The sequence below is a fragment of the Lampris incognitus genome, chromosome 1 (genome assembly GCF_029633865.1).
Source record: "Lampris incognitus isolate fLamInc1 chromosome 1, fLamInc1.hap2, whole genome shotgun sequence".
Classification (NCBI taxonomy): domain Eukaryota; kingdom Metazoa; phylum Chordata; class Actinopteri; order Lampriformes; family Lampridae; genus Lampris; species Lampris incognitus.
In genome coordinates this window covers 95,705,699-95,849,877 of record NC_079211.1, presented here as the reverse complement: position 1 = coordinate 95,849,877, position 144,179 = coordinate 95,705,699, and the positions used below count along the sequence as shown (strand labels likewise).

The following is a 144,179-nucleotide window of genomic DNA, read 5'->3' as shown; positions in this document are numbered from 1 at the left end:
CAAAGTCTGGATGGGCAAGCACCACACACTCCAGTAACATCGTCTTCAACAGATCAAATGCTTTCCCACATTCCACCGTCCAGTCTGCGGAGGTAAGCTTACGGAAGCTGCCATGGGGCTTCTTATCCTTAGCTGACCTCCCCCTCCTTTTGTCCAGCTGTAAGGACGAACAGGGGCTTAGCCACGGAGGAGCAGTTCGGGAGGAAATGCTGGTAGTAAAATACCATACCAAGTAAAGATTTGATCCTACGAACAGAAGGCGTGCACCCATCACCTTCCATGAGATCCTGCACTGTCATGTTGGAGATGACCTCTACTTTGGAGGGATCGACAGACACACCTCCGCCATCAACCACGTGGCCCAAAAACCGCACCCGCTTCTGCAGCAGATGACACTTTTTCGGAGCCAGTTTCAAGTTCTCCCTCAACCTCTGAAACACAGTGCAGAGCCTCGACAGAGCCTCAACCTCTGACGGCGCGAAGACAAGAAGATCCTCAAGATGGCACAAAAGCTTCGTGAAGTTCAGATCCCCAAAGATCCCAATCATCATTCTCATGAAGGCTGCAGGGCTATTACAAAGGCCCTGTGGCATGCGATTGTATTCATGTACCCCAAGGGGAGTCGTGAAAGCAGTGTGCTTCATGCATTGGGATGTTGAAGAAGCCAGAGGTGAGGTCCATCGTACTAAAGAGGCAGTTACCACCCAGCGCGGCAAAACAGTCCGACTGGTGTGGCAAGGGATGAGCGTCTTTCAAGGTCCGAGCATTCAGCCATCTGAAATCAGTCCAGATCCGAAGCCCGCCATCCTTCTTCCATACCATAACCAGCGGTGAAGCGTATGCGCTCGAGGACTTCGGATAATCCCTTTCTCCTCCATCAGTGAGAACCTGTCTCAACTTCTGATAGTGGGCTGGGGGAACCCTCCTGTAGGGCAAGCGAAAGGGGCGCTCATCCACCAGATGGATGCGATGTGTGTGTGTGTGTGTGTGTATCCTGTGACCTCGCCACAGTCCAGAGTCCCTGGAGAAGATGTCATGGTACTCGGTGAGCAGCTGAGTGAGCTGGGACTTGCATGCCTCACTAACCTGACAGGAGCTGAGGTCAATGTCACGGAGTCCGAGCTCTGACAAACTCCTAGCCGGCTGGACAGGGGGACAGGCACTATCTGTGGCGTTGGACTCATGCCTCCCTGCAACTGATTGCAGTCCCTGGAAAACATTAAAGTCCTCAATCGCCAAGCATGGAAACGCATCAGCCAACTTGCAGTTCCTTTTCAGTGTGATGGCTTTGTCAGATGGATTGACAGCAGTCATGGGTACCCACCTATCACCCCAGAGCGGTGTGACAAGTCGACCTACGAGGACACTGCGTGGCATGGCCTTGGAGTCTGTCGGCTCCACAACAACAGTGCTTCCAGCTGACATAGGCACCTTAGCAGGAAGTCTGCCCCAGACTAAGTGCTCGTGCCTCGGTAAGAGTGTCACGGCCTGGGTGAGCTTAACAGTACCCATCTTCTCAGGAACTGCACCACCTCTCCAGCGCTCTACATTCGTGAACATGGACAAGAACTGTTCAATGTCAGGACTAGACGGATGTTCCTGTCTGGACGCGATGTCCCAGTACTCCGTACCACTCTTGAGTACATGGGCCACATGTTTAATGACGTTTGTGCCGACTATCAGATCATCATGCTGACCGGGCACGACCAGAGTGGGTATGACAAAGGAAACACCATAAAGCTGCATGTTGAGATCATAAAAACCATCAGGCCTAGTCTCCAGACCACCGCAGCCAATCAAGACAATGTTCTCTTCAGGCTGCTGCTTCTCAGGTAAAACACCCTCAGAGCGGAGCTTCTGTACTGCATTTTCACTGATACTGCATGACATAGAGCCAGTATCCAACATGCCATTAAGCTGCACACTCTGGTTGACAAGAACAGGAGCATAGAACAAGTCACTGAAAGCCTGAATCCTCTGTCGCCTGAATGACCATACGCGAACCCCGAGGTGCTTTGGCACACTTGTCTTCATACAAGTGAGCCAGGTCGGAGACATCAGTGAGGGATACATCTACATTACCCACACCCTCCCTCTCTAGGTGTGGGTTTAGTAGTTTAACGGACGAGACTGACGACCAGCTCTTCCACCAGGCTGAGAACGGAGCTGGTTGGGCGGCTGAGGGTGAGGACAGTCCCTCTTCCAATGACCAGGAGACAAACAGTTTATACATCGGTTCTCCCGGCTGCAGTGGGAAAATGTGGAGTGATCCGGAGACTTACAAACCCTGCACAACCTCTGTGGTGCGTCTGGCACCCGCCCTGCGGCGTTGGCTGGCGTTTGAGTCAGCGTCGGTGTCCGGACTGCAGCGCTAACTGGAACCTGAGTCTGCATTGTGACCAAACGGTCTAGCAAGCTCACCAAACTCCTCATAGTCATCACCGCCAGAGACGGGTGCGGGAGACCTTGCGCAAAATGGTATAGGAGATGACGCATGAGCCGGGACGGGAGATGGCACCACCGGCACGGTCGTGTTCAAGTCGGGCGCCATGTCGACTACAGGGACATGAACCTACGCTCTACCGCGCCTGCTTCACGTTGTCCACCTGCAGCAACACGGGACTTCCTCTCCAGCATGTGCTCATCAAGCCTCTCCTGGATCTCGCTAGCAGACCATTTCCCTGCGGACTTGAACTTAAAAACATTGGCAAGAGACTGATCTGGACAGTGTTTGATAAACATCATGCTTACCTCGTGGCTTGGCTCTTCAATACTACGGCCCTGCCACTTCAAGCATTCGTCAGCCACCTCCACTGTTTTATTAAGCCTAATCCAATACTCCATAGCGTCCTCACCTGGCTTGGGCAGCGTACTGTAAAAGTCCGCCAGGGGCATGCTCGAGTATGTGAGGTCACTAAAGTGTTGCTTCAGTACATCAAAAATAATGTGGGGGTTCGCTATGTGGTCGACAGATGTGTTGCGCAGCTTTATCCTCATCACGTCCCCTGCTTTCCCCATAAGCTTAGCTAGAATCTCATGTGACTGCTCACTAACTGGAATGGCTCGCTTCCTCAAATACAAAGTCATAAGGCCCTCCCACTCATGAACTGTAAACTTATCAGAGCTATCGCCCCTGAAAATAGGAGGCTCCCTAGCGTCTGTCTGCATTGCTACTCTAACACTAGGCACTGTCTCCGAACGCTGTTCAGCAGACCTAGCTGTGTGTCTGTGTGTGTGTTTCTAAGCATTTGTGTTTCCTGCAGCTTAGCAGTGATTGACTCTCCTATCTTCTCTGCCAACTGAGTAATGAGCATGGCTAACTCACCCACTGGCTGCTCGCTGTTACCCAGCACAGCCCCTTCGCTGATACCTGGCCTGGCCCGTTCTACGTAGCGTGTGGAGGTGAACTGAGGAGTGTCAAATGTGGTCGGGTCTCTAGGTTCTGGTATCTGGTTCCCCGCCCTCTAAGAGCTGCCCGAAACTCCTACCTACACCTAGCCGTAAACCCCCACCCACATCTAACGGGTACCCCCTATCCATAGCACACTGGCGATCCAAAAGATCCTGATCAGCAATGTTACCCCCACCTACGTACGAACCACCCTCTGCCATGTTCCTACCTCTAACACTCAGATAAAATAAAAAATAAAATAAAGTGAAAAGCTCTTCATTTAAATAATTGAATCTAGAAAGCACGAAGATATTGAAACAATCAACAAATTAACCAATAGATTAATCACATATGCACATATCCAGTAGTTTAGATCAATAGATTATTCACACGAGTCCTTCAATCACATCAACATTAACTTTTTTTTCCTTTTTTTCCCGTGTGTTTTTCTTCCTTCAATATATACAAATGTCCTGTTCACAAGCCCAGTCCATGGTAACCACAGCTATGAGTGTCAACACAGCTCAACTCCAGTCCACTGTAACATGAGTGTACAGTACCTGAGGACGTCTGGGGCTTGATGACAGCAGCCTCCCGCGGCGAGCAACTGATGTCGCTCTCAGGATCCAGGAGGGTCACGGCACCAATGTAACGGGGGCAGTCCTATGCTGTTCTCTGCTGGTCAGCCTGCTGCATGCCCGTCACTCTCATCATTAGCTCTGCGTTGTGTTCTAGTTGGGTGGGGCCCCAGGTGTTGTGGGGGAACCTCAGTCTCTCATCATCATCATCATCATCATCATGATCAAGGAAGGAGGGGGGACACAAAGGACTCTATTTGGCTCACCTTGCCATTTATTTTGGTTTCAAACCCTTCGACAAACGTCCAGTCCTCCAGCGGGAGCGGTGTTTCTTACGGACGTGGGGGTCGAAGTTCAACCACTGCCCGGACTTCACTCGTGTGCGTTAGGAGAAACCGTCCACGGGACTCCGATGTAAGAAAGGATAAACAAGTATTTTATCCCACAGCTTGCAGTATCTTCTTACAGGGATACTCAAGGTTACGTTCTCCTCAACCAGCCAAACTGTCCTACGGTAAGAAACACGTGTGGCTCGGCTCGATCGCTGCTTGAGACTCCTCCCACAAAACAAAAATGGCCTCTCCCGCGTTCCCTCTTCCGTGTACCCACAAGACCGCTCTCTTAAAGCGACAGTACACGTATATAACGGTCGTTGGAAAACATGCATAAAAGTAAATGACAAAATAAAATGTAGTAAACACAAATAACAGCACACAGACAGGATTTGGTGATATTTCATACTCAAACAAAATAAAATAAAACTAATTTTAACCTGGTTACATATGCAGTAACTTTTAACAATGCAAACGGGAGCGAGATCTCTTACTACAATACAATAGATTACACTTGTGAAACAGATGTAATTAGAGAAAAAAAGTCATGTTACCCTTTATAGTTTAGGTAGATAAAGGTCTCAGTCACATTTTTAGAAATAGGATTATTTTACTCAAATGTCATATGATCTTTTTTTTAAAGATATTTTATTTTCACGGACCCTTTGCAATTACACCACGGACCTCTAGGGGTCCGCGGACCCCCGGTTGAGAAACACTGGACTAGAGGGTCCGACCCGTAAGCCAACGTGTCTACTTATCCGTGCACGTTACACTACCCCCCTCTTGCGGGAAGCGCGTCCCCGCGCTTCAGCATATCAGCTCCCTCACACCTCTGGGCGCGCGCGCTTCCGATGACCTCACGACCTCACCATCCCACTTCTGACACCAATGTAACGAACTCAGAGGAGCAGTTGGGAAGCGCCACAGCCGGGCCGCGAACCCATGTCTCTCGCACCACGGGCGACTTCGTTAACCGGTCGACTAGAGGGTCCGACCCGTAAGCCAACGTGTCTACTTATCCGTGTACGGTCCGAGGGCATGCTCCTCTGGAAAAACTTTTAAAAACCGGTTTTAAACTGCCATTTTACAACAGCTTTCAGCCAAGAAAAACGTGTTTCAGGGCCATATGATAAGGCTTCCCCCGGAAGGTTGTTATTCCATCCATCCATCCATCCATTACCCAAACCGCTTATCCTGCTCAGGGTCGCGGGGATGCTGGAGCCTCTCCCGGCAGTCGTTGGGCCGCAGGCGAGGAGACACCCTGGACAGGCCGCCAGGCCATCACACAGGGCCAACACACACACCTAGGGGTAATTTAGTAATGCCGATTCACCTGACCTGCATGTCTTTGGGAGGAAACTGGAGCACACTCACACTCACACGGGGTGAATATGCAAACTCCACACAGAGGACGACCCCCAAGGTTAGACTACCCCGGGGGTTCGAACCCAGATCTTCTTGCTGTGAGGCGACCGCGTTAACCACTGCGCCACAATGCCGCCCAGATTATTGTTGTTAGTGTTATTTGTATTTTTCATTTCAGCAGCTGAATTAACCATTTTTAAGCTATTTGAGAAAAGAACCTAAAGCCTAGACATCTGTCCATCACTGAGGCAAATCATGGTAGTTGGTTCACACATGATGAAGGTACCAAGCTACCAAAACACCGTACTCTGAAATGAATGTAAATGCCATATGAAATATTGTATTCACAATAAGGTTAATGTAACTCGTTCTGTAATAACGTTATAACCTTTAGAATTTATTTGCGTGCGACTATCGCGTCTCTGCTAGCTAAAGTTAGCCTTCCTGCTCATTGACTAGCATTGACAGGAGTTAGCAAAAATACTACTTCTATACATATATTTCAGCCTCGGGTTTCATCATAACATGTTTACCCGGGGTAGTCCAACCTTGGTGGATCATCCCGGGTCGTCCTCTGTGTGGAGTTTGCATGTTCTTCCCGTGTCTGGCATAGGCTCCAGCATCCTCGCGACCCTCAGAGCAGCATAAGCGGTTCAGATGATGGATGGATGGGTGAAATTTACAAACCTGTGAGTGATGCTGAAGAGCGGAGGATTCGTCGTTGCTTGTGAGTGCCACTGCTACATTACCGCAGTCATGTCTCAGCGGGCCGCTGCCAGTACCAAAGACATGAGGAGGGGGGGGGTCTTTTGTTGCTGTTGTTAATAACTAATACTTTTACATATCTTCAGATGGGAATGACATGAATGCTGGCACATACAGGGAGTATATGTCCAATATTTGTGCATATATCTAGTAGTGAATGTTCTTGTTTATTGGGCCCCACCCCCCCCCCCCGGTTCTGACACCCTTGACTGCCTATGACAAACAACACAGTGTCATAGAAACCCCACTGCCAATTAGCCTTATGGCGGTGTAATTAGAGGGCGACGCAGACTCAACAGCACACAACTATGAATGCTCACAACAATGTAGGCCACTTGCGTAGGCTACGGCGGCATAGGCTCCGCGTAGATTCTGTGTAGAAGGATAAATCAAGCTTTACTGATCCTTAGCAGTCCTATTTCAGACTGCAGCAAGTAGTTCCACTGCACTTAAGCTTCAGAAATGTTTGGGGAAAATATAGCTTATCTGGACGCTCCCACACTACTTATCAATAAAAGAGCCAGGCTACTGCCCAACACTGGAAAATACCCAGCTGTATTTATCTGTTCTACCAAATATGTCATCTTTCCACTCTCCACAACTGTTGGGCCACTGTCATTGACTTTTTCCTTTTTTTACATGGTGATGGATCCACATCAGGTTGCACAGTGGTTAGCGCGGTCGCCTCACAGCAAGAAGGTTCTGGGTTCAAGCCCCGGGGTAGTCCAACCTTGGGGGTTGTCCCGGGTCATTCTCTGTGTGGAGTTTGCATGTTCTCCTTGTCTGCGTGGGTTTCCTCTGGGTGTTCCGGTTTCCTCCCGTAGTCTGAAGACATGTAGGTCAGGTGAATCTGCCATACTAAATTGCCGCTAGGTATGACTGTGCATGTGTGTGTATGTCAGCCCTGTGTGATGGCCTGTCCAGGGTGTCTCCCCGCCTGTCACTCAGTGACTGCTGGGATTGGCTGCAGCACCCCCGTGACCCTGAGAGCAGGATAAGTGGGTCTGGTTAACGGATGAATGGATCTTAGTGAGAGAAGCATATATAACATAAGAACAGTCGTATCAGCCGAAGATTTGCAACGCTTCCCGTCTATCCTTCCGGGTTTAGACCACTGCAATGTGCCGTTTTCTCATCTCAGTCAGGCGGCTTTATCTAGACTACATCCGGTTAAGAATGGCCGGGCCTCCTAACCAAGGCTGATTTTAGGTCTCACATAACTCCCATTCTTGCCACGGCTACTCATTTGGTTCAGAGTCGATTTTGATTTTTTTTTCTAATTACTTTTAAAGCTGTACATGGTCCGGCCCCTGCTAACTTAGCTGAGCTGCTGAGCCCCTGCAGCATGAGGCCTCAGGTTGTCCCTTGTTCCAGATTTAAAACTAAAGGGGATCGTGCCTTTGCTTTTTTTTTGGCCCCCATCAGATCAACTGAGTCCGGTTGAATGCTTTAAGCGGCCCTTAAAAACTTCTTTTTTTAGGGCTGGCATTTTCATGAAATGGGGCACCGTGTTGGTTTTATTTTACTTTATGTGTTTTCTGTATCTCGAACATAAATGTGAATATCCATTTATGAACACTTGTGTATCCATAAATGGATGCATGTAAGTGACCTGCTAACATCTATTTCAGCATCTCTGATATATTCTCTGCACCATTGCACTTTATCACCTCTTATTTCACCTGTATATAGTCAATCCTCGTGTATATATCTGAAGATTGTTGTGTTGCAGTGTTGTTATGCTATGTTAAGTACACCGAGAGAGCCACAAAACCAGTCAAATTCCATGTATGTGCAAACCCACATGGCCAATAAACACGATTAGATCCTTTTCTTATTATTTTATTTATCACTTTGTGTGTTTGAAAAATGCAATAAAGTTTTACTTGCTCAGTAAGCGACTTCAAAAGAGATCTTGAATGATTTCATTTGTCCAAATACTTATAACCACATGGCATTTGGAGACTATAGTGAGAAATAACTGAATGGCGTTTTGTTCATATTAATCCAGTATTTTAAAAAAAAAAACGCCTATATTGAACACCATAATCTACGTGTACTGAGCATACCCACAAATCATGGAGCCACATTACCCCCCCCCCCCCCAAAAAAAAGAAAAGTGACACTGGCTTTATTGAGGCTACCTAAAAGCCAACTGTCGGGAGAGATTCATCTGCGGAGAGGAAGTGGAACAGCAGAGTCATGGTACACAGCAGGCGGTTGTTTCAGACGAGGAGGGCAAAGTCGGGCAGTAATTATCTCTCAGCAGAGACTGTAATGTGGCTGTGTCAGATCACGACCCCGCGAGGGCAGCGGCACCATCATGAAGCATGGTGGCAGGGGCCGGACATAACTGTTCTCCCCATCAGCGCCGGTTCGGTGTCCTTTAGCTGTCAGACCCTTGTGACTGCGTAGTCGTGAGTACGGCTGGAAAGGCCCACCATCGTGTGGCCCCCTTCTCACTCAGCAAGGCGACATTTGGCAGCGTAGCAGCTAGTTGCGGCGTGCCACATACAGCTCCTTGGACACTTTCCAGTGAGGCAAAAGCATGAAGAAACGAGGTTGTAAACTATATAGTAAAGGGCAAAGGGTTCTGCATGGGAAATAACGTTAATAAGAACAGCGGCGAAGAGGAGGAGGTTGAAGCAATGACCTTCGTCTTTTAGTCACGTTCTATTCATTTCCTCTCTCAAACCTATGTCAGATAGTGTGATATGAAAGGTCAGTGGGTGTATGGATTGGGAATGTGAATTATGTTTTAAGAATAAACATGTCTATGTACTGAGCGTTTGGCCAGGACTTCCAACCACCAATGTGTTGTCTAGATGGGCTATAAGTCCTTTAATATTCTACAGAAGCAAAGTATAGTAGGGAGCTACTATATTGTGCATCATGCATGTGTGTGTAAGGGAGAAAGAGAGACAGATGTGTGTGTGTGTGTGTGTGTGTGTGTGTTAGTAATGCATAGAGCAAATAGTTGTGATTCTTTGAGGATAAATGTGATTTTTTTTTTCTTTTGGAGAAGAAAAAAGCATGTTAAAGTTTCCTTGATGATAAAAAAAAATCCCTTTTTTCAACTTTGTCGCTATTGGCGAATACATCCCTCGCTCTCTCTCTCTCTCTCTCTCTCTCTCTGCTGGTTGTCTCTTTTCCAGCGACTAGAAATGCACAGCGAAGGACCAAACGGGGTTAAGGAATATTTCCAGGCCCTTATCTTGCCCACGGCAGCATATAATATCTATGTGACTTATTGATCACTGTGTTTTCCTCCAGAAAAGGGACCCTGGAGAGCGAGTTTGGCCTGCAGTGTGTCGGCTGTGGACTCATTGGATATAAGCTGTCAGATCCATTTTAGCTGTAAGCAGCAAAGAGAGGCTATTTATAAACCTGCTTCAGCTTCTTCTTTGTCTTGTCAAGGAAGTGTCATGCTTAACCTAATTTAGACTACAGTTTAGAGATCAGTCAAAATCTCCATTTCCTTCACGAAAGCCACATGTTCCACCCCCACCCCCTCGATTGTTGCTTCATCAGGATGGCTTAATTTAATGTAAACCATGAGTTGGACAGAGCGTAGATAGTTTGTATGGCATTAGCATAACTCTTCCAGTCCCATGAGTTTGCCATGCCTTGGGGTTAGACATCTACAGTACACTAGCGCTCTGCCTGCATGGCTGCGTGAATGCCTTTTTTGCTGCCTGGCTATATCCTAAAGGGAGCCGCCCGCTTGCCAGCCTTCCTTCCTGCCTGCTTGCTCTCTATGTTAATACCAAAAATGGGTCTACTGCAAAGACATTGTTGCTATTAACTAACTTGTTGATGCTGTTGTGGTGCTGCGGTTTAAATGGAAAGTTGGCTGAAATTGGTGGCCCTCGGTCAGCATAATGATGCAGAATTACGTAGGCTCTAGTATGCAGAGGCAAACAGTCGGGCACCCGAGGTCTGATGTGGATATAAAGGCCGACAAGGCAGTCGGATCCAAACATTATCACTGTTATCTGCTGTGTGAAAAATGACTGCCGCTGCTGCTGCAGCCACCCACTCCCCAAGTCAATATTTAGATGACAGGAGTAGATTACATTCGGTGTGTATTTATATTGAGAGGGTCTCTTCACTCACACCGAGCTGGAAATACTATTACCGTCATATCGGCTTATTTTCTCAGAGGGCCTCGGGAAAACAACGGCAGTTTATTGCCGAATGCCAGCCAGTCTGTAATTTCATGTGTCTGGGTTTTTGTGAGACGCGGACTGTCCCCAGGTTGTGCATACTTTCATTTATTTGTGGAATGATTATAGTGTACCAGTCTGGAGTGTTGATGCTGAGAATATCAGCGAGAGCGCCACAGTTGGGAAATGATACGGCCATAGAAATCAGTTGTATAAATATGCCAATTAAAATGTGTTCCCAGTCTGGATGGGAGCCCTGAACCGGCTCCAGACATGGCAGGGAGGGACGGCATGCGAGAATGGCTGAATTGGCAGTTGTTACTCGTTGATTTGATCTGATCTGGTTTTACTGCTGGGTTTTTGCGGTGCACACTGTGAGCCAGTACCAGGTTTGCTTCTTCACCTCGCAGCGTTTCACGGTTTCTCCCTGAACGCACCGAAGAGGCGACCGTGGGTTTCTACCGTGTCATTACAGCGACGTTTAGTTAGTCTTCACACTTCACCCCGCTGTGTCTCTGGAAGGACCCTGTGATGTCACCATGATCTCAGCCCTGCGCACTGTGTAAACAGTGCTGTCAAAGCCGTCAAATGAAAAACAGATGCAAAGCTTCGTGCAGAATTGATTCACCTCGGTCCCCCGCCCTGATTTTCTGGATAAATAGCCAGAAGGTTTGCAAAATTCTTCTCTGAACCAGAGTCAGGATCTCTCTTGACCTGGCGCCTCGGCTCAAGCCCCTCTGGTGGAAAAACAGGAGGGTGTGTGTGTGTGTGTGTGTGTGTGTGTGTGTGTGTGTGTCTCGGGCCAGTGTGTGACTTTGTGACTACGGCTGCATGTGTGGGCACAGCCCTCACTGCCTTGGAGCCTAAATAAATATGACAAGGCATGTCTAGGCTTTGTACACACTCATTTATATGACAAGGCAGGGATAGCTTTTATACATAATCATTGATATGTGCTCCTTTGTGTTGTTGGCCCCAACCCACATGCCATATCTGTCCTTTTGTTGGATGATAAGTACTCAGAATTGATTTTTTACAGTTGATGTCTCTCGAGATTTACCGTGTTGGCCATGGCCAACGCTTCGAGAGAGAGGCGCACTGTCTCTGCAGGTCACGATTGTTATTAATCTGTATGTGACTCTGTAGGGTGTTTTAGAATATGCCATGTTTGATTTTCGATAAGTCAACTGACGTTGAAAGGCCTGACCGTCCTCACAATGTGCCGGCACCGTTTGTCGCTTATTCAACACTAGGCAGAAAGTTAACAGACCAGACGATGAAATGTAATATCAGCAAGTGCCTGTGTTACAATAAACATTGTAAGACATTTTACCATGAGGGGACTTCTACCGGACGACATTTTACCTACTTTTTCTGCTAAAATCTCATCCGTCCAAGGTTTGGTAATGTTTTAAACCTGAAAAGCTTGTTCTCCCTCATGTAATTTGATAAGACACCAGACTCACAGGTCCAGACATCAGTGCAGGGGGGGGGGGTTGTCTACTTATCCATAGCAGAGTAAATCCGGGCTTGTCAAGGCCAACGCCATTCAAAATAAGGAAATACTCATGAACATATTTTACACTCAAACCTGGAGACGCACCTAATAAATCGTCTCTATTGTCAACTTTATGCAGAAAGAATGTGGGTGGGGGGGGGGAGGTTGTCTTTTTTGTATGGGGGGAACAATGCTTGGCCATGAGTTCTCCTGTTTGGCCCTATGAACCAGACTAATGGGTATTTGGCACTCATGAGCAGGTTACACAACAGGCCAGGTCTGGAGAATCTTCCTCTCCTCTCCTACATCACTCTGAACCAGGGGAAATAGTTCCACAACTGTTCTATTCTTATACCCTCATAATGTAAATGCCATTGCCTCTCCTCTCCTCTCTTTCTCCTCAGGCTCTGGCCACAACCATGGGAACTTTCAGCAGGAAAAGTGGGTGGAGGCTGCAGCGTGGGAGGTGTTTGACTGGCTAAGATGGAACAACCTCTCCTAGATGATTGGCTGTGGGGCTGTTAGCTGTGAGTACCATCCTTGTTCCAGACAGCATCAGTGAGCGGCAGTGTGGGATTGTTCCTGCCGGAGAGGCGCACCGGATACTTTTGTTTGTTTTGGTTTTCCCTGATCGGGAGTGAAAGCGGCAGAGATATAGCGCCTGTCTTGGCCTTTGTCTAAGGGACAAAGTAAGTTTCTCATTTGCCTTCTTTCTTCTCTCTCCTCTGACTGTCACTCGCATTGACTGTAGTACATTGGTTCTTGACTCTACATGTAGAAGTAACGTGTTAGCAGTCATTGTAGCTTCCATATGTGTGCATTGCTATGACATGAGACAGTCAGCGTATATGGACATTTAAGAAGTTTAGCGCTGGCAAATATTTGTGTGTGCATTCATTATAATTTGGAAGCGGTGTCAGCAGCGTGTGTGTGTGTGTGTGTGTGTGTATGCACGTGCATTGATAGTCATTTGGAAGCAGTGCTTGTGTGTGTGTGTGTGTGTGTTTCCAAGCATGAGCACATGTGTATCTGTTTACTTACCAGGTACATATGAGTGTGTGTTGTAAAGGGATGCACATGAAGCTACCAGGCGCTGTAGGGCAGCGAGAGGTGCAGTGCGACTTCCCAGCGACCAACCTCATCAGCAGACTTGTCACTGCAATGCTTTACATTGACAGAGGGACTCAAGGACTTCTCATCCAAAAACTCCCGGTGTGACTTTCAAGCTGCAGGGTGGTGGCGGTGGCGGTAGCTTGCTATAAATAGTCCTGCTCCAAATTGTGCTGCAGTCACACATAAATTCAGGGGGAATAAGACATGACACAGCCATTGTTTGGCTCGGAGTCCAAGGCAACCAACATTGATCACCTCAGCGGCAGTGAGGTTTTCAGCAAACATCCCTTATTTCCAGAATTATCGCACATAAAGCAGGGTATGCTATTATGCGGCGACTCATTTTGTAAACTTTTGCTTTATTTCAGTGTTGTTCACAGATGCAAATGCTATTCCATATCATTGAGAGATAGAGAAATGTATGTAGCATGAGAGTGAGCTCATGTGTCAGTTTCCCTTGTTACAATAAGCCACGTGTAGCACAAGAATGCCCCAGAAAACCCTCCTCTGTTCCCTTGAAAGAGGAAACAATCTCTGCAACTTAGTGACAGAACCACACACTTGGTTACCTTAGGTAGAATTATCTGATTACCAACCGTACCTTACCAGTCCTTACCACAGAAGACGCCTGCGATTAATGATATCGACACACACGACACACTTTGGGTAATGCCATTACATTGAACATAAAACGAAAACACAGCTAATTTGACTTGTTGAGGCCGCTGGACAACAGACCAACATATGGATCAGCTTAACAATCATACATACCAACCTCCCCCTGATAGGACGTGACTCAAATGGCATTGCAATGACATCATTTTCAAAATGAGCCGTGTGCTGTGATAGGCATTCAACCCAAATTTTCTTCATAGTGTAGCCAAGTAAAATAAAAACAACCAAAATGCCACCAGTGCCATCTATAAAAAAAATAGCAACTGTTCAGATTGTGGTTTGGCTTGCTACTCTAGGTCCTGCAGTTTGGTTCAGAGTTTGGGACATAGTCTGTAGCTTTTAATATCTACCTGTCTGTCAGCCTGCGACTGTCAGGACTCCTTTAGTGTAGAACACAGGCAGCCTTGTGTTTTGTACCTGACCTCTACCATGCAAATATCGACTATCAGGCAGTCATCCAGCACTGTGCTCCACTCCCCACGCAGATGAATCAGGGAAATTGAGAGCAGCACACTGAGCCCATTGTCTCACCTGTGCATTACCTGAACACTAAGGAACGAGCCACGACCACCGGCCGAGGCGGTCTCTCATCTCCGCCAAGAGTGTCCCCTTGCTGCTCGCTGCGAGTCAGTTTACACCGCATTCTGTGGCACGGCTATCTATTATACATGATAAAACAGTCATAGCACTGAAAGTAAGAACAGGCTAAATAATGAATAGCTGCGTAGACTTGACGATAATTGAATCTTTTAAAGCAGCCCATCGTGGTAATAGCAGAAGCTAGTGACTGAGAAGCTGTGACATTTTTGTGCTTACAAACCTGTGCCTGGATCTTTGAGGTGCCCCTGGGTTTCTTTTCTTTTCTGAATGAGTGCAGTGTGAGTGAATGGGAACACAGAGTAATGAGTTTGGCTCCGTGCACTGCTGGAGCGTCTGTATGTACTGTGCAGGGACAAAAGCATCTGCACGATACTTATGTCTAGTACAAACCATCTGTAGCTATATCCCTGGGTGTGTGTATGTCTGTGATTGTGTACGTGTATGTTTTTGTGTGTATATATTTCATTGACCTAAATGACAATGGGCTGTTGTTTCAGATGTAATCTCATAATGGTGATTGCCTTTTCAAGGGCTTATAAGACTTATTTGGGACTGTATGGCGACAGTGCAGTGAGAGATAGTGACTGCCAACTCTTCCAGAGGTGAGGGATCATGGGTTAGAGAATAAGTCAAGGAACAGTCAGACCAGTGTGTATGGTGCCAAGAATGTCTAAATGTCAAAGGTTTCTCTGAGCTATTCTTGGCATTTCACAATAGCAAGTTAATGGAAAATTCTATAATTTGTTTCTCCAAGCGTATTCATTGCTGTAGTAAAGGCGGTGTTTATTTTGTTCAGTTTTTCTGGCCAGGGAGACTACATGAAAAGCCCTGTGGACTTTGAGGGTGCAAGTACTGTGATATGCATACTTGCACAAACACATGCCCACATGCATACGTATAAGCGTGTGCACGCAAGTACAAATACACATGCTTTGCCAAAGGCGTTGTAAGAATTCTTTTTTATTGAAATCCCCTTTCCCATAGAAATAAGGGAAAAAGCCTTCATGCATTCGGGCACTTCCTGTTAATGGAAACTGGAGGCAACATGATTTTAGAGGTCAGCCTATGACTTTGCTAGTCTTTCAAAAAGCAGCAACATTTATTGGGTGCAGGATGAGCAAAGTCACACCTGCTCCCTTATCTTTTCCTTTTACTTGATGTTGGTTTTCCAAGTTCAGCATACACACATCCATGACAGGAAAGGGTATTTGGCATGAATGGAAGATGGAAGATGTTCCTTCTCTTATTCTTGAGATGTTTGTCAGGAATTCTGGTGAGGAACGTGATGTTTAGTATGAAATCCAGGCACAGGAATGACTGTCAAACCTATGACATGGGCTCTCTCCTTTGCACGTCCTTGAAAAGCTGCACCACGTCCCTGCCATGACACACAATGAGTTGCACAGTCATATCCGAGACAACATAGACAAACAAATATGAAGGAAGTGAATCTCTGTCTCTCTCTCGCACTTCGTCACGCTTTCTTTCTCAACATCCTGCTCTGCAATGGAGAAGTCTAATAAAAACTGACCTACAGCACTGCTGGATGGTATCAGGGGTATGACAACTGCTTACTATCAGACTGCACTATAATGTAATGAATGACGACACCGCTGAATTGGTCTTACGTTGGCGTCGTGTTCGTATAAAGACAGAAGTTGCTGATATATTTGATTATAGTACCGGGGCTGATCTCTGTCCTATGCCTCTGCAGCAGCATCTGTGTGCGATGACCGCTGAGGCGGGACGCTTTGTGGCGTTGTGCAGGAAGAATGACCTCCAAGGGACACGGAAAGGGAGAAGAGACAAAGAAGAGAGAAACAGCTGGGCCCCGGTGTTGACTCTTGACTTCCTTTTTCCTGTCATTGTTTTGGTTTTTTTTGTTTTTTTTTGTTGTTTTTTTTTTTAAATTAGCAAGGTGCATCAGTTTGCACTATCATAGATACACAGTTAGGTAATTGGGAACTGCCCTGGACTGGATCCTGGAGGGAATGTTTGGGTGGGGGGGTGGAGGATCCTCAAGATAATATCTTGTGAGAGCAGTGGAATTTGCCGGTCATCTCTTTATCTCCGCCTTGCCGAGCATATCCCAGCGCCCTGTTTGAGAAATGTGAAACGCTTTTTCTTTTACTGTGGAAAACTTTCCATAAACAATTGTTGACTGTTTCCATGTTTAGATTGGGCCATAGCATCTTGCTCTGGAAAGTATTCCATGGCAATTCACTCCCGCAAACTGGTGCAGTGTTTTCCTAGAAACACAGTCCTCACTGGCTCTCTGGGCTCAGACACACACACACACACACACACACACGTGCACACATGCAAGCACACACATACATAGAATGCCATTTCCAAAATAAACCCGATGAGTCTGTAAGACCAGACTGTATAAAATGACATTGTAAGATATGATAAAAAAAACTAATTTTAAATAGTTACATCGTTACAGGCGTCTGGGTGGCGTGGCAGTCTATTCTGCTGCCTGCCAACATGGGGATCGCCAGTTCGAATCCCCGTGTTACCTCCGGCTTGGTCGGGAGTCACTACAGACACAATTGGCCGTGTCTGTGGGTGGGAAGCCGGATGTTGGTATGTGTCCTGATCGCTGCACTAGCGCCTCCTCTGGTCGGCCGGGGCGCCTGTTCAGGGCGGAGGGGGAACCTGGGGGGGAAAGCATGATCCTCCCACACGCTACGTCCCCCCTGATGAAACTTCTCACTGTCGGCTGGCAACTCCTCATGTATCGGAGGAGACGTGGTAGTCTGCAGCCCTTCCCGGATCGGCAGAGGGGCTGGAGCAGCTTGGACGAGTGGGGTAATTGGCTGGATACAATAGGGGAGAAAAAGGAGGGAAAATCCCCAAAAATAAAAAGTAAAAATAGTTAAATCGTTAAGTAGAGTGGGAATATATGTGTTTTTATAACATATGATCAAATCTTCAGTCGTATCTCCACTTCGACCACCTCACTGAGTGACACATCTTAGGTACACTGAGCCTTTTGTCAGCGACTGGGCCAAGCAGAGCTCGCCAGACCTTTTATTTGCATTAAGCTTCCAACCCCACTTAAATATCGTCTTTGTGTGGAAAGATTACTTAACAGCTGGCTGCAATGCAATATGAACAGTGTAGTTTTTGTTGATACTTCCTCACTGTTTTTAACAGGTTATGGCCCTGAGAAGGCCCAGCTGGACCAGGTCAGACATAGCTGACAAACAGTATAGTGTATCTTAAGTATGTTTTCGTGTTTTAGGGGATGAGATGTGGTTTATACTGATAACCGTGCTGAACCCTTGGACTGCAGTCTCAATAGTAGTTGATCATCAGTTACTCATATTGGCTTGTCTTATTGTAGTTTTATCCTTCTAGGAGTTGCTAATTAATGGCTGCTATTCATTCAGATACAATATGTGAGGCATAACTGTACTCGGAGAGACTAATAGAATCTATGTTGTGTAGTTATGTGAACCCTAAGACCCCTGTGTAAGCTAAAGGGGATTGTGCTTTTTGTCTTTCTGGCCTCATTTTTTGTTTTCAGCTGATGGCTCCTAAAACTAGGCTTAATTTGTTCTCTGTAAACCATTACTTTCTGTCTCTCTCCATTTCTCTCTCTCCCTCCCTGCACAGTATGTCACTAGGACCAGATGAGCAAATTAAGTTTCCTAAACTAGTTCCATCTGACCATCTAGAGATGTTGACAGGGAAGCCTTGGGCAGACCTAAATTGATGTCATATCTGTTAACATTTTGATGTGCAACATTGAGATGGATTTTTACTTGGCTGCAGTGAAATCGGTCATACAGATGTTCACGACATACAGGGTCAAAGCTTTAAAGGATGAGTGCTGAAAACAAGGTTGATAGATCCATACATACTGCAGGGCAATGATATGCACGTTACATCTATACCGCGTCATGTGCTTTGTGAAACACATGACGTATGAACGTCTCTCACAATTTTTGCTGTTGTTATTGTACCGATGTCTTTGGTCACTATTTTCTCTGTGCGGTAGACAACAGGTCAGTATTCCCTGCTTATTTTAGTGATGGACATGAATCAGCTTTATAATATATATATACATTTAGATGGTTCCCTGTGATAGCCTGGTGGCCTGTCCAGGGTGTCTCCCCGCCTGCCACCGAATGACTGCTGGGATAGGCTCCAGCATCCCCGTGACCCTGAGAGCAGGATAAGCGGTTTGGCTAATGAATGAATGAATTAATGAATGAATGTAGATGGTATTTTTTTTAAAGTATACTTGGTCCATCTGGCTCTCTTCAGATGATCTGAGGCCAAACTGAGCCTCTGAGGGCGGTAAAGGAACATGAAATGACATCCAGAACAACAAATCAACTCGGAGCAACAGTTTTGGCAGCCCTTTCCTCAGCTGATTGGTATGTCTTTTCTGCTTACCTCAACCACTAACTATTCCAGGACTGGCCCTGGGGGGGGCTCTCTTCCACTGACAAAAACATTGGCTACATGTCATTTCAATGAGCTATATACGGATCAGCCAAAACATTATGACCACCTGCCTAATATGCAGTTGGTCCTCCATGTGTGACCAAAACAGCTCTGACCTGCTGAAGCATGGACTCCACAAGACCCCAGAAGGTGTCCTCTGGTATCTGGAAACAAACATTAGCAGCAGAGTTGCAAGGTGGAGCCACTGTGGATTGGACTTGTTGGTCCAGCACATCCCACAAATGCTGAATTGGATTGAGAGCTGGGGAATTTGGTGGCTAGGGCAACACCTTGAACGCTTCATCATGTTCCTCAAACCATTCCCGAACAATGTGTGCAGTGTGGCAGGGCACATTATCCTGCTGAAAAAGGCCACTGATATCAGGGACTTGCTATGAAGAGGTGCACCTGGTCTGCAACGATGTTTAGGCAGGTGGTATGTGTCACATTGACGTCCACATGAATGGCCAGACCCAGGGTTTCCCAGCAGAACATTGCCCAGAGCATTAGACTTCATCCACCGGCCTGTGATCTTCCCACAGTGCATCCTGGTGCCAGCACTTACCCAGGTAAATGGAGCACACATACATAGCCATCCACATGATGTAAAAAAAAAAAAACAACAAAAAAACTTGATTCTTCAGACTAGGTGATCTTCTTCCACTGCTCCAAGGTCCAGTTCCAATGCTTGCTTGCTGATTGTAGGTGATATCAGTGGTGGACAGGGGTAATCATGGGCACTCTGACCGGTCTTGGCTACGCAGGCCTTGACATGTGCCCTTGTTTGGAGATGATCAGTTATTCAGTTCACCTGTGAGTGGCCATAATGTTTTGGCTCATCTGTGTATGTTTCAAGACAAATTCACCTGATTTTAACTCATTGTCTGTGGTGTCATGCTCCATTTTATGTGTATGTAGTGATGTTGAAAGTCAGGCTGACAAGGTTTTCAGATGGTCACACGTAGTGGAGTCTGGTGCTAGAAATTTCTGGGGGGGGGGTGCATTTTACCTTGGTGCAGCACACCTGACAGCTGCTTTAATGTTCACAGAGTTATTAAGAAGGACAATGTAGCCGAAAGATTTTATCAGGGTTCGTAGACAGTGGATGATTGATAGTTGAGATGAGGCATCGTGGCGGGTGTGAACAGGATTGACAGCCACGAGAATTGTGCAATCACATTAGACCAAAAAACATTAAAACAATATCAATTCGCTGCCTAAAAAGTGGGAGTGTCTGGGGTGCACAGAACTGTGCCCCATGGAAAATTTGAAGAAACCAATTAGACAGCAGCCTCAGGTTACCTGCTCGCCAAAAGTTTGAGGGCTTACATAAGGTATCGTTTGGCTGGCGCCCCTCACCCAGGAAGTATATGTATTCAGACAGAAATCAACCAAATACCATTTGAACCAATATCTAATGGCTGCTGACAGGCGCTCACAGACGGAAAAACAGTTATTTCATAATTATTTGCATTCTACAACTAAATTATATTAAACATATTTAAGTAGATTTTCATCTCTTGATATTTGAAGGGGGCGGCGCCCTGTACTGGCCACCCACCACTGGTCACATGGCTACAGAGCTGGAAAAGGTTATTGCTATGGGGTTTCTGTTCCTCAAATAGGACAGTCTTTTGCAAATAAAGGGCCAGGGAACAGATCCTTTCTTCGGGATATTTCTGGGCAGAGCCTTGGGTGGTTAGCCAGCGTTTGTAATGACTCTTTAATGGGGGTAGTTTTGCTGAAATGGTCCCTAAAAAAGGGTTACGTCATTGCACACCATTTCCCTGGAAGAAAGACAATTAAGAAACTTCAGCCATATTGAAGATATATACAATATATTGTTCAAACAAATATTTAGACGTACAATGTATAAACCCTGCTAAACACGGCCATGTCCTTATTGTAGCTCATTCTGTGTGTGCGCGCAGTGTACTGACAATGGAAAGGTGTAACGCTACGTAACGGGAGAGACACTCAGAAGAGCTGAGGCTGTTGTGCCAAGGGAAAAATAATGTCAGGGCTGGTGTGAAAAATGTTCCAATGCACTGGGACAGTGTCTGGAGTTTGTATATGTGTGCGTGTGTGTGTGGTGGACCTCTGGGTATGCAGCTGTGAGTGTTTTGTTTGAGTTTTACTACAAGACGAGATGGATTTAGTGGGGTGGCTAGCTGAGACACGGACAATTGTTTGTGTAGTATATTATGAATCTGACCTCTTTTGAACCAAAGAAAAATGTTTAAAAAGGTTTGTGGCTTCAAACTCTGCTTTACCATCATGTTGGACCAGAACGGTTCGATGGGCTCCATGCTGGCTGTTTCCCTTCTGCTGTTTGTAAAGAAATCAACAAACCCACAGGAAAAAATTGTGACTAACAAGAGACAACTGTCTTGGCTGCCTGGTGGATGCGGACGGGACCACTGGAGGTCTAGACACCACGCTGCAACTCGCAAACAAATGGTGTGCATATGTACTGCCTCTCATTTGCACTGCATTATACATTCTCCCTATTGTTGTTTGACCTACTGCTTTCAAACAAGCATGGAATGAGCAACGAAATCCCACCAACAAACAACCCATTTTCCTCGGACAAACCATGCCTGCAAAATTTTGGTTCTGGCTGCAGCACTCTCGATTCAGCTGTTTTAAAACTCGGACACACACGCTCTCAGAGCGCAGTCCAAAGACATAAAAATAATTTTAAAAAAAAGAGACTAAGATCTAGTTCAAGTTCAACTTTATTTTCATGTTTATTTGAATACAATGGAATTCTTGTGCTTTGGCTCTCTCTGCCTTAACACAGAGGACACAAGGACACTCTATCCCAAAAGAAAAAAATAACACACTACACCCTTCATAGAATATGTACACAGAATTCATAGATTATGTCTTTATGCATGCTCAGTAATCCAGGTAAGAAAATCAAAGAAAGTTGAATCAGTTCACCTGGATACAACTTTGATTGACATACGTTTTATCACTCATCTAAGGGACCTCTTCAGTCTACACTGACTGCAGGTATCCCCACCCTTATAAACAACACAGCTGCATAATGAGCGAAACCAACGGCCTGTTTCATATGCAAATAGGCATGACCATTAACCAGAGTTTCAATGGCCATGTGTACTATCCACAGGGATGAAATAATGGTCTCTTATGATGTTATGTCTCTCTTCACTTGTGTTCCTGTTGATGCAGTGGAGGTAGTCTGTGTGAAATTACAAAACAACCCCACCCTTAGCAATAGGACTATCCTTAACACTGACCAGGTGTGTCTGCTCCTGAAGCTGTGTCTTCAGCCCATGTACTTCACATACAGGGGGCAGTACTACAGGCAGAGGCATGGGTGTGCTTTGGGTTCCCTAGTCTCACCTGTAGTGGCCAACTTGTATACGGAGGAAGTGGAAAACAGGCTCTGATGTCATGTCCAGGGGCACCACCTAGCCATTGGTTCAGATTTGTGGACGACACTTGGGTTAAAATTAAATCTCAGGATGTACCACATTTCACCGACCACATTAACTCTGTGGACAACCACATCAAGTCCACCAGGGAAGATGTGAAAAATAACAGATGAACCTTCTTAGGTTGTGAAATTGCAATTGGTGATGGATGACCGACCACAGTAACTCTGTGGACAACCACATCAAGTTCACCAGAGGAGGTGAAAAATGACAGGTTAGCCTTCTTAGATTGTGAAATTGCAATTGGTGATAGATGCCATTTGATTGTTGATGTTTACCGTAAACCAACGCATACTGATCAGTACTTAAGGTTTGACTCATCATCCACTGGAGCATAAACTAGGAGTCATCAGGACACTGTACCACTGAGCTGACAACATCCCCACTGACACAGTGGCCGGGGAAGGGGAGAAATCCCATATTAAACAGGCCCTGGTCACCATGGTTATTCTAACTGGGCATTTGTCAAAGCCAGGAAGACACCCATACAGTGTACCACCTGATCAAAGAGAGGACAAGGACAATGGCTGTCTAAGCGTAAACCAATGGTGATTCCTTATGTGGCAGGAGTGTAGAAAAATTGAGACACCGCATCTTGGTTGCTTTCAAACCCCAAATCACCCTGTAGCAGAAATTGTTTCACCCCAAGGATTGGGTCCCCCGGCACAAACAGAGCAATATAGTGTACGCTGTTAAATGCCAGGAGGATTACCATGACTTGTACATTGGGGTAACTAAACAGACACTGGCCAAGAGGATGACACAACACAGAAGACCTAACGTGTCAGGCCAAGACTCCACGGTCTACACCCATCTACAGGCCAGTGGCCACTCTTTCAAGGATGAGGATCCGCACATCCTTGAACGTGGAGTCAAAGAGGCCATCTATGTTATGAGGGAACGACCATCCCTGAACCGGAGGGGGCTAAGAGTGCATCTGTTGCCATCTTACAATGTTGTGATTGCAAACCTTCCCAAATCATCTGTGAATAGTACACATGCCCATTGAAACTCTAGTTAATGGTCACGCCTGTTTGCATATGAAACTGATTGTTGGTTTCCGTCGTTATGCAACTGTATTGTTTATAAGGGTGGGGATACCTGCAGTCAGCTGAAGTCACTTGGATGAGTGATGAAATGTTTCTGTCAATAAACATATCCAGATGAACGGATTCAACTTTATTTTAAATTCATACACAATATAGAAAAGTACATGATAATGTAACAATGCAAGGTGCATATGGGTGGGTTCAGTAACATGACTGACTGTGGAAAGAAACTATTACTGAGACGGGTGATGTTTGATTTGATGCTCCGGTAGCATTTTTTAGATGGAAAGAGCGAGAAGAGAACATGACCATGGTGGCTGGTGTCTTTAATTATGTTTTGGGCTTTTCTTTGCTGCTGTCTTTACAGTGCTTTGAAGCAGTCTGCAGTCCTGAGCATTCAGGTTGCCAAACCACACTGTGATACAGCCTGTCAAGACGCTCTCGATGGTACTGTGAGAAAAGTTCAGAAGCGTTTTGGTACTCCTACCAAAACTCTTGAGATCGCTTTGAAAATACGGTCTCCGCAGTGCCTTCTTGAGGATGCAATTGGTGTTGAGAGACCATGTCAGGGTGTCTCTGATGTGTAAATCGATGAATCTAAAATTGTCCATTATTTCAACAGATGACCCATTGATGGAAATGGGAATGTGATTTCCTATGATCATTCTAAAGTCAACAATGATTTGTATTATTGGCATTTCGAGAGAGGTTAACATGGCACCATATGGTTAAATCTTCCTCTTCCCTCCTATCGACCCTCTCGTCATTGCTGCTTATTAGTCCAATCACTGTGGCGTCATCTGTGAATTTAATGATGCAGTTGTTGTCCTATTTGACAACACAGTCCTGTGTAAACAGACTGTGCAATAGGGGACTGAGACAGATGCCCTGATATGCGCCTGTTTTAAGAACTAATGTAGACGAGTATGTTTTACCTATTCTCAGTCTGGGACCAGCCTGTCAGGAAATCAAATAGACACTTACAGATAGAATTGTCCAAACCAAGATCTCTGAGTTTCAAAAGTAGTTTGGGTGGTACCATTGTATTCCAATCAGAGCTGCTGTGGCAGGATGAGGCAAAACACAGGAGACGAAGGCGAGTTTGAACTTTATTCCTCAGCTCCAAAACCAAACTGAAACAGGAACAACCTTGCACCAGAGAGCCCGGGAATGTAAACCATGCCCCCAGCTCACAGCCCTGCTGGGTGAGAGGCACAGCCCCTAGTGTCCGCCACACAGCCTCCTCACGAACACCCAGAAGGGACTCCTGGAAAGAAAATCAAGTTTCTCACTGGAGGCTTGAGCAGCCTGCCATAACGGCTGTGCCGTCCCTCAGCCGAAACAGTAGGTGAAACACAGTCCAATGCCGGCTGAGAAGCTGAATGCTGAACCTGTGAAGACACTGCCGGGGTCCTGGAAGGAGGACGACCCTGACGGGAAACCTCTGCCGGAAACACAACTTCGCCTGCCACCCTGTGCGCCGGTTTAAGCCTGTCAAGCGTGACACGCTCCCTACGCCCACCCATATCCAGCACAAAACCCTTAGGACCCGTCTCAATAACCCGAAATGGGCCATCGTATGGGGGTTGGAGGGGTGAGCGGTGAGCATCATGCCGCACAAAAACAAAACGAGCCGACATGAGATAGTGGTACCTGCCAGGCGTATGGAAAAGTCCTGTGTGTGTGGGATGGGATAGCGGTCATTGGCGGGGACGTTGTTCAGGCGGCGAAAGTCGCCGCAAGGCCGCCACGACCCATCCGCCTTGGGCACCATGTGAAGCGGCGAGGCCCACGGGCTGTTGGAACGCCTCACTATACCCAGACACTCCATGATGGCGAACTCCTCCTTAGCTGGAGCCCATTTTACCGCGTAGAGGCGCCGCGCGCGCGCAAAAACTGGCGGTCCCAGAGTGGGAATGAAAAGTTGTACCCCGTGTTTAGTAACCGCGGTGGAAAAGGCAGGTGTAGTCACCGATGGAGAATCCGCCAGCAAACGCTGAAAAACATCCCCTAATGCTAAAAAGTTAGCGTGTGTTAACGGCCCGGCTCCCCCTGTCTCGCACGGAACAGTGGCGAAAGACACAGCATCAATTAAACGGCGGTTTGCAACATCAACCAGCAGACCATTAGCGCACAGAAAATCCGCGCCGATAATAGGAACAGTAATGGCGGCCACTACAAAGTCCCACTCAAAATGGCGCCCGTGGAAGCAAACAGTCACCAACCTTGTGCCAAACGTCGCAATGGACGAACCGTTAGCTGCACTCAACTGTGGGCCGCCGCCTTCGGCTGACCTGTCTGTCTTAGGCTCCCAAAAGAGCCTACTCCCTCCTGCTGAGTCCACCAGAAACCGTCTTCCTGACATCGTGTCCTTAATGAAGAGCAGCTCACTACGTCCGCCAGCGCCCACAGCTGCTACTGAGCGCTGCCCTGGAGTTTCCCGCCGCCTCAAACGTGCACGGAGGGACGCCTCGCCTTGCCGCCGAACCGCTGGTGGAAGAAACCGAGGCCTCTCCCGCGCCGTCTCCGGGCAGTCACTCCAGCCACCACGGCCGGGTCCGCGTCCTCGGACGCCGGCTGCAGAGGCTCCGATGCCACACTCTGCACAGAGAACCGTCTGGTAGCCAGCAGCACCCGACTGGCCTCCTCAGCCAAACCTTGGCAGTCACCAGCGGCCAGACACGGGGAGTTAGCCAAAGCCGCGCGCACAGGAGACGGGAGCTGGCGCAGGAAAACGCGCGGGAAAAGGAAGCCACCTTCGTCTGAGCCTAGCAGCGACAGCATATTGTCCATGAGATCCACAGCCGTCCCGTCACCCAAACCGGATAGGGAAAGGATCCTATCTGCCCTCTCTGCGGTAGATAAGCTGTACCTCTGGAGCAGAAGATGTTTGAGGGCGACGTATTTACCATGTTGCGGGGGGCTCGAACAGCGCCTCAACATGCTGGAACCATGAAGCCGGGTCGCTCTGCCAGAACTCTGGGAGCTTCACAGCCGCGGCGAGAACGGCCGGCTGTGAGAGTTGGGGCGGCGTGGCCGAAGTGGATTCACACTCTTCTTCTGCTCCAAACATGTTCAATTCGGGGTCACCAATGTGGCAGGATGAGGAAAAACACAGGAGACGAAGGCGAGTTTGAACTTTATTCCCCAGCTCCAAAACCAAACTGAAACAGGAACAACCTTGCACCAGAGAGCCCGGGAACGTAAACCACGCCCCCAGCTCACAGCCCTGCTGGGTGAGAGGCATAGCCCCTAGTGTCCGCCACACTAACCAATAAACAACATTCTGACATAAGTATTTTTCTTTTCAATGTTTGCTAAAGCAGTATGCAGAGCAAGTGAGATGGCGTCATCTACAGATCTGTTGGCACAATAGGCAAAGTCTAATGGGTCAAGGGTAACAGGAGTGTTACATGTTATATATGATATAGCAATCTTTCCAGGCACTTCATAATAATAGAGGTTAAAGCAAAAGGTCGGTAATTATTAAGGCAAGAGACAGGTGTTTTCTTAAGTATAGGCCCAATGGGTGTTTTCTTAAAACACTGTGGGACCACATACTGACAGAGATTGGTTAAAAATGTCAGTAACCAAGATTGCTGAGTGTAACATGCCTTGGGGACTGGGAGGGATGCCAACTGGGCCAGTAGCTTTACAAGCCTTAACCCTTTTAAAAGTTTAACTCACATCTAGCAGTTTTCCTTCTTTTGTTCACTCTAATGGCTGGAGACATACAATTAAACCCAGGCCCCTCCATCACCTTGAGGATGCTCTCAGAGTCGGGTCCATGGATCCGCAGGGAGTGTGGAACCTGGATGCGGGGGACCTTCTGGCAAGCAGTGTGCCTGCCTGTGCTGGAGGCGGCCTGCTGCTGCTGGCAGTGGACCGAGCGCTGTGCTCACTGGATCCTATGGGGATGCCGCATACCAAAGTCCGGCTGGGCACTTGCCCCAAACATTGGACAGTGGTAGCTGCCAATGCTGCCTCAGATGGCCTCCTTGTTAAAATGATGGGCACTTAACAAGTCATCAGCCCTCCTGGGAAATAGTGATGAGCAAATGGGGAAAAGCTTGAAAGGTCTCCTCGGTACGCAAAACGACCAAGGACAATCAGCTTGCACAGACACAAATGGACGCGGACATTACACAAGGTGAAAACTCAACTAGAATAATGGTAGCATCTAAATCTGATTAAGAACTGAAAACAATGTTTCTTCCAAACTGTAAACCCAGCCAAAAATATTTGGGATCTGACATTGAAAGCCAAAGGTATTTTTGGATGACATCTGAACATTAGAATTGTGCTGCTGAAACGTGAGCATATACATAATCTCCTGATTCATCCAAATTTGGACCTCCTGGCCCTCCCTAAATCATGGCTTAGTTCCAGTATTGTAACCGAACTGCTAGAAATACCTTGCTATAATTGCTACTGCAAAGATAGATGCTCGGGGAAGGGTGGAGGTGTAGTAATGTACATTAAAGATACCATTAAAAGCTGTGAAATGGAACTAGAATCGCAACTGGAATGTATGGCTATACACATCACCCTCTCGCCCCAAATGTCCTTTGAGGTGCTGTCATGTATAACCCCCCATTGCACGAAACTTTGTTCTATAATGATTTTGTAGTACTGTTGAAGAAGTTGGATTATCATGAAGAAATATATGTCCTTGGTGATTTCAATATTAACAGGTTGGACAAAAAAAACACAAGGAAAAACTCAAAAACATAACTTCAAAGTTCAATGTGAAACAAATGGTTACTACTCCAATAAGAATCACCAGAAATTCTCAGACCTTCATTGATTTGATTTTTTTTTTAAAAACAATCCATGTCGTTGATCACAGGTCTATGCGATCACAAATTTGCTCACAAATGAACCAAAAAAAGATTCTGTCCATGCCAGTAATTCAGTGACAACAAAAGCCATTCCAAAATGCAATTGGGCACAATTACAATCCGTAATTTCAATCAGTTTCAGCAGATTAACTGGGAAGACATATCAAAATCTGGTGATCTGAATAATTGCTGCAATTACTTCATGGGCACAGTCAAAAACATTATGGAGAAATATACGTCACAGGAAAAATGAACTGCCTTGCCTTGGTTGACAAAGGAAATCTGGGTTCTAATGAAAAAGAATGACTAAAAACTTCCCCTGAAATCAAAAAGTAACACTGACATCATAACTTGTAAATCTCTAAGAAACAAGGTAGTCAAAGAAATACGGACTGGAAAAGCACAGTATTGTACCAGGCTGTTTGAGAATGCTAAGGGGAATGGTTCTAATGATTGGAAACAAATATACAGCTTGGTCAGCTCTAAACCTGAGAAACATAACTGTTAAGTTTAAGATTGAGAACATCACAACTACAGACTTTACAGAGATTGCAAATGGTTTTAATGATTTTTTTTATCGATGTGGAATAAACTTGCTAGAAATTTTCAGTCAGCTCAACTAGAGAATGATATTACATGCTAAAGATATCTTTAATCTAGACACAGCATCATCTGCTCATTCACTCTTGCACAGCTGTTAACCAAACTTGTCTATAGCTACAGAAAGTTTCCCTGATCACTGGAAAACAGCTCTGATTACCCCCATTTTCAATTCAGGTGCAGCTAATTTGGCTACAAATTACAAGCCAATTTCCATACTTCCAATTTTTTTCCACCAAAGTCTTAGAAAAGGTTGCAGCACAAAAATTAATGACATACTTGGGAAATAGTAATCTCTCGTTCTCTTGTACTCAAATCAATTTGGTTTCAGACCCAAGCATTCAACAGAACTAGCTATTTGCAATCTGCTTGAAAATATCAAAAGCGTTTTAGATTGGGGGAGTGTAGTTGGTGCAGTCTTCCTAGACCTGAAATAGGTATTTGATACAGTGTGAATCATGACATCTTGCTGTCCAAATTAGCTAAATTTAATTTCTCTTCTCAAACAAAAACATGGCTTAATTCTTATTTACAAAATAGGAATCAATAGGTCACCATTGGTCATTTTAAAACAGATTGCAGTGAAAGTAAAACAGACATACCACAAGGATCAGTTCTTGGACCTTTGTTGTTTAGCTTATACTATATCAATGACAGTCCCTGAGTGTTGCAGAGGAATTGGGCTACAAATGTATGCTGAGAATACTGTTTTATTTGTGGCAGCAAAAACACCTACTATTGGTGCAGCCAAACTAACACTGCTTGGGCAAGATGGCACGATGGCTTGACTCTCCTGCCTAACACTGAATGTTAAAAAAAACCTCTATGTGCTTTTCAATCAGAAAGCTCCCAATCACAGATGCTTTTAAAATGAGGATAAAAGACAATGGACTAGAGACAGTACAGGAGTTTTAAGTATCTTGGAATCATTTTGGACGCTCAACTGAGGTTTGACAAACATAAAGAAGTTAGGTAGAGCTGTTAGGGCCAATCTTCAAACATTTAGGCAAATCAAATACAGCTTCAACATTTATGCATGCAGTGATTTTTTTTTTCCATCTCTCATACTGCATGACCTCTTGGTCTCAGGCATCAGCCTCTGCCATTAAACCATACACATCCTTTTACAATCATTCTCTGCTTTTAATTCACCCCTCAAGCCGCCTCCTCCTCCCCCCTTCACTCTGCTCACTGTAGATATGTTCACCTCGTTTTTTACTGATAAGGTCTCTGCCATCAGTAACAAATTCTCTGAGCCTTGCTATCTCAGTCTGCAGCTGCCAGCAAACAGGGCTGCACTCTCCTCGTTCTCTCCTCTGACCGAGGAGGAAGTCTCAAACTTACTCTTGATGCACTACCTATCCACTGGACTCAATACCATCCAACCTTCTACAAATCATTTCCTCCACACTTAACCCCACAGTCACACACATCATCAACTCCTCACTTAAAACGGGAGTGTTCTCCCACATATAAGCAAGCTCAGGTCACCCCGCTGCTCAAAAAACCTACTCAACCCAGCCCAGGTTGGAAGCTACAGACCAGTTTTCCCTGCACAGTCTTCAACCAAACCTCTGAATTCCTTTCTGAGAATAACCTGTACGACCTGAATCAGTTTGACTTTAAGCGGGGGCACTCTACCGAGACTGCACTCCTGTCGGTAATGGAGTCACTGTGTTCAGCTAGAACTGCCGGTCAGCTCTGTTGCTAGTAGATCTCTCAGCTGCCTTTGACATGGGTAACCACAGAATCCTCGCCTCCACACTCACTGAGCTTGGTATCTCAGAAACTGCCCTCTGTTGGTTCAATTCCTACCTTGCAGGGAGACGGAGCATAGCTTGGCTTATCCAACAGCATAGCATGGCTTATCCACAGGGGTCCCTCAAGGGTCAGTGCTCAGTCTCCTTCTCTTCTCAATATACACCACTTCACTTGGTGCAATCATTCGCTCTCAAGGTTTCTCCTGTCGTCCCCACCAGAAGATCACACAGTCTCGGCTCAGATCTCATTATGCCTTGTCGATATATCGGCATGGATGAAAGAACGCCACTTTCAACTTAACCTCTCTAATATTGAGCTCCTTGTCATCCCAGCCAGTCCATCTTTACAACAAGAGATCAGTATCGGAGTCAAATCAACCCAACTCATGCCCACAAAGTCTGCCCGAAACCTGGGTGTCATAATTGATGACCAACTAACCTTTAAGGTTCACGTGGCCTCAATTGCTCAGTCATGTCGATTTGCCCTATACAACATCAGGAAGATCAGATCTTACCTGTCTGAGCATGCAGTACAACTCCTGGTACAGGGTCTCATAATATCACGCACTGACAATGGCAACTCCTTACTGGCAGGCCTCCCCGCATGTACATTCAAACCTTTGCAGATGACCCAGAACATAGCGGGATGTCTGGTCTTCAACCAGCCCAAAAGATCACATGTCACCCCATGGTTCATATCCCTCCACTGGCTCCCAGTCACTGCCCGCATCAAATTCAGAACCCTGACACTCGCTTACAAAACAGCAACTAAAACAGCTCCCGCCTACCTGAACTCCCTCATTCAGGTCTATGCTCCCTCCTGCTCACTATGCTCTGCCAATGACAGGCGCCTGGCACTACCACAACAGGGCCCTAAATCACTAGTTAGACTCTTCTCGCCTGTAGTTCCACAGTGGTGGAATGAGTTACAAAACTCTGTTCGATCGGCAGTTCCTCTCAATCTTTAAGAAAAGACTAAACACCTAGCTCTTTCATGAATACCTGAACTCTTGATGGACTGAAGAAAAAAAATCTGCTTCTATGCACTGTATGCATTGCCTCTGTACACTGCCTGTTGGCACCTATGTCCTATTGGACTCAAACTTGGCTTTATGGCACTTACTCGTGTTGTTCTCTTCTGTCTAGATCCTTGCTTGTGTTGTATCAGCTCTGAGATGTACATCGCTTTGGATAAAAGAGTCTGCTATTGGAAATTGTAATCAAGCTATCAAAGTTCTGACCAAGAAGCCAGTGAGATTTCATCATTGCAATATTCTACAGAAGTATAATCTTCTCAGTTTTGACAATTTCATTAATTACTCCAGCCTCACACTTACATTTAAGTGTCTCCACCATCTAGCTCCATCCATTTTCTACACTTTCATTAACTAGATTTCACTATACTGCTATTAACACCTGAAATACATCAGAAAGAAACTGTAGAATTAGACAATGTAAGACTTCTTTTGCACAAACTGCATTCTCAATTAAAGACAACCCTCTGGAATTCCCTACCTGCCAATTTAAAGCAGAGTCAGGATTTTAAAATGTTTTCCACAACAGTCAAGTCCTGGTTAAAACTTGGCCAGAACTGTAATCATGACACCAACTAGTCGTTATTTGTTTGCTTGAGTTCATGCAAAAATGTTTTGCATTTTGTTTTTATTTGTCCGTTTGCTTGTGTGTTGTCATGGATGGTTGCTGTTTTTGGTTTATTACTATGTGCACTGATTTTAAACTGTATCATGTAGTTTTATTGATTGCTTGAACTATCAATGCCCATCAAGGGACTGGTGTGGGGAGATTAGCTTCGGCTATATACACGTGTACAGCACATCGGACACCGCTTCTGCAACTGTCAATGTTCTCTGTATGTGTCTCTTACAAATAAACTAAAAACGAACTAAACTATGCATGATTTAAAATGGTCTCTTTTATCTTAGGGCTGTTTGCTGGATTTTCCTGCACCATACTGGCCAATAAAATTGGACTGGAAAGACGCCCAACGTTAATCAAGCTGCCATTCATGCTCGAACTAGCCGGGTTACAAGAAGGGAAGAAAACCATCGGGAGTGAGATCATGACCTTGACATTAAGCGGTAATGGCGGTGTGTTCAGTGAGAGTCCACGTTGAATCATGTTTGTTGGGAGAGATGCAGGCTGAGATGAGGTTCAGCACTGTGTGCCCATTTCTTCCTACCCGGTTGCTCAGTTAGGACCGACTCATCCCAGCTCTGCAGGGCCTACAACTGTCTTGGGTCGGCAATATCATGAAGTTCTGGTCGGCCATGTGTGTGGGAATGATGGCAGATGAGACAATGCAGTGTGAGAACTAGACATGGAGACAAAGCTGTACAGGATAAAATATGACTGCATTAGAAATGAAAACACATTCAATACTGTTAGATCTATGACATACTGTCTGTTGCAAAGTGAAGGGTTGTTAATGTGACTTCACATATTCATATGCATTTTATAAACATGTTTTATGCAGCTTTATATTTGTCAAAGTGGAGGACGTCTAACTTAAACTACAGTAGTTAAGGCAAGTGTAGCTCTATGGGGACATCTACTGTCAGTCTAAGAGCAGCACACTGTTTCAGGGTAGACATACAACCCTGTCACACTGCATATATATGAAATACACCGACAGTCTGAAAGGGTGCCCCTTTTTAAGAGAATGGCTTTAAACTCTGTTCCATTTAGTGTGAAAGTTCAATGCCTAAGCCATATTGCTTATATGTGCTTCTATATTGTCTGTAAAATGTAAACATGTGCTTTAGATGACATATGTCAACAGTTCATAGGACATACTCCACCTGTGTCAAGTGCATGAAGTTTGCATTAGCACACTGTAATATGTGTGATATGTGCGTGAAAAGGAGAATTAGAAACCCACGTTTATCTGTGCATTGTGTTTGACTGCAGAGGGTAAAATTTATGGGTTTCTAGTGCACCATTTTCATTATTTTGTTAACCCCTGTGTATTCACAAACAGAAACACACGTTTGGCTGCTATGCAAAACTAAAACATCCAACTTCCATTAAACCCCTCAGCAGTCAGCTGCGGGTTTTCACCGAGATTAGCATCTCCCTATAAAGGGAGTTTTCATGGTGTCTTACAAAAGTAAGGAGTAAAATCTATTTTTAGGATTCAGCTTCAAGCCAGACATCCATCTGTGCTCTGAAATGCTGCTCAAAAAGGCCCTATAACATGGGTATAGCTGAGAGGGGATGGGGGGGGTCAATGTGCCCCCCAAAAAACCTATATATTCAATGAATGCAGCAGTTAGCTTTGGAAGAAAATAAGCTTATAATCACTACCTTATGCAGGGCTCCAGGCAAAACTATATATATATATATATATATATATATATATATATATATATATATATATATATATATATATATATACACTACCGTTCAAAAGTTTGGGGTCACCCAAACAATTTTGTGTTTTCCATGAAAAGTCACACTTATTCACCACCATATGTTGCGAAATGAATAGAAAATAGAGTCAAGACATTGACAAGGTTAGAAATAATGATTTGTATTTGAAATAAGATTTTTTTTTACATCAAACTTTGCTTTCGTCAAAGAATCCTCCATTTGCAGCAATTACAGACCTTTGGCATTCTAGCTGTTAATTTGTTGAGGTAATCTGGAGAAATTGCACCCCACGCTTCCAGAAGCAGCTCCCACAAGTTGGATTGGTTGGATGAGCACTTCTTGCGTACCATACGGTCAAGCTGCTCCCACAACAGCTCAATGGGGTTCAGATCTGGTGACTGCGCTGGCCACTCCATTACCGATAGAATACCAGCTGCCTGCTTCTGCTCTAAATAGTTCTTGCACAATTTGGAGGTGTGTTTAGGGTCATTGTCCTGTTGTAGGATGAAATTGGCTCCAATCAAGCGCTGTCCACTGGGTATGGCATGGCGTTGCAAAATGGAGTGATAGCCTTCCTTATTCAGAATCCCTTTTACCCTGTACAAATCTCCCACCTTACCAGCACCAAAGCAACCCCAGACCATCACATTACCTCCACCATGCTTAACAGATGGCGTCAAGCATTCTTCCAGCATCTTTTCATTTGTTCTGCGTCTCACAAACGTTCTTCTTTGTGATCCAAACACCTCAAACTTGGATTCATCCGTCCACAACACTTTTTTCCAGTCTTCCTCTGTCCAATGTCTGTGTTCTTTTGCCCATCTTAATCTTTTTCTTTTATTGGTCAGTCTCAGATATGGCTTTTTCTTTGCCACTCTGCCCTGAAGCCCAGAATCCCGCAGCCGCCTCTTCACTGTAGATGTTGACACTGGTGTTTTGCGGGTACTATTTAATGAAGATGCCAGTTGGGGACCTGTGAGGCGTCTGTTTCTCAAACTAGAGACTCTAATGTACTTATCTTCTTGCTCAGTTGTGCAACGCGGCCTCCCACTTCTTTTTCTACTCTGGTTAGAGCCTGTTTGTGCTGTCCTCTGAAGGGAGTAGTACACACCGGTGTAGGAAATCTTCAATTTCTTAGCAATTTCTCGCATGGAATAGCCTTCATTTCTAAGAACAAGAATAGACTGTCGAGTTTCAGATGAAAGTTCTCTTTTTCTGGCCATTTTGAGCGTTTAATTGACCCCACAAATGTGATGCTCCAGAAACTCAATCTGCTCAAAGGAAGGTCAGTTTTGTAGCTTCTGTAACGAGCTAAACTGTTTTCAGATGTGTGAACATGATTGCACAAGGGTTTTCTAATCATCAATTAGCCTTCTGAGCCAATGAGCAAACACATTGTACCATTAGAACACTGGAGTGATAGTTGCTTGAAATGGGCCTCTATACACCTATGTAGATATTGCACCAAAAACCAGACATTTGCAGCTAGAATAGTCATTTACCACATTAGCAATGTATAGAGTGTATTTCTTTAAAGTTAAGACTAGTTTAAAGTTATCTTCATTGAACAGTACAGTGCTTTTCCTTCAAAAATATGGACATTTCAATGTGATCCCAAACTTTTGAACGGTAGTGTATATATATATATATTTGGGAGCCAAATCAAATTTTCAGAGCCAAAATATAGTATTGTCATATGCTACATTGTTAAAGGGCTGCTTCACACTGCCTTTTCTTTCCCCTCTGTACTGTCTGCCTTTGTTTGCTCTGCCTTCCATAGTCTACACCAACGTGTCCCAAACTTCTGGAGACCACTCGTCCTGCATGTTTTAGATCGCTCCCTGCTCCAACACAGATGATTTAAATGGTCAGTTTGTTATTAAGCGGCTTCAGAAGTTCATAATGAGTTGTTCATTTTAATCAGCTGTGTTGGAGCAGACCGAGCAATGACACAATCCCTGGCCTTCTTGTGTTTTCTTTACTGTCACCATGCTTCTTCGGTTTCTTTTTTAAAACGACTCGAACCGGTAATGAACTCTGTTTTACCAGCAGTCTCTTGTCCTACTTGAGCACGGAATGTGTAGTACATTTTCCCATTGTCATAACGTAACAAGGTGAACTCTTGTAGCCAAGCTGATTTAAACTGCCTTGTAGTCCGGGTGGTGTAGCAATCTATTCCGTTGCCTACCAACATGGGGATCGCCGGTTCGAATCTCCGTGTTACCTCCGGCTTGGTCGGGCGTCCCTACAGACGCAATTGGCCGTGTCTGTGGGTGGGAAGCTGGATGTGCGTATGTGTCCTGGTCGCTGCACTAGCACCTCCTCTGGTTGGTCGGGGCGCTTGTTTGGGGGGGGGGGAACAGCGTGATCCTCCCACGTGCTATGTCCCGCTGGTGAAACTCCCCACTGTCGGGTGAAAAGAAGTGACTAGCAAGTACACATGTATCGGAGGAGGCATGTGGTAGTCTGCAGAGGGGGTGGAGCAGCGACCGGGCCGACTCGGAAAATTGGGTAATTGGCCAAGAACAATTGGGGAGAAAAAGGGGGGGAAAATCCAAAAAACTTTCTTGTAGGGATGGGAGATGCAGGGACGGGAGGCGATGACGGTTCAGCACGCAAACAAAGCGGAAAGTTTTTTTCAAAGTTGTGGAGGTGGTGTCAGAGCTCTACCCGCTGTCCTATATGGCCAGAGTGGAAAACAGGCGACCCTTCCTTTTTAGATTGGTCAACATCATCAACGTAGAGACACAGGAGAATGTGAGCTGTCTCAACACCAGCCTGGTAATCCTGATGCTGGCCAGAACGAGGGCCAAGCTGCCCTTCTGCCTCAGTGCCCTCCAAGAGAAAGTATGCTGAGAAGTACCCCGGCTACCTGCTCAACAATTTCCACAACCTACCGCGCTTCTGGTAGCGCCACTACCTCAACAAGGAAAAAGACAGCACTTGCCTAGAGAACAGTTCCTGCATCCTCTTTAGCTACTGGAAGGAAACAGTTTCAGTGCTGCTGGGCTCAGAAAGGACTTCTCTGTGTGCCATAGCCAGCTACATAGATGAGCCCTTCCTGGACCTGGACAGAGACCTGCTGGTGGATTGACCCCTAGCCTCATTGCACTGTGAAAGGGACTGATGGGGATTGGGGTGACAAGAGTACAGACGCTTTATGTGGGGAAACTACTCATCTGAGCCAAATCTGGACAGGGTAACCCCCCCCCCCTCTCACCTGGCCTTTCAGAAAGTGATATGTGTTGGATGTAAAGACTTATCTGTTTGTTGTATGTACCTTCACCTGGAGGCTTTCATTGAAGACGGGCAGGGACCTAACCTGTCTGGCTGTTGTCTTCTTGCTGTAGTTTTTCCCCCCATAGCCTCAGAGGACATGAGGTGACAAACTATTTGCCCAATCAGATCCCCCCCCCCCACACACACACATGGTATAACATAGACTGGTAAGGAACCTTGAGAAATGATACCTATGTTGTTGGTTTACTTAATTTGATAGCCAAATAAAAAAAAAATATTCAAATAGAGGTTTTTATATCAGCAATACAAAATTCTAAAAATATATGGTTCAACAAAATTATTTAAAAAAAAAATTTTTTTTCTTTGTTTTTCCATGAACATGATTTGGAAAAGTTCGATTAAACTTTTTTTATTTTATTTGGAAATCTCATTTAATAAAGCGTCAAAAGTGTAATGTTTAAGTTGCAGCTTAGGAATCTGAACAATTAAAAACAGGAGGGGTGGGAAAGATAAAATTGTCTTGATGCATGCTAAAAAAAGCCAGGTAAGAAAATCAAAGACAGTTGAATCAGTTCATCCGGACGCAACGCTTATTGACAGATACGCCTCATCACCACCCAACCAAGTTACAGCCTCAGTCCAAACTGACGGCAGGTATCCCCAGTTTGGACTGAGGATGGCATCCAGTTGAGCGATGAAAAGCATCGGGCAACAGACGTACCCAGTTAAACTGATTCAACCTTCTCTGATAAAGATAAAATTGGACAGCTAAATCTACGGCCAGAGAAAACCTTTGGAGGCCTGAGCAAACAGGAAAAGCATCCTCCTCTCCTTCCTCTTCAAAATGTTCAATTAACACCCCCCCCCTCTTTTATTGAAAGCTCACCGCCATCGGACCAGCGACACAATTCATTTTTTCCTCTTTTATTGAAAGCAAATTTTCCAAAATTCCTTTTCAAAATTTCAAATACCAGTACCCCCAAAGGAGTATGCAATTGTTTTTGATGCCATTCCTTCTGGTGCTCTGATGCTGATGAGAGGCTTAAAATTAAGTGTTTCTGTTGTTCCCTCTATAGCAGTGTTTCTCAACCGGGGGTCCGCGGACCCGTAGTGGTCCGTGGTGTAATTGCAAGGGGTCCGTGAAAATAAAATATCTTTTAAAAAAAAAAAAGATCCTATGACATTTATAGAAATAGGATTATTTTACTCAAAGGTGACTGAGACCTTTATCTACCTAAACTATAAAGGGTAACAGGACTTTTTTCTCTAATTACATCTGTTTCACAAGTGTAATTTATTGTATTTTAATAAGAGATCTCGCTCCCGTTTGCATTGTTAAAAGTTACTGCATAAAAATTCTGTTGTTACATATATCTGAAAGTTACTGAATACATATTCTGTTTTGTTACATATATCTGAAAGTTACTGAATACATATTCTGTTTTGTTACCTATATCTGAAAGTTACTGCATAAGAATTCTGTTTTGTTAACTATATCTAAGTTACAACTGAAAGCTCTTATTTTTGCCCCAAAGAGTGAATAAATGCTATAATGCAATTTAAAATGCAGTTTCTACTGCTTCTATCAAATTGCAACCCCCCCTCCCCCAAGATCAGGTGGAGGGGTCCTCAGGGTAGATCAAAAATACGCAGGGGGTCCAGGACCCCAAAAAGGTTGAGAACCACTGCTCTATAGAGCTGGATGAATCTGTAATCTGTCTTTTCCAAATTATCATGAAAGTAGAAATAGATGTATTAGAGCTTCATTCCAAAGGGATATAGTGTCAATACCTTATGGAAAATTATTTTGGGACAAATTTGTGGAGAACATTCCTTGGAAAAGAGTTTGGACTTTACCTCTCAAATACCTGTTAACTAATAAAGTGAGAGAAATCACATTTAAACTGATTCATAGATTCCATCCATTATCTTAGCCGCTTATCCTGCTCTCATGGTCACGGGGATGCTGGAGCCTATCCCAGCAGTCACTGGGCAGCAGGTGGGGAGACACCCTGGACAGGCCGGCAGGCCATCACATGGCGCGCGCGCACACACACATATTCATTCCTAGGGACAGTTTAGTACGGCCAATTCACCTGACTTACAGGTCTTTGGACTGTGGGAGGAAACCCACGCAGACACGGAGAGAACATACAAACACACACACAGGATGACCCGAGACGACCACCAAGGTTGGACTACCCCGGGGCTCGAACCCAGGACCTTCTTGCTGTGAGGCGACTGTGCTAATCACGGCGCCACTGTTCCGCCCCATTCCTAGATTCTACCCTGCTAAATTATCTTAAAAGGCTTAAAACGATGTTGATATTTGTTGCTCATGTTGTGTTACTATAACTGAAACTGCTCGGCATTTATTTTGGTATTGTACACGTACTAAAAACTTTTGGTCTGACATCCTTTATTTTATTCAAATACACATTGTTTCCGATCTTTCCTTTACCCTTGAAAATGTACTTCTTGGTTTCTTTGATTTTAAGGAGAAGAAAGCTGACCAATTTGTTATTGTAAATCTTGTATTTTTACTTGCCAAATTCCATATTCATAAATGTAAATTTAGAAATTCTAAACCTTCTTTCACTGAGTTCAAGAACGGATTTGAACATTATTTTGATACTATTAGGTCACCTACCAATGTGAAAGGGAAAACTGTACATATATAGGTTTAATTTATTATTATTATCTGTACTCATCTGTGGTCTCATACTATTGAGTTGGTATTTGTGGCATCTTTATAATATGCATTCCCTCCCCCTGGCAGGGGTTTTATTTATCTGTTTATGTATATATCTTTGTGTATAAACGTATTTCGTAATTGCAAAATTAAAAAATTTAAAAAAAAATCAAAAAAACCAAAAAAATGTTTTGCTTGTGGGTAATGGTGGCCACTGGCGACCGGCAGGGGGAAAAATGGTCGCAAAATGAAAAAGTTAGTCGCCATCTGGAGCCCTGTATGGTGTTTTTAAGCCTGAAATAGCCATTATTTGGCTAGCCTTTCACTAAATTACAAGTTTTGGTGTGTTATAAGGTATCAATCAATCAATTTGTATTTTATATAGCGCTTTTCTAGCTGCAACAGTCAGTCAAAGCGCTTTATAATGAATTAATTTGGAACAGCAGATGGTATCATCTGTTTGGTGTATTTGCAGCCGTAGTAGGTTAAAGGCTGGCTTGCATAAGGTGTCCTCAAGGCTCAGCTTTTTCGGTTCTTTTAGTCACCGAAAAATACCCAGATTTCTTCTAAAAGGAGCAGATCGGTTTAAACTGGTTTTCACCCGGATTCTGTTTCCACGGATCCAAAAGTTGTTCCTGTTTGTGTGAGGTTATGTAACAGCAGGGGTTAAAGTGGGATTTGGTAAGTGGGGGGATCTCTAGCTAACGTTAGCTAGCTAGCTATCGCGATTAGTTGTTTGAATGGTAGCTAGCTAGCTAACGTTAGGCTAGCTAACCACTGGTCCAGTAGTCCCGACGTTAGCATTGTTAGCTAATAATAGCTACCGGTAGCTAACGTTTGCTAGCTAGTTATTTAAATGAAAATATTGCATGGCCAGAGCTGTGGTTGGACAAACATAACTAGCTAGCTACCGGTAACGTTACCGGACGCTACCGATAGTTAGCTTGCCTAGCAGCATTCAAACAACTAGCCAGCAACGTCAGCAACTAGCTAGCAACGTTACCGGGTGGAAGATAGCTAGTTAGCTAGCTAGCTAGCGAACGTTACGTTCGCTAACGTTAGTTGCTTGAATGAAAACCACAGCAGAGCTAGACAAAACTATTGGAAATACACTGAAGATACTCACTCTTTATGCCACCCAATCCAAGATAATAGTGCAGGTAGCAGGTTGACGCTCTCTCGAGTCTTGTCTGCCTGGTGCGGTGAACTGACCCTGACCCGTGAGTGTGAAGCCAGTCTCTTCTGACGTCATGTCTGGTGAAGCCACACAGCAGGCAGGTGCGGGTCACGTGAGGACGCGATAGCGTTCAAACTTTTAGAAAAAGTAAAGTAGTATAAAAATAGAAGAACGACTTCATTTGCGATTTATTTTGTAATGCTTGTGAATTGGCTGCATCATGCTTTTTGTTTTAAATTTTACTGTGACAAAAAGGTTGATATTACTCCTGTCTACAGAGTGCCGCCGGATCTCAGCTCCGGTTGACTTGGGGGAGGAGGAGGGGAAGTGCCGGTGTCGGGATCCGGGGAGCTCCGGCCCACTTTAATCACTGTGTAACAGTGTTCTCTTGTGGCGGAATTCGGCATGCTGGATGGCTCGGAACAAGCTTCCGGAAAGGGAAGTAGTTGAGTGGAGAGCAAAATGCGAAGAAAAGGCAAATAAGCTGCTGATTATGCAGCAGATCAGCCAGATTCACTTGAAGTGGTTAAAAAAAAAACAGGTGAAACAACTGAATGTTCACGCTGCAAATGGTGCGCAGTAGAGATAGATACGCGTGCAGACCGCTTAAAGGAGCAGGTTGAAATCAAATGATGCTGTCGTTTAAAGGAGGAGGGAGAACTTAAGAGCTGAAGAAGTTTGGAGAGCTCATTTACACGGGCTCGCCAGTGCGCAAGGGACCAACAAGAATTTGTTCGAGCACTGGGTTTCTCCGGTCAACCGCTGGCCCTTGCAGACGGTCCACTAGAGCAGTGGTTCTCAACCTTTTTGGGGTCCTGGACCCCCTGCGTATTTTTGATCTACCCTGAGGACCCCTCCACCTGATCTTGGGGGAGGGGGGTTGCAATTTGATAGAAACAGTAGAAACTGCATTTTAAATTGCATTATAGTGTGGTGGACACGTATTGGGGACAGAATTCAACCCAGGAACTAAGGGTTAAGTCATGGTTGCCCTGGCAGGTTAACGCAGGGTTAAGTTATGGTTGTCCAGCCAGTTTTAGGATTATTCTTGCCACCTCCGCTCAGTCGAGCTGTGGTTTGGTTGCTCTCTGATTTACCGTGGATTAAAGAAAGTTGCCTCCACGGCTAAAGTGTGAACCTACGGTCTTCTCCGTTCCTTCGGCTCTACACTGGTGACCCCGACGTCGGTTTTCGGATAAGTTTTCTGAAACCACACACATTATGGCTACGAACGCCGTTGCAATTAAACTGCCGGAGTTTTGGGAGTCTTCCGCGGCTACATGGTTCGCGCAGGCTGAGGCACAGTTCGCGCTCAGAGACATAACAGCAGACGAGACCAGGTACTACTACGTAGTGGCAGCGCTGGGGTGCGCTACGGCTTCCAGGATAAGCGGTTTCATAACCAACCCACCGGCCGATGGTAAATACGCCGCACTTAAACATCTCCTCCTTGAAACTTTTGAACTGTCAACAACGGAGAGAGCACGTCGCCTCTTCGCAATTCAGGGCTTGGGAGATGGCAAACCATCGGAGCTAATGAGCAGGATGTTAAACCTACTGGGTCAAGAAAAGCCATGTTTCCTGTTTATGGAGCTGTTTCTGCGCAACATGCCGCCCCACGTCCAGACTGCGCTCGCTAACTCCACCATCACTGATCCCCGTGAGCTGGCAAAGGAGGCTGACCGATTCTTCGTCGCTACACAACGTTCCTCCCATGCCGGGGTGCTGGCTCCTACCTTCACTGGCGCCCCGCCGACATCGCGGGCGTGGCCCGACGGTGGCGCCACAGCATCAGACCGCTACAAGCCCTCTGGACTCTGTATGTACCACGCTCGATTTGGTGCGAAAGCTAAACGGTGCCGTTCCCCCTGCAACTACAGGCCGACGGGAAACGAGAGGGCCAACACTCAGTAGTGGCCATGAGTGTTGGCGATACGAGCAGGCTACTCTTCATCCTCGACACCATCTCCGGTCGGCGATTTCTTTGTGACACGGGCGCACAGAGAAGCGTGCTCCCTGCTACTGATGTCGACATCATGGGCGGGGAGCGGGGCCCCCAGTTGGCGACGGCTGACGGCAGCCCTATCCACACCTACGGCGTGCGGTCTGTAGAACTGTGTTTTGGTGGACAACGTTTCACGTGGGAGTTCGTCATGGCCAATGTAACGCTTCCCCTCCTCGGAGCTGATTTTTTGTGCGCTTACGGTTTGCTAGTGGACATTCAGAACAGCCGTCTGGTCGATGCCTTAACCTTCTCCTCCTTCGCATGTACGCGGAGGGAAGCGGCCTATGCAGGTCTAGCCAACTCTCTCTCAGAGGCAGACAAGTTCACCCGCCTCCTCGCTGAGTTCCCTGAGCTCACCCAGCCTACCTTCTCTGCACCCACCGCTAAGCAGGGGGTGGAGCATCACATTGCTACGAAGGGGCCCCCGGTCTACGCCAGAGCCAGGCGTCTCGACCCCGCCAAACTCGCCATTGCCAAGTCTGAGTTCGAGCACCTGGAACGCATGGGGATCATCCGCCGCTCTGACAGCCCGTGGGCGTCCCCACTCCACATCGTCGCTAAGCCTGATGGAGGTTGGCGCCCATGCGGGGACTACCGCCGACTAAATGACGCCACCACGCCCGACCGCTATCCTGTCCCGCATATCCAGGACTTTTCTGTAAACCTGTCTGGCAAATGCGTCTTCTCAAAAGTCGACCTGGTCCGTGGTTATCATCAAGTTCCCGTGCACCCCTCAGACATCCCCAAGACAGCGGTGACTACCCCATTCGGCCTATTTGAATTCCTACGAATGCCATTTGGACTCAAAAACGCAGCCCAGTCCTTTCAGCGGCTGATGGATTCAGTGCTCCGTGGCCTTCCTTTCCTCTTCGTCTATTTGGACGACATACTCATCGCCAGCGCCTCCAAGGAAGAACACCTGTCCCATCTTCATGCCCTCTTCACACGCCTCCGCCAGCATGGGCTGATCGTCAACCCGGCGAAGTGCCGGTTCGGGCTGACAGCCATTGATTTCCTCGGGCATCGCATCACTGGGGACGGGGCAGTCCCCCTGCCCTCAAAGGTGGAAGCGGTGGCGGCCTTTCCGCGCCCCCAAACAGCTCGTGCGCTCAGGGAGTTCATCGGGATGGTGACATTCTACCACCGCTTCATTCCCCGAGCCGCCTTTATCATCCGGCCACTGTACGAGGCGCTGAAAGGCATGTCCCCCAACCAGGCGGTCGACTGGACAGCAGAGCGGGACCGTGCGTTCACCGAGACTAAAGCTGCGCTCTCCCAGGCTACCCTGCTAGCGCATCCTTCACCTACAGCGCCTATTTCCATAACCACGGATGCATCGGACTATGCTGTTGGTGCGGTTCACGAACAGTGGGTGGGGGGGGCTTGGCAGCCTTTGGCCTTTTTCAGTCGCCAGCTTACACCCCGAGAGCGCAAGTATAGTACTTTTGACAGGGAACTCCTCGGTCTCTGGCTCGCTGTCCGGCATTTCCGTTTCCTGCTAGAGGGCCGCGAGTTTACTGCGTACGTGGACCACAAGCCCCTCACGTTTGCCATGTCCAAGACGGCCGAGCCATGGTCCGCTCGCCAGCAGCGACAACTCTCCTACATTTCGGAATTCACTACCGACATCCAGCACGTCGCTGGTAAGTCTAACCAGGTAGCTGACTGCCTCTCTAGGGCAGTGATTGGAGCGGTCCACCTAGGCCTTGACTATGCACAGATGGCCGCTGACCAGGCCACGGACCCGAGCATCCTCCGTCTCCGGGCCTCCGACACGGGGCTCCGCCTGCAGGACGTTCCTTTCAGCGACACAGGTGCCACCCTCCTGTGTGACGTCTCCACAGGACAGCCCAGGCCCATCGTCCCGCACAGCTGGAGACGCCCCGTATTTGAAGCTGTGCACGGCCTCTCTCATCCAGGCGGTAAGCCATCCGTGCGCCTGACCTCTGCTAAGTTTGTGTGGGAGGGACTTAAGAGAGACGTGAAAGCGTGGGCCGACTCGTGTGTTGCCTGTCAGCGGGCTAAGATACACCGCCACATTAAGGCGCCCCTGGAACGCTTCGCAGTGCCGGAGAGACGATTTGACCATGTCCACGTCGACCTGGTTGGTCCCCTACCCTCCTCCCATGGGTTCACCTACCTCTTCACTGTGGTGGACAGGACTACGCGCTGGCCTGAAGCTGTTCCCCTGGCATCCACGATGTCTGCTGATGTGGCCCGGGCTTTTATTGGGTCGTGGGTCTCACGTTTCGGTACGCCTTCCGACCTTTCATCTGACCGCGGGCCACAGTTTACCTCAGAGCTATGGAGTGCTGTGGGTGAGGCTCTGGGCGTCAAGCTTCATCGCACTACCGCCTACCACCCTCAGGCGAACGGCCTATGTGAGCGCTTCCACCGGTCCATGAAGGCTGCGCTTCGGGCTACTCTCAAGGACTGCAACTGGGTCGACAAGCTCCCATGGGTCATGCTGGGCCTGCGGACCGCCCCGAAGGAAGACCTACAAGCCTCCTCTGCGGAGCTGGTGTACGGCACGCCGCTGCGAGTCCCAGGCGATTTCATGCCCAATGCAACGCGTCCCTGGTCAGCTGTGGACCAACGAGCCTCCTTGCTGGACGGGGTCAGAGCTTTCACACCCGTCCCTACCGCCCAACACGGCGCGCCGGTGTCCCAGGTGCCCCCAGGTCTGCAGTCAGCGGACTACGTGTTCATCCGTCACGACGCACACCGCCCCCCTCTGCAACCCCCTTATGACGGCCCCTTCCGCGTCCTGGAACGGGGAACTAAGCACCTGGTGGTGGATTTTGGGGGCACGGCCGAGCATGTTTCAGTGGACCGAGTTAAACCCGCACACCTGGACTTGACGCAGCCGTTGGAGTTAGCCCAACCTCCTCGTCGCGGTCGTCCCCCGGCTCCGCCTCCTCCCCCCGTGGAGGCCCGAGCTGCCTCTTCTGCTCCTCAGGCCGACCTCCACAGGCCCGCGTCAATGCCTCCCAGAGACACTCCGGCCCCTGTTATCCGGAGCCGCCGCGGACGGCCTGTTGTCCCCCCGCGCCTGCCTGACTTCGATTACTAGGGCGAATTCTGGGGGGGCTCATGTGGTGGACACGTATTGGGGACAGAATTCAACCCAGGAACTAAGGGTTAAGTCATGGTTGCCCTGGCAGGTTAACGCAGGGTTAAGTTATGGTTGTCCAGCCAGTTTTAGGATTATTCTTGCCACCTCCGCTCAGTCGAGCTGTGGTTTGGTTGCTCTCTGATTTACCGTGGATTAAAGAAAGTTGCCTCCACGGCTAAAGTGTGAACCTACGGTCTTCTCCGTTCCTTCGGCTCTACAATAGCATTTATTCACTCTTTGGGGCAAAAATAAGAGCTTTCAGTTGTAACTTAGATATAGTTAACAAAACAGAATTCTTATGCAGTAACTTTCAGATATATGTAACAAAACAGAACATGTATTCAGTAACTTTAAGATATATGTAACAAAACAATATGTATTCAGTAACTTTCAGATATATGTAACAAAACAGAATATGTATTCAGTAACTTTCAGATACATGTAAGAACAGAATTTTTATGCAGTAATTTTTAACAATGCAAAATGGAGCGAGATCTCTTAAAATACAATAAATTACACTTGTGAAACAGATGTAATTAGAGAAAAAAGTCCTATTACCCTTTATAGTTTAGGTAGATAAAGGTCTCAGTCACATTTGAGTAAAATAATCCTATTTCTATAAATGTCATAGGATCTTTTTTTTAAAGATACCTTATTTTCACGGACCCCTTGCAATTACACCACGGACCACTAGGGGTCCGCGGACCCCCGGTTGAGAAACACTGCTCTACTGCACGTAGCAGTCTCTCATGCCTGCAGCCCCCCAGCTATGGCTGACGTGAGGAAGTTCATCATTGAGGCCGGGGCCGTCTTTAAGCATGCCAACAAAGTCTTTTCAGTGACATCGCAGAGGAAGTCGGATTCCAGGGCGGCATGCCGATTCCTGTCGTTCAGTCTGTACCTGGCGGCACAGAGCGTGCAAAAGGCACGGAGTGTCCTGACGCGGCTTTTGGAACACGAAGAGTTAACCTTCAGGAAAGCAGAGAGACTGAAAGCGTAAGCCAGCTCCCATGCAGCTAATCAAGCAGACCCTGCGAACCAAGTTGGGATTTCTGACTGACACGCTGCAACTACTTCACAGGGCCCAGCTGAAACTGGGGCCGTGTTCTGCGAAAGACGCCGCTTTCTCAAACACGCAAGTGTATCAAATCTTGGCACGCGACATCACCGCCGAACTGGCCAGAAGTTGCGCGTCCAAAATTACATTCCGGAGAGAGCGAGTCTCTTCCTGTCAGCGTTGCCTGTCAGAGGTCAAGACACGTTGAAAGATGGATTCCGAGGTTCCCACAAGGAGCTGTCACAGAAATGGCAGGCCACTGTGGTTGGCAACCTTGCCACAGGAGGCCTCTCACAGCGAAGTCTCTTTCTGGATAGTGATCCAGCTGTTTGCCCCGCACCGCAAATCAGAATTCACAGCAGATGAATTCGACGATTGCATGAAGATCATGTCTCCTTTCGTGGCTCCTAACGAAGACAAGGTGAGCACGGAGGGCGAATCCAACGCATGCATGGCAATCCCGTCCCCCGGGTCACCTCACAGTCACGCCACTGGAATACGCCTTTCCAACACTGAGTCGTACAGCTTCACGCATCCTCTGCGGCCCACCTGGATCCGCTGATGCAGGACGGGCCTTCTCCAAGTTCGGCTGCACTCAAGACTGTCGCAGAGCATCCCTCGGAAGAGACACTCTTAATAAAAGCTGTTACGAGCATGCGCAACACGGGGTTTCTGGCATGACCATTAGCACTGCCTTGAAGGAGGGGGGGGGGTGTTCTGCTGAGAGAAGTAATTATAGCTAATTTTTAGACAGTCCAACAAGGTCTAATTGTGTGGTTAAAGATTGTAATGCGAAGACATTTTTTCTTGCATGTACAAAGGACACACGTCTCCATAAGCAATACTGTATATCAAATACTGCATAGATGTTTTAATGTTGGCAATTAGGAACAAAAAACGTCTTGTGATAAATGTACTTTTTCAGTAAAGGAGATTGCCTGCAGCAGTATATTAGGTCCTGAAGTGGAGTGAGTCATCATCGTGCATGTTATTTGCTTTGTTGAAAAGCTTTTTATAGGCCTCATGTAGCCTATTGGTTTCAAATATGAATGCCTTTTCCATTTTGATTATTTATTTATTTTAAATAACCTAGGCATACCCGTGCAACGACTTATTATAGCCTACTGTGCTGGTATAGCAGAAACATGTTTTTTTTCCCCAGCAGTGTTAATTTAACAAACAATTGTAACTGAGAAGCAGTAAATTATTAATGTTTGGAATTAAAATTTAATTTGCACCCTGATCTTTTGCATTGTTCTTTTTTATAGTCCAGATTTTTGTATTCTTTATATTTTCACCCGTTCTTTTTAATATTCAAAATAAACACAGATGAATTCCCAGATTTGTTTTTTTTTTGAGAAATAACTTGGTTATCCTGTGTTTGGAATAAAAAGGTCCACACATTGGGGGGGGGGGGACAGACAGACATCTGATCTTTTAGAGGGCTGACTATAGCCCTGTGTAGTGCAAAGGTCAAAGCAGCCAGACTGGACAAAAACTGCCATTGGGGTTGAAGCCTAGTAGAAGGCCTGCCATCTGCTGACTGAAGTGTGGCATGTGTGTGTGTGTGTGTGTGGGGGGGGGGGGGGGCATTCACCATGTGAAATGGACCACCGGAAACAAAGTACACCCCATCCTGTTGGAATTCAGGTCTTTTTCTTTCTTTCCAGGAAAGTATGGCCTTAATAAATCAGGTTGTCTCCTTTCATCATCTGTCCTTGTCATGCCAGCCATGTTTAAATATGAGAGGCATGACAGCAGAATAATTCACTTTCCATGTTTGTGAGTGGCCAATGTGAGCAAATACCTCGACTTGGCTGTATGTACAATGACAGCCCTTTCAATGCTGAGAATATGAACTATTTTTGCCGCGCATCTGATTGAACCTTTTCTCTGCATATTTTCTCTTTTTCAAATGTAGTACTTTTTGATATAAAGACATGGAAATTATATCTACAGAGTTTGACAGTCAGACGGTCATCACAGATCTGGTTTGCAAAGGGATACCATAAAGGCATTCATTTTTAATGGCTGTGCTTGCTAACTGGCCTTTGTTTGGATTCCTATTCTTTTTGTAATATAAATGTCAAAATATGTTCTAATCTGTTAACTACATGCTTCCGGCAGCCACTCCATGTTAGCAGATTTCATTTATACCCCATTCTTTTACTTATTGAATCAAAGACTTGGCAAATTGAAGTGGGACATTGTTGTAGCTTTGAGTTCAAATGGGCAAAATCTCTGATGTTAGTTGATGTGAGAGCAAAAGCTTTTCAGGCAAAGTAAATGCACGTTGCAGCATTATGAGCAGAAACATGAACCCTAAGACCTTTGTTTTGATAAATGAAAAACACATCCTAGTCACTGCACATGCATTTTTGTTTGCAAAAACAAGTTTACCATTCAAATTCCACTATAAATTGCTTTTAAAACCAATGTTTGCCTGTTGATTGAATCCCCGCGTCACCTCCGGCTTGTTCGGGTGTCCCTACAGTGAATTTCCGAAATGTAGGGTCGCAATAGGCTCAGTGCATTAATGACGCGCTGCAGAATTTCTGGGTTTGTCTGTTTGCACAAGAACTTCTGGTACAACCGGATGCTTACGTCCTACTAAATCATTAGTTAGCTGCTAATTTATCCGTCTGAAATCTTAATTTCGTCCGAAAAATCAATTGGCCAGATATAATTGGGGACAAAAAGGGAGGAAAAAATGTTGGTCTGTTTAAACTTCATTTTCTATTGTATGATTGTTTTCCCAAAAGGGCTAAAAATGTATGGCATGCTTAGGTGCATTTCATTCTCATGTAATTTTATGGATATCTTCTTGTTTTACATCAGCAATTTGGTAAATCTTATGTACTGCCATCTCACATACATGCAACATACGGTACAGGAGGGAGTAATGAGGCGTCAGGGCAGATATAGTACGTTGTTTTGTTAGTAAGCCAATGCTTTGATTGAACATGCAAATATTTTGGCGTTGTGGCTGGTGTGATTTGTGCATTGGTTTTGGAGACAAGTGAATCACAAAGGAGTCATTTATAACCTCCTCTGAGATATATATATATATATATATATATATATCTCAGAGGAGGTTTCTATAAGACAACAGGGGAAGCAGTGCTTCACCAAAAAACAAACGAACAAAAAACATAACATATCACATAAAACATCTTTTTTAGATGCCAACATTTTGTTAGAATGACCATTTCCTCTGTGAATCAAACAAAAAAAAAGTGCCACTGTTAAAAAAAATATTTTTCAACTGAATTTTTTTTTATTATTTGCAAACCAGAAATGTCCAAATTAAATAACAGGAATGAACTGGCCAGCAGTCGCAGACATAGATATACGCACCTATTTTTGTAATTATAAATAAATCATGCCAACGGACAAATACCAACCCCCCCCCCCCCGTCATTGGACTGTTAGAGATCACGTGTTTTGGAATTTTTGTATGTTGCACCTCTCCCTTCCCCATTGGACATCGTGCACGTGATGTGCAAGACGAAGCAGTAAATGGTATGTTCTTTCCCGTGTAGCTTTGACAGCTGATGATAGCTTATGGCATGAAACAGGCTTGTACTGTCTCATAAAGAATTTACTTGACTCACTGGATTATTTTGCTCCTTATTTATTGAGCACTTTCCCTACCGTTGAGTGTTTCTTTAAACAAAGTTATATATATATATGTATATATACACTGCTCAAAAAAATAAAGGGAACACCTAAAAACACAATATAGACCTCGATGAATGAAATATTTCAGCTGAAAATCTTTATTTATTAGACAGAGGAATGTGTTTAGAGCAAAATAACCTAAGAATGATCAATGGAAATCAAAATCATTAGCCCATTAAGGTCTGGATTCAGAATCAACTCAAAATCAAAGTGGAAAATGAGAACATAGGCTGATCCAACTTCTGTGGAAATTTTTCAAGACGATTCAAAATGAGGCTCAGTAGTGTGTGTGGCCTCCACGTGCCTGTATGCACTCCCTGCAACGTCTGGGCATGCTCCTGATGAGACGACGGATGGTCTCCTGAGGGATCTCCTCCCAGACCTGGATCAGGGCATCGGTCAACTCCTGGACAGTCTGTGGTGCGACATCGCGTTGGCGGATGGTACGAGACATGATGTCCCAGAGGTGCTCGATTGGATTCAGGTCTGGGGAACGTGCAGGCCAGTCCATAGCATCAATGCCCTCGACATACAGGAACTGCTGACACACTCTGGCCACATGAGGACGAGCATTGTCATGCATGAGCAGGAACCCAGGGTCCACTGCACCAGCATATGGTCTGACAATGGGTCTGAGGATCTCATCCCGGTACCTAATGGCAGTCATGGTACCTCTGGCTAGCACGTAGAGGTCTGTGCGGCCCTCCAAGGATATGCCTCCCCAGACCATCACTGACCCACTGCCAAACTGGTCATGCTGGAGGATGTTGCAGGCAGCAGAACGTTCTCCACAGCGTCTCCAGACTCTCTCACGTCTGTCACATGTGTTCAGTGTGAACCTGCTCTCATCTGTGAAGAGCACAGGGCGCCAATGGCGAATCTGCCAACCAAGATGTTCTCTGGCAAAGGTCAATCGGGCTGCACGGTGTTGGGCTGTGAGCACAGGCCCCAATTGTGGACGTCGGGCCCTCATACCATCCTCATGCATTCTGTTTCTCACTGTTTGAGCAGAAACCTGCACATTAGTGGCCTGTTGAAGGTTGTTTTGTAGGGCTCCGGCAGTGCTCCTCCTGTTCCTCCTTGCACAAAAGACCAGATAGCGGTCCTGCTGCGGGGTTGTTGTCCTCCTGCGGCCCCCTCCACGTCTCCTGGTGTACTGGCCTGTCTCCTGGTACCTCCTCCATGCTCTGGACACTGTGCTGGGAGACACATCAAATCTTCTTGCCACAGCACGCATTGATGTGCCATCCTGGATGAGCTGCACTACCTGAGCAACTTCTGTAGGTTGCAGATACCGCCTCATGCCACCTCTAGTGGTGAGGGCACTAGCAAAATGAAAAACTAACCAAAGATCGGCCAGAAAAGATGAGGACAGGCAAATGGTCTGTGGCCACCACCTGCAAATCCATTCCTGTTATAGGGGTTGTCTTGCAAATTGTCTAATTTCCGCCTGGTGGAAATTAGACAATTTACCAACAGGTGAAATTGATTCACAAATCAGTGTTGCTTCCTAACTGGACAGGTTGATATCTCAAAAGTGTGATTGACTTGGAGCTACATTGCATTGCTTATGTGTTCCCTTTATTTTTTTGAGCAGTGTATATATAATCCAGTGAGTCAAGTAAAGTCTTTACAAGACAGTACAAGCGTGTCTTATGCCATAAGCAATCATTAGCTGTCAATATAGCTACACGGGAAAGAACATACCATTTACTGCTTTGTTAAACATCATGTGCACAACGTCCAGTGGGGAAGGGAGAGGTGCCTACATTCAAAAATTCAAAAACACGTGATCGCTAATGGTCCATGACAACGGTCATAAACATCCGGAAAGATCCCTTCATGTTTCAGACAGGTGTTGTGTCATCGTTAGGGCAGTATTAGTCTCACGCACACCCCTTCAAATAAAGTGAGGCCAAATTATGTCACCCTGTTTTATCACAAATGGCAATAAAATACAGGGGCAAGGGCCTCACACTAAGGTCTTTTCCAACAATCCTATCGTCGTGTAGCACGGAGAGATAGATAGCAAAGTGTCGGTCACATTATTACCGAGACTGATGGTGTATTTTATGACTCCTGTCTCGCAACATGAGAATTAAACAACAAAATGTCTGACTCATACTTGGAGCTGCTAGACAAAACGATAGCAGGAAAGGCATGGTGCTTGAGGTGTGAGCTGATTTCCATTTCAAATAAACGTATTTCTGGGCCCGGTCCAACTGCAGTGAAATTGTTTCGAGCTTCTATAATGGCCTCATCTTTGTCAACAAAGAGAATGAATAGAAAGGAAATTGACCTGTTTTGCCATTGCTTGTATGACCAAATTGTCCCCCGGTTTGGTCATACTTGAGATTGAATTGGTGCTTCACTATTCAGGTATTATACTTGATCAAGTGTTCTGCGCATCGAAAGCCTGCCAGTCACGTTTGGTGAAAAAGTGACACTAATAACAAATAGCCTGAATCTATCATTTACAGGGCCATACCGGAATATAAAGAACACGGTTATGCCTTTGTTTGCTTGTGTGTGTGTGTGTGCACGTGCATCGCTATGTACATGCGTGTGCAGTGATCCATTACGCTGGCTGACAGCTCTCCTGTGGTTCGATCTCGGTTGATTTATGTGAGTTATGAACAGAGGGATTACTGCTGTAGTTACTGGCTCTGGTGTGAAGGGCAGGACGTGGTCGACAAAATAAAAGCACACACTAAACATAAGCTATTGTACATCTTTTATACTCACAGGCGGCCTTCTGCATGTTACACTATATGGGGGAAATGATTGGAGGGTGCACGTTGGCGTTTGAAATTGATAGACATCAAGACTCGTATAATTCATGCTTTACCTACTATATGGCTTTGTGTCACACATTTTGACGTTTCGAAGGCAGCATGGCATGAAATGCATAGTTCGTATCACTGGCATCTCTGTTGTCATGTCTTTGCCTGAGTCCAGACCTTTGAGTCGGCCCACTCCACTGAGTTGACTGATTCTTCTGATTCTGAAGATGGAAATTAAGTGGAATGGGTTGATAATCCTGTCTTACATCAGGCAAGTCATAGCTAATTCCACGAATGCTCCTTAAACCTCTTTGTCTTAGGGGGCGTCCGGTCTGCGTGCCTACAGACACAATTGGCCGTGTCTGTGGGTGGGAAGCCGGATGTGGGTATGTGTCCTGGTTGCTGCACTAATGCTTCCTCTGGTTGGTTGGGGCGCCTGTTTGGGGAGGAGGGGGAACTGGGGAGAATAGCGTGATCCTCCCCCGCGCTACGTCCCCCTGGTGAAACTCCACACTGTCAGGTGAAAAGAAGCGCGTGTGGTAGTCTGCAGCCCTCCCCGGATCGGCGGGGGGGGGGGGGGGGCAGTGACTGGAATGACTTGGAAGAGTGGTAATTTGGCCAAGTACAATTGGAGAGAAAAGGGGGGGAAAATCCCTCTGTCTTGTTGTGCAGCACCACATGGAGGAGCCAATGCTATATTTCAGCAACAGTGATCTCAAACAGTGGGTGGGGAGCCTGCTGCCTACTGCTGCTCCTTGTGGACATGAAGAAATTAGGTTTTTTTCCCTCTCTAAAAGAGGTCATCTAACTTCAACCATCCATCTCAAAGGCTGCAATCAATGGTCAAAATATAATTGCTGGATCAATGGCATAATGATTGGCTCTACCGAGTATAGGGAGTCTGTGAAGTGGAAAGAAATCCACTTCAGTGAAGGCCAGAGAAATGAGACTGATTGGGAGGAGTTTTAGTGTCTATCTCACTGGAGCATTATCGCCCATCGGTTCCCCAAACACCGTCATCCGGAATGGGCCATAATGTTCATTTGTGATAGGAATCTCTGATGGAGCATCATGCTAACTTGGATCGTAAAATAAATAGCTGATTACTGCATTTGGCAAAACAAGTTTATTTATGACCTTATCGAAGCGATTCCTCTCTGTCGAGGTTTGTCCAGCTTCACTGACAAGAGAGGCAGTGTAATTGATACAGCCGATGTGGGGCCAGTCTGCAAGGAAAACAAAAAAAAAAAAAAAAACGCTGGCTCCTTGAACAAAGCCATTGAGCTTGCTCATCTCAGCTGATTGAATGGTTTCAATAAAAGGCGGCGATACTTTTTGAGTGATTATTCAATAAAAGGGAAGTGGGAGCTCAAAAAAGAAAAAGAAAAAACAAAGTCGTTTCACAGAGCATCTGAGATTCGGGGGGTTATTGCACATTCATGACCTTGTGCTGCTGGCTGAGGAGGAGCCGTAGCCCGGCTCATTTTTGCCCACTTGCCTAATGTGATTGCACAAGATCAAGTGTCATTGCTCCCCCTAAAGATGGCAAGAAGTTAATTGAAAAAAGCTAACAAAGGATGTATCATAGGGACAGCCCAACAAATGGCATCCACTGTTGGGAGTTTCTTTTCTGCCTCTCTGGTGTGGGCTCTGTGGCTCTAATCTCCCATTGCGCAATTAATGCCACGGCACAGACGGGTCAAATCAACTCTCTGCTGCTGCACGCTGGGCCCACCCCACACAGACACACAGATACCGATGTGAACGTGCTGGATGTGATAGTGTGCCTGCATGCACACACCTACACATACAAACAAACACACACACACAAAGCAGTGATTGAGGCACCCTCTGTGAAGAATTGTAGACTGAGCCAAGGTGTGTGTCTATTTTCATGAGCACACAAACGGGTGTGCACATGTATTTTCCTCCATTAGCTGTGTGTACTGAGTGTTTGTGTGTGTGTGTGTTCCTACTTTGTCTGTCAGCTCAAATGTGCAACTAGCTCATTCAAGCTTCAGTAGACCAGACAAGAACGTTGCTTTGTCACCTGTGTTGCCCTGTCAGAAATTGCAACCTGTCTTGTGACAATTGGATACCTAATTGTCTGTGCCTTTATAATTGTGTGTGTGTGTGTGTCTCAGTGTGTGATGCACAGGGCGTGTGTGATGCGTCAGTGCAGTAATACTGGGGTAGTAGTGCTTGTAGTTAGTGCATGCTGCTTCTGCTTGCTACTCTCTGCTCTCAGCTACTGCCGCCGGCTAGCCCTCTTTGGGGGGGGTGAAAAGAGGAGCCGAGTGCGTAAGTCTCCCCTGCCGGTACATAGCCTCTCTACCGCCAAGACTCCTGCAGTGCCTCCTCGTGGCCCCACACGGTAACTGGGTACCTTGCGGTCCCTGGCTAAACTGTAGGGGATCTCGGAGCTACAGTGGTCCCCAGAGGTCTAATGCGCAGGCCCATGTGAAGTGGATACGCCCTGGCATTGACCAACCACTGTCCCACTGCCTTGTGGGTAAGTGTAGGACGACAAATGCTAGGGGAGCACACCCTGAGAGAAAAGCAATGTGCATGGCGGCGCACGATAGGCGGTCCTCTGACAGACTGGAGCTCCGGCAGCCTCCTGCAGCGGTGGAAGAATGCTGGTCGTCTTGGGCCCCCCTTGCCACCAGATCCCACCCTCTCACAATGAAGAAGTGCTGCTGGGACATGCGCACCCCCAGCGGCACTGTAAATAATCTCTTTGCGCAGGTATCCACCTCTGCCTCGGTGAGACCAGCAACCGGAATATGGATCAAAGTCTGGCGGCGATGGGGTGTCTGGTGACGGGAGCAGGTATGAATGCACTGGAAGCTCCTAATCAGATCCCTGCACGCCAGCGGCACAGGGCTATTCATGGTCGCCAGCAGCTGGGCTTGAGTGGCAGCTGCTCTCGGCAGACCGCTGTGTGTCTGAGCAGCCCTATTTAGGAGCCACACTGCTCACCCCAACTGGGGAGGGGCCTAGAAAAGGTGGCCTAAACATTGCCCACTCAAAACATCCTGGATAGGCTACCGCACCTATCGGGACATTCCACTCTGCGGTCGAAATAAAAAAAGAAAATAATTCCCTTTAAACTGGCAACATGGAACATAAGAACTCTGCTGGACGTTAATGCCGAAAGACCTCAGCGAAGGACTGCACTAATTGCAGTGGAACTCAATCGCTACAATATTGACATTGCTGCACTCAGTGAAACCAGGTTCCTGGATGAAGGCTCCCTGAAGGAGGACACCTACACCTTCTTCTGGAAGGGCTACCCTGCAGGAGGACAACATCAGCATGGTGTGGGGTTTGCAATAAAAAACAGCCTCCTACCAAGACTCACTGAAACACCGATTGGCATAAGTGAAAGGCTCATGTCGCTCAGGATCCCTCTGGCCAAGAAACGTTATGCCACCCTCCTAGGTGCCTATGCACCAACACTGCCATCAGAGGATGACGTAAAGGACCGCTTCTACCAGTCACTAGATGAGGCTCTCCATCATATACCCAAGGAGGACAAGATATTTTTGCTGGGCGATTTCAATGCCAGAGTGGAGAAAGACAACAAGGTGTGGAGTGGTGTCATTGGTGGGCATGGCATTGGGAAAGTCAATGCAAATGGACTGCGCCTCCTAAGCCTCTGTGCTGAGCATGGCTTGACCATCACAAACACCCTCTTCCAATTAAAAAATAAGCACAAAACATTCTGGATGCACCCACGCTCCAAACATTGGCACCTATTGGATTACATCATTGTGAGACGTGCTGATACAAAAGACGTCTTACTCACTCGTGCAATGAGAGGTGCTGGACAGATCACCGGCTCATCATGACCAGGCTCCAGGTGGAGGTACGCCCTGCTGTTCGTCTCCAAAGGTCAGGAAAGAAGAGGCTTGACTGTACCCGGCTAGAAAAGGCTGAGGTCCAGAACAATCTCCGCCTCTCTCTGGCTGAAAACCTGGAAGACATTGAGCTTCTCCTGAGCACGGATGATTCCATTGACAGGAAATGGTCTTCCGTGAGCTCCAGACTCTACAAGGCAGCATCCCAATCCATCGGTTACAAGAGCAGAAAACACCAGGACTGGTTCAATGACAACACAGGCACAATAACTTCCATACTCAAAGGCATGCATAAAGCACACAGTGCTGTCCTCAACAGTCCCACATCAGCTACACTCCGGCAACAATGGCAAGCATCCAGGAGAGAGGTGCAGTCAAAATTGCGTGCCCTGCAGAATGAGTGGTGGATATCGAAGGCAAATGAAATACAATCCCATGCCGATAGAAATGATATGCACAACTTTTATGATGCAGTGAAAACCATCTACGGCCCAAGAAACTGCTCTGTCTCCCCCCTGAAGTCTGATGATGGTACCACCCTCATAAAGGACCAGAAACTCATCACAAAAAGATGGGCAGAACATTTTGAGACTCTTTTGAACCAGCCCTCCCCAACAGATCCCTCGATCTTGGATGAACTACCTGTCCGCCCCACCATCCAAGACCTTGACCTTCCACCAACCTTTGAAGAGGTTCATTGTGCAGTTAGGTCGCTGAAAAATAACAAGACCCCTGGCCCTGACAGTATCCCTGCAGAGATTTTTAAACAGGGAGGCTACCTCTGCACCCGTGCACTTTTCCTGTTCATTTCACACGTATGGAAGAACGAAACTGTCCCTCAGCAGTGGAGGGATGCTAACATCATCTCCATATATAAAGGCAAAGGAGACAAGTCCCTCTGTGGCAACAGCCGTGGCATTTCACTACTGGCTGTTGCTGGAAAAGTCCTGGCCAAACTCATGTTACACAGGCTGGTAAAACACATCTCAGAGGAGCTGTTGCCTGAGTCACAGTGTGGGTTTAGGAGGAATAGGAGTACTGTGGACATGGTGTTCATAGCACGGCAACTCCAAGAGAAGTGCAGGGAGCAACATCAGAACCTCTTCATAGCCTTCATCGACCTGTCAAAGGCTTTCGACACAGTCAACAGGGACATCCTATGGAACATCCTCCTGAAGTTTGGCTGTCCACGAAAGTTTGTCAACATCCTTCAAAGATTTCACGTGGGGATGATGGCACGTGTGACCATTGGAGGCCAGGAATCCGAGCCCTTCAGGGTGTGCACCGGGGTACGTCGGGTGCATCCTTGCTCCAGTTCTCTTCAACATATTCCTCCTGTGTGTGACATTGCTGCTCCACAAGGAAATCAGGAAGGACAGTGGGGTTACTGTGGACTTCAGACTAGATGGAAACCTATTTAACATCCGTAGGCTCCAAGCGGTCACAAAAATGACATCGGAGCACATCATTGAGTTACAGTACGCAGATGACTGTGCAGTTGTGGCCCACACACCCGAGGCACTACAAGCTACCCTTGCAGCTGCTGCAAGGGCGTATGGTAGGCTGGGGCTCTCTATAAATGTGACAAAGACTGAAGTAGTATGCCAGTGGGCATCTACTCCTCCATCTCATTCACCAACCTTCAACATCTCCGACAAACCACTTGCAACAGTGGAATCCTTCAAATACCTGGGCAGCTTCCTCTCTGACGACTGCAGCATCGACAGGGAGATGCAAAACTGGATTAAACAAGCGTCATCCTCTTTTGGCAGACTTAGGAGAAGGGTCTTTCAAAACAAAGACCTCAATCTCCACACCAAAATATCGGTCTACTTGGCAGTTGTCATCACGACTCCTCTACAGCTGTGAGGCGTGGACCCTGTACAGCCACCACCTCAGGATGCTTGAGGCCTTCCACATCAGATGCCTACAATGCATCCTGAGGATAACCTGGCGTGACTGAGTGCCCCATACTGAAATACTCTGCAAGACCAACTGCATCAGCATGGAGGCTACCGTCACCCAGCACCAACTTCGATGGCTCGGTCACGTCATCAGGATGCCAAAGGAGCGCTTACCGCGTAAAGTGCTGTATGGCCAGCTACATCTTGGCCGCCGCTTGGCAGGGGGCCAGAAAAAACGGTACAAAGACCAGCTGAAGACCATCATAAAGAAGTGCGACCTGAACCCGAGTCAGCTGGAAGACACTGCCGCCCAACGCTCCATCTGGCGGCAGCTCTGTCAACAAGGGGTGCAAAACCTCGAGAAGGACCGCGGTGATTGACGGACCAGAAGACGTCTGAAGAGACATGAAGCCAGTACCACACCTACACCCCCAGTCAGTGATTTCACCTGTTCTGTCTGCGGCAGACATTGTGGATCGCGGATAGGGCTTTACAGCCATAAGAAGACTCACAAGTGACAGAGGCAGGATTGTCATCATCGGACACGACGGACAACCTAAAGCAAGCAAGCAAGTGTCTCAGTGAGAGAGAGAGTGAGCAAATTCTAGCCCGCAGTATCTCGCTAATTCTCTAAAGTGAGGACGATGTGAGAATCTCCTGCCCATTAGCTGAGATAGCTGTTATAGATATAGATCTACTTGCAATTTTAATTAAGAATTGGCCCGTCAACATCCAAAACATTTTCATCCCCTTAGAGCAGGTTAAACATTGCATTGGATAAACAAGGTGAATAATGCCTGACTGTGATGAAGAGGGCGAGGTTACTTATCCATCTCTTTCCCTCTGTTTGTTTCTCTGACTTCTGTCTCTTGCTGGTGTTTGTTGTGCGGCGTCTTATCCTTTCAAATTATAGTGGACTATCTGTATGATTAAGCTGCTGTTGCAGAGAGAACAAGACAAAGCAGATTTTCCAAGCTTTCCAATTGTCCCCCGTGTTTAAAGTCATGCCATTGTAGCCTGTTAGATGACCTAGAGCTGCCAAGAACGATCTCCTCGGTTGATCGTCTCATTGTATATTGATCCCATTGTTCAAATTATTTGCACAGTGCATTGTTATTTCTATAATGCAAATTATTGTTTGTACATTGTGCAGATAAGAACATCTTGCACAGTATGGTTCGGATTTTATGCATCAGTAGTAAAAATATAACCAACCTAGGTTACCGACAACTTCCTCTGAAAACAGTCATTTATAATGCCACTCACAAGAAACAGGGCAGTTGCTTGTTAGTGAATCACCAAGGTAGTCAGTCAGAGCTGAATGCTCTTCAACACCAAAGGAGTGCAGCTCAGACAGATACATAGCTGTGTTTTACATTACAACTCCAGTCTAGACCGGCAGTGTAAAAATGACTCACTGGGAGTTACAGACAGACAAGTATAAAACAGTAAAAACCCCACTGTGCAAGATATTTTCAAGTGCAATGAAAATCCAGATGCCTTGTAAGAGTGCATCATTTGGAGGAGGTGCAATATCAGAATCAGAATCATGTGTATTGGCCATGTAGGTTTGCACATACATGGAATTTGACTCCGGTTTTGTGGCTCTCTGTGTACTTAACATAGAATAACAACACGACAACACACCAGTCTTCAGATATATACACAAGGATTGACTTATACAGGTGGAATAAGAGGTGATAAGGTGCAGTGGTGCAGAGAATATATCAGAGATGCTGAAATAGATGTTAGCAGGTTACTTGCATACATGCCTGAGGTATATGGACATGGCAGAGTGTACCAGTATACACACAATGTACAGTACCGTATATACAAAGTGGTTGGATTTATTTGACAGTGTTAAGTTTTCATTTGAGTGACAGCCCGCGGAAAGAAACTGTTTTTATATCTGGTTGTTTTGGGGTACAGTGCTCTGTAGCGCCCACCAGAGGGGAGGAGTAAGAACAGGTTGTGAGCAGGGTGTGACGGGTCTGCAGTGATGTTGCCTGGCTGTTTCCTGAGTCTGGAGGTGTATAAGTCCTGAATGGAGGGCAGGTTGGCACCAGTGATTTTCTCAGCAGACCTAACTGTCCGTTGTAGTCTGTCCCTGTCCTGTTTGGTGGCCGGTCCAAACCAGACAGTGATGGATGGACAGCGGACGGCCTGGATTATTGCAGTGTAGAACTAAATCAGCAGTTCCTGAGGCAGGTTGAATTTGTTGAGCTGGCGGGGAAAGTCCATCCTCTGCTGGGCCTTTTTGATGATATATCAAAAGAAACTGAAGAAAAGCTGTAGCGTAATGGTTTTCTCTCGTTCACATTTGATGCTGTGCGAGCTTTCAGTTATCTACACTGTTCAATGTCAGGGCTTTGAAATTATAATGAGACATTTTACCTCAGAGGTTAGGATGTTACCTATCCCCAAAGAGGGAGTACACAGTCAGGTGTTAATTGTGGAAATGATCCTGAAGGGGTGTGTGTGTGTGTGTGTGTGTGTGTGTGTGTGTGTGTGTACACACACATGCATGTGTGCATATATGTACACGTTTGTCTGTGATCTGAATGTGCAGTGGTGACCCCTTTTGCATGGGCTATATACTGTGCTTTTGTGTGAAATGTTGTTCGTGACCAGAGACTGTTTATCTATCCCAGAGTAATGCCCCACTGAGCCAGTGAAATGTGACCAATGATGTTCTCTCCTCGCCTATCCTCTGTACTCTTCCCTCCTCTCCTCTTCTCCCCAGAGGCCAATTGATTGAGGCTGTCCAGGCTGCTCTGTCTGCACCTCTGTCTTTGGTAATTACCTGACCAGTGTCACTCCACACCTACTTAGTTGAGATGGGCCTGAGTAAAAGGACTGGAGTAGCGGATAATGTGTGACTCGTTTGACTGATCTCACATTTAAAGCACATCTAATGCTTCTGCTGTAACTTGGTAAACTGGGGGAGATACGTAAATGTCCTCATCTGTGGAGAGACGGATAGTATAAGATGTTAGTAGTAGAAGACGGTAAGCAGCATGCGGGTGTATACTTCATACTGCATGGACTTACTAAACTTGTGCAGCCTGGTGATATTAAAGAGTGCAGCCACCATGGGGATGATACGTGGATGGATAGGATATATAGCCATCCCCGTTTTCAGAAAACAAGGACACACAGTGTCATGCTGTGGATGTGAAGCACAACTGTTACGTGACTGTTGTGACTAAAACAACATCGTCTCAAGCTTGTCATTGAAAGAAGGCATCTTTTCAATACCTCATACTGCATTTTTCAATCGACTTGCTAATGTTACACATTTGCATAATATCCCGATTAAATACCTGCCGCTGACGTTGTAAAATAGATGCTTTTGCAGCGGTTCAACAGAGCTAAATTCAGATTGTCCGAATCACGCTTTTAGTAGCGCAACCCAGAAATGCGAGCTGACGCATCAGAAACACGGAGAAACTTAGAGCGGAACAGAGACCGGGAATTTAAGTGAACCATCTGCTTACCGACGTGACACCTCTTACAGGTTGCTAACAACAGAGATAAAAAAAATCACTCTGATGTGACGGCAATACCAAAACACAGAGGCCCTGACGGATTGTCCACCTGGAGTTTGGTTTTCTACCTCTTTTAGCTGCTACAGTATTTTCTGAGTGTGTCTTCACACCTATTATAAATGCCGTAACAGTCTTAAACGTATCTAGTTTAGTGCCATTTGTCTTACCTTAGTGTGTGTGTGTGTGTGTGTGTGTGTGTGTGGGCAGGTGGAGACTAGGGGGTTATTAGGCCAGATAAACAGAGCAGGGTTGTATAATCTGTCTGATAATTCACTGACCTTTACCTCCTACACGCTAATGCATTCTAATAGGACAGTACAGTACAACATGGCGTCTTATTCCAAACACACACACACACAAACACACACACACACACACACCTGGTCGTCAGGGAGATCAAAGCTCACGAACACCAGGAAACAGAACACTCCTAAGTAGCAGCGTAACCTTATCCCTAAATTGTTGATGTAGTGTCACTTTACGTAAATATATCATGCAAAAATCAAGTGTCGGAGTGAATAATTATAATTCCAAACAAAAGCTCCCACAAGTTCCTCACAGGTTAATGGAAAGGAGTCAAATGACGTAAAAGCTCTGTTGCCTATTTTATTGGAGTTTCCCCCTTTTCTTTTCTTTTCCTTTCAAGCTTCTTTGCAGCATTGGAGAAACTGGGGATACATTTGCATCGAGCCCAATGTTCACATGTTGTTCTTTATTTTTCTTGCCAGCCACAGCCAAGTACCTGGTTTACTCTGCGCGACTGTGTCCGGCCCGTTTTCAGAGGTGGCACGCACAATGCAAAAGAATGACCGGTCCGGGGACGACAACCAGAGGGACAGTGTGAGTGGATCTTTGCATTTTTCAATGTATATCATTTGCCTTGTACATTGTTAAATGAAATATAATTGACATCCATTCAGATCTTTACAACTTATATTGAAAGGTGAGGATAAATGTTGGTCTCTCCCTCCTTAGTGATTGTATTGCTGCCATCTTTGCATCTGTAGTCTATATGGAAGATCTTTCATCACATTGTGCATCCCTTTGTCAGGTTGCGAAAATGTAGAACCTCATCTTCATAATCAAATATTTAAGAGTAATCAATGTGCCCTTCTTGTGTAAACAATACTAAACACACAAAGATACTTCTATCATGATGGACAAAGATTTGGGCTCACCAATATGGCATTTCACCTTTGAGCCCAGTACAGGTTGGGTAAATCTGCTGCTTTAAAGGTATAATATGTGACATTACCACATTAAAATGTTTAAAAATGACTAGACCTGTGCTGTTTATTTTGTTTAGTTGTGTACTTACACTATCCCAAATGTTTCCAACAATGTTCAGACTCAGAGAAATCTGTAATTTTATTCAAGGCATTTCGTTTGGTTGCCTGTGTATGGCATCATATCCCATTTACCCCCTCAAGTTGCTGTAATTTCCGGGGGAAAATGGGAAATACCAGATGAACTAAGCTAGTCAATCACTCTGGTTTACTACTGTTTGTGTTGCTCACTCGTGATGGAGCGCAATTATGTGTTGTACTTTGCTGCGTGTTCTGTTGCCGAAACTGCCCCTGTAAACTTAGCTTAGTTATAACACCAATTCCTGTTGTGATTTACGCATTCCTCATATAGAAGCTGCTGCACAACGGAGATAAGTTACAACATATAACTCGAAGACAATAAATAGTTACGCCCTAGGGTAGGCGTACGATGTCACGAATTATACTCAGTAACAGTAACACAGCATTTTTTTCTGCCACTGCAGTGGCGGATCTAGAGATTTTTTCCTGGGGTGGCATGAGGTTCAAGGAGGGGGGGCAATGGACATTATTGTAAATGTATTTTTATTCAAAACTCGGATTTCATCGAATGTATTTCGTTCTCTACTGTTTGAGATGAGTTTGGTGCGGGTCTCATTGACCTTCACCATGCATGTACATAAAATATACTTTAAAAACATATTATCTGATTTATAAATAGGGTGGCAAGACTGTGTCACAGAGGTGGCAGCTGCCACCCCTTATCACCCTGTAGATCCGCCCCTGCTGCCACACAGCCTAGTCTTTTTCATTAATTCCATGCCATTTGGCAACACGGTAATCTAGTAGATATCTAATTTATTTATATGATATTTCAATATCGATCTTGCTTACCACGATGTGCTACTATGACGAGTGGCCCATGCCCGCCACAAAACTAATGTGTACGGGGTAACATTATAACTTTAAAACAGTGTTCAACACGCTCATAAAGTTATTTTTTAATATGATTGCTTTAACCGCAGATAACAGCACTGGGCCACCCCATGACTGAATTTGCCACTTATAACGTCAGCTACAGTCGCTGTCTCATCTAATAGTAAGTTAGTAAGTTAGCAAGTTAACGTTACGTTAGCTAACATTACTTGCAGCTATTATTTCGTTAGGGAGAAATGATGTAACGTGAACAAACGTAATGTGAATAAAACTTTAATTCGTTACCTTGTCCGTGAACATGTTTTTTACCTGAATCACGTCAGATAGATTTTAATTGGCAATGGTGGCAGCAGAAATTACATACTGTGCATTTAAGTGAAGTTAGTGGGGTGAGTGTCGCATGTTAATTCTCTATGCGGGTAGAAAGACTCCTATTTTAAGTGACCTTTTAAATCTGGTACTTGCATAATTGGTTTGGGGGCCAAAGGGCTTATATGGGTAATGAGCTGCAACGGTGCCTAACCCAAACAGGAATTATTCCCTTTTGAGAGGTGATAAGAATGCAGTGTGTGTGTGTGTGTGTGTGTGTGTGTGTGTGTGTGTGTGTGTGTGCATAATTTTGGCCCTGTACGCTACCACAATGGATTTGAAATGAAGTAATCAAGATGCAATTGAAGTGCAGACTTTGAGCTTTAATTTAAGGGTATCTACGTCAAAATTGGAGGAAGGGTTTAGGAATTGCAACAATTTTCATACATAGTTCCCTCATTTCAAGGGACCTAAACTAATTGGACAATTGACTCAAAAGCTGTTTCATGAACAGGTGTGGGCTAATTCCCTCATTATTTCGTCATCAATTAAGCAATTAAAAGGTCTGGGGTTGATTTCAGGTGTGGAATTTTCATTTGGAAGCAGTCGCTATGAATCCCCAACATGCGGTCCAAGGAGCTCTCAATGCAAGTGAAACAGGCCATCCTTAGGCTGCGAAAAAAGAAAAAAAAATCCATCAGAGAGATAGAAGAAACATTAGGAGTGGTCAAATCAACAGTTTGGTACATTCTGAGAAAAAGGGAACACACTGGTGAGCTCGGCAACACAAAAAGGCCCGGACGTCCACAGAAGACAACAGCGGTTGATGATCGCAGGATCCTTTCCATGGTAAAGAAAAACCCCTTACCAACATCTAGTGAGGTGATAAAGCCTCCAGGAGGTAGGCGTATCATTATCCTAGTCTACTACGAAGAGAAGACTTCACGAGAGCAAATACAGAAGGTTCACCAGAAGGTGCAAACCATTCATAAGCCTCAAGAATAGAAAGACCAGATTAAAGTTTGCCAAAACACATCTAAAAAAGCCAGCCCAGTTCTGGAACAGCATTCTTTGGACAGATGGAACTGAGATCAACCTGCACCAGAATGATGGGAAGAGAAAAGTATGGAGAAGGCTTGGAATGGCTTATGATCCGAAGCACACCACATCATCTGTGAAACATGGTGGAGGCAGTGCGATGGCATGGGCGTGCATAGCTTCCAATGGCACCGGGTCACTGGTGTTTATTGATGATGTGACAGAAGACGGAGCAGCCGCATGAATTCTGAAGTCTATAGGAACATTGTCTGCTCACATTAAGCCAAATTCAGCAAAGTTGATTGGATGGCGCTTCACAGTACAGATGGACAATGACCCAAAACATACTGCGAAAGCAACTCAGGAGATTTTCAAGGCAAAGAAGTGGAATATTCTGGAATGGCCGAGTCAATCACCCGATCTCAACCCGATCGAGCACGCGTTCCACTTGCTGAAGACAAAACTTAAGGCAGAAAGACCTGCAAACAAACAACAGGTGAAGACCGCTGCAGCCTGGCAAAGCATCACAAAGGAGGAAACCCAGCGTTTGGTGATGTCCATGGGTTCCAGACTTCAGGCAGTCATCGCCTGCAAAGGATTCTCAACAAAGTATTAAGAATGAACATTTTGTTTATGATTATATTCATTTGTCCAATTACTTTAGGTCCCTTGAAATGAGGGGACTATGTAGGAAAATTGTTGCAATTCCTAAAGCCTCCCTCCAATTTTGATATAAATACCCTCAAATTAAAGCTGAAAGTCTGCACTTCAATTGCATCTTGATTATTCCATTTCAAATCCATTGTGGTAGCGTACAGGGCCAAAAATATGAAAATTGTGTCACTGTCCAAATATTTCCAGTACTAACTGTATACATATATACAGAGGTGGAAAACTCTGTTTCAGAAAGTGGAAGTACTAACCATGTATTTGCTCCACCCATGCACTAAACCAGCTGATTCTAATTAGCACAACCACTTCAGCCAGGTAGGAGAACTAATTAGTGAAATCAGCTGGTTTAGTCCATGGGTAGAGCAAATACGTCGTTAGTACTTCTACTTTCTGAGGCTGGGGTTTCCACCTGTGTGTGTGTGTGTGTGTGTGTATATACTATATATATATATATATATATATATATTCCACTTCTCATTTGTTGAGCACTTTTATCTACACCATTGATGGTTTCCGAAAAAAAAAAACCCGGCATATATATGTACGTGTGTGGATGGCGATGCCGATGGTCAAAGGGGTCACCACAGTGGATGTGGATTTTACAGTTTCCATCGGTAACTTGTGAGGGCACAGCACCAATGGCGACCATTGTTAACCCGAGCCTTGACAGTATGGTCTTGTCAACCCACATACTGATTTGGCTAAATTTTATGTTGGCTGCCCTTCCTGACACAACCACTAACCCTATGGATGGGGGCACAGGTAAAATGCTGGATGCCATCCCAGTATTCATGGACTTGCACCCATGTCTGTAACCAAAGTAGTGATAATAGATAATAATTGATGATAGAAATAATAGAAAATGCAAGTTCAATTTATAGGCATTAGTGTCCATGATCCTGGGTTCGAGCCCGGGATTGTCTAACCTTGGGAGTCGTCCTCTGTGTGGAGTTTGCATGTTCTCCGGGTGCTCCGGTTTCCTCCCACAGTCCAAAGACATACTATAGGTCAGGTGAATCGGCCATACTAAATTGTCCCTATGTGTGTGTGTGTGTGTGTGTGTGTGTGTGTGTGTGTGTGTGTGTGTGTGTGTGTGTGTGTGTGTGTGTGTGTGTGTGTGTGTATCAGCCCTGTGATGGCCTGGCAGCATGTCCAGGGTGTCTTCTCCCCCCGCCTGCTGCCCAATGACTGCTGGGATAGGCTCCAGAATCCCCGCGACCCTGGGAGCGAGATAAGCGGTTTGGATAATGGATGGATGGATATATATATATATGTGTGTGTGTGTGTGTGTGTGTGTGTGTGTGTGTGTGTGTACTTATTAAGGCAAATCTAGTATATTTCTATCAGCAACAGGAATCAGGAACCCTTTATTTGTCATTTTACTTCATGCACTTGTGTACATGAAATGAAACGAAAAGCTATTTCCCCACAGCAATACAACACAGAGACAAAAACACATCCAAAAACTACAAAAACACACATATCCAAACTAACACATATCCAAACTAAACAAAAAAATCACTGTCCAAAGGAACGAACGCCAGCCGGGTTGAATGTTGGATCCGCCGGTCTGCATGGGCTAGCAGTTAGCTTAGCCCGCCCCGCTTCTGGGTCCTGTCAGACTGACCTCGGCATTTCTTCCTCGGGCGCAGCTCCAGGCAGGGGCCGTGGTCCCTGGGCCCACCGGACAAAGCAGACCAAGCTCTCCCAGCCGATCCAGTGCCAGCTCTCCCAGCCAGACACCCTCAACACACCTCCCCACACGCCTCAGAGCGACATCAAAAATACCACAGTCAACGCTGGGTGAGGCCGCTGCCGGACCACCCTCGGTATTATCTGAACTGCTGGTCTGCATGGGCTAACAGTTAGCTTAGTCTCTCCCAGCCATCAAACGAAGACAAAATTTAGACGTGGACAAAGACACTGCATGGATGGTACTGGGTGAGGCCACCGTAAATGTGAATTCGCGCAGCCATCTTCCCACACCGGAAGCGACCTGTGTTCTCTAAGGAGTTTCCTGTTATTTGTGTGGATTGTCATTCTTTCTCTGTGCATGTTGAAATTATGCTCATATAATTGTTATTACAATTATCTCAAAACCAAACGTACACTACAATGGGCTATATCACTTACAATGCTATTTCCATTTCACTGTATTTCCCCTTAATAGTGTCAACAACTTTCAAGCCTTGTCTGGACTGAAGTATTTCTCATCACACATCCAAAATGATTAAGATAACTTGTAATTGGGGTATCCCGGTGGCTCACCCGGTAGTGCGCGTACCACATAAGGCTGAGTTTTACCGCAAGGTGGCATGACGGCCCAGTGGTTAGCGCTGTTTCCTCACAGCAAGGTCCTGGGTTCGAACCCCAGGCCGTCCCATGTCCTTTCTGTGTGGAGTTTGCATGTTCTCCCCCGTGTCTGCGAGGGGTTCCTCCGGGTGATCTGGTTTTCTCCCACGATCAAAACAACATGCATGTTAGGGTTAATAACGCTCCTGTCTGTGCCCCTGAGCAAGGCAATGGAAATAAGAACTGGGGTTGGTCCCTGGGCACTGCAGCTGCCCACTGCTCCTATACAATAGGATGGGTTAAATGCAGAGAACAAATTCATTGTAAGAATACAATGTCAAATAAAGTGGCTTTCATTTCATTGTCAAGTGTTATTTCCTCTCAAGATATACTCTCAGATTTGATAGATTGCCATTGGTAAGTTCCAGCTGTCCTTCACCCACCCGTTGGATTATACAGATAGGAACTTGATAATTCCACTTGAGGGAAAAATAAGCCAGCGGAGTCAGTGCTAGTGTCTCATTAGACTTAGAACTTGGTTAAAATTGCAGAGACAATATCAGGCTTATCCTTCTTTGAATGAATAAAATATTGAATCGTACTGTATCACTGTCGACCTTGGGCTCATGTTCAAAAATGTTGAGCAGATGTTTAAATCTTTCAAAGAGGCTGATCACGTTCATTTCCATGACATCTTGGCACAGACGAAAATCTGCATTGGGTATGTGCTTACACGGACTGTGAGGGAGCACATCTCTTGATAAATGCTGCAGCGGGTAAATAAGGCAAAATATGAGTGGCAGCTTTAATGAAAGAAAACCTAAATTTCCAACACTGCTGGGAATTTTCCACATGATCCACACAACTGTGAGAATCAGAATAGAGACTAGAGAGTAAAATGCTAAAATGCCTATTGTTGAATCTCCTATGCCTATATTACTACTTATAGATACAGGTATAGTATTTATAAGTAGCTCAACATGTGACAGCCCAACATATCTAAAAAATAACCTTGATCCAATTGAACCTACTATGGCTTCTTAGCATTTTCTCTAAGAATTTGAATAATTCTCATTTTGTAAATAACTAACTGGCAAAAATAATTGTCTTCGCTGTCTGCACTTGCAATAGGACTGCACATACAACGGAGTGGGACGGCATCTGGCCTCCATTAACTAAACATTGGACGGTACGTGTAGTGTGCATATATACCTAGGCAAAATACTCACTCATAGACAAGATAACACTCTCCCCTATACATACATGATAAGGTACATTATCACAAAATATCACCAGCCAATGTCATGACACCAACTTTAAATACGTGTGCACCACTCAGTCACATACACCACACACTCGCTTAATAGAGCTCCCAAACTTGGCAATTTTCCCATCTGTAAAACCTCAATTTACAGATTCATAGCAAAGCAATTAAATCATCAATTTGTGGAGGTGGGCGACTGTATATGCGTATAAAGCTCATGTTCGGGGATTTATAGCAGTGTAGTCTGGCATAGTCGGATCTATTTCCACACTACGGTTTAGTGCCGTGCCAGCTCCGGAGCAAGGTCTGGCTGAACCCATTGTCTGTAATAGGGGAGGGGGGGGGCATGTTCTGGGTTGTTTGTATTGCTTAAACCAGTCAGACTCGTCGAGGGTGGGAATTAACTGTGTCACACTCACAAAATAAAAATCGTGCCCGGGCAAAACGTTATGGAAAATGTTACACATGACAGGAGGCGACCCCTGGCATATTACCTCAAAAGAAAACTCCATCCAAATTAACCGGGTACTTGCGTCACTTATGCGATAAGAGTTTTACGAATTACAAGCATAAACATAATTTGATAATCGACGTTCAGGAGGTAAAGCCTGATTACATATTAGCACTGGAGAAACTCACTCTACTAACTGCTAAAGCGAGCGTGTCCTTTTTAGATAAAGCATTTTCTGAATATATTCTCTGCGAATCTTTTAAGAGTCCACTGGTTGAACCAAGCAGGTCTGCCTTACTTAACAGTCCAAATCTTCCCTCGGTGCTGATGTTGTTCGGGTAAATTGGGACTTTGAAAATGGCAAGCTGAGGAGAGCGGTACGAAGTAAAATACCAACTGAAATAGTCGGCAACAATGGGAAGCTTATTCCAACAACCCACATCTGGTGAGTCAGACAAATGGCACTGCGGAGCTTATGAGAAAACGCTTCTGAGGGAGGAAAATAAACGGTTGAATGTAGCATTTTTCATTTCTTGTGAAAAGTGGGAAAATACTTTGAGGTGCATGCTGGGATCCTACTTCTTGCATCAGAGATAGAGAGGGAAGTGTGTGTGTGTGTGTGTGTGTGTGTGTGTGTGTGTGTGTGTGTGTGTGAGGAGCGTGTGTGATAGAGTCGCAGGAAGGGACGTAGCGGGCTAAGAAATGGTTCATGTCATGAATGCGTGCGATTGTCTCCAACTATTAAGACGGTGAAGAGGAAAGAGCAACACGGCGGAGGAGAGAGGACAAGTGTCGAAAGAGAATAGAGGCGGAGAGATTGGGAAGACATCAAGCTAGGACGGGTAATTGAAGAGGACAGAGCAAGAGAGAGAGAGAGAGAGGTTAAGGCGAAGAGTCTAAGGGGGAACAAACAGAGCAAAAGGGAACAGCCCCCCTCATCATGTTAAGGAGCACACGGAGGTGGAGCCGAGACGCAGCCTGCATTGATGAATACGTAATCCAAGGCTCTCGGGGGCGGCGGCGGCCAATCAGCCAGCGGCCGTTGATGAATAGTCATGAGTCACCTTATGTGCATCGCCATGGTTACACAGATGTGAGCGTGGCCCTGTGAATGTGATGAGGGAGAGGAGATGGGCCTGACGCCGCGCCATCTCCTTCCCGCGCACATCTTGATCACCAATTAGGGCGCAGCAGGCCGGCATCCAGGCCAAGTGTTTGGGCCTCTTTGGGTCTGTGGCTTATAGCGGAAATGAGGAGGGGCGAGAAGGAAGAAAAAGAGGGCATTAAGAAGAAAAAATGAACAAGAGCAATGTTTGCCAGGTGCCGCTGATGGGCAGCACGGGGATTTTGATTTTAGATATTGACATTTTACAGTGAAAGTCACTGATGATTTCCCAATGACAGCTGAGACTTATTTCCAGGGTAGTCTACGTGATTTTAAAATGGCAAGACAGAGTGGATGTCAAAGGGAGAAGCAGGGTACAGATGACAAATGAGGAATTTGAAGAGGGGAGTGAGGATGCTGAACAGAACAGAATGTGGAAGAGGAGGAGGGATGAAAAGGTGACTGAAAAATGGGTAGGACCAGGGGGAGAAGACAGACAGATGACAGGAGTGACGGGAAGGATGACTGAGGGGAACAAGGAAAAAAAAGAACAAGTACAAGACAATGTAAACTCATTTACCTGACACCCTAGCCTCGTTCGAGCACATTATACTCAGAGCATTGAGATTCTGAAGTATAGCGTTGTGACACCATCAGTTATCCTCACCCACTCCAACACAGTCCTTTGTCTAGTTTTTGATTCTTGATGGAGACCCTTTCAGCAGTTTCGAGACCTGTTACTGATGGGTTGGAAAGACCACGCCACTTACCACAAACATGACTTTCTGACATTACTCTGTCATGCCTGTTCAGAGAGGGAAGGACCCCATATTTCTCCACTTAATACATCTTGCAGCTTCCCTCAAATTAACCTTTTACTGTTGTATACGGCAGAGGTGTTTTACAAGGCGGATAGGATAATAACAATGTTCCTATCACTGATACGGCAGGCGGAGTGTAAACAAAAGTTCATTATTTTCGAGTCCCTGCTTATCTTTATGCTTATTTATTTACGAAAGAGCGGAGTGATCTGCAGCATATTTGAAACGGGCGATAAGATTAACGGCCAGCTCCATAAAAAGAACATATTCAGAGAGAGAAATCATGTGTTTTTCCTTTAAGCCTGTCAAAGAAAACCCCCAAAACAAAACTGGGGCACATTATTTTGTTTTTTGTTTTTTTTAATATCCAGTCTCCTCATTGCTGTCTGCCTATGCCTCTGTCTGCGCGTCTACTTGTGACTGTGCGGCTTACTGTGCATTGGGGTAAGAGGGAGGCAGATTTGATATTCATTTATTGGTGTACACCTTATGTAAAGAAACACTACCTCCTGCTCATCGGTCCAATTTCACAGCCTGTTGACCATGATTAAAGTGTGATTAATCTTTCATGAGGCATTTGGCAGTTTGTGGCTCAGCGCTATGGTAAGGGTGATGCGTGTTGAGTTAGGTGTGAATTCTGCCGGGGAATGTCGGAGCAGAGGATGTGTGCAGCGATGTCGCTTACTTGTTTCCTTTAAATTGCCCTAAAAGTACACCTGCACTGAAAAATGTGGTTTTTTTTTTTAATGTTTGTGTCCCCTAAAATGTCTGGCCTTGACTATACTGACTTGTATCTGTGCAAAGTTTGTCACTTGAGCGGTGTTTTCCCATTCCTGTACTGGAGGAGCTGTCTGTGCAACCCGGGCCTCGACCGACCCCGTATGGAGCCTTGACTGATCCGGTACGGTCTTGTCAATCCGCATAATGATTTGGCAAAAGATTTACATCGGATGCCCTTCCTGACACAACCACTAACCCTATGGACGGGGGCACAAGGTAGAACACTGGATGCTGTCCCAGTATTCATGGACTTGTGCCCATGCCTGTCGCCTGTGGAGCTACCTTCCAATATCTACCTAAAAAAAAAATTCCTCTAAACTGCGGAAATGGTTGGAATTTCTTTACAGACATTGGGGTCACATGCCTATGTAGCCTAGCCAAATTTCTTATTTTGTTCTATTTCTTTATTTTCTCTGAAATCTTTTTTAATTGTTGTAAACTTCCCCAAAATTAGTTCCTAGGTAGCGGTTTTATTTTGTTCCCCGAGGGCGCTGTTCTGGTGTGACATCTCAGCCTAGCTTCAGTGAGCACATATGCTCGTAGCTGGTGAGTCACATTTTCTAATGCTCTCTCCATTATCTTACATATTTTGTTCTTTTTTTATTTTTCTTATTTTTTATTTTTAGCTTAAACCTGTATTATGGTGCTACACCGTATTGTGAGGTGCTAACGAACTTATTGGTCTATTCTCCATTGTATAAATGATTTGTGATTTCGATTTAGACTGTTATTCATGTATGTCTGGCTAACTTAATTAGCCTCATACTAGCTTCAACGGGGCTTTGTACATGCTGGTCTCGTGGGTTAATAGGCAGCATGCAATGGTTGGATTTTAATGGCGTCCCCTCATAGGTGATGCGATGTTTTGTAGTGTCACGTGAGTTTTGTATTTTATTTTTATTTATTTATTTGTTTGTTTATGTATGTATGTATGTATGTAGTATGGAGAGATTCAGAAGACAATATATGTGAGTGATGCCCATGTTTTTTTTTTTTTCCTGTGAAGGTATGCTGGTTTGAAGTTAGGCTATGTTTCTTATATTTTTGGAAGTGCATTAGCAAGGAGGAAGAGAGGGCAGCTATGAAGAGAGGAAAGGCAGTTGGTTCTGATGACATACCTGTGGAGGCATGGAGATGTTTAGGAGAGATGGAAGTGGAGTTTTTAATTGGATTGTTTAACACAATCTTGGAAAGTGAGAGGATGCCTGAGGAGTGGAGAAGAAGCACATTGGTACCGATTTTCAAGAACAAGGGTGATGTGCAGAACTGTAGCAGCTACAGAGGTATAAAGTTGATCAGCCACAGCATGAAGATATGGGGAAGAGTAATAGAAGCTAGGTTAAGAGGAGAGGTGATGATCAGCGAGCAGCAGTATGGTTTCATGCCACGAAAGAGCACCACAGATGTGATGTTTGCTTTGAGAATGTTGATGGAGAAGTATAGAGAAGGCCAGAAGGAGTCACATTGTGTCTTTGTAGAATTAGAGAAATCATACGACAGGGTGCTGAGAGAGGAGGTGTGGTATTGTATGAGGAAGTCAGGAGTAGCAGAGAAGTATGTAGGAGTGGTGCAGGATATGTATGAGGGAAGTGTGACAATGGTGAGGTGTGTGGTTGGAATGACAGATGGGTTCAAGGTGGAGGTGGGATTACATCAAGGATCGGCTCTGAGCCCTTTCTTGTTTGCAATGGTGATGGACAGGTTGACGAACGACATCAGGCAGGAGTCTCCGTGGACTATGATGTTCGCGGATGACATTGTGATTTGTAGCGAGAGTAGGGAGCAGGTTGAGGAGAGCCTGGAGACGTGGAGGTACGCACTGGAGAGAAGAGGAATGAAAGTCAGTTGGAGCAAGATGGAATATCTATGCGTGAATGAGAGGGAGGACAGTGGAATGCTGAGGATGCAAGGAGTAGAGGTGATGAAGGCATATGAGCTTAAATACTTGGGGTCAACTGTTCAAAGTAACGGGGAGTGCAGGAGAGAGGTGAAGAAGAGAGTGCAGGCAGGGTGGAGTGGGTGGAGAAGAGTGTCAGGAGTGATTTGCGACAGAACGGTACCAGCAAGACTTAAAGGGAAGGTTTACGAGATGGTTGTGAGACCAGCTATGTTATATGGTTTGGAGACAGTGGCACCGACAAAAAGACAGGAGGTGGAGCTGGAGGTGGCAGAGTTGAAGATGCTAAGATTTTCACTGGGAGTGATGAAGAAGGACAGGATTAGGAATGGTTATATTAGAGGAACCGCTCAAGTCGGACGGTTTGGCGACAAAGCAAGAGAGGCAAGATTGAGATGGCTTGGACATGTGTGGAGGAGAGATGCTGGGTATCTTGGGAGAAGGATGCTGAATATGGAGCTGCCAGGGAAGAGGAAAAGAGGAAGGCCAAAGAGAGCAGGTTTATGGAAGTGGTGAGGGAGGACATGCAGGTGGCTGGTGTGACAGAGGAAGATGCAGAGGACAGGAAGAGATGGAAACGGATGATCCGCTGTTGCGACCCCGAACGGGAGCAGCCGAAGGTAGTAGTAGTAGTAGTAGTTTCTTATATTTTTGCACTATAAAAGAAAATGGATTGAGGTGAGTAAAATAATTTAATGATTTGTACTTTGATAAATGTGCTTTATACTGTTTTCATTGCACATTTTGTTTTACTATATTTTGGAGACAATTTGATACTGTGCATTCATTATATTCTGTACTCTTTTTTATTTTATTTACATTTTTATACTGTGAGTAAGCATGTATGCTCTGCGCTGTATGGAGAGCTGCAAAGGACAAGCTACTATGCGATTGATACCCGTGTTTTACAGATCTCCAACTCCGGTGTGTGTCTACTACACATCGCAGAGATAAAAAGCAGTTGTTAGTCAGTTACACCTACAAACCTGGAGGACTGTATATCTGCAATGCTCATTTCAGTGAGGGGTGTTTTCCATAACCTAATGCAAGTCACTGGGTTTTCACAAGAAATTAGTTCTGAAGTCTGATGCTGTGCCGACTATTTATCACTGCGGCAGCCGAGCGGGAGTCGTTATGTAAGTTATGCGTTTCTTTTACTCAACCAACAGTCAAATGAAAGCTTTCTGCATGTAACACATTTCCTTTGTGACTTATAAATAGCATTAACTATGTTAGCTTTTTGCTAGCTGCTGCTAGTTGTTTGGTAATAGTAAAACTGTAAACTATGTATTTAGATCACGTTCCAAAGCCATATGAAATGATGATGGCGGCCTGAGGTGCATCACTTTTCAGCCGACAAACGGCGCGTAAATTCGCCTTTCTAGTCTGAACCTCGATCCCGACCGGGCTTGTGCGGTCCCCCTCAGCTCTGGCCGCGTCACTAAAAGTGCCCGTCGTCGTGTGCTCCGAGGGTTGACGGAGTGGCGGCTGGGACTGCCCATTGTTCCGACAGCCCATTATTCCGAAACCCCAATAGTCTGAAAAATGTCCCATTGGACCAAAAGCCAGTTTGTCCAACAGCCCGTTATCCCAAAAACAAGAGCCCACTGCTCTGAAGGCCTGTTGTTGTGCAAATACACACACATTTTTCGGACTATTGGGGTTTCAGACTAACGGGCTGTCAGAACAATGGCCGTGCACCATGGCAGCAGCGGGGTTGGGGGTGGGGTTCTCCCTTCTGATGCTTCCCGGGCTTGGTCCTAAACAAAACCATTAAGTGCGGTGTGAGTCGCCTCGCCCTAACTTCGCAGTGGTTTTGAATTTTAGACTACTGCCAATGAGCCAGTTCCCAGGCAAACCTGGTTGGCTATCAAGGTAAACAGATCTAAACTACTAATAAGACCCGTTAGCCCCTAGCTAACGGGTCTGACCCTTTAGCCGAGCGGTTAGTGATGTCGCCTTGTGGTGCAGTATGCCCCGTATCGAATCCCACACCGGGCAAGAAAATAACCGGTTACACAGATATTACACGTCCTATAAAAATCTCAGCTAGACAGAATATATCTTTCTGCAAACTTTGATTAGACCTTTGGTATATAATTATGTATTCACAATGTGAACACACTATAAAATGGGAGAATATATTGTGCGTTTCACAACCACCGCTGTCAGCCACTGCCTGTTACAAGCTAAATAAAAAATGCTAACTACACTTAGCATTCTGATACATCCGCTAGTTGCTGATTTTGGTGCACAACAGAGTCTGAGTCTGGGTGTGACTGAGGCTCAAACCTTTCTGATGTTTGCTCTAACGCTAGCCATCTTGATGTGCACCTCTCACCAGACAACCTAGAGCAAGCAACAGTGGTGAGCGGGGCCGTAAGGCCTGTGATAATTGCATATTCATAGATCCTGAATTTTCAATGAGGGAGAAAGAGCAGATGTGCTTCCAGCCATTTTTCATTTTTGCTTTTTTTTAATTTTATGTGGGGGGAAAACATGTTAAACAGTATACACATGATCTCAGGATATTTTTAAACTTTAAAAAGTGTCTGAAGGGGAACCTTAGCTGAAGTAGGATTTGTCAGTTGTGGTAGGATTTGTGGTAGGATTGAGTAGGATTTGTCTGTTGTGGTAGCATTGAGTAGGATTTGTCGGTTGCAGTTTGTTAAACACAACTTTCAAAGCTGGCCCTGCCTCCCGGGCTCAACATCACCAGAAGCGTACAGGCCAACTCCGCGCGCTCTTCATCCTCATCCTCTGCTTCAGTGCTCGCCAGCGGGTGAAAGCAAACACCAGATTCACTCTTGCTTTGGAACGAGCTTTGTCCGCTTGGCGTTTTGCCTCACGATATTTGCGTCTTTTCAGCGCTGTGTTCGCCATTATTGTATCTTAGTCTTGGATGCGTGCTTACGATCTCAATCTGGCATCTGGTCGCTACGTTTTTACAGAGTCCTGCTGCCCAAAGGTTAACGCCCAGAAACGTCCCATACACAGCAAAATGAGAAAATATAGGCAGAGGACAGGGTCTCTGCAGATACAGACACTGCCACACAAGTCTGGTGGGTCATAAGTGATGATTTGAGAGGGATTATTTCTGTATGAGTCTATACATTGATTTTTAGGAAAATTCTATTCGTTCTACCTTTAACGGCTAGATTTACTTGTCATCCATTGGAGACAGAAAGCATAGGCCAATCAAAACCTTTCTAAATATTCTGTGTATTCTGAGGTTTTGCTGTTGGATTTATGCCTCTTGTGCTATGTCATATTGCACATATCCCAAACCTTGACATCTATACCAGAAGAAAATAGAAGGGGAAAAAAATCTGTCGCGAATAATGAGGCTAATTGTAAGTTCAAACCGTCTAGCATTTTTTTTTATTCAAGTTCTTGCTGCCACTGTTGCAAAAGCGCATCTCCTTGCTGTAGATTTGGAGTCTTTTCCAGTCATATTTCAAGTCATCATGCATGGATCAGTGCATCACAGAGTGATGCCTGATGCTGAATAAGGGATCTGCATCCAATTCTTGCCAAACTTTCTCCCTCTGCCCAGGACAATGGGAGGTTTCTTTGAGAGAACACTCCCTCTCCTGCCACACCACAGTTTGTTGCAATGCTGTTGCATCTTCATCACCCATCCCCGCTGTTTTTGGCACACTTATTCTGCCCTTACTTCTGAGGCAAAAGGAAAAAATGAGGACATATGTCTCACTACAGTAGTCTCTTTATTTGCCATATAGTATAGCTAAGCCTTTACATACCATCTGTTCTGTTACTGCAATCAAAGGTTATTGCACAAGAAAGAGAAGAAAAATTAACCTTCTGTTCTAGGACAAATTGTCATGCTGAAACAAACAAACAAAAATTTTATACATTGTTTATTTCAGTAATGTTGCCCAAAGAATAAAGGAAATGAAACTGACAATGAAGGACATTGTTAAGACAGCATAAAAAAATCCCCAGGCTGCATGTAAGCCATATAATGTCTACGAATAGCGAGAGTTCATTTGCATACAACAGTATTGGCATATAGCTGAGACAAGGAATTTTTCAATGTACATACTATCAGGTCAAAAGCAGGCGAACATCTGGTGCTACTGCATGTTCACCTTCTATTTCACACAGTTAAGATGTAAAGAATATGTTGCTCAAGATGGATGGTATTTAGACAACAAAGGGAAAATCAAATCCTGGGTAATTTAGAACAGCAATGAGTGTAAAATCAGTTTATTGTCAATATCAGCAAAATAGAGAAAAATAGAAATAAAAAAAACCCTTTCTTGTATGCACTGTAAACACCCCCCCAAAAAAACCCCATCTTGATTGGTTGATCAAGGATACTAGCAATATATAATATGGGTCTACATATTCTGTTTTCATCTTCTACCCCTTAACAGAGACCCAATCCATTCCTTATATCGAGACATCATTGGCATTATATTGACACTACCACGCAAGCTCCTAATCAGTAGCCCCATTCAGATAATCTGTACATCCCCAATCGATTCCTGCATTCCTGGATCTGATTCACGAGAGCAGTGAGGGGCATTGAGTTGGAAAGCAAGCCACCCCTAAATTAAGTTTCAGTACAATGATGTAGTATGTGATGCTAGCACAACAGTGGTCCCAACAGCAACATTCAGATCAAATGCATTGAGCTTAAAATCAGTAATGCAAACTCCATTGCATGCATTCATGGTTAAAGATGCTACACACATATGGAAGGAATGCTTCGAGGGGTTTACCTTCTTTGGTTTTCCTTCTCTATAATTTTTCTCTGACTTGTACTTGGCCAATTACCCCACTCTTCCGAGTCATCCCGGTCACTGCTCCACCCCCTCTGCCGATCCGAGGAGGGCTGCAGACTACCACGTGCCTTCTCTGATACATGTGGAGTCACCAGCCGCTTCTTTTCACCTGACACTGAGGCGTTTCGCCAGGGGGAAGTAACGTGTGGGAGGATCAGGCTATTCCCCCTCCTCCCCGAACGAACAGAGGAGGTGCTAGTGCAACTACCAGGACACATACCCACAGCTTCCCCACAGCGTCCCACCTGCAGACACGGCCAATTGTGTCTGTAGGGATGCCCGACCAAAGCTGGAGGTAACACGGGGATTCGAAATGGAGATCCCCGTGTTGGTAGGCAATGGAATAGACCACCACGCCACCCGAATGCCCCTTCTCTATAATTTGATAGTTGAACTCCCAGGCTCCAGATGTCATGGTGGAAAACAGCAGGATTTAACACTGTAAGACATAAGAGAGAAGAGACCTGAAGTAAATTCATTATGGAGCTGTTTGGATTACCCTTTTGACTTCTTTGCATGTATAAATAGGCCTGTGCACAGCTTAGAGGTGGGAAACAAGCAAGAAGTGGCAGTTTCCTGGATGCTTTGTGCCAAGTGCCAAGATTATATTCTCATGTGTTAAAAAAACAGTCACACATACACACACCCATGCATACAAACTCCAGACACTGTCCCAGTGCATTAGAACATTTTTCACACTGGCCCTGACATTATTTTTCCCTTGGCACAACAGCCTCAGCTCTTCTGAGTGTCTCTCCCATTACAAAACGTTACACCTTTCCATTGTCCGAACATTGCGCACATACACAGAAATAGCGACAATTGGGGCATGGCCGTGTTTGTACATTGTATTTCTAAATATTTGTTTGAATGAACAATTATTATCAATATATTGTATATATCTTCAATATGGTTGAAGTTTCTTAATTGTCTTCTAGGGAAATGATGTGCAATGACGTAACCCTTTTTTAGGGACCACTCCAGCTAAACTACCCCCATTAAAGAGTCATCTACTGATGTTGACTAACCACCCAAGGCTCTGCCCAGAAATATCCCGACGAAAGGATCTGTTCCCTGGCCCTTCATTTGCAAAACTGTCCTATTTGAGGAACAGAAACCCCATAGCAATAACCTATTCCAGCTCTGTAGCCATGTGACCATCTGAAAACCTCTTGTCAGCCTGGCGTTCTACATACGCACGAAACGGAGCATGACGCCATAGACAATGAGTTAAAATCAGGTGAATTTGTCTTGAAACATATACTGATGAGCCAAAACATTATGACCACTATCAGGTGAACCGAATAACTTTGATCATCTCCAAACAAGGGCACGTGACAAGGTCTGGATAGTTTAGATGGCAAGCAAATAATCAGTTCCCATAGTCATCGTGTTGGATGCAGGATAAATGGGTAGGAGTAAAGATCTCAGGCCAAACTGTTATGACTGGGTCAGAGCATCTCCGAATTGACGAGGCTTGTGGGCTGCTCCCAGTCAGCAGTGGTGAGTACCTACTGACAGTGATCTGAGGAGGGACAAACTAGTGACTGGGTGTTGGGCGCCCAAGTCTTATCAATGTGTGAGGGCAATGAAGGCTATCCTGTCTGGTCTGAACCAACAGAAGGTCTACTGTGGCACAAGTCACTGAAAATGTTAATGATGGTTACGGGAGAAATGTGTCACAACACACAGTGCATTACACCCTGCTGCATATGGGGCTGCAGACTGGTCAGAGTGCCCATGATGACCCATGTCCACCATCGAAAATGCCTACAAGAAATATAACACAAAATCACCATTTCACCACGTGAACTTTCCCAATATTCTGTCAGTCTTTTTCAATCGCTGCTACATTGCAGAGGTCACTGCAGTTTATCTCTTTAACTGTTATTGCATCTGACAAGATCCCACGTTCCCACCAATTTCCATGTGAGGGAACCTTGGCTGTAATTACGCCACTTCTTTTGCAATATCTTGGGACTGATGAAACAGCAGAACATGAGAAAGTATTTGATGCCCCCCCCCCCACCACCACCACACACACACACACACACACACACCACTCAACCTCCCTGACCCTCACATATTGGAAACCCACTGTGAGCACATTATGAAAGACGCATCAAATACATTTTATTACCCTACAGTATCCTGGGTTTTAAAGCTTTGGAAGCTATGTGACCCAAAGTGAACCACCAGAGCTAGTAGTAAAAAACATACTCAAGTTGTAAATACCAATATCCCTCAGCAAGGAGGAGCATAAAAACCAGTTTTACTGCAGACACAGCAACCCATTTTAGGAACCTAGCTTCTAACAAGCCAACCTACTCTGCTGGAGAACTTTAGATTGCAGTCACACGATCAAAGAATAGCAAACTGGACAGCATCAATAATGCAGTCTACAATCAATCCCATTTTAGTCATGGCACTCAGTACAATCAGTTTATATAATATATATATATATATATATATAAAACTTTGTTAAAAGAAACACTCAACGAAAGGGAAAGTGCTCAACAAATAAGGAGAAAAATAATCAAGTGAGTCAATTTTTTTATGAGACAGTACAAGCCTGTTACATGCCATAAGCAATCATCTTTAATAAGTGCCATAAGTAATCATGATTGCATATGGCATGAAACAGGCTTGTACTGTCTCATAAAGAATTTACTTGACTAATTGGATTTTATATACTATATATATATATACTTAGCACAAAAAGTAAGGAAATGTGTGTTTGGTAGATAGTTTCTTTGTTGTAACAATGCTTCTTGGCAATAAATCTTATACCGTTGGAAAGCCTGTTTATTCCCCTTTTAAATGGTGCCACATTTGTAAGGAACATGCATTTGTGGGATGAGCAGCAGAGCTGAGTATGTGGGTTGCGCCCATGAAACATTTGCCAAATCTTCTCTGCCAATGCCAAAGGGCTTATTTTGCTGTTGCTATTGACTCTTGTTTTGAGCTTCTGGTACCCCAGGTGCTGACAATCAGGTGCCTGATATAAGATATATTGCCAAGAAGCATTGTTACAACAAAGAAATAATCTATCAAACACACATTTCTTTACTTTTTGTGCTAAGTTTATACACACACACACACACACACACACACACACACACACACACACACAATATATATAGAAAGATATAAATGGTGGGTCTAAATTGGTTTTTCATCCAGTTGATTTACTTCATTGCTTTTATCTCAATCTCGTTTTTTATCTGTCTCTCTCTATCGCTCACTCTGGATATCTCTCTGTTCCCCTTTTGTCTCTTTCCACCTCTTCCGAGTCACATAACTGTGCGCTCCCGGGCTTCACCGAGAATCTGTTTAGGATTCTCTCTGATAAAATCACCCGCTAAATTCAGAGCACAGACATGAAGGATTTTCAGGAGGATGAAGTATTGCCCTTTTTGGCAGTTTTTTAGGTTACCTCTGGGCCCTGCCTGGTGATAAAAGGACTGATGTACGTATTTCCTCAATGTAATCCAGTGAGCGCTATGTGGTCAGGGTCATATTTTGACAGTTTTTTTGCCCCCAAATTTGTTGTAACACTGGTACTTGTGACCTAACCATCTCCTGACCCAAGAGCATCATTGCTCCTCGTATCGGCCATGATTGAATATCTCGAACTGTTCAGGGATACTCTGCTATGGCAAACCTGTAACCCACATCAACATAATGTTTATACACTGTGAAATGATGGTGAGGGTTTTTCATCAGGATGTTAATGCAGTGAGGGAGAGACACTTAGCCAGCCCTTATACTCAGATATCATCACAGAGTGCTGTACTGTGTGCTGGATGAACTACTGAGAGATAAAAATGAATCAAGGTGCACTCTTTCAGACATGGGAATTGAATGTCAATGATTTCATACTTTTTTTCCCCCTATGAGCCTATTTCTAAAAGAGCATAACCATTTAACAGAATGAATTCAAATACCACAGGGCCTTTGGTCTTGTCCGTATATTGAAAAGCTGAGCGACATCCAGCTTATATTAGGTGTCATCACAGACAGGAATTTGATTTTTCAGAAGGTCAACAGAAAAAAAAAGAAGACTACTAATGTAAGATTCTGTTAGTTGAAAGGTGTTGACTTCCTGTTTACAGATAGAGTAGTCTAATTAAAATGAATAATTCATGAACGATGCATGAGGGAGTGAGTGACTTTAAACCTCTAAACAAGTATTCAATGAGAAGCAGAAGCTACTGAAATGAAAGCAATGGGCCGCACAACTGTCAGTTCCAGGGTTAAGGTTGTTACTCTTAAAACAGTTTATTACTCATTACTTATTCATACATGAAGATATTGCTCCCTGGGAACAATATGTAATTATGCTGGTGACAAAATAGCCAGATAGCAAATAATTGTAAATGTAAATCTTCTGCCATCTCTCATACAAGTTAGCTTCCTGTGCCCAGATACCAACATAGCGGAGAAGTAATTATGATAAATCTAATCTGGAGATGGGAGAGCAACAAAAAAATTCACAGATGGTTGCCTGGGCCAAGAGTATCCACCTGCAGCCTGGAATAGGGTGTTTCTGCAGACTGCAGACTTGGTAATGTAATGAGTGATGAGTAGCTGCAGACAAAAGTGGCGCTGAAGCGTGGGCATGACTGACAGGATTTTAAGCCTCTGATTGGCCAAATTAAAAAAAAAAAAAAGATTGACAGTTACCCCACCCCTCTGAGTCTCTAGTCTGAGAGAGACAAACTTGGCATGCAAGACAAGTTACGTCTACTTCAAGTTATGCCCCCTTCTGACTACAAGTCAGGCCCACTTGAGGTTACACTCCCTCCAAGGACATTTGGCTTTCATGTTGCTCATTGTGGCCTTCTTGTTTTTTTTCCCCATCTTTTCAGATCTATTTCAATTAGCAACTACAAGGAAAAATTGATTGAAGGAAAAAATAACTTTGAAGAACAAGATATGTTTAATGAGTATTTAAAATGCATAATTTGCATAAAGAATGAAGAGCATAATTGACAGATCAACACAACCTGGGATTTTTTGTTGTTGCGAATGATAGTTTATCACAACATTAAATTGATACATTTTATAATAATTTTTGACTCTATGTGCAGTGGTGGTAATTATTCATCAAATCATTTTTATAATGTTTTCTCCATTTATGTGTAGTGGTGGTAATTATTCATCAAATCATTAAACAAATGGAAACAGGCTTAAAACAGTAACCTTTGTCCTCTTGTGTCCAGTTCACCAGCTGCTTAAGTGATGTGATGAATCATGAGTGCATAATTGATCAATCTAAATCTAGCTGCTAGCTGGCTTTTTTTTTTATCAAAATGTTGCTGTATTTCATTTCACCACATAGAGTACTGGTGAGTTGAGGTGTCTGCACGCCTAAAATTCTTTTCAGCAGGTGCAAAAGGGAAAAAAAACTGTGCACAGCAGTATGCATGGAGTTCCTCCACCGCAGTGTAATAAATAACTGACCGTGTTATTTGGCTTGAATGTCCAAATGTCATGAATATCTGGATGAGTATGCCCTCTGTGGACAGCAGGGTACTTTTCTCATCTATAAAGACAAATCTCTATTACTAGCACAATCACACATTGAAGTTACTGGCTTTTGCAGTGTATACCTGCCTACCTGTGGGCTATAACGATACATTTACTGCACATAATGAACGAGTTTACAATTTGTCAATGTCAATACTGGCAATACTTGAAATGCATAACAATCATGCTCTTCCTGCTTTGTTGTCAAAATTATGCAGACAAGCTCATAAGGGGTAATGAGCCAAAGTATATGTAAATGACTGTCAATGAGGCAAATGTAAACAGCTAGCTTCAGAGCACGGAATGAAATTTATTTTCTGAAAGTGCCTCCAGCCAAATAGAAACAGTCCATGTTGCAGTATCCTGCAAGATCATTTTTAGAGTAGAAGGCGTGCAGTATTCCTCTCTGTCCACATCCCCTGTAGCCTCATCACAGTCTTAGTATAGAGAATTGCACTGAATGCATCAGAAAATTAGATGCAGAATTTTATAGGTTCTATACTCTGAAAATCTGTTCCAGTTCACCACCCCTGATGACAAAAGAACAGAACAGTTCATGTGCAAAACGTAGGTTCAGATTTTTTTTTTCTAATGTGAAATTTTCTGGTAGCAGTGTTTCCTCGGTATTCATTTAGCAGTGGTGCACCACCATAGCGAGGGAATTCACCACTACTGCAAGAGAAATGTTAAATTAGAATAAACACATATTATTTGAAACAAAACAAAAACAATAGCCCAGTGTTTTATAAGTAATGGTTATATTATGAGTAAACGCAATTAACAGTAGAACCTCGACTTGAATCATAATTTAGGCCCAGGCAGACAGATAAAGAACAAATGTAGAATGGTCACTCAAAAGCACCACAGATGCACAAAAATTATAGTGGAAACACTGGTGAACTGGTATAGAGAACAATTAGGCAACGATTATGTACGACACACATTTTACTTTTTAATTATGGCAAGTGAACACTCCAGGGGCCCTCAACTTGTGTTGCTGCATCTGCAGGACATTCAGTGGTACACAGACCCGACAAGTCCAAAGTTTGTTTACACTTTTTATGTGTGGGGTATGTGAAAAGAAGCATATAAACTGCATGTCACAGATAGGGCTCCCATATTACCCCAACGTTGTAACCTTAACGTTAATTAATACTGCACATCTTAAACTTCAGCTCAACTAGCTAGCTTCTTTTGATCGTTTTGCCTACCAACCACTGGACACCAAACTTTTTAAAGCGTTTTGCTCCCTGAAAAAAAAAATTAGCGATTATGATAGACAATGTCACGCAGGACGCAAAAAAATTTCAGATTTGCTGTATCGCATAGGAATTTGTAGAAACAAAATAACTTTATTGAATTTAACATGTTTAATCGCATAATGGCGCTGACACATTGTGTTTGGTTCAACTGAGCTTAAAATATTTTGCAGTGGATTTTCATTTGTACTTAGCATCTGGTGCCTCTCATGTCAGTGTCCAACAATAGTTGGCCAGCATTGATGGATTCCTGTTGTCCTGACACCTTTTTTCCATGGTCGCAATGTCCTGGTGAAACCTTTCACCGTGTTCGTCACTCACTGCACCCAGATCAGCAGGGAAGAAGTCCAAGTGTGAATGCAGAAAATTAATTTTCGATGACATGTTTGAACTTCATAGTTTTGTATGCTTTAAGCGTGTTGTCAAGCAGCTCGGTGTAGTTTGATGCGCTGTAGTTGCCAAGGAAATTCTTACCACCCTTAAATGCCTTCCGTCATTGTCATTGGTGACCTGTCTGATTTGTGGACCAACAAAAATGCCTTCCTTAATCTTGGCATCGGTTATTCTTGGAAACATCTGTCTCAAACAGTGAAATACATCACCTTCTTTGTTCATTGCTTTCACAAAACTGTTCATCAATCCCAGTTTTATGTGAAGAGGAGGCAGAAATATCTGTTGGGTCGACAAGTGGTCTATGTGCCACACTTCTCTGCCCTGGAACGAAATGCTTATGGAGCGGCCAGATCTTTTTAATGTAATGTGGCTCTTTAGCACGGCTATCCCATTCACAAAGGAAACAACAGTACTTTGTATATCCGAGCTGCATTCCTAGTAGCAGTGCCAGTACTCTTAGATCACCACAGATGTTCCAGTCATAACTGTTGTACTGTATGTGTTTCAACAGCAGTTCCATGTTCTTGTAGGTTTCTGTCATGTGGACTGCATAGCCAATGGGTAGTGAAGGGTGGACATTGCCATTGTGTAACAGGACAGCTTTCAGGCTTAACTTTAACGAATCTATAAAAAGACGCCATTGTTGTGGGTCATGCGCACAACCCAAAGCCATGAACAATCCATCAATGTCAGAGCAGAAACAGAGGTTGCCAACTTGCGTAAAGAAGTTTGTCAAATGTTCTTGACGGTTCTGAAAGATAGAAGTGGTTGTGCCTGGTGACAGCAAACCCCATCCTTGCTGTCTTGAACCAAGTAGTTCTACTCTAGCTTTTGATCAGTGTAAGTCCCTGACCAGGTCATTTAATTCTGGCTGTGTTATCAGATGAGGATAACCGGGCATAAAGGTTCAACATCTGGGTCAGTGTCGTTTTCCACATCTGGTTCATGTGTTGTGGCATCTTCATCTGTCTCATTTAGGCTCCATGACTCTGGTGTCTTCGGTACTGGCAAACTGTCCTCCTGTGGCACTGGTCTCATGGCTGAAGGCGGATTGGGGTATTCAGTAGATTTCTTATTTTTAGTAGAGAAGCCAGGCACATTTGTCAGACAGAAGTAACAGTCCGTCACGTAATCCTTCTGTTTTCTCCATATCACTGGGATTGCAAATGGCTTTGACTTCTGAGTACCTCTGAGCCAAGCTGTCAGGTTGACTGCATATGTTGCACAACAAATGTGAGGAGCCCAGGGTTTCTCTTGGTCATCAATTTTGCATCCGAAGTAGAGCTTGTATCATAGGCTTTCTTAATAAGTGCAGTCGTGGTGCGTCTTTGAGCCTTAAGTGTATACTAACCACAGATATAACAGAATATATCGCAGCTGTTGCAACGTTGACAAGACATTTCTGCTGTATTAAATCTTCCTGAAGACAGTACATTCTATTAAGTATACTCACTATATTGCATGAAGAACATGTGCATCAACATGCATCCAAACAGCATCTGTAAATGTAAGAGGCTTTTATAGCCTGTATGCCAGCATCTAACTTGACTAAGCATGCCTAAGACAACATTTGCATAGCACCTACACTAATTAATGATTAATCAGCGCTACGGGTGGGACTAATGCCGTTGTCACGCATTGTCAAGCTGTTTTACATAGACAGCATGTCTTCTCTATAACGCTCGACACCATATTTTGTTTTTACGCCGCTTCGCTCCACTTTTAGAACCCCGGCAAAACCAGTACACATCAGCGTCAACTTCAAATGATGGCAGATTCAGGCGGATACGTTGGTCTCTAGTGATTGGTTAGGGAAAACCAAACCCCCCTCCCCCACAGAAATCAGTTACTGTGAGGCAATGTCAGACTGAAGATGGAAATGGAGTGTAACGACTTGACAATTCTGTCTGATATTAGGCAACACAGATGGTGCAATAAATCAAAGAAATGGTGCACCACTACACAAAATCCAGTAAACATAGATTTTTTTTTTTAACTCTCTCCTCTGCAAAAGTACATTTGCAAGGTGTCTGGGCTCAAGGGTGAATGCTTGGATACAGAGGCATTTCTTTTGGAAGTTTTCATTTATGTGTGGACTTAGCCTCACTGTCCTCAGGCAGTTTTACACACTTTTTATATTAGCGCAATGCTTCACACATATAGGCAAAGGATTTCGAAGAGAATCCTTGAACAAACTGACTGCGAAAAGGAGTGCAGAGAATACAATGGCCAAAGGGAGAGGAGAGCAGAAGAAATGAATGCCAATGATGAAGGAAATCAAGAATATCCTACTGTCCACCTGATGCAGACTGTTTCAGCTGTTGGGGAAAGTATGATATACATGTGCATCCAAATTAAGGAACAGTACGCACACTGAAGTAGAAGTCGTAGAGTTCCCTCTCTCTCCAGACGTAAATCTCAATTCAAATTCAAAGCCAATCCAATGATCTCTAATGACCCTGAAGGATCCAGTTTTTTCAGCCACAACCCGTTCCTTGATTCGATACCTTAACGCATACTACTGGTGCTCAGTAGCGTTCCGTGGGGTTTCAGTCTGGGCCTTCAGTAATGAACTACCCCCCGCACACACACACACACACACACACATTTCTGATATGGATGCCGATACAGCCACATAAAAAATACACTATCACACACTATATGCACTACTGGATCAACACCAAAAAGACAGTTGATCTTCAACAACCACAACACACACCACTGTGCACCATAGCAGGAAGTGGCGGCGCCAGAGAACTTCGATTGCCGGTGCTACTGGGGTGCTTGATCATTGACTGGGGGAGCTCTGAGATATAGGCTAGCCGAGTGCATAGGTACAAAACATAAAAAACAGGTGTGGGCACGCTAATTTAATATTAGTTTGCAAGTATCACAGAACTGTAATTGCTATAATGCCAATGGCTGACATTCACTCAATACAAAAGCCAAATTTGGCGTTCCACACAGATTTAGATAAACAGCTAGATTTATAGCATAATCACAACACAGCACGCACGATGCGAAGCGCAGACCTAATGCCAGAGGCCTCTATGTCAAAACACAAAACTGCAGAGAACTCAAACACAGTATCCACATAATTATTAAGCAATTGGTTATAACCATCAATGCCATATGATACCAAAACAACTAAATGTCTATCCATATGATAATAGTTAACACACAGTTACAATCATTCACAATATACAACACAATATTCAACCCATCGCCATGGGCAAAAAAACACCAGCCAATTACCGGTCGATGTTTTACAAAAGGACAATGCGTCAGTTGTTGTGGCTGAGGACAAATGTATCGACGATCTGGTGGACATCCAAGGCTCTTGCTCCTAATATTCACGGACAAAAGTCCAAGGTTACTGGTACAAGCATTCCCGCTGGTGCTCCTCATGTATGTCTTCAAGCATCGGAGATGGGATAAAGTTCGCTCACAGGATGCAGGTGTAACGGGAAGTGTCAAGGATATACATGTGAGTTTGTACACGTCCATAAACGCGTCCCTGTATGGTGCCATCAGTGACAGAAATTCCAAAGTGGTATTAACGGTGTGTCCTTGCTGTGATTTCCTTTCGAGTAGACGTCGGACTTGGTGTAACTCAGCATTTAAATAATCTTCGGTGATGCCATAGTTCTGTGCCATTGCCAATATGCACTGCTTATCTAAGAAAGATTTGTGTTTTGGGTTGAGGGCTGAGCACATGTCAGCACATGGCCCGCATCTGTGGAGAAGCAGCTCCTCAACTCATTGACCGGCCTGTCAATTACCGGATAAAAAAGCTGTGTGCGCAGGTCATCTGTTGAATGTGTTCGGTGTATCGGATTCGGGGCCTCAACCACATAGTCCCGTGAACAGCTGGATTGCTGCCGATCCCCTCTCCTTGGTGGTGGTGGTCTCTGCTGTGCTATGCCAGCCTTAACACACAGCTCTTTAGCGCGCTCTTATTGTTGTTCCATGACTCTTCTGACCGTTTTTCCAAAAACGTTGTGATGACTGACTGAACCAGATCATTTGCAGACGAGATATCCAGGTTGGGTGACTGTAACTGGTCCGAGGCAAACTTGCTCACCCTGAATACATCCTCAAGTAAAGTGAGACTTAAAACAAACTGTTCATCGATAAGCCTTTGCACAGCCCTAGCCCCTGTCTTTCTTTTCACGTTTGTCTGGCCTATGATGTCCTGGAGAGTAGCCTGGATGGCAGGGAGCGATTTTTTTTAATTGCGCACAACGCATTGTATTGACAGGCCCAGCGTGTATCAGATAGTTTTTTTCAACTAAACACACTGTTCTGACGGTTGCAGTTCTTTCTGCTTTTTAAAGAACAAGTCATGGACCACCGAGCCAGAAAATAAATTGTACAATAGTTGCACTATCTCAAAAAACTCAGCTGCAGGTTGCACGTTACTCACACAATCAACCAGAACCAAATTTAACCAGTGCACGTGGCAGTGGAGACATATAGAGCTTGTGGCACCTCTTTCCTGAACTGCTCTTGTACCCCATTATTACATCCCGACATCACTGCGGCTTCATCGTAGCATTGGCCGATGCAGTTACTTACGTCAGTGTTGCATTGGCCAAGAGTGATTTTAATACTTTTCAGCAGAGTCTGCATCCAATCCCTCAGCTGGCATCAAGTGTCAAAACTCCTCAAGCACAGTTTCGTTGTTCAGATATTGGACCACCACTGAGATTTGCTCTTTCTTACTATTGTCCTTGCTCCCATCGACCATTATGGCAAAATGCCCAGCTTCCTGTATCTCATCACTTATTTGTTTCCTCACAATGTCAGCCATAATACTAAGCATTTCGTTTTGTATCTCATGGTGGGTGTATTTTGCGTTTGATGGGTTGTCTGAGATCTTTGTTGCAATAGTTTTGTTAAACATAGCGGTAATATCTAGGAGCTGGAGAAAGTTTCCTCTGTTAGCCACCTGACCATCCTCTCTGTGGCCTCGTCGAGCTATCTCCTGGCACACTGTGTATCGCAGGCTCTCCACTACCGCCTTCATATACTCCCAGTTTTCTTGAACCAGCTTTGAATGTCCCTTATCGAGCATTTTCTCAATTTTCAAACCATCCCACTTTCTCTGCTTAAACTTACACCATGCTCCCATGGAAAACTTATGTGCAGCACTTATGTTGTGGGCTTCGAAAGATACTTGCGCTTTACGCCAATTCTGGAACCCAAACACAGTAAAAGCTTCCTCTGAACGAAATCCATAACTGCCCGCAGGGGCAAATTGTCTGCATGAGAAACAGAAGGCTGCGTCCTTAATCACTGCATATTCTAGCCAGCTACGTATATTGCTCATACCATACGCGATTAAAGCTCCTTTTCTGAGTACCAAAGGTCTTTGCTGGGTACTTGCGCACAGGGCGTCGCGGTCCTTCCACTGGATTTACGCTAAGATCCTCCCATCCACAAACCTTGCTTGAGGCTGAGCTGCTGCCAAAGGCTAACAGCAGAAGAGCTAGTATTAGCATTAGCCACACTGTCACCGGCAATAGCTAGCTGCCCCGTGGTACCAGCACTTGCTGCTGAACACTCTTCAGCTGACTCCGAGGTGTTGTCTGTTGTCATATCCTCAGTATTTAGCGGTGGAATGTCGGTATCCTCCACACTGCTTACTGGCACTGGTTCTTCCGAACTACGCTTAATTGGGACCACGAAACGTTTCATTATGACGGCAAGGGCAAAAAGACTACGAGCAAACAGCCTTACAAATATATTTAGTTTGGTAACTTTTGATTTGATTTCATGGGGGGGGGGGTGCTATGCCACCACTAGGGGGGAGCGGAAGCACCGGCAAGCCCCTCCTTAGCGCCGCGCCTGCAGGTATAGCAGCATCGCCATGAGATCTACCTTCATGTCACTCGGCGAAACAGACTGCACACGTACACCACATGGCACAAAAACAGCTAGAAGAGTGTCAGTAGCTTGGACTTGCTTGGACTTGGCGACGAGCCGCCCCTTTTTCGCCTACAGGGAGTAGGGGCCCTTATGAAGACTTGAGACGTTTTAAACCGTCTCGGGTTTCACCTTTCATTCGAATGACTTTCATTCATTCTAAAGCAATAACAAAACGGTGGTGGGGGGGGGCACGTGGGGGGGGGGGGCACACAGCTCAGCCACGCACGGAAAATGTTTTATTGTAGCTACTGAGGTGATTCCCCGCTGTGACTGCAATTAATCCCGCTCTTGACACTCTCTTTCCATAGCAGAGTTTTATTGGCCTATATGGCACTTCTGCGCCTATGTGACTAATCCCCCTCGTGATGTCAGCTAAACAAACACGGTGGCGAGGTGAATTTGGTTCGCCCGGTGTTCCTCCAGTTCTCCAGTTTGTCCATGGGCCAGAGCCCAAAATTTCCTATTTCGGTACACTCAAGGTGGCAAAACTTACTTATAATTTTTGAAAGGATCCATGTCTGTAGATGATATTTTGGTATGATAACCATTCCTGAGTGGCAGCTCTATCACAGTTATCAGCTCATGAAGTTAACCACCCCCTAAAGTAAATTGCATTTTAGACGCTGGTGCATATCCTGGTTTAGCCTCATGGTCAGGACATTTTTCAATGTTCTATAATATTGTCTTTGGTATCATTTTAAAGGGGACCTTCTTAGCTTTCATTCAAGCCCTGTTGTGGATATTTCTCACAAATATAGAGGTCACTTGAGCTCTTCAACCCGTCAATAACACACATCTTTCTGCAATGTTCACCTAAACTATATACTTTCTTTTAGCCCTGTGGCATCTAGGAATATCAGGGACACAAAACACAAAAACTGGAATACTCACAGGACTGTAAAGATTCAGGAAATGTATAATATACCCATACTATTTCATTGTGTGAGGTGATTGTGAACCTTAAATTAGAAGGGCATTATTACTAAGAAACTAACTAGACCAAAGCCAGTTAGTCCATGGGTCAGACCAGATATCGATATCACCCAAGGTGACACAACTTCACTGGTGCCATTTTATTTGGTACACTAACAGAAGTAAAATAATACATGATAACCTTTCCAAATGAGCAGCTATTTCATTTTTCTTTCAGGAAACCTGTTTCTGTGCCTCTCACGATTGTGTATTTGCCCAGATTTTTACAAATATAGCATTTCAACACCCCTGGTACTGATTAGCCTAGCTTAAACTCTGGGACAGTTATTAGTTGGCCAACAACCAAGGTTAACCAGTACTGTGTACTTCCATTCATTGTGCTAAGCTAGGCTAACGTGCAGCCAGATAGCTTTCTACTAAACACATATAGAGGAAACTGGTATCTATCTTCTTGTCTCACTCTGGAGAAGATTGTAAGCTAATTTCCCATAATGTTAGCATGTTCTTTTAATGTATATGTTAATATGATTAGTTAAAGTGGCTACGAGGAACTTTCATCTTGTGTTGATTTTAGCGGCCTCATGTGGACAAAATACAGCTGTTGCATAGCAACTAGGTAATGTATCTATTTGTGGCTATGTAAGATAAATAATGGTAATATGACGCTGGTGAAGCAAAGTAAACTTTGTTTTAGTAGTGTTCATACACCTAAGTTACATGTATTTGTTTGTATGTGGCAGGTGAAAACTGACTGAATATGGCCACTGGTGAACAAGCAAGTTTTTACCCAATACCAAAGCGCCCACGGGTGGAGTGCATTATCCACTGTTCTGATGATACAGATAAGCTGGTTTCACTACAAAGTGTCGACTCATGGAGAACTCTGCTCAGGGCAGCTCAGATACGAAATCATGCACCAGTTTTGAAACTGGCAAAAGACATTCCTGAGGGACAGATTCCAGCAATCTACTACCACAGAAAGTGTCGCAGTATCTTCACTATGAAGCAAATTCTTGATGGCCTCCTTGCAAAAGAAAAGAAAAGTTGTGTCTCTGCTGAAGAGAAACAATCTAAGAGAGTAGCTCGACATGCTCCAAGTACATCTAGGACTTATGATGCAGAGTGCATATTTTGTCAGAAAAACAGCAAATATTCCAAGAGACAGAATACGAGAGAAGTACTGGTGCAGTGTCGAGAACTGCGAGCTGATGCAAAGATCAGGAGTGCAGCCACAAAGAAAAGGGACAGCAGAATCCTTGCCATTGTGAGTAGAGACCTTGTAGCAGCTGAAGGGCACTACCACAGGTCATGCTATAGACTTTACACCAAAGAAGAGGTTTCCAAAGGAGAGGTTGCCAGCAATGAAGATGATGATGCTGCAGCCCAGTATGAAGCTGCTGTGAATAAGGCATACAATGAGATGTTCCTCTTCATCAGGATGGAGCTTTTTGGCAATCCTCAAGTGATGACAATGACTGATCTCTCTTCTAGACTGGTAGCTTCAATGAACTCCCAAGGCATTGCCCAAGTCAAGGAATCAACCAAGAAGCACATAAGGCGAAACCTGGAGAGTGAGTTTGCTGGAGCCTTGCAGATATTCCCTGATGAGAAAGGAAAATTCCTCCTCTATCCCGATAACTTGTCCATGAGGGAACTTGCCAAAGAAAATCAGTCTCTCAAAAGGGAGCTGCAGACCCTGAAAAGTGTCAGTGCACAAGATGTTATAGCCAAAGCAGCCATCAAATTGACAGCAGACATTAAAAGTCAAGATGTTCCTCAAACCTGGCCGCCTGAAGTCAAACCAGAAGCAGAATGTCCTACCATTCCAGAGTCGCTAATTATCTTCCTGTACTCTCTACTCACAGGCTCAAATGATCCTGATCATGCATCCCAGAGAGTGCAGTGCCTTCTGCAGTCATTTGGCCATGACATAGTATATGCAGTGACATGTGGAAATACCAAGCCTTCCAAGCACATTGTTCTGCCATTCAGTGTCAAATCGTTGACAGGAAATGTAGAGTTGATAAACATCCTCAACCGACTTGGTCACAGTGTGTCCTATTCACAGATGGAAGAGATCAACACTGCCCTGTGTCTCCAGAAACTATCATCATCAGGGAGTGGCATTGCCCTTCCAGCTAACATCCATCCTGGCATATTCACAACTTTAGCCTGGGACAATATCGACCGTCTTGAAGAAACTGTCAGTGGTGAGGGAACATCTCACAGAGTCAATGGGATTGCTGTGCAAGCAAAGCCAGTCAACCCCCTTCCTGTCCAACCCATGCCCACTGTTCCCAAAACAAAAAGAGAAGCATTGATGGACCCCCACCAATGTTACCAACTTACAATGCTGGACAACGGGTAGGGCCACCACAAAGCAAAAAGTCAGATGCCGATACTGCAGCCAATACTAAGCTTGCCAGAGAGAAAAACCTTCTTTGGGTCCTAGCACGCATGTCACAACAAGAAGAACAGTCAGTCAGCAGCTGGACAGGCTTCAACATCCTGACTCGAGGAGAGATGACGGTCATCCCCGACAATATAGGCTATCTGCCTACCATCAATGCTCCAGCGACACAAATGTCTACTGTCAACGAGGTGCTTAACCAGTCACTGAGCATCATGCAGTGCTTAGGCCTGAGGAAGATTGTCTGTGTCTTTGACCAAGCACTGTATGCGAAGGCTGTCGAGATCACATGGAAACACCATGACAAGTTCCATGATATCATCGTTAGGCTTGGGGTATTCCACACCATCTGCACACTGCTGGCAATAATAGGAAAGCGTTTCCAAGATGCTGGACTCAAAGACCTCTGCATTGAGTCTGGCATGATTGCAGAAGGCTCAATTGCTGGTGTTATGGATGGCCGCAAGTACAACAGGGCAGTGCGACTACACAAGCTCCTGTATGAGGCTCTCATGCGACTGACCTTGAATGGTTTCCTGTCCTGGTTGGAAGAAACTCACAGGAATGACATGGTTCACCTGAATGAGACACTGAAGACCATTGACAGCCTTGGGAAAGAAGTCTCACAACATGCTTTGAAGGAGGTCCTCGAGAACAGCTCTTGTACACGCATCATGGATCTATTTGAAGTCTACCGTGAGTTCCTTAGAGGTGGAAACGGCAGCCTCTCGAACTTCTGGATGTCCTATTTGGACATGGTTGAAATCTTGTTGGGGCTCATCCGAGCATCCAGAGAGGGAGACTGGATGCTACACTTGGCTAGCATTCGAGCAATGATCCCATGGTGCTTTGCTTATGACAGGATGAATTATGCACGCTACCTCCCCTACTACTACACCCAGATGTCTGAGCTGCCCATCACACATCCAGATGTGTACACAGAATTCATGGAAGGAGGCTTCTCAGTCCAACTGGGCTCCACCAATCCCTTTGGCCGAATCCCTGTTGACCAAGCTATAGAAGAAACGGTGAACAAAGACACCCAAACAGCTGGAGGGACAAAGGGATTCAGCTTGAAGCCAGGAGCTGTGACCAAATATTATCTCACAGCTGAGTATAGAAGCATGTACCTCAGACAGCTGAGAGACCTGACAGGTCAAGGCAGGTGCAAATGGTCTCATCCAGATCTACAGAGTCCAAGGATCAAGAGAGATGAAGCAGATGTCCAGTCTCTCATGGACCTTATGGAGAATAACTGGCTCAATCCTATGTCCCCTGATGAGATTGATTTGGTTAGCCTCTCCACTGGCAACATGGCTCCACCTGATGTGACCATAGATCTCTTGAGAGCTCTTGAGAAAGGAGAAGAGGCCTACCAAGCATTCCAGCAAACAAGGTTAGATGCAGACCCACCACCTGGGAAATTCCACGACAAGATGACCAAGCAAAGTCTGAAAACATTCTCCAATGTCAGCACAAAACAAGCTCATGGAAAGAAAGCACAGGATGTGGTTCTGAAGGCAGATAGAAACCTTTTCAGTCACATGATCCTGGTGGCTGAAAGCAGGAAGGTGAATCTGAAGGATGTCCTTGCCTACCCATTGGGCCCACTACCATGGGCACTGGCAAATGCTGATGGGTCCTTACGAAAAACAAACAAGGCTGCACTTGCCAGAGAGCTTGAAAAGAATGTATCTCCTGCAGAAGACATCCCAATCCCATCTACTTCCATCATTGATGGGATGAGCCTGGTCCAAAAAATGAATGGCAACAACAAAACCTTTGCACAGGTGGCAGAGTCAGCCTTGACCCAGGTCCTCCATGAGGGAGCACAAAGTGGGAGGATTGATGTTGTTTTTGATGTCTATCACCAGACTTCGATCAAAGATGCTGAACGACTGAATCGGGGTGGAGACATCACTCTCCAGTACAAGAATCTTGCAGGGGGACACCACGTCCAGCAGTGGAGAAAATTTCTGTGCAGTTCCTCCAACAAGACCAGTCTCATCAAGTTTCTGGTGGAAGAGTGGAAACTCCCACGATACAGAGCTATGCTGCATGGCAAGGTGTTGTACATGACCTGTGAGGAAACCTGCTACAAGTTGACAGAAGATGGGTGTGAGGAAGCAGCAGAACTGCACTCCACACATGAAGAAGCTGACACCCGTCTGCTCCTGCATGCATTGCATGCAGCAAATGCGGGCTCAAAGTCAGTTATCATCACAGTTGAGGACACTGATGTCATGGTGCTTTGTCTTGGCTTCCAGAAGGACATCACCTGTCCCATCTACCAGAAGTGTTGGACTCAGAACCGCACACGGTTTGTCGACATCACCAAACTGGCAAGTTCACTTGGAGACAGCATCTGTGACAGCCTAATTGGCTTACATGCCTTCACAGGCTGCGACACTGTCAGTGCATTCGCTGGTCGAGGGAAGCTGAATGCCCTGAAGATAGTGAGAAAGCACACTTCCTGCCAAGAGACTTTTAGTCAACTGGGACAGACATGGAATGTGAGTGATGAGCTGTTCCAGAAAATTGAGCAGTTCACCTGTCGGATGTATGTTGCTAATAGCAGCACTGCTGAGGTGAACAAACTGCGTTACCAGCTCTTCTGCACCAAAAGGGGAGAGGTTGAGTCCAGCCAGCTGCCACCATGTAGAGACTGTCTCTTTATGCATGTTCAACGAGCCAACTATCAGGCAGCAATATGGAAGTGCTGTCTGCAGGCTAACCCTGTGGTGCCAAGCCCTACTGAGTATGGATGGACAGACGATGAAGGCAAGCTGGCCATTTACTGGATGCGCTCCCCACCTGCACCAGATGTGGTCTTGGAAATGCTAACATGCAAGTGTGTGCATTCATGCAAAATGCCAAGCTGCATGTGCCTGTCAAATGGACTTCCATGCACAGACATGTGCAGGTTACAGACCTGCAGTAACCAAAAACAGCAGGATGGTCCAGAACTGGACTTTGAACTTGGGGAGTCAGACGATGAGAGAAACGAGCAGTTTGATGAATGACAGTGTGATGATTCTGATGGTATTACTGTGGTAGTAGTCTATTGATGCACAGGATGTTGATTCTGGACTTGGTTACCCAGAGCTTGATAACAATAATGTAACCATATTCACATATACCCATTACCCTACCCATTACCATTACATATACCCACTAATGATATGGGATTACATGTATCATTGACTAAGTATATGTAAATGTCAATGTTGTTTAAAATATTAAAATAGTTCATTACCTCACTATGGTATTCCTTTTTATCATGTATTTTGATTGTGTATTTAAACAAATGTATAGAGACCAGTTTGTGACCTAACTGGCTTTGGTCTAGTTCTCATTTAAGGCTCACAATCACCTCACACAATGAAATAGTATGGGTATATTATACATTTTCTGAATCTTTACAGTCCTGTGAGTATTCCAGTTTTTGTGTTTTGTGTCCCTGATATTCCTAGATGCCACAGGGCTAAAAGAAAGTATATAGTTTAGGCGAACATTGCAGAAAGATGTGTGTTATTGACGGGTTGAAGAGCTCAAGTGACCTCTATATTTGTGAGAAATATCCACAACAGGGCTTGAATGAAAGCTAAGAAGGTCCCCTTTAAAATGATACCAAAGACAATATTATAGAACATTGAAAAATGTCCTGACCATGAGGCTAAACCAGGATATGCACCAGCGTCTAAAATGCAATTTAGTTTAGCGGGTGGTTAACTTCATGAGCTGATAACTGTGATAGAGCTGCCACTCAGGAATGGTTATCATACCAAAATATCATCTACAGACATGGATCCTTTCAAAAATTATAAGTAAGTTTTGCCACCTTGAGTGTACCGAAATATCGTCTGGCCCATGGACTAAGTGAACGATTCGCTGATTTGCGAAATGTGATGGACGTCTCGTTGACTTTCGACAAATAGTTGGCGAGATTAGCCGCAGACGGACAGACGCAACACATACGCCGACTAGACGGCTGCTGCCTGGCGGAGATGACAAACACGTTTCCAGTTGCTGTAGAGCAGTGTTTCTCAACCGGGGGTCCGCGGACCCCTAGTGGTCCGTGGTGTAATTGCAAGGGGTCCGTGAAAATAAAATATCTTTAAAAAAAAGATCCTATGACATTTATAGAAATAGGATTATTTTACTCAAATGTGACTGAGACCTTTATCTACCTAAACTATAAAGGGTAACAGGACTTTTTTCTCTAATTACATCTGTTTCACAAGTGTAATTTGTTATATTTTAATAAGAGATCTTGCTCCCGTTTGCATTGTTAAAAGTTACTGCATAGAAATTCTGCTGTTACATATATCTGAAAGTTACTGAATACATATTCTGTTTCTTTACATATATCTGAAAGTTACTGCATAAGAATTCTGTTTTGTTAACTATATCTAAGTTACAACTGAAAGCTCTTATTTTTGCCCCAAAGAGTGAATAAATGCTATAATGCAATTTAAAATGCAGTTTCTACTGTTTACACAAATTGCAACCCCCCTCCCCCAAGATCAGGTGGAGGGGTCCCCAGGGTAGATCAAAAATACACAGGGGGGTCCAGGACCCCAAAAAGGTTGAGAACCACTGCTGTAGAGTTCACCGGTCATTTGTGCAACTTCCACACGTTCAGTGAAGTATAGCCACAGTATTGTCAGTACACCGCCTTCAATTCAATGAAAATAATGTGCACACCAACCTGGAGCTCAAGTTCCACCTCACTCGAGACTCGTGGCAGCCTTCCCTAGCAAAATTCGTCCAGTTATTTAGTCCGTTTGGGAGAAGGTGTGAAAAAAGAATGCGACAATCACAGTAAATGACCGTGACACTGACAACGGCTTAACAATAATATTTTTTGATCATTTATTGACGAAATTGTTTGTTGAGGAAACGTACTCATCCATCTTTACGCATCTTTCTGTAAATTGAAAAAAATATATATAATGACGTCACACTTTTACATTCGGTTGGCAGCGCCCCCTACTGAGAGCGTCTTCCCACGCCCCTACAGTCCTACCAGATCCGCAGAAAACACGGAAGTAGATCGGCACAAGATCGTCAGTAACCGTGAGTGCGGCGGCCATTGCGCTTAGTTTGCTCATAACCTGCCAAAAGCTCAAACTCAAAGTGGATGACGACACCGGGGGCGTTCTGGCACTACACGTCAACATTTGATTGGCCGATGATACGGTCGCTTAAAGTTTGTAATCAGTTTGCAGCTTCGGGCTTCAAGGAAATCAGACTCAGAATAATGTATTCATCCCCGAGGGCAAATTGGGTAAAGGCTGCAATACAAACTAGTGCTGGTCCAAGGAGCTGTCCGGCTGCCCAGCCCCACTAGAAAACAAGTAATTGAGTTCAGACACATTTCAGACATGCTTCAATGTAGCTATGAAAAACAAATTGATTTTGATTTTGACAGGGCCAGCAGAGAAAGCCCTGATGGCGCTGACATCCCACCACTGTTGCTGCTACAACTCCCACTACTACATGGATAAGTAGACATGTTGGTCCTTGACTAACGGGCCGGACCCTTTAGTCGACTGGTTAACGTTGTCGCTTGCGGAGTGGGAGACGTGTTCGCGTCCCGGCTGTGGCGACGGTTCCCGGACTGCCCCCCTAATTCGCTACATTGGTGTCAGAAGTGGGATGGTGAGACCGTGAAGTCATCGGAAGCGCGTGCGCCCAGAGGCGTGAGGGAGCTGATATGCTGAAGCGCGGGGACGGGCTTCCCAAAGGAGGGGGGGTAGTGTAACGTGCATGGATAAGCAGACACGTTGGTCCTTGACTAACGGGTTGGATCCTTTAGTCGAGTGGTTAACGTTGTGGCTTGCGGAGTGGGAGACACGCGTCCCGGCTGTGGCGACGGTTCCCGGGCTGCCCCCCTAATTCGCTACAATATAACCCCAGTGCTGATGACAATCATAGTACAATAGTGTAATACTTCCTGATCCCCTGGAGAACTCTCTTGAGTCATACCCATTGCACTTATAAAGCAAACTGGACAGGTAATGTTAAAACAATATCGGACCATGGTTGTGCCAGTACATGAAATACAGCACAGAACATCAGGAGTCAACATGAAGACAACATGAAGTGTTACAACAGCGCAATTAATTCTTCCATAATTTTGTTCATCACGAGGAGCCAATTACAGTAGTAGGGGAGAGCATTAGAGAGTGAAAATCAAGAACTGTGCACGCAGCCTACAGTCAGAAGACACCTACTCAGACTATGCATACATACCTATCTGAGCTGCAGACTTACCAGATTGTGACATGAAGTCACAAATTCACTCCATTCAACCAGCTGAAGATCCTTAGTCTGACAGAGGTGGAATGACTAAGTCCAAATGAATGCTAACACAAAAGTTATAAAATGTCTGAAAAATATCTGACCAATAATGAGATGACAATATATTGTAGCCTTGACAGCGTTAAAACCCATAACGGTATTTAAACCAATAAAAATATAAAAGGCTTAATTTTTCCAAATATGATTCAAGTACATCTGCAAACACAAGCATTACGATTAGAAAGACAAATTCTAATATGCTTTTATTTCCCATTTCATTGGTGAAATCATGGTGAGGGCCTTTGTCAGTCGTACTGCTATGAGTCCTCAAATCAAGCTGACACTCTGGACCAACACAGAAGTGTTGCATGTCAACAATTTCATTGTGTTAGTCTCCTGTTTCCTTCTCTGTAAGACACTGTCTGTAATAATGACATCTCTAATACAGGTAATTAAATAGAAATGAAGGCTCAATGATTTCCTAGATGAAGATTGGCACCTTGATAGATTAAGGGGTTGAACAGAGGTGGCGGGGTGCTCGGTTGGTGGAACAGAGAGCGAGGAGGAATAGTCACGACATAGTAAGGAGGGGAGACTTCTCATTTCCCCGAAAAGGACAGGGTGAGCTTTTCGTTCATTTGTCATAGCCCATGAGGAATCTCCATTATTTGCCCCCCCCCCATAGGAATCTCATTTAGATATATGATAAGACACAAAGTTTTAATGAAACTTGGTTAACACTTTGTCTCACTCTGACACACACACACACGCACGCACGCACGCACGCACGCACACACACACACATCCCCACCTACCTACCTAACAGTACATTGTTTGCTAGGTCCATTTCAAGTATATAGTCATTAGTCATGAGGGTCCATACACATGCACGCACACACACACACACACACACAAATGCCTGGATAATTCATGTGTTTGGACTTGCAGGGTGAATAGGTGTTTTTATCCAGCAGACTGCCCCGGGCGTCATACGCACTATTGAATACCTCTGGCACGGCGAACCAATCAAAACACTTTTGCCACACAATAATGAAAGGAAACCAAGTGAGAGAACACAAATCTTTCAGCTCAAAATGCGTTAATTTATTAAAGAACCCTTGCTCCTGCTACTGTTAGCATACTATGTCAGGGGGGACATGTATTAGTGCCATGGAGCCTCTTCTGGTTATTGCATGTTTCTGAATAGCGTACATCCATTCCCCTCGAGAGAGGCCCCATCTGCTAATATTGTTAATCAGCATAATGTGGACCAGGGGTTCTACCGGTAAAATAGTTATGTGGGATGCAGGTATTAGTGTTTTGCCCTTATCTAATAGGAAAATATTGTTAATCTTCCGAAACAAATGAAAACTGCTCAAGGCTTGCAACAAGATTAATGGCTCAAAACCTGGCTTAATTCATCATACTGCCTTGCAACCTTACTGTGTGTTTGTGTGTGCACACACATGCATGCATGCTTACCCGCGCATGTAGTAAGTCAGTGACACTCCTGAAACCACTCAATACACAGATAACTGGTTTTGTTCCCCATCAGCTTCTCCTTGCCGTCCCTGAGGACTTGGGGAGTGTGACAAAGAAATGATGCAAACAATCTGCCCTCTATTTACTTCTGTCCTGCAGATTATTGACTGTATTTTGTGTTCAGTGGCTCCTGTTGCAGGGCGGAGTTGTATGACGCGGCTAAATGAGCAGTTTGCATGTCATATTCGACCCGACGCGTCAACTAACTTACGTTCAGTCTTTCACACTAACACACTGATGAGTCATTACAGATGTAACTTCTGAGGAGCGTTAATTAGTGTGGCCAAAGTCTTTACGGAAAGCGCTTGTGTTTTTGCAGCTTGGCACTGCCGAATCCCTCATCACAACAGTTAAAAGCTGTTGTGCTCACTTTTTTTGCACGGTGAGAATACAACACCTGCTGTGTTTCTTCAAGGTACCTGAAACTATAGGATGAGTTTCATTCATACTGGTCTCACCTCAGATGCCCACAATCTCAGCTGTTGGATGACTATAGTGAACCTGCAATTGCTATCTGGGGGGGGGGGGGAACCGGTTTCCTTTCTTTAATCTTGCCATCTGTTTTTTTTTTTTCTTTGTTCACTTTTCAATCTCCTTTCTTGACCTTGTGCACCAAGTCATTTTCACCCCTGGACTTGTCCTCCTTTTCAAGTGTGTCTGTGTGCGTCTCGGTACAAAGAGGTGAAACTTACCATATATGCAGGTAGGGCTGTGCGATATGACCAAAATCTCATCACAATATAGTAGGTCATTCATATCACGATAACGATACATATCACAATATGGCACTTTTCTGTAAATTCAATGAATAAATAGTTTATGTAAAATGACCACATGGAAAGGCCTATTTCTGATTACATTTTGAATTATATGCTTGACAAATAAAAAGTACTTACTTATATTTGGTTATTTTTCTCCTTTTATTTATAACCTTGGTGCAAATTTTCAATTAAGCATGTAACAACTGTATACCTTGTGGATTTCCTCTTCTAGTTTGTCCAGACACTCTTGATATAAACAAGACAACTCTACTTGAGTGAAGTGTTTTCGGCTCGGCATTGTGTGCCTTGGGTCGAGTTGTTCGCAACAAATCACAAAATCTCCGTTTCTCGACCGTGTAAATTGGGGCCACGTGTTTGCAGATGTAAGTTGCGATGACAGTTGTTATCGCCTTCCGTCTTCCTGATTCTTTGACATGTGGTGTGCCGCGGGCGAAAGCCTCTCGCAACGTCTGAGTCTGGGGTTTGTTCTGGGCACTCCACTGTGCTTTTGCGGCTCTCGTCTGTAGACTCCGTACGGTTTGACATGATTCGTGCATAGGTGGTAAAAGAGGCTAGTGGCATTTGAGTCTGTTGTGCGAACCGGCGTGCGGCATATTTTCTGGTCCGTGCTGTACTTTTCATACCCATACCATGTCCAGACAATAGAAGTAGCCTCTCTTTTAGGTGCAAGCTCCTTGTTTTGTCCTCGCTGGTTGGAGTCCTTCTGGGCAGGATTATCCCGTTCTGCGTTACATTCACTGTCCTCCCTGTTTGTTTGTATTGCCCTCGTGCAAATTTCCCACCTGCATCCGTGCTGTGAAAGGGTCGTCCAGATGACGAAAAATATTGCCGTAAAGAGTGTGATTTGCGACACAACGAAATAAACGATAGAGATTAATATGAAATGATAAGACGTTTTCTATCATCACACGATATATATATCGTCATATCGCACAGCCCTATATGTGGGTAATACAGCTACATTAGGGCACGCAACAGCTTGGGGCCCACTCACAGGGACCCCTCTTTATCTCGCCACTGTGTATCAATGATCTCGAGCGCTGCGTAGTAAAATCCTAGCAGAAGAGTTAGCTAGCTGGCGAAGTGTCAAGACCTCGCACAGCAAATAGCCCAGAGAGTGTGCCTATGATGTCTAAGTAAAACTTAATTAGTTGACTAATAATCAACCTACACACGTGCTTTGTGTTTATAAGACATACATGAATAATGTTGTCTATATGTGGATGCACCTTCACCAATAAGGTTTTCATCTGTGTCAAGGTGCGCTGTCACTATATATGTTTGTGCTAACCACTGGGCATGGTGGCCCAGTGTGCTGTTTCTTCACAGCAAGAAGGTCCTGGGTTCGAACCCAGGCTGTCCCAGGTCCTTTCTGTGTGGAGTGTGCATGTTGTCCCTGTGTCTGTGTGGGTTTCCTCCGGACACTCCGGTTTCCTCCTACCATCACAAGAGATACGTATGTTAGGGTTAATACTCCTGTCTGTGCCCCTGACCAAGGCAATAGGAAGAAATAACTGGAGTTGTTCCCCAGGTGCTGCACGGCGGCTGCCCACTGCTCCTAGCTACACAGCTAGGATGGGTTAAATGCAGAGAGTACATTTCATTTGTATGTACAAAATGACTAATAAAGAGTATTCTATCTGTTATGGTGCTCCGACACCAGATTTTGTTCAGTAGGCTAGTCTGTCACTATCTTGGGCTTGCTATTAAGACTCCTCCTCTATAGCACAGTGATCTCCTAGTAATCATTTCATTTAGGCATCAACTACACAGTGCATTTTGCTGTTGTTGGTCATTTTAAAGCTGCGTGCTTTCACTTCTTTCATTCGCTGCTGACATTACGTTATATTATGTCTGATTGTGACGGGCAGGCTTGGGCCTGTTTTGACCATCTTGCATTGGGGCCTGGCACAGACTCGTTACGTCTGTGTCAGTGCAGTATGTTTCTCTTCAGCGTGTTAACCTTCATCAGAGCTCCCTCAACAGTACCTATGTCCTCCCACTGACTCACATATATAGTGACATGCTCTTTTCCCATTTCTTACCCAATTAACCCAATTCTTGCTTGAGGTGAGTCAGGAGCTGACTCACCTCAGATGTCTCAGCCAGACATTTAAAGACCTAAACCCTCAGATATCCATTTTTTAGTTCTGACTTCCAAAAACATGTCCTCACTTTCCTTTCACTCCTCCGTTATCAATCAACTGGTATCCCTTCTCATTGCAATATCTGAACTGACAGTCTTCCCAATTCTGCTGTATTTTTTTTTTACATTTACATCTCTGTATGACGTATTCTTCTTCAGCAGTCTAATGTTTTCTATCGACCATTTCCTCCTCTGACCAACTTCACTTCCAACCCCCCCCCCCTTGCCTGTCAATTCCTTCTCTCCTCTGACATTTCCTTTTTTCTGGCTTATTCTCCTCCCCTCCAGGTGTCTGACGATTCATCAGATTCCCCGGAGCCAGGGCCGGTCACATGCATGGAGCCCTTCCTGGTGCGGAGACTGTCCTGCCGAACTGTCCAGCTGCCCCCGCTGGCCTTCAGACAGGCAGAACAGTACTACTGTGATCGCAGACCGGAGACAGACACAGTCACAGTGCCGCCACGCCCAACCACACTGCCATTACGCACCCCTCCGCTCATCGCCATCACCTCGGCTGACACAACCAGGTAGGAGGTTGCGTGAGGTAGACATGAATGTGTCAGTGTGGGTCTTTTTTTTTTTATACACACACATAAATGCATTTTAACGGGACTGAGGTACTGGAGTAGGACAAGTAGGGTTGAGTGGTTTGGTGGGTCAGTAGTCTTCTGTGGTGCTGCTGCTTTGATATGGACTCAGGACCAAATTACTTGCTAAGGGTCAAATTTGTAGCCTGTGGATCGATTTGAGAAGAATAATGCTTTCTGCACTGATGAGGGCACACAAAAATTGAGTTAATTGAAGTGATTTGACATCAAAGAAATGTGTTGAAGTTGAGGGAAAGCGACTTTGTTTTTGGTAATTTAGCCCGCAACTCCTGTTATTATGTTCGCTAGATTTATTCAAATGATCGGGGACTCACTGGACGCTCGAGGGAGTCTGACTCACTAAGTAACTATATCGGTACGGCAACTTACTGATCTTAAGCACGGGAAGTATAATTTACCCTTTGAAAAAAATGATAAACAGGATAAAAACAGTAAGTCTTAGAGAATTTCATTCCAGACTTGGCACTGAATCCTTCTTGGGCGAAGCCCCAACCTACACCATGAAGAGTCGTACATATGGCAGGCAGTCTGCATTTGACTTTAAACTACTTTATGATGGTACACAAGTCCCTCTGAAAGTCAGTTATTAAAATAATCCATTTATTGGAGCTGCCAGACCTTTTGTTGTGTGGATTTTCCGAGTTGTCTCTGCATTTGCCCAGGATTTCTTTGGTTACCCTGATTTCCTCCCATAGTTCAAAGATACGCATGTAAGTTGGAGAGTCAACATCGGCTATATTAAAACAAAGGATCATGTCTGAGTGATAGGTTATGTGGGCCCTGTGATGGATTGACAGCCTATTAAGGTCTCTCTTTTCCTTTGCCAAATGCCTGTTGGGGTAGGCTCCACCCTGCTGCCAACCCAAATTAAGCGGGTGTAGACAATGGATAACCGAATGAATACATTTATTTGAAAAGCATTTTATAACCAATACAAAGTCTTTAGGGCGGCGACATGCAGAAGTTGTGCGCTTGTAAACACTGTCGTACCAGCAACACGTGCATTATAGCATGGCTCAGCCGCAGTCACCAGAGAAAACTCCTTCGAAATTTGACGACGTTTGTGTCGTTTGCTGCTAAACATATATTCATCGGTTAAAAACGAACAATCAAATAGTGATGTAGAGTTGCTCGGGACATCCACTTTCAATGTTTTACAAAGCTCTCTCCGTCTCACAAAGTGATTCGCTATGGCCCAATCCCAATGTCCCCTCTAAGGCCTAAGCCCTGAACCCTCATGGACTTAACTTTACATCACCTGGTAAGTGCTTGAGTGCGAGAGGCTGTGCGGGCTTGAAATGGTATAAATACGAATGGGACGGCACTTTGCAAAATATCACGTTACCTTGGCGATGCCAAAACATGTTTCGTACTAATGTGGGCTTGGTACTTTTTTTGAAACTTTCTTCATGGCCAAGGCACTTCAGTTAAGGGACCGACTGCCTGATTTGAACGTCTTCCAGGCCTCTTGCCTTACAGAGTGGAGGAGAGGTAATTCTCAAATAATAAATTTACTAATTTTTGTCAAAACAGCATAATCAACATTAAGAAAAAATGAAGAAGAAAAAAAGGAAATGGTAGATGAATAAACTAGGTGTGTAATATAGCATATGCTTGCTTCATGTGTTTTTTATGGACCATCTTAAATCCTTGTTAATATGCTGTTTCTTTGTATATTTAGGCATACCAGCGCACCCAATATGCCAGGCTGAACACCCATGTGCCCATGTGTCCTTCCATGCTTGTTTACCTTTTTTTTTAACGCTTTCAGGCTTCCCCTGGTAACCCTGTGTGTAAAGTCACAACGCTATGAACTGTGGGTAATTCCCTCAGGCAAAGTCTGCAAAAATGCAGACTTACAGAGAGTGTGCATAAAGCCCTCAAAATGTCTGCGTGAGAGCCCTCATGAACTTCACGATTTGACAGCTCTAACCCCCTGCGGATTTAGCGGGAACGCACCTCAAAGTCAATGAGTCCATGAGTGTGGACATTGGGATTGGGCCATTATCCCCAATTTGTTTCACTGTGGAGGAGGATAGGAGGAGCGGATCATTTCCTTTAAGATGTGTTCTAGATTTCCAAAGCAGTAGGTGCAGGTTTGTTAGCGGCCGTTCTCGCCACCATTGTAGGAACTGTCTTGCGTTTAGAAGTCCCCAGACACTGGTAAGCGACGTCTGCTATCGAGAGACTACAAGGAACGAGACAGAATTCTTGCTTTTCCTCATTATCTATTACCTTGCATGTATTCACTGGATGTCTGTAAGGTATAAATTTGATAGGCGGCACGGTGGCACAGTGGTTAGTGCGGTCGCCTCACAGCAAGAAGGTCCTGGGTTCGAGCCCCGGGGTAGTCCAACCTTGGTGGGTCATCCCGGGTCGTCCTCTGTGTGGAGTTTGCATGTTCTACCCGTGTCTGCGTAGGTTTCCTCCGGGGGCTCCGGTTTCCTGCTGGAATAGGCTCAAGCATCCCCGAGATCAGGATAAGCTGTTAAGATAACGGATGGATAAATTTGATCTTTTCCTTGGGAATTTCACTAATCACCTGTAAGGCATTCTAAGGTGCATTCGAAGCATTTATGTTAACTAGAATTGAAACAATAGTTTGCGGCGATTGGATATAAACTTTGAGAAAACTTATTGTAGCGACTGCAGAAGGTGGTCGCTGTGACTGTTGGGGTTCTGCGCTGAGGGAGCTCAATGGCTGATGGGACTGTTAGCGTTCATATTAAAATTGTGTTTTAGTGATTTTGTGTTCATATTGTGGATATTGCTGTGTTGTTTGTTTGGGTTTGGGGGTTCGACTCGGGCTAAGTAGAAGACCATTTACTGACTGATTGACTGTCGGACTAATGTCGCTGTTGCGACCTCGGGGGCGGGGGGATCATTGTGTAGTGAGTTCGGGCCGGTGTGTAAATAAAAGAGCGCTCCCGGGGTTGTGAGGTGTATGGGGCACGAGAGTTGCGATTAAAAAGAGATCTCCTAGCTCCTAGATATCCTTCATGCTGTGCCCAGGGATCAACTCCAGTTCTTTTCCCATCGCCTTGGTCAGGGGTACAGACAGGAGTATAAACCCTAACATGCATGTTTCTTTTGATGGTGGGGGAAACCAGAGCACCCAGAGATCTGCCCTCACAGTAGGCGATCTGTACCGTGCCTCAACATGTTTACCCCCAAAGTCCAGTTCGTTTGACTAGTATGATTGCTCCTTACCGTGCCCTGGCCCGCTTGAAGAGGTGGGCTCGAGCACGGTTCAGTTGGACTCGGGCACGATACGTATCTACTGTGATTGCTAACAGTGCCCGAGCACGGAACTCGAACGATATGATGTCAATTATGTGACCGTCCCATTTAAAAAACATTCTTATGCGTGCAGTTCCATAATTGATAAATCTTTAAGGCATGTGAGAGGGTCGTGTGTCACCGCGGCCGGAACGACACCAAATAAGCCACAATGTAAATAAAATCATGAACTCCATTCTGCTATGCGAGAGCACTTCTCTTCAACACAAAAAGTCGCATTGTGATGATGTAAGTGTGCTCGGGTTCGATACATTAAGCGCAGTGTGAGTGCAGGCCAGCGGGGGAGTGGGGAGGGGGAACAAGGCAACTGTGCCTAGTGTAAGTACGTAGTCGCCACTCTTGGAAAATATGAACATGTAATCAGTAAGATCACATTTGAACCTCCTGTCTCAAGGACCTCAGATCACAAAGACAAAGCATCACATAAGGCCATCCTATTGCCGGCATATGACCACAGGAAAAGAGTGGCAATGAAATGAGGTTTAGAAGATGTTCAGTCATGAGGCACCTCCAATCGGTGGAGGGTTTTAAATATACCAGAGGAGGTGATACAGAGACCCAAAAGGTGAGTCATAGATTTAGATTAGAGCAACACTTCAGAAAATAATACAGTAAAGACTACATACATACATGTACTCTACAGTATTAACTATTATGAATATTTTTAGTGCAGTCTTAGAAATACATCTGTCAAAAGACATTAAAACGGATATTTATTCAGTCACATGCCAAAGTTAGTTATCTATGGAAAGACACTACAGAGTCCACCGGTAAATGAGAGTAGCAAGAGGTGCTGTTATCTAATTTTTGATCATACCAATTCACACGAGGACCAGCATCATATGTCAAATGGTTAGGCATCACATAAATATAAAACAATATTCAACCCCTTCCTACTTTTGTCAGAGAACGTCTCAAGGCTTTGTGAGCAAACTTAAAAAAATGTTTAATTGACATTTAAACGAGGTTATATACGCCGCAAGACGTCAGTGTCTGTGATTTCACGTCTGCTGGGCAAACGAGAAGGATTTTCCTAAAAATAAGCGTATAGAGTCATGCAAAAATTATCCCTCTCAGTCATCACTTATGACCCACTAGACGTGCGTGGTGGTATCTGTGTCTGCAGAGACCCTGTTCCCTGCCTGCGTTTTCTTGTTTTTCTTACTTTGCTGTGTACGGGGGGCATTTCTGGGCAGCGGGACTCTATAAAAACGTACCGACCAGGTGCCAGATCGAGATCCTAAGCACACATCCAAGAGGAAGTTACAACAAAGGATTTTGTCCTTTCCAACTTCGATTGCTAGAGAAAATGTAACATTTGGTAGGATTTTGCAAAATAAAAACGATGAACTCTGTTGTAATGTAATCCTCTGCTTAGCCAAATTCTTTATTCATAAAAATAGATACTTTAAGTCATCACCCAAATTTGTTGTTTTTTTAAATGAATTGAGATTATACTTGAAATCTTTAAAACTAATGACCGATACAAAAGCTCTAAAGATTTATGAGGTGTTAAGACATTTCCCCACTATATCAGAAGACTGATATCCTTATTAATTCCCCCTTGTATGATGGGCTATGTTTTATTATTTTCAATTAGTGTATGTCATGTATTTAATATATTATTGTTTGTACCCTTGTTTTCATAATACATTACCGTATATTTGTCATGTGACATTCAACCTCTATGTACTTCCTGATATACTGTGTAGAAATGTTTACATACTGTTCCCTTTGGCACTTTGGAGATATCTATGTATTTTTGGATGGAATGTATATTTGCCATGTTTGTTTTATAATGAACTTTCTTCAAGAATCTGTACATGAATATGAACAATGTTCAATAAATATATATATATATATATATATATATATATATATATATATAAAAAGAGGAAGCTACAACAATGGCGGACACGGTGCTGGAAAGACGCAAATCCAGCGAGGCGAAACGCCAAGCGGACAAAGCTCGTTGCAAAACAGAAGTGAATCTGGAATTGGCTTTCACCCGCTGGCGAGCACTGAAGGAGAGGCTGGGGAGTCCTTCTGGTGACGTTGCGCCGGGGAGGAGGGGCCAAGTTTGAGCGCTGTGTTCACAAACCACAACCGACAAATCCTACTCGTTGTACCTTCAAGTGTCGCTTTCGTAAGGCTATCTCAGTCACTTCAGCATATTTTTGGCGGGAAGCATTTGAATATATTGCACATCCATATATTTACTTTTTGGCCCGGTTTTTCCCGCGTTTTTCTCTGCAGCTAGGAGCTTAGCTACATCGCTCAAAACACCGCTGACAATGTCACCACTACAATGGACCAAAAACTGCTATTCTCAAGATTTATAACCGGTGCTGAAAAATTACTTGCAAAAAATTGTGATGAGGCCAAGGCTGTGAAGAGTGTCAGGATCAGATATAAAGGTAGTCCATTCTCCCTGAGTAACTTGGAGCGAAGTTCATTTCAGTTTTAACAGGCTATTCCGAAGCAGCGACTTTTGGGCACTCTTTAAATGGACTTCTGCACTTTGCACTGGCTATGCAAGATGTGGGTAATTTGTAATTGTGAGTGCTTGATTAAATGTCACAAGGCAAAGGCAGGATAGATGTAACACTTCTTACTCTTTTCAAACTGTCCTTTTGACAATATTTTAATGACTACAATTTTATTGCTTTCCCCCCGCCCCAAATGAGATGGCTGAAAAGCTATGCAGCAATTGCTCAAATACTTTCTCAACCTGCTGGTAACTTCACTTTCTTCCCATGTGAGCTGCATTCTTTGCAAATAAGTCACCGTGTTTGGACATTTTTTACAGTTAAATGTTCTGAAAGAAAACTTGTATATACACAATGTTTTGGAAGCGTTTCAGAGGAGCTGTGAGATAAACAAAACCTCAAGCCAAAAACTAACAAATAACTCCGGGTGGGTAAACAGTGTGTGTTCCATGTACATATACGACAACGGCGAAATAGAGACATACTACATCGGTCTAACAGGGAACATTCAAAAAGAGGTTTAATGCACATGTTTAGATTTAGAAAGAACCATTTAAAGAATGTAAGATATTTAAGCAGTTATATTTGGTCATTGGCGGACAGAAGCATTAATTATTCGACCGCCTGGAAAATCCTCTCAAAGAACAAAGCGTATTCAACCAGTAGTAAAATGTGCAATCTTTGTCTGACTGAAAAATATTTGATCATTTGCAAACCAGAAATGTCCACATTGAATAACAGGAATGAGTTGGCCAGCAGTTGCACACATAGATATAAGCAAATATTTTGTAATTATAAACAAATCATGCCAATAGACAAATACCAACCCCCGCCCCCATATTGGACCGTTAGCGATCACGTGTTTTTGAATTTTTGAATGTCGCACCTCTCCATTCCCCATTGGACGTTGTGCACGTGATGTGCACGACGAGGCAGTAAATGGTATGTTCTTTCCCGTGTAGCTTTATTGACAGCTGATGATTGCTTATGGCTTGAAACAGGCTTGTACTGTCTCATAAAGAATTTACTTGACCCACTGGATAATTTTGCTCCTTATTTGTTGAACACTTTCCCTACCGTTGAGTGTTTCTTTTAACAAAGTTATACATATGTGTGTGTGTGTGTGTGTGCCTAACTGATGGAACAAGGGCAAAAGCTGATTGCCTATTGGGCTTAGCGGGGGAAACTATTTAACTCCCCTCTTTACCAGTGGCATTTTCTCCTGGAAGGCAAGGGAAGCTCGGCTTCCTCTACTGACCAAACTGTCACTATCATTTTAATGGAAACACTGAATAATTTTCATTGTCTTGCTCTATGTACTCTATTTGTATATTTTGACATGTTGTCATGGCTTTCATCGGCATGAGTTGTTGGGAAAATGTTTACACTCCCATCTTGCACATAAGCAGGTTCACTGAGCAGCACCCAGTTCATAATTGCAGCCTATGAGGCTTGGCTTGGACGGAGATAACAGAATTTTTTTTCGCTCTTCATCCATTTTTATTGCATTTTATTCCGTGCTTCCAACTGCATCACTCCGCAGCAATAATGTAACTTTGAAAAAAATATAAAGGTGACTGAACCTTGTGATGGATTACCTATACCTACATCCCTAATGGATGACCAGGTTTCTGCAGGTGACCGCAGATGACGTGAGAAAGACCCTCTCCAGAGTCAACCCACACAAAGCTGCAGGTCCAGACAGAATCCCAGGCCGAGCCATCAGAGACTGTGCTGAGCAGCTGACAGATGTCCTTGCTGACATCTTCAACATCTTGCTGTCCCAGGCGGTCATCCTCACGTGTTTCAAGTCTACCACCATCATACCAGTGCCAAAGAAGTCCCCTGTGTCCTGCCACAATGACTACCGCCCCATTGCACTGACTCCCATCATCATGAAGTGCTTTGGGAGGCTGGTCATGAAGCACAAGTCCAGCCTCCCCTCCACTCTGGACCTTCTCCAGTTTGCATACTGTGCTAACCGTGCCACAGTAGATGCCATAACCTCTGCTCTTCATCCAGCCCTGTCCCACCTGGAGAGAAAGAACAGCTGTGTGAGGATGTTGTTCACTGACTTCAGGTCAGCTTTTGACACAATCAAACCTCAACAACTGATCAAAAAGCTAAGCCAGCTGGGCCTTAACACCTCCCTCTGCAACTGGTTGCTCGACTTCCTCACGGGGAGGCCACATTTGTGCCAATTTGCACTGACAATTGGCAAGATCTCTTCCAGGACCATCTCACACTGAGCACCGGCGCTCCACAGGGCAGTGTGCTCAGTCCGCTCTTGTTCACCCTGCTGACTCACGACTGCACAGCATCATCCACCTCTAACCTCATTATAAAATTTGCTGATGATACCACAGTGGTAGGTCTCATCAGCAACAACGATGAATCATCATACAGAGCGGAGGTGGATCAACTGGTGATGAGGTGCAAAAACAACAACCTCTTCCTAAATATAGGAAAAACTAAGGAGGTCATTATTGACTTTAAAAAGGCCAGTGCCCACCATACCCCTCTGACCATCAATGGTATGGACGTGGAGAGAGTCAGCAGTGTTATAAGTTCCTGGGAGTTCACATCACAGAGGACCTCTCCTTGTCCTCACATGTCACTGCACTCTCCAAGAAGACCCAGCAGCGTCTTCACTTCCTGCAGTGTCTGAAGAAGGCGAGTCTCCCCCCACCCATCCTCATTACATTCCACAGAGGTACCATAGAAAGCATCCTGACCTGCTGTATCACAGTCTGGCATGGGAACTGCAAGGCCTCTGACCACAAATCCCTAAAGCGGATAGTGAAGATGGCTGGAAAGATAATAGGAACTGCTCTCCCATCTATCCAGGCTATCTATGACGCATGGTGCACCCGGAAGGCTCTCAACATCGTGAAGGACCCCACCCACCCTTCCCACATCAACTTCGCCATCCTATCTCTGGCAGGAGGTACCGGAGCATCCGTGCTGCCTCTACTAGACTATGCAGTAGTTTCATTCCTCAGGCTGTGAGGTTCCTCAACAGCCTGTACACTTAGACCTTCCACGAGATAACTTTTTGACCATCTGTCTCACTGTCCATGTCAGGCGTGCTTGTGATGTTTAGGTCTGTGAAGTAGTTTTTGCTTTTAATGCATTTTTTGTTTTTAATATTTATTGTGTGTTATTTGTTTTTATGCGACACTGTCGTTCTTCTGAAACATAATTTCGTTCCCTTGTATGTATGAGACATGCATATGAGGCAATGACAATAAAAGTTGTCTAAGTCTATTTCAAGCAACTTTCAATTCTCTGCAAGTTAATTTTGGTATTGAAATAAATAGGGACCAACAGTGGCCTGGATGGTAGAAGTACAGGGACAAGTGCATAAGTTTATTATCAGTGTAATATTGACGGACAAGATCACTCAACTATATGCCATACAACATCTCTATTCAACTTTTTTGAATAGAGATGTTGTAGAGATGAATAGAGATGATTCTATGAGGATTATGGTGCATAGATTATGCTATCTGGAGTGTACATGCACCTGTGGCTCATGTGGCATCATTCATACTGTCAATCCCACTACCCATCTCCCCCTCCCCGCCATCCCTGCTCCACCCAAAAGTCTGCAGGTTTCAAAATTGAGGAAAGGGTGGAGACAGGCAATTTCAGTCTGTTTCATCCATCCATCCATTATCCAAACCGCTTATCCTGCTCTCAGGGTCGTGGGGATGCTGGAGCCTATCCCAGCAGTCAGTAGTCCATTTCACGCCCCTTTAAATGTCTTCACATAGGTAAAACAGCGCCCGCCTGAATTGCAAGTTATGGTTAATATTAGTCAATGTGTGTGGTGACAGAATGTATTGCGTTCCCAGGGTAGCCTCAGAGCCGTTCATGATTAGTCTATGAAAAATAAAACAAGGATCTTACCAATCAGATATGTCTGTTGTTATGCTGCTGGTAAAATGTGAAAATTCAGGACACCCAGCCACACTCTGGTTTCACACCAGTCAAACACGTCATTCAAATGATGGGAGAGTTAGCTAGTTTTCCAGTGGGACTAAACAGGAGAATGTTTACGGTGACCCTCCTCTTCAAATAGGGTTAGTCAAACGCAGAACTCCTTCTCCCACTCTCATATCGCTCTCTCATCTCCATGGCTGTGTGTATTACCATGCTGAGCAGTTGTTGATGCCGTTGTCCTATTCACTCTTATTTAGCTTGAGATTTGGCTTTTTCTATTACTTTAGTGTCAGGCCATCTGAAATGATTCACAGTTGCCTGCTGTCTACAAACTACGAGTGTGTACAAGGCCCATCGTAGCTTTGAGGAGTCTGGTAAATATTTAGTTTGAATTTCCTTAATTTTGCATTTAGTCGTCGACTAGCCTGTTAGGCGACGGTGTGTGATTTATAATTGTTTGTGTAAGGCTCCTTAGAATTTTTGCATCATTGCTTTGCAGATTTAGCCTGTGCTGTTTTAATGGCTGAGATTTATCGAATGATTATAAAGAAAAAAAAAAGATGTGATGTAAATCAATTCAGGAAATAAGGCAATTATGATACAAAGTAGAAAGGCTTGTAATGGAAAATTCCAGACTACCACAGGGGAGGAAACTGTTTCAGCTGTTAAAAACATGTTGCTGTTCACACAAACATGTTATACAATAATGGAAAACAGACTGACAAAGAAAAAAAATAATTCAAGTAGGCCCAAGTGTCTCTTCCCACCCATCTCCTAAAGAAAAAAACCCCCAAGAAAACAGTATGCTCCCTCACACACACACACACACACACACACACACACACACACACACACACACACACATATACATATATATATATATATATATATACACACACACACACTCACTGGCCACTTTATTAGGTACACCTTGCTAGTACCGGGTTGGACCCCCTTTTGCCTTCAGAACGGCCTTAATCCTTCGTGGCATAGATTCAACAAGGTACTGGAAACATTCCTCAGGGAGTTTGGTCCATATTGACATGATAGCATCACGCAGTTGCTGCAGATTTGTCGGCTGCACATCCATGATGCGAATCTCCCGGTCCACCACATCCCAAAGGTGCTCTATTGGATTGAGATCTGGTGACTGTGGAGGCCATTTGAGTACAGTGAACTCATTGTCATGTTCAAGAAACCAGTCTGAGATGATTCGAGCTTTATGACATGGCACATTATCCTGCTGGAAGTAGCCATCAGAAGATGGGAACACTGTGGTCATAAAGGGATGGACATGGTCAGCAACAATACTCAGGTAGGCTGTGGCGTTGACACGATGCTCAATTGGTACTGAGGGGCCCAAAGTGTGCCAATAAAATATCCCCCACACCATTACACCACCACCACCAGCCTGAACCGTTGATACAAGGCAGGATGGATCCATGTTTTCATGTTGTTGACGCCAAATTCTGACCCTACCATCCGAAATCGAGACTCATCAGACCAGGCAACGTTTTTCCAATCTTCTATTGTCCAATTTTGGTGAGCCTGTGTGAATTGTAGCCTCAGTTTCCTGTTCTTAGCTGACAGGAGTGGCACCCGGTGTGGTCTTCTGCTGCTGTAGCCCATCTGCCTCAAGGTTCGACGTGTTGTGCGTTCAGAGATGCTCTTCTGCATACCTTGGTTGTAATGAGTGGTTATTTGAGTTACTGTTGCCTTTCTGTCAGCTCGAACCAGTCTGGCCATTCTCCTCTGACCTCTGGCATCAACAAGGCATTTTCGCCCACAGAACTGCCGCTCACTGGATCTACTACTACTTTCGGCTGCTCCCGTTAGGGGTCGCCACAGCGGATCATCCGTTTCCATTTCTTCCTGTCTTCTGCGTCTTCCTCTGTCACACCAGCCACCTGCATGTCTTCCCTTACCATATCCATAAACCTCCTCTTTGGCCTTCCTCTTCTCCTCTTCCCTGGCAGCTCCATATTCAGCATCCTTCTCCCAATATACCCAGCATCTCTCCTCCACACATGTCCAAGCCATCTCGATCTTGCCTCTCTTGCTTTGTCTTCAAACCGTCCAACTTGAGTGGTCCCTCTAATATACTTGGTCCTAATCCTGTCCTTCTTCGTTACTCCCAGAGAAAATCTTAGCATCTTCAACTCTGCCACCTCCAGCTCCGCCTCATGTCTTTTCATCAGTGCCACTGTCTCCAAACCATATAACATAGCTGGTCTCACAACCATCTTGTAAACTTTCCCTTTAACTCTTGCTGGTACCCTTCTGTCGCAAATCACTCCTGACACTCTTCTCCACCCACTCCACCCTGCCTGCACTCTCTTCTTCACCTCTCTACTGCACTCCCCGTTACTCTGGACAGTTGACCCCAAGTATTTAAACTCAAATGCCTTTGTCACCTCCACTCCTTGCATGCTGACCATTCCACTGTCCTCTCTCTCATTCACGCATAGGTATTCCGTCTTGCTCCTACTGACTTTCATTCCTCTTCTCTCCAGTGCATACCTCCACCTCTCCAGGCTCTCCTCAACCTGCACCCTACTCTTGCTACGGATCACAATGTCATCCGCGAACATCATCGTCCATAGAGACTCCTGCCTGATCTTGTCCGTCAACCTGTCCATCACCATTGCAAACGAGAGGGCTCAGAGGCGATCCTTGATGTAATCCCTGATGAGGCCAAGGCGGTGAAGAGTTTCAGGATCAGATATAAAGGTAGTCCATTCTCCCTGAGTAACTTGGAGCGAAGTTCATTTCAGTTTTAAGGTTCGACGTGTTGTGCATTCAGAGATGCTCTTCTGCATACCTCGGTTGTAATGAGTGGTTATTTGAGTTACTGTTGCCTTTCTATCAGCTCGAACCAGTCTGGCCATTCTCTGGCATCAACAAGGCTTTTTCGCCCACAGAACTGCCGCTCACTGGATATTTTCTCTTTTTCGGACCATTCTCTGTAAACCCTAGAGATGGTTGTGCGTGAAAATCCCAGTAGATCAGCAGTTTCTGAAATACTCAGACCAGCCCGTCTGGCACCAACAACCATGCCACGTTCAAAGTCACTTAAATCACCTTTCTTCCCCATTCTGATGCTCGGTTTGAACTGTAGCAGATCGTCTTGACCATGTCTACATGCCTAAATGCATTGAGTTGCTGCCATGTGATTAGCTGATTAGAAATTTGCGTTACCGAGCAGTTGGACAGGTGTGCCTAATAAAGTGGCCGGTGAGTGTATATATGTGTGTGTGTGTGTGTGTGTCACAGGATGACAGGATGTTGCAATGAAACCTTCGATGTATAGAAGGGAGCTCAACAATTCAGGAGCAAAGATATATATTTTTATAGCTCAAAGTTGTTAAATGGCAGAACAAGCTTGTTTCATACTCGGTGCACTCATCAGCTGCCCAACATATTAACTGCATATACATATTAACGTATGTTAATATGTTATGTTCTTTCCCATGTAGCTTTCTCGACAGCTGATGACTGCTTATGGCATGAAACAGGCTTGTACTGTCCATTAAAGAATTTACTCGAATCACTGGATTTTATATATATATATGTGTGTGTATGTGTATATGTATATGTATGTGCATACAGAGGTCACGACAAGCCATTTTGTCTAACCAGATCAAAACCAGATGTCAGTATGAGAATTTCCTGCACTAAAATTTCATATTCAGCATCACATGTAACATGCCAAAAAAACAGAACAAAACACATAATTAATCCCGTCACATTTCAGAGTATAAAAATAAAATCACCGTTATTCAATTACCCCAAACTAAGCCAGTCCAATTCTAGACACGATGCGATTAGGTGAAACTTCTATGATCCCAGTAGGGAAATCAGGTCATGAGAAAAGCAAGGAGCTGGAAGTTAGAGGACAAAAATGAGGACGAAGTAAAAGAGGTAATAGAGGGACTATATTGAGGATAGATGAAGTTCCAGTGTTACGCTGATAGAAACCTTCTATCGCTTTAACTAAATGCTTGCTCAGTTGTCTATGGGCAGATTCCCAGGTGAACAGATGCCTGCAGGTGACATGTTGCAGTGTTGTGGAGAAGCACGAAGGCTGTGCAGTTGAGCATCGGGGACTGCCCACATTGCATTGCTCAATAAGGTTAATGTATTTCATTGGTACCCCAGCATAGGCAGATATTAGAGTTAACACTGTGAATCCAAATCTGCCATTAAATTGTGGCATCTGTGCAGTCGTACGAGCTGTGAAGGATAACTTCTGAAACAAAGGAAGAGGACCAGGGAAGCAGTGCAGATCAATTGCTCAAAATGTGCACGGCGTCCGTCCCACCCTTTGTCTTTGCTTGGTGTGCCGCCCCCCGCCCCCCTCCATTGTCGGCCGAGATTCCTCCTCTTTGTTTTTCCCTTGCTTATCTGTGAGAGGAAGATTGCATTCCTGCTGTTGATGTGGAGAAATTGGATTGCCCAAACCAGTGACTTACCAACATAATGGGCCTGAACTCAAGGAGAGCAAGAGAAGGAGGAGGGAAGAAAACACAAAGTCTGCGGTGAAAGCCCTCTTCTGCTGGACCAGAGGACACGATGCAGTTACAAAAGGCAATATTAGAGGGGAAATATTACTAGACATTTAGATTTCTGCACTCCCCTTCTGCTATTTGGTCAACACAGGCGAAGCCACACACACATACATTATGGGGGTCCTCGGTGTAATAGGATAATTTAATACGGTGTTTATTTATCCTAGACCAGTGTTTCTCAACCCAGTCCTCAAGGACCCCCTATCCTGCAGATTGTCTTTGCAACCCTGAATAGGTACCTGTTTGTAGTTATTCAACCAATCAGCAATGAATGTCTGAGTTTGCACACCTTGCATAAGTAAGTGCTATGAGACGACTGGTTGAGTAAGTACAAGCAGGGCTACCTATGCAGACTTACAATGAAAATCTGCAGGATAGGGGGTCCTTGAGGACTGGGTTGAGAAACACTGTCCTAGACAGTTAAGAAAATGCATTTAAGGAAAGGCTATTAAGAGCATGTTAGTTTTTTAAAATCTAACCAAAACAGTTATCGTGAAAAATAATACGGCCTAGGCCCATCACCTGTGCGAGGAAGAGACTGAGGTAGGATTCTTGTTCACCCGGTGGCTACCTGGCTCGACGCTCTCTCACACCTCCTCCTTTCCCCCTCGTGCTGGATTAGGAGGAGGTACCTCGGGTGGGTCTCTCATGTTTAATGGATCACCCTGTTCGCTTATATCCCGCCGCTGCTGGCTCCCGGGCTGCTCTTGCCTCATGGACGTTCGTGCGCGTAAAGTTACCCACCACAGTCGGGGGGGGGGCGGGCGGGGGGGTTCGGGAAACTTTGCGCACCATTTCGGACAGAACCGTCGCTCCTCTTCCGCGTACGCGAACCTCTCGCAGCCTGACTTAACCGCCGCAGACAAGGGGGGACACCTCCGCTGAGATGGGCGTGCGCGGGGAGCCAACGGAGCGATTGGGAATCACCGGAGTCGGGTTCGGCTCGCGCGGGCAGCGACACTTTCACCTTTGGCCGAGCCGCCGTTGTGACGTCGGGCTTACCAAGTAGTGCGTGCGCGTTCGTCTCGGGCAAAGTCGTTAGCGCGCGGAGATGAGAAAAGGGTGTGTGTGTGTGTGTGTGTGTGTGTGTGTGTGGGGGGGGGGGGGTGAAGCTACGAAAACGCCCAGAGTAACTTTTAAAGTTGTCCACCATAACTTTTAATTACTCGGGGGGGGGGGGGTCTCCTCTCCGCGCTGTCAGTAACAGCAAACCACGGCGTTTAGTGCCACGCGTATGCAACATTGTAGCGAGTTGGGGGAATTCGCTACAATATATAAGCTTGTAACCTCGGAGCGCTTCATCTCAATGTCTCACCGCTAGTGACTTCTTTAAACCCCGTGGCAAGGATGGACTCTGCCTGCGGGAAGGCGGCGGCGGCGGCTGTGGTCGGCGGCGGATCCGGCGGAACCCCGAAGGCGCCCAAACATTTGTGGAGGCAGCAGCAGCAGAAGCAGCAGCAGAGCCCGGCTGCACTCGCTCCGCTCCAGCACGCACTCGCCGCGCGGACCAGCCACCGCGTGAGACAAAGAGGCTTCTCCGACACGGAGAAGTACCTGCGCCCCGGAAACATGGACCGCAGCTACGCCGTGGACACGGGCCACAGACCCGGCCTGAAGAAGTCCAGGATGTCGTGGCCGTCGTCGTTTCAAGGTCTTCGACGGTGAGGGGGAATATTGTCCTGCCTTTTTTCTCCTCTCTAGTAGCGCAGGTACCCTCGGCGAGCACCGCGGCGTGGGTGAGGGACCGAGAGAGACTCGGGGAAATAAAGTGAGAGGGGCTTATCTTGAACCACCCCACCGGGACAGTATGTGGTTAGTTACCATCGTGTTTACTTTTATCGTTGTTTTTCTGTTTTCACTGTTATCCGACTTGACGCGTTGATTTTCTATGCCGCGCGCGCACGCGCGACGAGAGTCAGCCGCGCGCGCGCGCACGCGCGACGAGAGCCAAAGTGGACGGGAGTAACGGGGCTGTCTGGATTGGCTGATTATCGTTTATGTTCACGCTAATTTCCGGTCAGCGTGTGTCGGGTTTTAACGGTTGGAAACTGTCTGCGCTGCGGGGTTGACGAGGAGAGGCGGCGTGCTTTGTCGGGCTTGCGCAAAAAGGAGTGATGGAGAGGAAAGGTGGGCGTTGACGAGGCAGGGCAGCCGGCTTCTCCTTTTTCAGAGGTTGTGTGTGTGTGTGTGGGGGGGGGTTGATTACAGTGAGCTGCACTTTCTCATAAACACTCTCGTGTCTCGGGTTCATACGTGCATGAATTGTCTAAGGAGTGCTGTGTCCTGCAAGGACTGTTGCACATTTCAAACTCTGCTTGTATGTGTGCGTGAGAGAGATGAGACTGTTAAGTCGTCTAGCAGCGACCGCATCCTCTGAAATGATGCACAGTCAGAAGAGACACGGACTCATCACTGTCAGTGACGGTGTTCTGTTTGACAACGAATTGATTTCAGTTGCACAGGCTCAGTGGCGCCCCCAGACATTTTTCATAGGGGGGGGGGGGCAAATGGGGCCACTGAAAATCTTGGGGTGGCGCACCAAAACCAAAAGCCATGACTGAATTTCAGGAATTCTAATGACGCTGTTGCAGTATACTGTATAGGCTAGTGGAAAACTGTCGATATGAGAGTTAAGAAAAATATACATTATTGATTTAAATGAACAGCACCTAATGTAAGATATCAGATAGAAGCATATTATGCATAATCAGAAGCATATTCTGTATATGCGACTCGTGGCTGGGGGGGCAGCGGGGGGGCCTTGGATAGTATCAGGGTGGCCGTGGCCACCCCTTGGGGGCGCCACTGTGCACAGCGTCCAACTGCCTGTGTACTGTATAACACTAAAAAATGGTATAAGGAAAAACAATCGCAGCATAGCTTTCGTATCCGGCCTGGAGAGGATATTTACATCATAAAAGCCACTCCTCAGCCAAACGTCCCGGGTGCTTGGGAGAAATGTTTCTGCTCTAATTACTTGGTCCTGCTGGGAAGCGAGGAGAGAAAACGACTGAAATGAAATCTGAGAAGGTCACCTCAGCTTCCTCTCTTAAGTGGCTGTCGCAGCAGTAATATTAGGTTCTGTTCCTCCGCTTCGTGCCTTTATTTGTTTTTTTGTTTTTTTTTTAAAGTTCAGATATGAATGATAGTCTCCTGCAAGGGTCAGTCAGCTATAGAAACCTCATTGACTTTTCTGGCCAACAGACAATGGTTTCTGTCATAGTTGGAGAGCAGTCACACAGAGTAGAGGAGTAAAAATGGGTTGAGGTGAGGGGGGGGGGCGCAGAGCGAGAGGGGGGTGCACAGATGGGAATGACATTATTAAGTGAGCTGAATCAGAGTAAAATATATCTATGTATATAAAAAAACCTAATCTGTGGTATGCAGTCTAATGATGTATTGCAAGTGCCCGTTCCATCAATGTGAATTGTGTATCTATTGTTCGTTTACACGAAGTTGCAGTTTCCCTTGCAGAATGCATCTTCACTGAAAGTTTCAAGCAGTTGTTTTGAAAGATTGGTCAAAACTAAGAAGTTTTTTTTCCTAACCCTCCCCTCAGGGTTTAATTAGGTACTATGGTTGGTGTATTTTGAGGTTAGCCACAGTAAGTCAATTTAAACTCAGAAGGTTAATTAGGTAACTGGTACATTGCAGTCCAATAGGTGAACAGGGATACTAAAGCAGCAAATCTATAGGTGGCTATATGACTAAGCTGAGCACGTCCCTACTCCTCTGCAGGATAGGTCTTCCCGGTATTCAGAGAAATCAATTCAGCTTTAGTCAGACTTTTCTGTCGCTCTGGTGGTATCATTTCAATCTGAAGCATGCAAATGATCCACTTAACATTGCATCGGTGGAGCCACACTTTGTTGAATAAAGCACGGCAGTGAAATATTTTTAAGACCGATAAACACAACAGGAATGAAAAGATGTGAAATGTAATTTAGACCTGTGAGACTTGGCCCCTATAGAAGCCGATTTAAAAAAAAAATTCTCTCAACAAAGACCTACCTCTCTTACATGTATTTAGAGAGACAGTGAACCTTTTTCCTGGTGGGCTGTGGATGATGCATTGTGTGTCTCCATGTGGCAATCTGTTACTCAGTGGCTGGTCTGGCTCAAGACCCAGCAGCTCCAAGGTAAAACCTGTCACCCAAATATGTCATAGCCAAGGTTGAGCCTGGTCACTGCTCAAGGCATTTGGGAGAACTCAAAGTGTCTGGAGCATTTCTGACTGATGAGATGGCATCTATCCCATCATCTGCTGGCTGACTGTCCCTGCCGCAGGGACGCTGAAGGGGAATTCCTTTTATCTGCAAAGATGTCAGTGAAGAGGATAATTATGTCTTCCATTGTCCCCCAGTCACAGCCATGGGAGAAAGTTCAGTACATTTAAAAGCAGGCATTAAAAAAAAAATTTTTTTTTGACAGTGGGGAGGTGTTATTTTGCTTGGATATTGTGTCTTGCTTAGTGACAGAACAGAGAACTAACCTGTCCCCCCTCCTTTCCTTGGTCTCTTTCTTTTCACTGTAGACTGTAAATGTGGTCCTTGATTTTTTTTTACCCCCCATCCAGCCTTGTCTATCTACCGTGTTTGCCAGAACCAGGGGCAGCCTTTTTAGCCACTATGAAGTGTAACCCCCCCCCCCCAGCTCTAACATTAAATCCCACTGGTGTAAGTGAGTGGAGCAGGCAGAATGGTTGGGTTTGTGGCTATATATATCCCCAGCTACAATCATAATCACAGTCACGCTGTATAAGATGCTACAGCACTGGCATAATACATGCACACATCTATGACTGTACTCCAGAGCGTGTTAAATACATGGCTAGAATGTGCTAATGAACACATCGTGGGCATGTTCGCATATTTTTCATTGCCTTATAAAGAACATTGATAATGAATATGTGGTTTTCAGACATTTAGTACAGTAGTCGAAATTGCATGCTGACCGGAATAAGGATCGCTGACTATATGAATGCGGCTCTTTGTTTCGCTCTTATTAACTTGTTAATTCACAGAGGCTGTATTGTGAATGTCAGACTGCCTCTGCGGCTGAGCCGGGGTTTGAAAATGGCCATGTGCAGTAAGAAGTTAACGATGCAGACGGGAAGATGTACGTGGGAGGTCAATTTCAATATGTCACATAAAACGCAGACACGTAGCTATTCCCAAATGATGTCTTATCAGAGCTATAATAAAGGCTTATGCGCATGTTATCATTACTACCAAGCTGTACAGCGTCTGACTTCACTAAATCATCCACCCCGCTGGTCAAAGTTACTCTGATGAGTAAAATGGTTGTATTGAAAAACTGTCACCTTCTTGGGTGTTGATGGCCCATGATTTAGAATCACAAGGTTATAGAAGCAAGTACCCTCATCACTATCGGGGATAGTTTTAAAAGTATGTCCTTTTCTTATCAGTGTGAAACAATGTTTGACAGTATAAATATCTTACAAAAATCCTGAGAGAAGAGATCTATATTTTGTTTCAGCTATATATCAACAATAATCTGTCAGTTAAGGACTGCATTTTATACAACAAAGATAACCTTAGTGAGGATGTGTGGCCACAAGTAATTTCAGTGGATTTGTCTTTGGGTTACTGAAGTGGATAAAACATGACTGCAAAGGCCAGTGGGAAGAGACACAAATCCATATCCACTTGACAGCAAGTCCCAATCCATGCTCAGGGTGATCACGATAAGCATCACTTTTTAAAGGACTAAATGTTTTCCAATTATTTAGTGTTGGATTTATTGTAAAACCAGCAGCGGGCTCGTGTGAACCTCAGTGAAATAAGGTCTTAGGTGCTAATGAAAACTTATTATAATGACTATTTGTATGTTATCCTCTGTCAGTGGTATGGCTGAATAACCCCTCAGCCTGGATCACTTTAAAAGCACTTCCATAAAAAAACATATTTACATGTTATGTTATGTTATATTAGGAAAATGCATGGCTCGACTTCAGTTTTAATAAAGTTTAGTTTCATAAACTCGACACCAGTGTCACCTATCATATGTAACGTTGGTACAAAGGAAGATGCAGGGCAATAAATGTTGAACAGCCACAGCTGTTGCTCCTGTAGATTAAAGTGATCATTTTCTCTCACTTGCCATTTGGCAGTAGAAACTGCCCTCTTTCACTGATTTCTGGCAATTTCAGAGTCACAGTTGACAGAAAATGGTAATTGCAAAATTTGCTTTCATCAGGTAGAATAAGGGAAGGTTTGGAAAAAAAATTTCACACTGTTTTTAACCTGTGGTAATTGAATATTCATTTAGTAACAGAAAGTTGAATCAGTTCATCTGGACACAATGTTTATTGGGCGAAACTTTTCATCACTCATCTAACTGACCTCTTCAGTCTAAACTGACTGCAGGTATCCCCACCCTTATAAACAATACAGCGGGATAACAACTGCTACCAATGATCAGTTTCATATGCAAATTGCCGTGAGCATTAACTAGAGTTACAGTAGCCATGTATACTATTCACAGACGATTAGGGAATAGTTGCAATCACAGCATTGTAAGATGGTGACAGATGTACTCTTAGCCCCCCCCCCCCCCCCGGCTCAGGGATGGTTTTCCCTCTTCACATAGATGGCCGCTTTGACTCCCCGTTCAAACCAGCTTTCCTCCCTATCAAGGATTTGCACAAACTCATCATTGAAAGGGTGGCCACTGGCCTGTAGATGGGTGCAGACTGCAGAGTCCTGGCCTGATGCGTTAGCTCTTCTGTGTTGTCAAATCCTCTTGGCCAACATCTGTTTGGTTTCCCCGATGTACAAGTCACAGCAATCCTGTGGTGGTGCAGGATATGTATGAGGGAAGTGTGACAGTGGTGAGATGTGCAGTTGGAATGACAGATGGGTTCAAGCTGGAGGTGGGATTACATCAAGGATCGGCTCTGAGCCCTTTGTTGTTTGCAATGGTGATGGACAGGTTGACGGATGAGATCAGGCAGGAGTCTCCGTGGACTATGATGTTTGTGGATGACATTGTGATCTGTAGCGAGAGTAGGGTGCAGGTTGAGGAGAGATGGAGAGATGGACTGGAGAAAAGAGGAATGAAAGTCAGTAGGAGCAAGACGGAATACATATGCATGAATGAGAGGGAGGACAGTGGAATGGTGAGGGTGCAAGGAGTAGAGGTGACGAAGATGTATGAGTTTAAATACTTGGGGTCAGCTGTCCAAAGTAACAGGAAGTGCAGAAGAGAGGTGAAGAAGAGAGTGCAGGCAGGGTGGACTGGGTGGAGAAGAGTGTCAGGAGTGATTTGTGACAGAAGGGTACCAGCAAGAGTTAAAGGGAAGGTTTATAAGATGGTTGTGAGACCAGCTATGTTATATGGTTGGAGACTGGCACTGACGAAAAGACAGGAGGCAGAGCTGGAGGTGGCAGAGTTGGAGATGCTAAGATTGTCATTGGGAGTGACGAAGACAGACAGGATTAGGAACGAGTATATTAGAGGGACAGCTCAGGGTGGACGGATTGGAGACAAAGCAAGAGAGGCAATATTGAGATGGCTTGGACATGTATGGAGGAGAGATGCTGGGTATATTGGGAGAAAGGATGCTGAATATGGAGCTGCCAGGGAAGAGGAAAAGAGGAAAGCAGACTGACTGCAGGCGTTCCACAGGATTTGGTTCTGGGTCCTCTCCTTTTCTCCCTGTACACGACATCCCTGGGTTCTGTTATTCGCTCGTATGACTTCTCTTACCATTGTTATGCTGATGACGCCCCGCTGATCTTGTCCTTTCCTCCCTCTGACACACAAGTAGTGACACACTTTGCTGCAAGCTTGACTGACACCTCGGAGTGGATGGCGACACACCACCTGAAGCTCAATCTGGACAAGACAGAGCTAATGTTCCTCCCGGGTAAAGGTTGCCCGCACCGAGACCTGGCCATCACCATTGACAACACCGTGGTGACACCAACTCAGACTGTGAGGAATCTGGGTGTGATCCTGGATGACCAACTGTCGTTTGCTGCAAATGTTGCATCGGTTGCTCGCTCCTGCAGATTTCTCCTCTATAACATCAGGAGAATTCGTCCATTCCTCACTGACGAGACGGCACAGGTGCTCATCCAGGCTCTGGTCATCTCCCAGCTGGACTATGGCAACTCCCTCCTTGCTGGTGTCCCGGCGTCGACCATCAGACCTCTGGAGCTTGTTCCGAAAGCTGCAGCTCGCCTGGTGTTCAACCACCCTAAGTTCTCCCACACAACTCCCCTTCTCATGTCCCTACACTGGCTCCCAGTAGCTGCTCGCATCCAGTTGAAGACTCTGGTGCTAGCCTACAGGGCAGTGAAAGGAACAGCTCCTTCCTATCTCCAGGCCATGGTCAAGCCCTACACCCCCACCCGACCACTTCACTCTGCTGCCTCGGGACGCCTGGTTGCCCCGTCGCTCAGAGGCCCCTGCTGATGTCAGGACAGCAGAGTCGCTGCCCATCTTTTGGCGCAGGTTGAAAACTCACCTGTTTAAGAACTACTACCCTGTTACTTGTTCTTAGCACTTCTTGTATTCACTCATAAAAAAAAAATCTCTTTCTTGCACTTTTTTAGCACTGGTTTCGCTCTTAGATGCTTGTTTAGATGCACTTATGACCTCTGATGACTAGTAGTTCTCCTGATTTCCTACGTCAGATGCACTTATTGTAAGTCGCTTTGGATAAAAGCGTCTGCTAAATGACTGTAATGTAATTAAAGCCAAAGAGGAGGTTTATGGATGTGGTGAGGGAGGACATGCAGGTGGCTGGTGTGACAGAGCAAGATGCAGAGGACAGGAAGAGATGGAAACAGATGATCCGCTGCGGCGACCCCTAACGGGAACAGCCAAAAGTAGTAGTAGTTGTGTCCAGATGAACTGATTCAGCTTTCTGTGATTTCCTTACCTGGGTTATTGAGCATGTATCAAAACATTTCAGTTAGTGCTGATCAAAACCCCTTCAGAAACTCGCAAAAGGTGTATTCTTTGAAATGAAACGAAAACACCAGTTTTGTGGTAAAACTGCATATGGATAGTTAGGCAATCACAATCCTCTACCAGTGCACACACTTTTGTATTGAATGGAGACAGATCATAACGAGAAATATCAGTTTGGATTCAGCATCTTCATTGTACCGTGTAACTGTCAAACAGACTCAGTGGAACTCTATTTAGGGAGCTTATTGTTCTAATGCAGAAAACTGTCCAGAATGTCTAACTGCATGCTGAGATAAAATATTTGTTGCTGGCCCAAGAAAAACAATACTGCTGTGTGGAAGACGGAGGGTATGCTGTAACAGTGATATCTCAAACAGAAATTAGGTCACTCCATGGCTGCTACACCGGCTGGGAACCTGATAGGAGCCAACCATTCACTCCACCGTATCTTGCCACCAGCAGAATGCAGTTGTTTTTCATACCCCCTCCACTGACCCCTTTCCCACAATAGTCATTAACTGGGCTAACATGATGCTTGATAGATGTTTTGAAGGACAGTCACCATTTGAAGGGCTGACAGCCATTGTCTCCTGAGGGTGCTTGCTCGAATGGCTTGATACTGGGCGGTTAGCAGGGTTGCTTGCTTGCCTTAGTATACAGATCATATTGGACCCAACAGGGGGATTAAGGCTCTCTTTCAGGGGTAGTGGCTTGTCCAGGGTCCGTTGATGGCTCAAAGCAAGACCTTGGAGACTAAGTGCTATGAAATATTGATTAGTTCCGTCTGTTAAATGGACATCTGTATCAAGGCATTTGGGAGAGCTATTAAAAACAAGCCCTACTGACTCTCTTTCCGGCTTAAAAGGTGTGCGGTTTTGTTAGTTAGCAGCAGCTACTGAGATGTTAGAGAGGAGCTATTAGCCACCATCTGCTGAAAGAAATGCCCATAAACAACTTGGCAGCCCATTGCAGGGCTCAGTTGATCAAACCCTTACTAGTTTTCATACATAGTAAGATAAAAGGGGCAGGGAGGGGGGTGACTGTTGTGAGGGCTATCACTCATGCCACAGTTTTACACCCCATACATGAGACTTTTTTTTTCACATTCTCTCTCTGAGGGTCTTGATTAGTCTTTTTTTCTCCTTTTACTATTTTCCCTTCTCTTTCACTTGTTCTGCTGATTTTTTTCCCCACTTATGTACACATTTGTGCATGCCCGCAGAAATGTGCATACAGTCTCATGCTGAAACATGTCCTTTTATGTTTTCCTTCTTCCTATTCTCTGTCCTAGTTCTCTCTCATACACGCACACACGCATGCACGCACACACACACACACACACACACACACACACACACACACACACACACACACACTTGTTTGTCCGTGGATATTGATATCCCCTTCCCCCGTTAGTGGCTAGGTCCTACGTGATGTGCCACCAAGGCCCATGTCTCCTGTTTCCTCTGACACGTCTCATCCGAAGACCTGCCACACATATCCACCAGCTTGCCCTGCTCATAAAACATGAAAGCAACCCTGCAGCGGAGTGCAGGCCCGCCACATCAACCACTGCCATCCTCCCAACTTTCCATCAGGGTGGGAAGGGGGTGGATGGATGTGGCCAAAGTTGTTTTTGTTTACAGATCTCTCTTTTTTTAAAAAGGAAAAAAAATCAGCAATATAGTTGCACTACTCAGTACATGTATTGAATCACAACTATATTCAAGTGAATAATTTTAGTAAATCTACCATAACACCATAACAACAATAAATAACATAACCCTAAGACTTGCAGTGTGTATCCAATGATTGGCCACATCTTTCTCACACACACACACACACACACACTTATATAGATATATATATCTATATATATGTATGTATGTATGTGTGTGTGTGTGTGTGTGTTTGTGTATATATATATATACGTTTTTTTTATGAAACCGTCAGTGGTGTTGATAAAAGTGCTCAACAAATATTAAATTACCTAAGAATATTAAGATACCTTAATATTTTAAGATATATATATATACACTACCGTTCAAAAGTTTGGGATCACCCAAACAATTTCGTGTTTTCCATGAAAAGTCACACTTATTCACCACCATATGTTGTGAAATGAATAGAAAATAGAGTCAAGACATTGACAAGGTTAGAAATAATGATTTGTATTTGAAATAAGATTTTTTTTTACATCAAACTTTGCTTTCGTCAAAGAATCCTCCATTTGCAGCAATTACAGCATTGCAGACCTTTGGCATTCTAGCTGTTAATTTGTTGAGGTAATCTGGAGAAATTGCACCCCACGCTTCCAGAAGCAGCTCCCACAAGTTGGATTGGTTGGATTGGCACTTCTTTGAGCAGATTGAGTTTCTGGAGCATCACATTTGTGGGGTCAATTAAACGCTCAAAATGGCCAGAAAAAGAGAACTTTCATCTGAAACTCGACAGTCTATTCTTGTTCTTAGAAATGAAGGCTATTCCATGCGAGAAATTGCTAAGAAATTGAAGATTTCCTACACCGGTGTGTACTACTCCCTTCAGAGGACAGCACAAACAGGCTCTAACAGGTACTATTTAATGAAGATGCCAGTTGGGGACCTGTGAGGCGTCTGTTTCTCAAACTAGAGACTCTAATGTACTTATCTTCTTGCTCAGTTGTGCAACGCGGCCTCCCACTTCTTTTTCTACTCTGGTTAGAGCCTGTTTGTGCTGTCCTCTGAAGGGAGTAGTACACACCGGTGTAGGAAATCTTCAATTTCTTAGCAATTTCTCGCATGGAATAGCCTTCATTTCTAAGAACAAGAATAGACTGTCGAGTTTCAGATGAAAGTTCTCTTTTTCTGGCCATTTTGAGCGTTTAATTGACCCCACAAATGTGATGCTCCAGAAACTCAATCTGCTCAAAGAAGTGCCCATCCAACCAATCCAACTTGTGGGAGCTGCTTCTGGAAGCGTGGGGTGCAATTTCTCCAGATTACCTCAACAAATTAACAGCTAGAATGCCAAAGGTCTGCAATGCTGTAATTGCTGCAAATGGAGGATTCTTTGACGAAAGCAAAGTTTGATGTAAAAAAAATCTTATTTCGAATACAAATCATTATTTCTAACCTTGTCAATGTCTTGACTCTATTTTCTATTCATTTCACAACATATGGTGGTGAATAAGTGTGACTTTTCATGGAAAACACAAAATTGTTTGGGTGATCCCAAACTTTTGAACGGTAGTGTATATATGAAATATACACACACACACACACACACACACACACACACTATCATTTGCATTGTTGTTTGACTGATGGAATAACCATACCACAGCCATTTGGTTCCTTTGGGACAGATCAAAAAACAACAGCACATCTTTACACATGAATGCATAATGACATAATGAATGCATGGTTGTTGATGCCACGGCAGAGTCAGGGTGCTAGAGGTAGAAATATAGTGTTTCATGCAAGTCAGACATCAAAAGGCATTCTTCCATTGTTTGTCTGCTGCCTGAGTGTCTCACTGAATCTAAACTTCAAGTTATAGACTTTAAAAGTGCTGAGAGCAACATAACATGGTCTAGTGAAAGTTATATTTGACGTAAATAACATTAATTTTTTGGCGTCTTGGTTATAAGTGCGAAGGGGGGGGGGTGTCTTTCTCATCTGAATATGTGCACACAGGCAGTGGTCAAAGAAACATCCTGAAGTTGCCTAATGTCATTGAAAGTTACTGAGTGATTGTAAATCGCAAGGTTGTGGCTATGACTTTGTTTACATTTAATGTTGATTCTGAATTGGTTTATCATATTTCTCTCTAACAACAGCTGGCTTACTTTGCATAAGTCATTAGTTGATTTCATGTCATTGTTGGAATCCGATTGCCTTATAAATCTGCCCAAGGCCATTTGCTCATTAAGAAAAGATGGATTCCATTGGAGTGCCATTTAAAAAGAATGGACTGGTTGGTCCTACTAGCTCCTGTTCCAGAGCCATTAGTATAACCCTGTAGATACTAGTTAGGCATCTGTTGGAGTTACATCACGAGAGAGTCTCTGCTGTACACTAATTACATCTGATGTGGTCAACTAAGATCACCATCCAGCCTCATTCTGTCCACAACTTTTTTACTTGTATACTAAAATTAATTTTTGTGTATTTGTTACATTGTAAATTCCAATTCTCTCATCTTTTGTATCACTGTTAGGTTATTATATTTATTTTGTCCCGTTGTGCAGTACCTACCCTTGACAGAGGATGTAACCGTAACACTTTGATTTCTATTTTTAATTGGCATGACAGAACAAAAGCCTTTTATACATTGAATCATATTTATCATGCAGGAATTAGATCCTACTTGTTAGGTGAATTATAATCATCTTCCATTTTCCCTGAATGCATTCCTAGAAGGTCACCTTGCTCATTTGGGAAATAGTCACCATGGCTACATTAGTTAGAGGGGTGCGCTAATTACATTAGCGATAAGATCTCATGAGGGTGCTGTGAGGACAGTCAGCAGAGTGTAAGAAGAGATGAATGCGTGGAGATCATACGAGAAGCGGTGGAGATAGAAAAGTTGATGCCTTTCTCAAGCTCCTTTATCCTCTATTTTTATAATAATAATAATAAATCAATCTTATATAGCGTTTTTCTAACACTCAAAGTCACTTTACAATAAACGGGGTGAAATAAGACAATAGATAAACATAACACAAACATACAGGGGTGGATGGGAAGGGGGGCTACGAGAGGGAGAAGCGGCAGCCACACAACACCAGCAGTACTCTGCGACTTAAATACAAAAGGGCAAGAAAAACAAAAAACAACGGTACTGTAGATGTTGATTTTCTGTAGGGGTTTACTCCCATAGCCTATTCCTCTCCCGAGGTATCCACTAGGCACTATTTAACCCATAGCTGGGGGCTGGTTCGTGGGCATCAGGGCACCACCCACACACCGGTGGGCCTGTGTACCACACGTCTAGGGGCCAGACCTCCTCCGAGTCCCTTGTAGTTCAGCCAGGGTCCAAGGTGTACTCAGTTACCATGTGTCACCACAAGGAGGCACTACATAGGGCTTGCTGTTAGAGAGGCTATGTACTGGCAGGGAGAGACTTAGGTGCTCAGCTCTCCTGTTCGCAATTCTGCTAGCCAGCGGTGAAGGTTGGGAGTGGGATGTGACAGGCACAGAACACTACACCAACACACTAGACGCTTCACAACAACCCGACTTCTTACACAAGAATGTCAGACATTTTGTTATGATTAAGCAATTGAAAATGAAAGGGAGCGTCGAATCACAGCCGTGATCTTGATCCTCATAACACATGACCTTAAGTGTCCTATTACTTTTATACAAAAGTAAAGAAACCCAGAAACATTGTTTAAGATATGTTTTCAATATTTGCAGTTTTCGCCATCAAAAAGTGTACCTCCGCCACAAGTGGTCTGTTACATTCTAAGCAGATTGGGAACAAATGTCGCTACTTGCGAGCTTTTAAAGTAGCTTCGGTCAGTTAATAACACTTTGCTAAACTACAATTAAGAACTAGCTAGCTTGCTGCTTTCTAGGTAAAGGCCTACAATTATTTTTGCTTGTATATGAAGTGAGGTGATGTGGCTTCTCTGATGTTATAAATAACACACAGCTTTCAGTCAATCATATTTATCACAAAATGCACACGCACATTTGGTGCATGTAAATAAGGGAATGCATCTTTTGATTGTCGTTTACTTTTACATGTGTTTACTTACGTTTACGTGCAAAAAAAAATCATTGACTTCATTAGCAATTAAGGCCATATCGTTGATCGTTTTATTATTTTTGGTTAGGGAGTAATTTGGGTATCCAGTGTTCCCCTTTTTACTTTTAATAATATCATTCAATACCTTCCAAGTATTTTTATGTTGTTTCTATTGTCCTCTATTAATTTGCTGTAGTAATCCCTTTTGTTGCTTCTCATAATTTTTGTCAGTTTGTTTTTATATGTCTTATATTTGTGTTCAGATTCTTCTGTTCTCTTCTTTAAAAAGTCTTTATATTATAAACGTTTCTTCTTACATGTGTTTAATTGCTATTTGTGATGGGGGACATTTGATTGTTGATGTTTACCAACAATGCCCCGTGATGGCCTGGCGGCATGTCCAAGGTGTCTCCCCGCCTGCAGCCCAAAGACTGCTGGGATAGGCTCCAGCATCCCCGCGACCCTGAGAGCAGGATAAGCAGTTTGGATAATGGATGGATAGGTGGATATTTATCACAAATGACTGTTGTATGATATTCTATGAATTCTGCCTCACGTTGTAATAGGGGTTGAAGGCATGGTGGGTGTGTGGCTGTCGATAACAATTATGTTTCAAAGACCTGATATTGCATCGCCTACGAGTTTTCTGAAGATCCTTGATCTACAGAAAGATCGATGTTAATTGTTGAGCAGCCTTAGCGTTTTAACCATGAAAAAGATTCAGAGCTATTAGTTGCTGAAGAGTCTTCTCGACCAAAGTAATATCAGAGCCATATCTCACCATAAGCTCACCTGACGGTGGGTGGAAGCCTATGCTGAACCACACTCGCAGCACGGTGGCCCAGTGGTTAGCGCTGTTGCCCTACAGCAAGAAGGTCCTGGGTTCAAACCCCAGGCTGTCCCAGGTCCTTTCTGTGTGGAGTTTGCAGGGCCTCTGTGTCTGCGTGGGTTTCTTCTGGGTGCTCCGGTGTCCTCCCACCATCAAAGACATGCATGTTAAAGTTAATACTCCAACGTGTGCCCCTGACCAAGGCAATATGGAAAAAAAGACTGGAGTTGGTCCCCGGGCGCTACACTGTGGCTGCCCACTGCCCTTAGCGTAGGATGGGTTAAATGCAGAAAGCCAATTTTGTTGTAAGTATGTATAATGAAAAATAATATAGGGTCTTTCTTAAATGGCTCATGCCCTCACAACATAAATCCAGTGATGAAAAGTTTCAGGTTACTTTTTGCAGCCCTCATTCCTTATTCAATTGTCCGAAAGATTTGCACAGTGATGGGAAGAAACCTGTCAGACAAGAGTTTCCTTCCCTTCTAACCAGTGCTCGAGGTGGGCCTATACTCACTGATACACAGTACCGGACTTTTACATTTTACTCTTTGGTGTACTGTGACTTTTTCTTGTGCACCGGCGCTTCTCACAAGCTGCCGCTGCTCTTTTCTGCCCTCTCCATATCACGTTCTCTGGGCTATTCATAATGGCCCTAAATAAACATTACCCAGGGGGGCACTATGTACCCAGGGGGCACTACATGATGCTCGCTTGTCCCCATTCTCACCCGCTTGCTTTTGGTGGCTAGTCCAAGTAATGTTACATTAACATTAAAATAATGTTTGCCTTGCTCCAATATGGCAACACAAAGAGATCACGAACAGAGTCAGAAGATGAGACAACAGAGATTCGAATGTCAAATCCTATGTTACTGAATGCAGGCCGGGAGCAGCAAGCTAACATTAGCAGCACTCCCTTTCATAAAATGTATGATGTAAAAATTTACCAGTCAATCTTCGTTCCAGCCCTCACCTATGGTCATGAGCTTTGGGTAGTGACCAAGAAGGTGAGATCGCGGATACAAGCAGTTGAAATGAGCTTCCTCCGTAGGGTGTCTGGGCTCAGCCTTAGAGATAGGGTGAGGAGCTCGGACATCCAGAGGGAGTTCGGAGTAGAGCCGCTGCTCCTTCTCATCGAAAGGAGCCAGTTGAGGTGGTTCAGACATCTGATGAGACCTCCTGGGTGCCTTCCTTTGGATGTTTACCAGGCACGGCCAACTGGGAGGAGGACCCGGGGTAGACCCAGAACTCGCTGGAGGGATTACATCTCCAATCTGGCCTGGGAACGCCTTGAGATCCACAAGGAGGAGCTGGAGGGCGTTGCCGGGGAGAGGGATGTCTGGAGTGCCCTACTTAGCTTGCTGCCACCGCGACCCGACCCCGGAGGAGCGGCTGAAGATGAATGAATGAATGTTGTGAAAATCAGCAATATCTCCTAGTAGCCCCATACTTTATTCACTGTTGAAATTCAGAATGTAATGATTTGTGGATACCAGCCGATACATACGCCAACATGTGAATAAAGGGAGTACTGGCCCTTGTTTTTTTCCACTTCGAGCACTGCTTCGAAAAGACATTGGAAAATGAATGCCAAAGTAATGTGTGTTTTGATTTTTGGTACATCCGATGTTTTCTGTAATTTTGCTTAACTTGTAACTCAAGAAAAAAGAAAGCAAACCTGACCTTTTGTACTGGGTATCAATGTCAACATATATCAAAATATAGCAAACACAGGGTGCTCTGAATCATCTTCTTCAATGCTGTGGCTTATCTATGGACATTTTTGCAGATAAGAAAGAAAAAAAACCCAAAATATATGCATATTTCTTTGGTCCCGTCAGGCCAACAAGGAAGCCAAATAGTCCCTTTTTTTTAGATACACTACTACTATTACTTTCAGCTGCTCCCATTAGGGGTCGCCACAGCAGATCATCCGTTTCCATTGTTTTTTTTTTAGATACACTGATTGATTTTTTTTTTTGTGGAGGATTTACAAGTAGTGTTTGGTTGTGTTTTTAAAAATGTCCAAAGAATTTAATTTCAGTGTGCACATCTTTACAGTTACATATAAGATTAATGTTGATTAACGATGTAGGTATCTGTTCAGGATTACACAAATCGGAGATAGTCAAGTTTCTTTGTAGAGCCCAAATTCCCAAGGTAGTACCGACGGGCTTTACAATCAGTATAATATACAACAGTATACGACACAGATCACAATCTAATTTCTTTTGTATAATTTCACCTGGTCAGTTAGGCTGTATTACAATAGATATTATTAATATCAGCCTGCAAATACAGCTAAATTATATGAACACAAACCCTGTAGCCAATAATATTATGGCACCAGCCCTATGTATTGCCGGCATATACTTCTGAATCCATTCAACATGTTTTTTGTTTTTCCTTTGAAAGCTAATTCCGTCGAGTGTAGGGCTGCAATGGAAGGGAAGCTGATGCCATGAGGTCAGTGATTCAAATCAGCCTTAAAGGAGACTAGGCTAAACAGCTCTCATGGTCAAAGTGTGTCCGTGTAAGTACAACCTTAGTTCAAGCACCATGTCTTCAAATATTTTCCCTGCTGAAATGTTCCCGAAGCAGGTAACCCATGCTGTGTCCTCCCTGAAGAGGTGCAGCCAAGAGCAATTTTCCTTGAGGATAAATTAAATATTATGTTGTCACTGTCTTATTGCTGTGTGGCTTTATACAATGGTTGTCAGATGCACAGTGCAGAAAGAGAACATACAGCATGTGTGCAGTAATGCGTGAGACACCCCCCCCCCTTCCATATTTCCTTTGAGTCAGCATATAATGTGACTGCTGGTCTGTCCATCACACCGGATCATTGTATGTCCTCTGGTCTCAAGCCAGTTCTATCTCTGATGCTGTATTCACTGCTGACTGGGGTCATATTTGAAGAGACAAGGGGACCTCTCTGTCTTCCTCTTGTTTTAGAATCAATTGAGTGGTCTACTTCAGAGGGACTATGCCCCCTTTTTTTTTTCTTTAAAGTACTTGTCATTGTACACTGTGGTGAATTTTTTTGACCTGGTCTGGATTGCCGTGCTGATATTTTGAGTTTGATGTTTTATGTAGAGTCGTTCCTCTCTGCTTCCTTTAGAGATTCACACAGTGCAGTGTGCTGATGGCCTTGTTTGGTTTTTTTTGTGTTTTTCTTGTGTGTTTATTTCTCCTGAAATAAGACAGCAGTGGAGAGCAGTAGAAAGCAAGAGCAAATTGCACTTAAACATGGTCTATGAAAGGCCACAGCTGTGCAGCTCCAGCAGCTCTCTCTATTAGGGCGCCTAAAGGTGGTGAGAAATTGGCTCTTCGCTCACCGTGAGGTAGGGCACAGTGCAGAGGCAAACTGCAGAGCAGGTATACGTCATCAAAGCTAAGCTAACTTTACCATTGGATTTAGGTAAGTTGATGATGATTTATTTCGAACATATAAACAAGTTCATAAACTATAGGCCTGTGTTATAGAGTTTGGGGAACTTTATCTTCCATCACTCTCTACCTGCCCTGCTTGCATGTGTCGCTTCTGGCTATTTCACATACAGCTGTTATTTTAGTGGTTGCACTTTGAAAGGTCAGCGGCAGCTGAGGTCAAAGTTGAAATAATTTGAACTTTGAGCGCAGTGCTCGGTGGCAATGTCGAGTGGTGCGCCACACCCAGGATAGCACTTCCACCTAGTTGGGCACCGCCGCTCTCCTTGTAGGAAAACAGTGGCACAGCCAGCGCAGAGTGCTGATTATGTGTGAGCTCCTTCACTCTAACGGCCTTTTTTCGTGACTTTTATTGCTTCTTCGTCTACATCTCTGTGTCTCCTCTCCTACTATAGATTCCAATAACTCCTTATTTTGCGCTCCTCTCCACTGTCTCTACTTTGCCTTTGGTGCTGTTCCCTCTGTTACCCCCCCCCCCATCTCTCGTCAAACGTGATATCCCTAGGGAGAAGCTGTATATTGCATTTGTTGTTTCCCCTGTTTTCTTGAGCTCTTCTGCTCCACGGTGTATCTGAGCTGCTGAAATTCTCAGGTGATATGTTGAGCTCCACAGAGCAGAACTGAGGCAGGATTGAAGTCTGTCCAAATAAAATAACATGGCTGTGAGCCATTGGCCCGTTTCCATCACACAACCCAGATCCCAGATCCATGAAGGGCATTTGATTTTTTCTTAATAATTAATTTATCGTACTGTAATGAACAAGGACATTGTTTAATAGACTAAAAAAAAAACATGGCTGGGGATTTTTTTTTTTTTACACATTTGAGGTTATATATGTATTTAAACAGACTCAGGAAAGGGGGGGGGGGCATATTGACAACCTCTGATTAATTTAACCCTCCAGCGGTGTCAACAAAGCCCACCTCTCCTGTGCAAACCTTGCCATTTGATGTGTCTTGTTTGCATATTTGACTGATCTACGAGGCTGGACTTGAGCCCAAAAATATCCATACTTGCTTAGTAGAGATCCCAATTTTAGTGATTTGAAAATCCCGAGATCTGCGTTATTTTTCCAAATGCAGTATGTCGAAGATGTGGTAGAGTGAATTGCACTGATGGCTCAGCATGGTGCTCAGTTCACCCCACACGGGAAGCCAATTCCTCTCTGCAGTTGGCATTTAGGAGGTAGCAGCTACCTTGACTCTGATTGGATTCCTGCGGTGAGCAGAAGCAGTATGGGATGCAGACAACCATCAAACCTCTGTTAACATGAAAGGACAAAAAAAAAAGAGAAGAAGAACGATCCAAACTGTCTCTAAAACTTGAATGAAGTAGTTCAGCTGTTTTAATGATAGAAGCTTTTAGAAATATAATTTTTTACCCTTTTCCTATCAGGAAGATATGTTTGGATACCATCCCCAGAGTGAGAGACTTGAAACAGTTTGGAAGAGGCATAGGTTTAAATTGAGAATTTAATTTGGATCCCAACCATCTTTTTTTTGTGAATGCCAGCTCAAATTCTGAAACTTTTCATGGCTTGTAAAAATGTTAAAGGCCTCATTAAATTTTTGTTCAATAATTAAATCTTAGTGATTTCTTCAGTGGGAGATGCTATAGTAAAAATTGCCTGTGGAAATGTTGGGCATTTCTCTGGATATAGATTAAATTTCACAAAGAGCGAGTGTTGTCCGGTTAACAACTCAGAATTAATGATCAACCAAGGTGAATTTCCTTTTCGTCTTTGTAGAAGTAGTTTTAAAAACCTGGCTATAAAAATCACTCGCTCCATTAAATCTCTGCATAAACAGAATTTTACAACCCTGATGGAAAGAGTGAGGTCGGACCTCCAGAGGATGGAAGGTTATCCCTTTATCTTTAACTGGCAGAGTTCAATGTATGAAAATGAATGTTTATCCCTGACTTCGTTATCTTCTTTTATCCTTTATATGGAGAGGCCGTGTCCCACGCATAAATGAGTCTCCGCTTCAGAAAAATAGGTCAAAATGGGGCTTAGCGCTCCTAAACTTTGTTTTGTTACTGGGCAGCAAATATGCAAAAGACCATTTTTTGGCAACATCATCTAGACATCGACTGGTGCCGTATGGAAGCTGACTCCTGTTCGTCTTTCCTTTTGGCTCTTGTTTGCACCCCCTTACCTTCACCCCCCTCCTGACATGCCCCTAGCCCCGTTGTTACACCCACACTTAGAATTTGGACACAACTCCGTCAGCATTTTAAATTTCAAAATGTCTTCCTACTGGGGGTCTGTTTGTGATGATCTTTTATTCCTCCCTAGAAAGCTGGATGCCGTTTTTAG

General features: G+C 44.8%; 1 protein-coding gene and 1 pseudogene across 1 annotated transcript; both read left to right on the top strand.

Annotated features, from left to right (window-relative positions):
- Positions 1-32,964: 32,964 nt before the first annotated feature.
- Positions 32,965-37,145, top strand: LOC130111246 (short transient receptor potential channel 4-associated protein-like; annotated as a pseudogene).
- Positions 37,146-63,911: 26,766 nt separating this feature from the next.
- LOC130111238 (cAMP-specific 3',5'-cyclic phosphodiesterase 4D) lies at positions 63,912-142,266 on the top strand. Its single transcript, XM_056278349.1, has 4 exons — positions 63,912-63,956; positions 108,280-108,518; positions 139,620-139,712; positions 142,257-142,266. Exons 1-4 carry the CDS (start codon positions 63,912-63,914, stop codon positions 142,264-142,266), a joined length of 387 nt encoding a protein of 128 aa, XP_056134324.1.
- The last annotated feature ends 1,913 nt before the right edge of the window (positions 142,267-144,179 follow it).

Excerpts from the sequence above, each read along its gene's own strand:
- LOC130111238 (XM_056278349.1), top strand. The coding sequence starts at position 63,912 with ATGCAAAAGAATGACCGGTCCGGGGACGACAACCAGAGGGACAGT. Across the intron at positions 63,957-108,279 it reads ACGACAACCAGAGGGACAGT|GTGTCTGACGATTCATCAGA; the intron begins GTGAGTGGATCT and ends CCTCCCCTCCAG. Across the intron at positions 108,519-139,619 it reads ACCTCGGCTGACACAACCAG|GCACGGCCAACTGGGAGGAG; the intron begins GTAGGAGGTTGC and ends GATGTTTACCAG.